This window comes from Seriola dumerili, unplaced genomic scaffold (genome assembly GCF_002260705.1).
Source record: "Seriola dumerili isolate Sdu_G_001 unplaced genomic scaffold, Sdu_1.0 BDQW01000110.1, whole genome shotgun sequence".
Classification (NCBI taxonomy): domain Eukaryota; kingdom Metazoa; phylum Chordata; class Actinopteri; order Carangiformes; family Carangidae; genus Seriola; species Seriola dumerili.
The window spans coordinates 3,833,029-3,966,128 of NW_019174365.1; the positions used below are offsets into that span (position 1 = coordinate 3,833,029).

Sequence of the window (133,100 nt, forward strand, 5' to 3'; positions counted from 1 at the left end):
AATCCAAAGAAGAGCGTGGTTTTGGAGGGCTATATCACGCGTTTGCCTTTGTCCTATGCCCCCCCCCATCCTACACCCCCTTCCCCTCCACACCCCCTACACACAAAGTTGCAGTGAGAGTGTGTGTGTTGAGTACAGCCCTCCTCCTCCACCACCACCACCACCACCACCTCCTCCTCCTCCTCCTCCTCCCCCCTTGTTTGAGTGGCTCTGCCCGGGCTGGTGCAGTCTAAGGGATGGGGGGTTAGCGCCTGCACCGTCCAACTACCTGTGTGGCCCCCGCATGGAGGACAGTGGACAGGGATGCGTTTGATGCAGGACATCTTATCCGAGACGTGAATGCCTCCTCAGCATTTTTATCGGACATGCCGACGTTACGACATTTTACTGACAACATAAAAAGAGGTAAACACAAAAAGTGGGGGATATATTTGTGCAGAATTTGATACCAAACATGTCTTTATGAGGCTGCAAATTTTGCTTTACAGCCCAATGATATTTTAAAACCCGAAATGTGCAATTCCCTGATTTGTTAGTATTTTATTTTAATTTGGCTGTTTGACTCCATGCACAATTACATTAGAATAAATTAGAGGAAGCCATCCAAGCTAATGAAAACACCCTCTAAACTCAACTCCTAAATTGTTTCATACATTTACAACGATTTGAGGCTTGAAAGGCGAGTTTTACGGGGTTTTAAATGGACCTTTGGTGTAGGAAGTTCAGACAATGCAATCAGACAGCCACGTGCTCGCCAAGTTTTGGTCGCCTCAAACATAAACTTTGATAAAACAGGACAGGGTAAGCAGTTAGTTGGTCATTTTACTAACCTGAAACAGCTTGGTGGGTAATGTTTGTGCTCTATTTTATGCGTGTTCTCTTTAAATCTTCTTGTTTAATTTCCTTTTAACAGTAAGACAGCCCACATGAACATAACTCCAGCAACCCTGCATGTGGAGTGAAATTTTCAACGCGCGAGACAGCTTATTTAATGCAAAGCTAGCTTTAAAAAGGGGCGAAAAAGTGGTTAATTTGAATTATTTTACATTACTTTGTGTTAGTGGTAGGAGGACATGAGTTGCTGTGCGTAATAGGAGGAGGAGTGGACGTTGGGGCGCAACGCTGCTCTTGTGTTGATAATCGGAATAAAACATGACAGTCCTGTTATTGCCTACCTGGAGCACAGTTTGACCATATCTGACAAAGATGGTGTCTTCCTCCATCTGTGTCTCCCTGTCATCTAGGCATTGCATGTGCCAACTTTTTTCTGTGAATATGCCTTTGTGAGAAACTCTCTGGCTCGTCACCCTCGCCGGGATTCCCCGCAATATTTTCAACAAGAGAGGAGAAAAAAAATCTGCAAATATGGACAAAGAAAGTATTGGTACTCAATATGAGCCTGTGGCCGAGATTGGAGAAGGCGCTTATGGGAAAGTGTACAAGGCAAGAGATTTGAAGAACGGGGGACGCTTTGTAGCCCTTAAAAGAGTTCGAGTCCAGACGGAGGAAGAAGGGATGCCTCTCTCCACCATCCGGGAGGTGGCAGTACTGAGGCAGCTTGAAGCCTTTGAGCACCCCAATGTTGTCAGGTAAGTGAGGGGGAGAGGTGGGCAGACCAGTGTGTTTGTGTGTGTGTATGCATGTGTGTGTTTGCATGTATCAAAGAGAGTGGGGGAGAGGGAGAGATGCACAGAGTGAGAGAAATTGTGTGTATGAGACATAGACACTCCACTTCCTTTTTGATGGTCTCTGGTGGCAACAGTGCTGCCTCATATGACCTTTAAGGGTAAGCCTGCATTCATACTTGTCCACTGTATTTGTAGCAGAAGTCTCTCTCTTTGACAGTTTTCTGCTGACAATATGAAAATGTTGGTTGCACAATAACTAGGCTAGCTGGTTGCTGCCAATATTAGCAGACAGGAGGTGCACACCTGTCACACCACGAATTTCACCGTTGTCATTGTTGTCTACTTTGTTAGATTCCTGTCTAGTTTGAAGCCCCGCCTTTTATTCATGATCATTGGTCAGAACCAGTCGCACTGATCCATGTCATGCACATATCTCTAAAAGAAAAAGAAAATAAGTCCACTCTGCCTAATAAACACAAGACACGAGACATCCTTCCAAACTGGTAGCTTACTATCCCCCCTTTTCCCTGAGAAAGGTCGCTGCTCTGTGAAGTGGAGCAGTGTGTGCATATTTTAAATATGTATATTTTAATGCATGAAAAGGCTTGAAAAAAGATATCATGATGTTAGTGAGGCTACCTGTTTAAATATAGGATTAGATAAAAAGAAAAATCTAAATTCTGATCAGGTAGTGTTTTTAGGTAGTCTGTCTTGCTCAAGAGCACGCTGACAGGGCAGATGAGTTGATGAACACATATTAGCTTGGAATGTATAAAAGGTGGCATTCCTAATGATTTAGCCTTAGCCTTTGTGCAAGATCTTTATAGCTTACATTATTTAGAATATTCAGTATCTGTGATGAAATATTCTGAACTGAAAGTTCACTCATGAGCTTTTTACAGACTTTATGTAAATTGAATCTACTCAGGTGTCATGACATCACCCAAGGAAAGTTGTAAGAGCACTTGGGATGCAACTAACCATGATTTCTAAACATTTCTATCTGTATATAATCAGTAGACCATTAAATGACTATACAACTAATTAAAAACAAAACATGTCACGGGCTTGATGCATTTTATAAATATACATATATTCCATGCTAGTGTATTCTCATCAATCCACATTTATGCTGTCAAAGTGCCCATGAGCAAGACGTTAACGCTCTCCTTGCTCAGTTACTGAAAGTCAGTCTGGATTTACTGAATATAACCATTTTACAGACAAGTTGCATATAGCCCAGTATTTATAGTTCCCCTCCGCTCTGCACACAGAGGCCATTTTCTTTCAGTTTTGTAATGAATTGTTCACTGAGAGGTCAGTAGTCAGATACTGCGTCATATGTTGGCACTAGTCAAGGTCTGACCTTGGTACTTGTTTTATTATGGAATATTGAGTGCTTTGGGATTGAAGGGGAAGTTCTAAATGGATGTTTCAGAAACATGGCTAGTGCCCTTGTGCCTTTAACAATAATTCCCCAGTGTATAAATGAATAGTGGAGAATAATGGTTATGGTTTTCTCTTGAAGGGATCACAATGGGTTTTGTACTCACTTGAAGACAATTACATCAGTGAGTATTAAAGTTGTCTTTGGTCAGTTTTATTTAGTTGTTAAATTTAGTTTGTGCACTACTGTGAGAGCATGCGTTTAGAGAATATGCAGTAGCATTTGTTGCAATAAATCGGTGCAAGATTGCAAACTGTCAAACGCACTGAACCATCAGTAGGAACCGCACTATCCTCCAGTTTAGCCATGCAGCATTGCCAAGCAGCTCAGGCCAGGAAGAGTGCATTGTGGGCCTTCTGTGTGACTCCAGGCAACCCCTGGATGTTTGTAATGAGGCCCATTATTCATTCCATATGTTCAGTGTCTGCTGAGAGCCCCCATTGTAGCCCAACAATCGAGCAGTGAGGGGCGTTTAACCCCAGCGCTTCAAGAGGAGGACGCCGTCTATTCTGTGACATCATGCACAGCACTAATACCTTGAACGAATCGCCTCTCACTCACCATTCTGACTCCAGCATTTCCAAGTCCACTGATTACAAGGGTGTTGGCATAGACACATGATGCCTCGTTGGATAGGAATGAAAGAGTTTCCGGAGAGATTTAGTCATTTCTTTCCATGCTTCAATTTTAAACAGCTTATGTCGATTAGCTAGTTTGAATTATAGCAGCACATGCATTGAAAGCATTGATGTGGCATTGAGTAGGATCACTATGAATTCATATTTGCAGCAACGATCATGTAGTTAAGTCTCTTAAATTTCATTATTTCCTCTAATTCCATCACTCTTTGTATTGAAGGTTGTAAATTTAGTAAGATATTCCTCGGTACATGTATAGGTTAAGGCCAAGTCTAAGTAATGAGAGACAAAATGAGCCCTTTTATGTTTCGTAGCCTACAGATTTAAACTTTACACCGTCATTGCCTCCTTCACATGCAATTAAAGATAATACTACTATACCTTAAAGGTAATGTGATTACAGTAATCCATTACTTGGTAACCCATGACTGACAGCACATGTGTCTGATGAAGATCCATCAAGGATCCCTTCTTCTCCTCTGTTGTCCTGATGAAAGATGCTGCCTTTGCCCCACTCGACTTCCCATAGAGCATCAGGAGTTGTCATAGTGCCGGTTGAGGAATGCTGCTTGTGGTCCCCAGCTCTTTGAAGAGGACATACTGGATAGGTTTTTTTCAGCTTTTCACTAAAGCCTGCCTTGGCAGTTCTGCCGACATAATCTGGATTCTTGGCCTTAGTTAGTTGCCTAGTGAAACACAACCATAAACACTGGGGTTTGGAGCTTGATGGTCTTGAATCTTCAAAAGCTAAGCACGGAACTAGGGGACTTTTTCAGAGTAACATGAAAAGAGTGATATCAGTACAACTTGCAGGAGATTATAATGATCTTAAAGTGTGTCTACCTCCTGCTGCAGGTTTGTTGTAGGAGCCCTGACTCAGGCTTTTAGCCTAAGATAGTGTGTGTTTTGTGTCCTCATATCTTTGGTGCATCAAGATCCTAGACTCTTTACTTAATAAGACATTTTGACTAGTCAGGTTTAAACAGTAACCTTGACCATTGCACTTTGTTTTCTTGAGAGTCAATATTGTCATTAGTTACACATGTGTTTGATATGTCTATTTCTTTGTCTGAAATCACTCACTGTTTTCTAGATTGTAACATTGCACATGTCATTGAGGGTCCAAAATAGTGATGATTTACACAGTATGTCTGAACTATTCAATGTTTATCATGAAGGGAATATTGATTGACTGAATGAGGGAGTGATTTCAGATGACGTTTATTTCTATTTGACTTATATAATAATGTTCATATCCTTTATATGAAAGACCAGGTCACCAATGAAGAAGGTCAAGATATGATCCTGTAGTCAGAAGCTTTGTTGCAGCATTTTCAGCACATGAAATCAATTATATTGATCTCCTCCACCTGTTCCTCCTGTTCTAGGTTGTTTGATGTGTGCACGGTCTCTCGAACTGACAGAGAAACCAAACTCACTTTGGTCTTTGAGCACGTGGATCAGGACCTGACCACCTACCTGGAGAAGGCCCCTGACCCCGGAGTACCACCCGAGACCATCAAGGTAACCATTGCTATTGTTTTCTAGAGGTACTTGGGAAGACAAATACTATTAACTGTGTCTTTAATGGTTAGTGTAAGTGACATTTCTTTGTGTCATATAAAAACATAAGGGATGAATACATTAATAATATTCCTCAACACATTTCAAAAGATGCAAGAACTCAATTTGAAATATTAATTTCAGTTTCCAATTGAAATATGAAGGAAGCTATTTGCTAATCCTCTGATGCATGAACATTGCATGACCGCAACGTGTCTGTATGGCACTGAGTGAGCTCCTTCGGCCGGAGACATGGAGGACAGAGTGCGGCTCCCTCCAACATCAGAGGTACCAGGGCATTTTGAAGGGCAGCACATGTGGCAGATGGGCTCCAAATTAGAGACTCCATGCCTTCTCTATTTTCACTTTACCCTCTCTCTCCAGATTTACAATGTATTACAGATGGTGTGTGTGTGTGTAAGAGAGAGAGAGTGAGACTAGATTTAAAAAATCTTCCCTTGTGTTTAAAAAAAACCAAGAGTACTCAATTTGATGCCAACAATTGTCTTTCACAATTGTCCTCTGTGTCAGCCATTCTACTGAAGGTACAACACATTCAAACTCAACACCACTATCAGTTTCTCCAATTCATTAAATAAATCCACCAAGTATCCACTTACACTTTGCCAAGAGGTCGGAAGTGGATGTGTTGGCAGCTCCTTCCCTCTGTAACTGTCTTCTTTTATTTTAATCTTTCCCACACAAATCCCTTTTAAAAATCTCTATCGTGTTTCACCCCAAGGTCTGTAGATACATCGTGGACAGTACTGGAGGCCTATATCTCTATTTTTGGACAGAGAGGCCTCAGAGTTTAAAGTGTCATATTTGAAACAGAGAAGTTGTGGAAGCTAGAGTAACCGTTGGTTTTCACCCCAGGCCTGGGTTTATGCTTAAAAGTTTTGTGTCGGGCCATAATGTCGGCGGGATGCTGTGCAAGCGTAGACGAGTAAGGTAGATCCCACCTGAGGCTTTCCCAGGGTTTTTCACTGAATCTGATACATTATGTGCTACTGTAGTTTCTGTAGGTGTGTTGTTACACCTCAAATGTTTACGTTCTACTGCAGTAGAAGAAGATGAAAGTAGAAGATTTACATGACAACCTATAACTGCATATGTATGTTATTATTCACTATTTGCTTTTTGACTGTTGAATATTCATACACTGGCACTAAATAGTTTATTGGTAGTTGTTCGTTAGGTATGCATTTGAAAACCATTCATAATTATTTTTCGTGATTGATAAATTGATCAATTGGTTATTGGGCATTTGGCTTGATAAATGGCTGCTTCACTGCTTCCAGCTCCCAATGAGTCATTAACCAGTGGATTAATGATAACTAATGGATTATTGGAAGGAAGTAATCATTAGCTGTAGTCTTAAGTCACAGATATACCTTGTGTTGGAACATGAGATCTTCGGTTGAACTACTTTTTGTGGTGGCGTAAAGGCGGTGGTATGCTTGAAATGAACTAGTTCATATGTTGTATCGTTCGACCACATCTGTTGGCAAAAGCATTTACAGCTGTTCCAAATGGCCACACTCAAGGGCGTAGTGAAAAGCCTGCCGTCATAGAAAGTGGTGAGACACAATATTCATTAAAATGGGGATAACACTGCACACTTTTGGACAGTCTCTCTCCTCAAAGGCAACAGTGGTGTCGCACTCGATTTTACTGTAGGAAGTAGTTTGTGAAGAAGGAAGAAAGAGCTCAGGATAGAGGTCCGAACCAAATCAGCTTGCGTGTAGGGTTTTCTTTTGAAAGTCCAAAAACTGGACATTAACCCCCCCAGCCCCCCACCCCCACACACCGGCACAATTCTGACATTGGAAAAGTTTGGGAGAGTTTTCCGACGCTGTCCAACAATCCAACAAGGACTTTGTTTAAAGCATACTGACCCCTTAAGGCACACCTCCTTCCTTTGCTTTCTCCTAACATCCATACAGCTGGAGCCTTGAGGGGACAAAAGGACAATGAAGGAGTGACAAGATGACCCAGGCACCATCCCCTGTTATTTCTAGGACAGTGGATATTGCACAGTAACCCCCCCCCCCCAATAACTTCATCTGCCCCTGGGTATACCAGATGACACCAGATTATGTCCAACAATCCCTCTAGCCATCTGATTAAATGCGTAACTCCTCAGTGTTACCCTTGAATGCCCTAAACCAAGGTAAAACATTCATCCTCGGCCAAAGACCCTAAACCAAAAAGAACAGGCATACTTTTCCTCAAAACCTATCTACCCCCAGCACCAGACACCCCACCCTGGCCCAGCCTGTCCACTTCAGTCCCCCACCCTCCACCACCCACTCAGCCTTACTCAGACTCAAGACCCACCACATGGTCATTGATGAAAGAGGCCCTCCTCCAGGAATCAAATGAGCTGGAAGGACATCAAGCAGCCAGGCTGCCCCAGCCTCAGTGCTCCTCAGCCGGGCCAGCGCTTGGGTCTCACCCACCCTTCTCTGTCGCCATCGTCCAAGCTTCCACAACTCCATTCTGTGGGCCCATAAAGGGGGAGGTTAATGAAGCATGGGGAGGGAATTACACTAACGCTAACCGGCAGATGTCCCATATTGTGCCTAGCTACAATAAACAATATGGCTGCCTCTGGTACATTTGCATTAGAAAGGGAGGCGCACTCAGAAAGCCATGTTTTGACTGCATCTTGCAGAGGGCTGACTACTTTTTTTCTTGGTCCTCCTGTTTTTTCAGGGTCAGATCTGTTGCCTTTTTGTGTGATTTTTGTTTCCTCCTGGCCAAGTTGTTTGTGGGGTTTTTTGGTTGAGGTGTTGCCAGTCGAAGACAGTTGTGTGTTGAGCAACTCTTGTGAGTTTCTTTGCTGCTGGAGTCAGCTTTGTGTTGTTTGTGTGTGAGGTGGATCACGTTTGCACTCTGTGTCACATGTGGTCTTAAACTTTGAGGCAGTATTTGACTATTTTAATTTCCAAATGTTTGATTTCCCACAGGCTGTGCTGCAAGTTATGCTGTTTAAAATAGTTGACATATTTTGTGGTTCTCCGCTGTGAGGGTAATTGATACAGCAGAGAAGATGGCACTCAGGCCAAGGGGCCAAGATTGTTTGTGTGTTTGTCCAAGAGTCACACTTCTGAGATAATTAGTGTTTACTAGGAAATGCTTCTGAAAGGAAGCACGGTGAAATGGCTATTTAAAGCAGAGAGGAACTGATGGAGGGGGGGGGGCATGCTATTGTGTCAGCCACCCTCAATACACACACACACACAAAATAACCAACTGCCTGCCTCTGTCCTATGGCCCTGTCTGTCTGCTGCCCCACTCGCTAGGTCATGGCTGGATGGAGATGTAGAAAGGAAGGTCTGTTTATGCATCCTGCCTGCCCTTGGTCAGAGGGCACCCACACATGTGCATGCTACACACAAACACACACGCACACGCACACGCACATACACACGCACATACACACGCACATACACACGCACATAAATTTAGATGCACATGTTACATTAACACAACCCCAGGGGGACATTCAGTTTGTGTGTGTGTATACATGCGCGCACACACATCAGTCCCCATCTCTACAGTGCTGTGGGGGGGGGGGGGGGGGCGCCCCGTCTCCTCCACTATGACCAGCACAGCAGCCAGCCCCGCGCCGTTTGCTAATGTTTTCTGCTTGAGTGTGCAGACCCCTTTGACTCACTCACCAGCTGGTCGGCAAGTGAATAGAGCTGCGGGCTCAGGTCCATGTCACTTGTGAGGTCTTGGCGGAGGGTTTTGGGGGTGTGTGTAGGGGGCATGTGTGTGTGTATAGAAGAGAGTGTGTGTGTATTTTGGAGGGGGGTGTATGGTCAAGGGTGCAGCACTCCCAGCATCACGGTATTTCACTTCACTAACATCTCTTTTCTCTTTCATCTCCGCATTGTTCCCTTTAACACGGTTGGTTTTCAAAGAGACTAAATGATTGTTGAGATTTAACGTTTTTAAATCATTTTTGTATGTTATTAGGTCTTCACCTGAAATAGTCCCTAGATGTTATTTGATCAAACAGTCTGTCATAGCTCTGCCAAAAACACCTAGCCACAATTCCTTGTAATAACTTGTTATTTGTTTACAGGTGCAAGACCTGTTTGAGAGAAATTCGGTTTGAAAAGAACAAGTCTAAGCTGGTTTCGACATAGTTCATTCCTGTTCGCACCAGTTTACTTTTGTTAGTTTGTCATGGATGCAGTGCCTATGGCCATTTCTGAGGTCAGCTTTTGGGCATAAAAAGAGAGCCAACGCCAATTAACTCAAGCAGGACAGCTGCTGAGAAACAGAGATCCATGCTTGTACAGAGCAGGGCCTCTCTCTGCCTCTACCATTTGTGTGTGTGTGTGTGCATGTGTGTCAGTTATCAAACATCTGCCACAGTCAACAAGAAAAGACACAGGCCTCGTCTGGTTAACTCCCTCCCTACCCCAATGTCTCAGCCATTCTACTTAACTTCTCCTACAGGTCCCATTCAGGCCTTTTGTTGCCTGGTTTAGCTGAGGAATTAATTCAAATTCAAATGTTGCTGTAGAGGTGCAAGGTCATGAAACCATCTGTCTTTGACATTTTGTAAGGACAATTAAGGCAGAACTTTGTAGGAAATTAAATTCATCAGGTCAATTTTAATCATTCACAGCCACCATATGAAAAATCTGATCGAACTGAAACCATCTGGTCTGTGCCGTTTGCTCAGTCTCACACTCATTACTGTCATCTTATCATGACCTTTAACCTTGACCGTAATATCTTCAAACTTAAATCATCCTCATTTTCACTTCACTGTAATAATTTTGTGTCCCTGTCCACTGTCTTTCTCTCCTTGTCTCTTCCTTCCGCCTTATTGTCATACAGGATATGATGTACCAGCTGCTCCAGGGGCTGGACTTCCTGCATTCACACCGCGTGGTCCACCGTGACCTGAAGCCCCAGAACATCCTGGTCACCAGCGGAGGACAGATCAAACTGGCCGACTTTGGCCTAGCCCGCATCTACAGCTTCCAGATGGCGCTCACCTCCGTGGTGAGTTATGTTGTTCGTACATCTGAACACAGTGGGACTCATTCAATAGTTTCTTGCAACAGAGTTCTCAAAACAAACATTCCCAAATACTGCGAGCCCATGGTTTCACAAAAGATGAACCAAAAGTGGGTCGCAGGATGTTTTAACTGGGTCACAGACACAAATAGACTTGGACAGGGGAATATTACATGATCAAATAAATGGAGGGTGATGACGTTATGTGAAGTTTTTGACCTGGTACAAGTGGAGTTCCTCTGCACCTGTCTACTTTGGTGAATATTAAATACACTCCTTCATGCTTGTCAGCTATTTAAGTGTCAGTTTCCAAATCTCTTTGTCAGCATAACCGGCATATCTCTTGCTGGAATATCATTTTGCTGTAACATACTCATATAAGTCTTTGAGCATTTTTTTAACAGACAGGAGGCAGCATATAATTGAGCAATCTAGATACTTTTTTAAATAACCACTGTAAGCACACTTTGATTTTTGACTCTATTACCAATGGGTTGCCTCTTACTTTTATTCAAGTCTAACTGACCTAGAAAGTGTACTCTGGTGTGCACATTGTGTCTGCTTTTCAGATTTTTACAGTACTGCAACACTGACAGCATCATTCTCATCATGACTTCTTAATCGAGACACACACACACACAGAAACACACCGCCTTGAACCCTCCCATCTCCAGAGAATTAGATGAAAAGGGTCTAATGTGATGTAGCGGGCACTTACAGGGCATCAGCGGGTAGCTCTGCAGCACTGGGCCAAATGATAGGGTTTCTCTGTGTAAAGTGAGAGCCAAGGGCCCCCGCGGCCTGTCTCAGGAATCCCTCAGTGGTTGTCGCAGACAGGGATGGAACAGACGAGGAGAGACAGACACCCCTCCCTTCCCAATGTCGGTGCTTTGATGTTCAACTGTTGAGCTCTGGGCTCTGATGACCAGATAATATAGAGAGAGACTGAAAGGAGTCTTTGGAAGAGCTTGAAATAAGGAGAGATGAGACCTTCAAGATTAAGGTAGCCAGCTCAGTAGCTCCATACCTTTTTTTTTTTTTTTTTTTTTTTTTTTTTTTTTTTTTTTTTTTTTTTTAAAAAAATTTTTTTTCCCAAGGGGGGAAAAATAAAGGGGGCCCGCCCAAAGCCCCACCACCTTTTTTTTTTTTTTTTTTTTTTTTTTTTTTTTTTTTTTTTTTTTTATTAATAAGCCTTTATTTGCCAAGAGAGGGTTTTGTCTTCTGTTCCACATTCACACGGACACATGCATGTATGCCTTTTAACTCCTTCACCGATCAACCTGACCAGTCCCAACCTATCAGGTTCATTTGTTTTTGATGAATAATTTGTGCTTTTGGTTTGTTTCACTTTGGAGGTGTCTGAGTGTGATACTAGACAAGACAGAGGTGCAATCAAACTGACGAAAGTGTAAATAGCATGAGGAGTGTAAGAGACAAATATTAAATACTTGGTGTTAGCCAGGAGTGATTGACCTACTTTCTAGAGTTACCCAATAAGCAGCCCAATACAATATAAATACAACAGTGTAAATAGGTTAATGTTACTCAATCGGCAGATGAGGCATCAGAATAACATGGGAGCTCAGATCAGGGGTTGTAGCTGATGGCTCCAAGTTAGCAACACTCAGGAGAATATAGTCTCTCATCCAGCTGTGCAGCATCTGCCCAGCTACAGTAAATATAAACATCCTGTGGGAAAGAACGCAAAAACTTATTCTTCTCTCAGCATCAGAATAGACTGGCACACGCGTCCATGCTGTTGCCACTGCTCAACAAGAGATGAGCAGCCGGGCTACTGGACACGAGCAGGTGCTCCTCCCTTCGTATCAACTGGAAATGACCTACATACTGTGTGTGTCTCACTACATAAAGACTTGTGCTCTGTGACGGATTTCTTAAAGATGGCAAATTTGAAAACCATAACATAAAGCAGTTTAAGTCATGGTAAATCTGGTTCATTGAGAGTCACGTTAAAAACCTATTACTCTGCATACAGCAACTCAGGTGCTGGTGACAACATGAAATCCAGCAGCAATGAAACCCTCGACACCCTACCACACACAAAAAGAAGCCATGTTATTTACTTCAGATTTCTTTATTGCACTAATTAAACATAAGTGAACTACAACATTTTGTTCCATGGCTTCATCTTAGCTTTTTGCAATATAGCAGCATTTCACTAAGGTAGCTCATTCAGCCTTTGACATGTTTTTATTTCTTGGCGCACAGATAAAAGTAGCTATAATGGGCTATTTTCAAAAATGTATTCTTAATTTATATTTATTATACCTATATTATGCTTATTATTTCACAGTCATTATATGAACAATAGATGACTTTTAGATCTCAGGAAGCCAAGCCAAGCAACACATCAGAGGAAAACGTAAAGTCTGTTCAGTAGAACCAGTAATGAATACAAATTTTAATTGGAATTTATTTCGATTTTTGATCACTGATGTTGTGAAGATGCGGTTACTGATAAAGTGATTGTCACTATTATCAGATAGCAGTTATAAGAAAATACTGATAAATATCTGTTCTAAATGTCAGGAGAGATTGTTGTCAGCTGTGGCACTGACTTTTTTCTCTTTGAGTAATGTGTGATTGTAGTCCAAGCCCCAACCACTAATTTCTCAATATCATTATCAAGGGTAATTTCTATGATTAAGATAAGTATTTTCTCGGTTAATGTCTATAATTTATCATTCTGATAATACACAGCTGACTCTCAGAGGAAGTCATACCTAACCCTAAAATTTATATAGAATTACGAAATATTCAGTACAAGTGTGGTTTCACAGGAGGTTTTGTTCTGTGAGTAGATTTTAGACTTTATTTATGACTAGGCGAGGGCACATTTTGTCGAGGGATGAATACTTACGGGGAATTCACCTTTAGTTTTGAGTGACATATATCAAGTCCCCGAAACTACTCGCACACACAGAGGCACTTAACATGTGAATCTGTTTGCACACAAACTCACACACTTATTTCCTTCCTCGGTTATAGAGATTGGGCCACAAAAATGAGATGTGTGTGTGCATGTGTGTGTGTGTGCATGTGAAAGAGAAAGAGTATGCGTGCGTTACTGCATGCATGCGCAGCAGTGGAGCGCTGCAACGTGAGCACGGGATCTTCGGTTCCAGATGAATGTTCCTGTGTCTGGAATCCCCCTATCAGTCCAACACACACACACATATACATACACACATGCGCACACGCACACAAACACACACACACACACACACACACACACACACACATGCACACACACACACAGTCTCCATTCATCCATTCAGTGTTTCCTGTTGCTAATAAAAGCAGATAATCTACACTGTTTTGCAGCACACATGTACACAAATACACACACTGTTTAAGAGGATCTTCCCCTTTGCCCAACAGACCAGCAGTTACTTATTTAGTCACCTAATGCCACCGTTACTGGCAGACAGATGGGCTTTGGAGAACTGCTGTTGCTTAAGCGAACAAGACACTTCTCTCTCACTTTCAAAGTGATTCATTTAGCACTTCTAGAATGACAAGATAGCTGAAGTGAGCATTTGCATAAAGTCGTCAAAAACAGTCCCTCACTCCTCTTTTTCTTTCCAATGTCTCTAACTGAAAGTAGCACTCTTGTTCTTTCTGCTGATGATTTACCAGCATTGTTGAACTTCTCTTTTTGTGATGAATTTGCTTTTCTCACCAAGCAACGTGTTGGCTTGTTAATAAGTCATTGACAAAAAATGCGATCTGGGTGTGTGTATATATAAAAAAAAAAATGTGTGGATTCTGGGTGCATTTGAACATGCATGGTTGTGTGTCACTGATGGTCCCATCCACATCACTCACCTACTATGTTGCACATATTTCACCTTCCCAGAGAGAGAGAGAGAGAGAGAGAGAGAGAGAGAGAGGAAGAGAGAGAAAGAGGGAGGGGGGGACCACCCATTGGGTTGGTACAGGGGTCCAGATTAGGCTGCCCCTGGCAGTCCCTAGGGGTCTGTTGCTTTGTTGATGGTTTTTTAATGACCCCAGTCTGGCTACAGCCTCATTGTGCTGCCATGAGTGACAGGCAGATGGGAAAAGCTGATGGGTTAATCTGACATACCAGAAAAAAGTGGAGAGGGATCTTTTCTCAGTCCATCCCTCTGAGATCCGATTTCTGCTAAAGCACTTTAGGGAAAACCATTTCTTTTGATGTTGTTTGAATTCGGAATAAAAAGGTACTGCAAATTTTTATACAAAATACAACAACGAAGAGTCCGCAGTGTTGCAGAAATTCCTTTGTATACTTGAGTGTTAAAACATGACTTATTAACATTGGGCGAGTTTGATCAAAGAACCTGATAAATATTTGAAGTTAGAAGGAAGCCTTCCATCATCTGATGTGGACTTGTCTAAATCAAAGTGGAGGAACATTAAAATGAAAACATCCTAAGGCTAAAAATAGCTTCTAACTGGCCGAGTGTGGAAAGCCTCAGTTAGGTGGGTCAGTCCTAACTTTAGGACTCCTAAGTTTTTAGTCTAAGAGTAACTACTGGCTCTTAAATTTGTGAGAATTTAGATGTATGAGTCCATAAACCTAGAATCAGTCAGCTGCCTCTGGCATTGCACCTTTTCACATCACTGTATTGGAAAAATAAAACTTGTTTAAATACAAAATTGATTGAGGTCAACCCCACCTATTCTTGTAGTGTAAGAGTTCTCTCAGTTCCTCAGTAAAAGTTGTTCTCAGCAGCTTTGTGAATAGCTCTTAAGAAGGGTGTCTTAGCGAGGAGCTTTTAGCTCCGTTTAGAAGGACTGAATATGGTCCTTGATCTGGAGGGGACAGAGGAGTAGAGGTTAGGTCAGGTGTTCTTTTAAAAACATACAAAAGATAACCTGCAGGAACCTGACCATGGTGGTCTTTCTATTGTCACCGTCCAAACTCTGGCATCCATTATAATACAAGGCTGACTGGATGGTCCCATGAAACCCATTAGTTTCCACTCTCATGCATGTCATGCGCATGTCTTTGCCTGTCAAATTGGATTTGGAAAACTCAGGGGGAATGCCACCAGACTTCAATGTTGGCACTTCTTGTTGTGTTTTTCTGGTTTGAAACCAAAATAAACTGAAGGGTTGCCCTAATTTACAGGAGAAAGCAGGATAACTTTATTAGTTAATAAATAAAATTAGTTCATAAATATTTGTTTGATATTAAATTTATGACTTTATTTTTAAATGTCTTTCGTCTTGCCTCTGAGCTTATCTCTGAGTCTGGTGGTTGAGTTACATGATAGCCAAAGGGAATTTTACGACTCTTCAAGCCTGGTTTTTTAAGTCTTGTTCAGTGAAATAATTGCTTCTACTTTTTCGTATACATGACCCAATGAACCTAATATTATCAGTCTTATCATTAGTTGTTCTTTTTTTTTTAAATAGTATCTTCTGAGACAATCTGTACAGTCACTGTCAGAGTTTCCAGTCAACCCGTTGTTGGTGACATGCAGAGGAGTGAAATTGTTACCTGATCAAAGGTATTTTCCCAATTCTTCCCCTAGTTCCCTCTACTTATAGGCCTCCCACTACGTTTACCAGAATAAGACACCCATATCTCAGACGACATTAAACAAATTGAAACCAGATTTCCTGCCCGCGCTCGAACAGCAGACGGGCTTTTACAATACAAAGCTTTCAAGAGTAGTCAGACTCTATTCAGTCTGGATTTGTATTTTCACTGTGAAGGTGTTTCCCATTTTTGGGCCCTTCTTTGACTGAACATCAGTTAAATCTGTGGGTGTGGGTTAGGGGAGAGTGAAGATTGGTGTGCTCTCACTTGTGGCACGTTATGATAATCATACGCGATGGTGATGATACTGCAGATACGATGTCTTTCAGGCAAACATTGTTGCTTGTTGATAATAGGTTTTCACTCCTTTTGACACTTGCTATTTTAAGTGGAGCTTTCAGACAATGATTTGAAGAAAACCTCGCTTCAAAGCATGATGTCTCTGGACTCCAGAGTATATCACAGAGTATATCATACATGCAGGTTCAGAAACAAAGAATGATGAAACTGAAATTTCTCAGTGATGACAAAGGACGTGCTGGACAGTCATGTCTGTGAATCTGTTCCTTTGCCAGACAATGTGTTTCTACTCTGGACCGACCAAAAAGCAGGCCGGCAGGCAGCAGTGGGGAGAGGGAGGGGGAGGGGGGGAACCCTTGCACTGCACTGCACGCAGGAGAGCACGTGCAGCACTCTCTGGGAATGTTTAGATATCTCCTCAAACGGCTCCGCATGGGAAAAAAAGGAAAAGTCATCCTCTATGCTTTGACTGCAGCCGGCTGGAGCAAAGGGGCTGGCCCCAATTTGACATAAGCAAACACACACGGTACACTCACTCACACACACACAAATGAGCAGGGATATACTGTACATACACACATTCAAGCGCAGACAATTGCATTGTTATGAATGTTTGTACACATGCACACAAATACACACCCTCACATGCACTGTGCAGTTCTCCAGTGTGTCCCCCTACACACACACACACACACACACACACACACACACACAAACACACACTCACTCTCTCTCTCCTCTGCAGTTCACCGTATTAATTGTCGACGGTCTCTTGGCAACCTTCCTAGTTGGGAAAAGGGGGTACTGATTGGTGTGCGCATGGTGCATGTGCACACATACACACACGCGCGCACACACACACACACACACACACCGGCATCTGGATATTAAAGCCTTGTCTGTACCAGCAACGGCAAGAGGAAGAGGAGGGGGAAAAAAAAGAGAAAAAATTACAGCATATATCAGGAATTTTCCAGCTAATGATGTGCGGATGTGGTAGCACTGGAGAGAGAGAGCCACTGACTGTGCTGTCTTTGTTTCGCTCGCCGAGGGCCCCATGCTGCATTCCTGTACGCTGTGCATACTTTGGCAACAGTTGTGGTGCCCCTTTTTTCTGTTTCACTGTATACAGTTTGTGTGCTGCTCTTGCACTTTTCTTTCTGGCGCTGTAACTCTGTCTCTCCCTCCCTCCCTCTGTCTCAATCTACCTCTCCCCCCACCCCATCTCTCTCTTAAATCTTCCCTCTTTCTCTCCTTCCTTATGTCCTTTCTTGGCCCAGTACAGCAGTATTGTTGCGACTGTAAATTGTCCTTTATGCAGAACAAAAGAGAGAAAGAGGGAAAGTGAGGGAGGAGTGAAATAATGGTGTTTACAACATGGCTGATTGTTGGAGCTTCGAATGGGGCCTCTCTGGAGACACAACATCACAGCCTCAGCTCCACTGTACTCTCTGAGTGCATAGTTTTGCTCATATTATTATTATTATAACATCCGCTGCTTCTCCCATATGTGGCCTTCCTATACAATGTGTAGCCTTTATCGCTTTTCCTCTGAGATTCACTTAGGAAGGCTTTAATTTGAGGTGGATTGCTTTCAGGAATGTAATCAAATTCTATCTTAACACTCAAAGTATGAAACACTCGAGCCATTGAGAATGAACTGCACTGCATGTTTATTCCTTTTTAGTCAGTAACTGTCAAAAGTTTAAACTTCCAATCATTCTCTTATTGATTCAATCAACAACAGTTATATATAGCCTCTTCTGCATCCGAAGGATTTGTCTACAAGTGTGCGTGTAGATGGTATGTGTCTGTGTGTGCAGTGGTGCTCTTTCATCCTGAGCTTCCTCAGTGAGAGAGAATGTAAACACGGGCCCCTGGCCAAGCTCCATCAGCCCCAGTGCCTCCGGTGCTGCAGCCCTTAGCCCCGGCCTCAGTCATCCTCATGGGATCAGGTCACTGTAAAGATCCATATGGAGTGTGACACAACGCTTGTGTCATGACAGTGTTGGCGAGAGTCGATTTTTTTAAAAAAAAAAAAAAAAAAAAAAAGGATAGAGGTGAGGGATGAATGAATGTGGCTCTTAACAAGTCCATGATTTGAAGACTAATTCTGGTTTATTACAATATGGTTCTTATTTCTATAGTATTTATGATTTCTTTAGGTTATTAAAGGTTTGTATTCATGAGAGTCATTGATTAGATCCAGGACATGACCAGAACAAAATCTGATCAGTCAAGAAATAAAAGGGGTCAGAAAGGAATAGTTTAATACTTTGGAAAATATGTTTATTTGCTTTACTACGGATAATGAATATCACTCATGTCTTTAAATATGTAGCTAGAGCCACCAGACAATTAGCTTAGCTTTCAGTCAAAGCAGGGGGAACAGCCAGTTTATCTCTGTACAAAGTTTGAAAAGTTCTGGTTTTACTGTTTTAAACAAAGAACATATACAATTATTGAGCTTTTAGATGCTGGTCGGCAAATGTTAATACCTTTGGATAGAGCTAGCTACCTAGGTAGGTAAACCTTCTCCTTGCTGTTGTTTCATATTCAGTGGACAGACATGAGAACGATATCAATCCTCTTCTTTATCTCTCTGCAAGAAAACAAATGAGTATTTTCCAAAATGTTGACCAATCACTTTAACCATATTATCTAACCCATTTAATTTGGAGATGAACTTGAAAGTATGCGCACCTGAAATGTACAGTAGGTCAAAGTTGAACAAAGTTAGTCTTCAAACTGGACACTTGTTGAGATAATTTTTCCATTCACCTTTGTTTCTTTTTAAGTTTGGCTATTGAGGTTGTTTAAGACTTGCATGATTAAGTTGCGGCTTCTGTTTCTTGACCTGATGAAGAAACCTCGGGGTAAGAAACAGAAGCTGCCCTCAGGAGATGCTGCTGCGTTCTCAGGGTTATAAGTTTTCTAATTAGGAATAGGAATGATTACAACATCTACAAAAAGGAAAAACATTATCCATTTAACATCAAACACATGCTCCAGATAACTTGCATACATTTGCAGACACTCAAACACAAAAGCATTTGGCATCCAAGTGCATTGGTCCAGGCAAAAGCAGGTGCTCTCATAGTCACGTGCAAGTGCTCACACATAACACAAACCGAACGCCCCCGTGCTCACATGCATGCACTCCATTGTCATACTCCTCCGCTGTGCATGCGCAGTGCGCTGGTGGCACAGGTCCGGATGTTGCATGTCAGACGGGCTTGGAGGTCCAGCCCAGGAGGTCTGGAGGTCCTCTGGGGCAGGAGAAGCCATTTCCTCCCCAAAAGCGGAGCGGGGAGGAGAGAGCACCAGTGGGGAGGATGGTGGTGGTGGTGGTGGTGGTGGTGAGGGGGAGGATGCTCTCAGCAGAAAGGAATTCCCAGAATGTTGTCCTTTAATCTGGAGTCAGCCTCTCACACTCTCTCTGTCTCTCAGTCTAACTCTCTCTCTTCGCTCCCTCTGCTTTATCGGACTACCTCCAGCTTTTCTGTTACCATGAGGGAGGGGTTGTGTGTGTGTATGTGTGTGTGTCTGTGGGGGGGGGGGGTGTTGGATAGGCAGAGAGACGGATTGAAAATGCAAAGCAGCTGACCTAAGGGCGAAACACTGTTGCACAGTTTTAAGGCTGACTCACTGTCTCTGTGTCTTGACTGTCCAACATACTCTGTGTATGAGTCTGTATCTGTTTTCATGCAGCCTGGACAGGGGAGGGAGAGCAGGAGAGGGTAATGAAGGGATATGTGAAGCAGAACAGAGAATGAGAGGGGTGAGAAAGAGAGGCCAAAGAAGAAGGAATGCAAACGTGGTTGGAAGAAGAGGAACGGAAAGGACAGAAAAAAGCAACATTGCAATTGGAGCATGTCCTTTTTCTTTTTTACAACTGACGATGTGTTATCATCTCCTTGTAAACGGTTATTAAGTTGTGTGTTTAGGACATGACTCAAAGCATGTTCTTTTGTCTGGGTAATAGTTTTGAGATATTCAGTATAACAGACTTGAGCCTTTAGTATTTGTGGAGAGTGTGAAACTATGTGTATGATCAAAGTGCATTCATGGACATTACAGGCTCTCCATCTGTTACATGTAGACTTAACTGCGTCTCAGACATATGTGTTTTACAGACTCAGGGGCTTAGAGAAACAGACAGAGAAAGAGACTAGAGAAGGAACAAGAGATTGCAGGAGAGAGGGAGGAGGTAGGAAGAAAAGGGTGAGGAGGATTGCTGAGTGGAAAGCAGTGCTGACAGTAGACTGTTTGTTTGGAAATGAAAATGAGCACCCTGAAGCTTTAAATCTGAGGTTTGAGATGAGCCATTTGAGGCGGCAGGCAGTTAATGATTTGAGAATATTAGGCATTAGGTAAATCAAAGTATAGCTGGATACTTATTCAGTTTAAAGAGTAAAGTGATTTTTATTTTCTCAGCAAATCTCTTGAAAAGACCAAAATCAAGAACAATTTGGTCATACTAAAAAGTATTGCCTGCGTAGGCAAAGCCTGATATAGCTTATTAAAAGTAATACATGAGCCACACTATTGCACTTTGTGGCATCTTCCTTTATTATGATGAGTAGCTTATGTTGAGTCAGTGCCACATACATCATCCTGGTACTGTAAATACTAACTAGTGTAAACAGTGTATTTTAGTCTGCAACTGAAAACAGTCTCGAACCACATGCACTAAATAACCTACTGTACCCAAAAGTTTAGGAAAGATTATATATTTGTCACCCTTCAGTAGGGGCAAATGGGCTGAGGTTACAGAGTAATGAAGTCAAAATTTTGAGAGACGAATTAATGCATTGTTGGTTTTGGTCTTTTCATGGTATTCACTGACAGAAAAAGAAACAATTACAGCAGGTTCCTTTTTAATGCAGGATGGAGTGAAAGACCACCTTGCTGAAGCTTCACTGCAAAACCAAAACTACTAAAACAATATGCGACAGTGTAAGTAGTCGGGTGTATTTTCAGATTGCAATTAACCTTAACACATCTATCTTCCGGTATGTCTGTGAGTGCATGCATGTGTGATATATATGCCTTAATCTGCAGTTGTGGCCAGGTTTTCGAATAACTCTGTGTTGCACTGAGGCGGATATACCCTGAGCTCTAGATCTGTGGTTCTTCCTAGAAGGCTTGATGTGAGCGTGGGTTCACCAGAGCCCTGACTTTTGGCTCTGCAGGGCTACAAACTCCATGTAGTAGACTTAAGTCACATGTATTTGAGCCTGCAGCTGCAAGAGATACAGGAAGGTGCTGATTGGGTCATATTGTCACTTATGCATCCATCCCCATTTTTAAACGACTTGTATTTGAATGTTTGATGCTTTTAGCAAAGCCAAGTCTTGAATGGTAGAGGTGAAATTGAGATGTGATGTGCCCCGGCTAGATATTAAGTGGAGCACTTGCAGAGAACTTGCAGTTAAAATCATTGAAAGTTAGAAAAAGAAATTCCTGCAAAAATGAAAGCAATGCAGTGTTGAATTGTTAAAAAAAAAAAAAAAAAACATCAATGACATTTGGTGACCTGACTATATGGGCAGCTGTACAACTTCCATTCATGTTTTTTCTTTGAGGTTTCTCTGTTCTAAAAATCCTCAGTGACCTTAACAGTCAGTCTGTTCATTCTCAGTGTATATCTCATTTCTGGTCACGTGGCTGAGCCGACACATCTCAGCCAACTAGCCTCAACTTCCTCCCTATTTCCACTGAAGCAGGAAGCAGGAGATGAGAAAGTGTCACACATCTGCAAAATGCAGCCCCCGGCTCTATTAATAGCGTCATTCAGTTTAGAAGAAAGAAATGTGACTGAACTTTTTATTCCTCTTATCAGTATCAGTGTTGACTGTGCCTTGCTTTAGAATTCCAGCTTGGGGTACTGTTTGGTCGGATTGCAGGTTTTGCTCAGATATATATAACTTCCCTTTACGCTACGATTATGAATAAAGCCTCTTTTGCATTGAATTCCTAGGTGGGTAATAAGATATTGCCCTGAAACTTGACTAGATGATTAAAGCTAAATGGTAACATTAGTGTGCAATCATGCTTATGGTGACAAAGCTAACACGCCAATGCTTACCAGTTGCCCCATCTTAGTTTAGCATGTTAACATGAATAACATTGGTTACTTGGCACCAACCACAAAGTACAGTTGAAGCTGATGGGAATGTCATTAGTTTTGCAGGTATTTGATTATAAATCAAAGTTTTTGGACATGTTGAAATTTTGGCTTGATGATGGCGCTAGAGTCTGTGAATGTCTGTGGGAAATTACATGGCAATCCATCCACAAGTTGTCCACTGAACCACAAATCTCAGCCTGTCTGTGGCGCTGGAAGAAAAATCTGAGGATAATCAAAGTCAGAAGGATTCATCCTCTGGGGATCATGAATATCTGTCCAATTTTTTTTAGCAACAAATGTAATACTTGTTGAGATATTTCAGTATGGAACCAAGCGGTGGACCACCTGGCTGACTTTGCCATAGATAGAGTCATACCACAAGCATAGCTAAAACATAACGGGAATTAAATTAGGCAAAGACCAACAAGTGCGCTTATTGAAATACAGGGAGAAAAATCACGTGTTTTCCTGGCAGGATTAAAATCACTGATCAACACATGTAATACATCATCCGACCTCCCCTAGTGAAAGAAATCCTCTCCAAAAGTCTGAACCTTAAAGTTATGCGTGTGCTGACTCCAGCTCAGGAGGCACTTGAGCACATAAGCAAGGACCTGCTTCACTCTTTATTAGTTCATATTTGGCCATCTACATCCTCTGAAGATCATTGCTCTCATATTACCCATACGAGCATGTGGATAACATCTAATCAGGGTATCATTTCCTCATACCCCTGCAGTGAGTCCAAGCCAGCTAATAAAGATATCTAGGTGACACTGCTCTCTTTTTGCTTACAAACATTCGCCTCCGACTCTAAGATCCCGATAAGCACTCTGCAGTGCCTGAAGGGGGGACTGCAGCCAAAAACTGTTGGAAAAATCTGGAGTTTAGGAAAGCACCTGGAACCAGTCCACTCTCTTACTAGGGGTCACTGAGTTTTGTCTGGAGGCTTTCCCTACTGTAGCTGTTAACAATACTGCTGCTTTCCTGCAGGCTATGGCTACACATATTCTCTCACACACACACACACACACGCACGCACGCACGCACGCACACACACACATTCAGAGCTCCCCATAGAGTTACAGGGACAAATGTGGAAACCATGCTTAGAGTGAAGTGGCACAAAATGGCTGCCATTATACCTCAGGTGGATGCAAGGTTGTTTGACACAAGACAGGAAGTGTTGGGTAGTTTTTTTTTTGTTTTGTTTTTTTCTATTTTGGCAGGAAGAAGTGGTAGGGTGGGGTTGTTGATATCAGTTAAAGTCAACCCCATTACCTCTTCATGTAGACATCACATCTGCCAGGTTTAATCCAGTATATTGTTCATTAATGTAATGGGTTGCACACCACGTAGACGCGCGTATACTGTATGTGTAGGTACAGTATTGTCTGTCCCTGGTGGATTGCTGTGGAAAGACTGTGTGATGTGGGTACACCAAAACGGGAGTAGGGAGACATGTCCTGCCAGATATGATTTCATGTCTTACGTAAGCCTAAAATGGGGGCAGAGAAGCATTAACCCTCTGTGTGTGTGTGTGTGTGTGTGTGTGTGTGTGTGTGTGTGTGTGTGTGTGTGTGTGTGTGTGTGTGTGTGTGTGTGTGTGTGCGTGTGTGCGTGTGTGCGCATGTGTATGAGCCCCCTAGACGGTGACATTTACCTAGCGCTGCTGGCAGGTAAAACTACATGGGAAAAAACTGGAAGTAATTTATGTTTGTGTCTGTGTATGTAAATTTTGACAATAAACGTCTTTATGGATTTCTGCTGTGTGTGTGTGTGTGTGTGTGTGTGTTTGTTCTAGGTGGTGACACTGTGGTACAGAGCCCCAGAAGTGCTGCTTCAGTCCAGTTACGCTACACCAGTGGACCTGTGGAGTGTCGGCTGCATCTTCGCTGAGATGTTCAGGAGAAGGTGAGAGCTGCAGAGAACTCGGAGCCAACCTGAGTTGTTTTGACTGAAATGTCGATGTCATTTCTCAGACTGAAAAGTTCACTGGTGCACTGTTTTACACCTGTGTAGGCTTATCGGTGCATTTCTGGGAAAGGGAGAGATCATCGTAGAGAAAGCTCTGAGGAACTGGTGAAGCATCCCTCAGTGAGCACACCACCAGACCAATTACAACTCGGGTGGGGGGGGTGGGGGGGTGGGGCTGAAAAATTTGGAGATGTGGTCAGCGATTTAGAGGCCTGGAACCAAGCTACCACTATTCACACATCATTATTTTCAAATTATCCCTTCATTCACCCACTGTTCCGCTTTCACAATGAAATCACACTAAACATTTACACCTCCGCAACTGACAACTGATTTATTAAAAGATTAGCATGTACCATTTTAACATGGAAACAGTTTCACACACTCACTGACCTGCATCAGCACAATGTCCTCAACAAGCTCACTCTTTATCAGCCACAGTGAACTTACTCTGCTTTGTGCATGAATTGTACTCTACTCAACTCTACTCACTTTGGGGACCAGGTACTTCTCTCCTCACTGCACACCATATCCTGCAGCATCATTACTATGAAGATGTTGCTCGAAGCTATTTTGACGTCGTCTTCAACGTGACCCACATGCAGAATGGAGGATATCGAAGGGGCACCAAACAGAGAGATGCCTGTACCTCCTCAATTGACCACGGCGTAGTTTTGTGGGTTGTCATACTAAAAGTATAGCAAAATGGCGGGTTTGTTTAGATTGTCCCATCTCACATAGTGACGATTTTCTCTGGCCAAATCGGTAGTCTGCAGTGTCTTCACGTCATCTTTTGGTACCACCCCAGCTAGCTTCGAACCACGGTGGAGGTGATACAAGAAAAGTACCATGTACCAGGTACTGTCCACAGCTTTTGCCTGATGGAAAACCAAAAGAGTAGAGTAGATATCATGCAGTGGAAAATGGCTGTATTACATGGAGTCATCAGTCAGGCAGTGTGCCTCCTTTGCTGATGGGTTTACCACATTTACTGTTAAAACAACAGATTATGATCAGTGACCTTACAGGGATGTGTACACACTGTATACACACATTCACATGCTCTTTTCCTTGTGACTAGTTCTCCATATGGAGCGATTATCACTGAAGGCCATCTGCCATCTTGTCTCTCCGTGAAGTGGTTTTACTGTTTACATGAATACTGATACAAATTATTTAGAAGAGATGTCCCAGATCTGTGGTTGATAAATTTTATTGACCTGGTGTTTCTTCTCAATGGTATCCATATTTGAGATGCAAACTGGGGTCCAAGACAAAGTTGGTAACAAGAGAATTCCACAGAGAAGACTTTTCTATTCCTTTGCATTCACTTTTTATCTTAGCTTATATTCTATATGTTATATTTTCACGGAAAAAAAACCACAGCCGTCGTTACAGAATCAGTTATTTGGGTGTTACTTGTCGCGTTTTCCTCAAATGACACCTGTCAGATGCGTTGTGAGCATTGAGGAATCACATTTCGGTTGGCTTATCAAACCATTACAGTAATGACAGACTTTCTGCTGTGGTTGCAGCATGCAAGTCTAGATTCTGCTTCTTGGTATAGGTATTTGTCAGTTTGTGGTCTAACGAACTTCACACACTGGAGAGCCAGGCTAATAACGGACCATTTTTCTAAAAAAAAAAAAAAAAAAAAAAAAAAGTTCAACTGCCAGCTTATGCAAGGAAAAAAAGACTTTTCCAGGGCATATGGACAAATTGTGTCATCATAGCCTGAAACTAATGTTAATATTTATGAGCCATAGTCTGTTTAGAAATGTTTCTTGTAATCAACAAATTACTGGTGTCTAGCCAGCTTGTAGTGGTGTGCTTTGGAGTAGATAAGAACAGTCTCTCTGAGGTAGGGCTGAGTGCCAGGACGAGCAGCCCTGCCTCTAAATTGTGCTTCCTTCCCCAACCGTCCTCACACCCCAACATGCACAGCCACACACAGCGCCCCACGCTTTGCATGTGGGCCTCAGTGGGCATGTATAGGCTCTGTTGGGTACAGGGTGACACGGGGTGACGAGATTGTGCAGTTGTGTGGTATACAGACGGGTGACAAATAAATGAGTGGTGAAATATAATGACAGCAGATGCTTCCATACAGGGCAGAAGGGGGGGCACTGAATGAGGATAAAAATGATATGCTTCATATCCTTTGGCAGTGGCAGCCATCACATGTCTAATTAAACACCTATAGGACATGGCGCCATGGTGTGTTTAAGCCGTTCTGCTCTGTTTGAGTCTCAAGGTTATTTTGTCGACTAAAAAAAAAAATACTTTTGTTGTTAGCCAGAAAACTTGCACACAATGTTTTCCACATTCACTCCTTTGGTAACTTGGGGGTGTTTGGTGTGATATCCAGACAAAACATGTTCCACTGGAAACTATCTGATGTTGTTGTGTTCTTCCCCACTCTCTCCTTTTAAAGTAGTGTTGGGCCATATGAAACAGTCTGCTGTAAAAATAGTGACACATAAGCATATTTCAGAGGAGATCTATACTTGAAGTGTTTTCAAATACAATACATTAAGATGGGCCAACAGAAGGGAGGTTGAGAGACAGGGGCTACTTTTTATGAGATTAGTTTCTTACTTTGAGAACAAGATCTTTGATAATTCATTACTGTTATATGTGACTCAGTTATGTAAAGAAAACACTTGAGCTCTCATTTACCACACGCGGTGTTTGACATTATGGTATCTCCCACGTAGGTCAATAAGAATTTGATGATAAAGTGGTGTCAGAGTGTCATTACAGAGTATTACAGATGGTTTCACTCAGTCTTTGTTGCCCATTGCCTAATACTCCTATATACCATTTTTTAAATCTGTTTCTTTGGATTGGATTGAGAGAGTTACTTGATTAATGAATTGGTTGATCGACAAACAATGAATTGGTAACGATTTAGATAATATTTCAGTTGTTTATGTCACTGTCTGACTCCAGCTTCTCAGTTGTGAACATCAACTGTTGGCTGAACAAAACAAGTAATTTTGTGGCCTCAAGAAACTGTGATTGGCATTTTCCATTGTATTCTGACATTTTATACACACAACCCTTAATCAGTAAAATAATAAGCAGGTTAACTAATAATGACAATAATCATTAGTTTATCAGCCCAGCCATGGATTTAAAGACGCCAGGATATGATTTAAGCCTGAGACAACATTCCAACTTTTGCCATGGATGTTTATGGAGCTAGGTTTGAAAAGATATATTTGATTTGTTTTATATGCTGAAAAAATCAGTTTAATTTAGATTTGCAGTTGCGAGTCTGACCCTCATGTGTTTAAAGAACAGGTAAAGTTGGAGTATAGGCTGCTAGTTAATGTATTTACAGTCACGTTTGCACATAATACTTCAGTGAAGTCTTGAGGTCAGTGGCAGTTGGGTACATTTTCACACATAATGCTATTCAGACCTCACACAACATATGTTAACTGATACAAAGTGTATTTCATGGCTGTGTTACCTTTTCTAATGTTTAAACAGAATTGGTGTCACTTAAAGTGAAAATCTTAGTGATAATAAGGAACTGACATAAACCAACAGTGACATGTTTGTAATGAGTGAAGAGGAGCTCTGTCCTTCTTTTAGGTAGTGTCCCTTTAAGAGCAGGCACAATCTGAATCTGCTGCACTTTCCTGATAGTTGTGTGTGTGTGTGTGTGTGCGCGTGTGTGTGTGTGTGTGTGTGTGTGTGTGTGTGTGTGTGTCTTCGTGCGTGTGCGTCTGTTTGTGTTTCCAAGTGTCGTGCGTGTGTTTGTCTGTTGTCTGGGTTAGGGTACCTCTTCTCTCACCCTGGCACAATAAGCTGTAAAAAGCTTTGGTGTGTGTATATGTGTCAGTCTGGCACCTGTCCAACCTTGCCTTAAGGTGGAAACAAGGCAGATATGGCCATAAAGAGAACACACTCCCTCTCTCTCTCTCTCTCTCTCTCTCTCTCTCTCTCTCTCTCTCTCTCTCTCTCTCTCTCTCTCTGCAGGTGATTAAGATGGCTTTTTAAAAGGCCACCTGCTAGAGATTAAAGGGCACCTGGGCGAAGCAGTGAAAGAAAGCACAAGAAAGGGTGATCGAGGGAGAGTGCAGAACAAGAGAAGATGGGAAAACGCTGTTTATTGGTTTGCAGTTTTGTTGAAGTGGAGATTATAATTGTTGACAGCTCAAATACAACAAACCAGATAAGAGCTCACTGGTGGTTTAATTGCCTTTCAGAATAAGTGGTACCTACAGTGACTTCCTTTTCTGGAAATGAATGACTACTTCATCTTAGAAATCTCATCTGAACAATTAGTCGAATCATCTATCGGCAGAAAATTAATTGCTAATAATTTTGATAATTCATAAATAGTCCAACATATGTGTGTTCCTTCTTAGATGAGAGTACTTGCTGCTTTAGTTTAAATTATTTTAAATGGATTAGCCCTTGATTTTGGAAAGCTGGCCAGACAAAATAAGCAATCTGTAGATGTTAAATATTTTTTCACAGCTAGTAAGTGTTAAGGGAGTGTAAGTTTCAGCCCCATGCCGGAGCCCCACCAGCCAGTGACAGCCTCAGTTCACTCTTATCACCTGATGTTGCAGGTCAGAAAAGTACACATCTAACCTCAAAAAAATGTTCTTATGACTCACGAAACTTCAAAGGTTTTCCCCCCCAAGCACCTTCTTCTCCACTTTCATCGTCAAACATGCCATTGTAAAAAAAAAAAACTCTTTTAATGACTATGTACTGTAATGAGAATAGTTGGGAGCTTGTTGTCAAAGGAATCTGAGCAAATATCATACAAGTCTGCATCTGCATGACTGGGATAGTGTTGGGGTGAGTCATGATTTGAGTGAATGGGGGAGAGAGAGCGCCTGCTTGTTGACATTCCCCCAATCAAAAAAGCTGAACGTCTTGTGTTAATGGTCCGGGAAAAGCCCCACATCCTTGTTGACTTTCTCACAGTTTGGCGCTCAATTGATAAATCCACAACAACGCACAGTTGCGTGCACGTGTGTTGCGTACACTTACGTTCATTTTTGCAATACATCTAAACTCAGCACAGACTTACATGTCCACCCAGTTCACACTGACTCAGGTTTAAACACATGAAGAAACCACACTCAAACACACACTCTATTTCTTTCTCTCTGTCCATTTCCCACCCCAACAGATTGACGCTCTCACGTGCAAACATGCGCACACACACACACACACACACACACAAACATTCCAGAGGTTGTCTCAGTGGAATGTGGGACAGAGCCGTGCTGGCACTAAAGGAAGCGTGACTCAGCTGCCTATCCCAACCCAGTCTCAGTCCTCCTTTCGCTGCCATCCGTCTGTGCATGTTTGTGCATATGTACACACACACGTATGTGCACGTGCAAATCTCTGAGTGGGAAACAATCCCCTTTGTGCACACGTGTGTGCATTTGTACGCCTGTGTGTGCATTTGTACGCCTGTGTGTGTGTGTGTGTGTGTGTGTGTGTGCGCGTGTGTGCGCGTGCGTGTGTGTGCGTTTGCACTCAACTGTTGATTGTGTGTGCATGCCAGTGGCCAGCTCTATGTGAATCCAGTTATCCCCCTCCAGCAAACCAACAAACCACTCCAGGTTTAAAAATGGACCTCTTGGAATTATCAGCCCTACTTGTTTTGGCATGATGACTTTGCTGTAGGTGAATTTTTTTTTTCTTCCTTTGCAACACTCAGAACTGGTTTGGTCTGATCTTAAATGGCTTTCAAACCTCAGCACAGTGCTTTACCCCAAAAGACCTGCATATGTGGTGTGGTCCTGTTTAAATGTCAGACGTTTAAAGCAGTGGTGCAAGAGTAAAAAGAAATAAAACACTGGGACATCCATTAGTCATGGATACTATTTCTGAATAAGCGAAACAAACTCTGTATTACAATTCCCCTTCCGAACTGAAGCATGTGATAGAGAGTTTGCTGTCACTGTAAAAATGTGCAAAATTACCCCTGTGTGACTAATATCCCGGTGCCTGAGTCTGTAGGAAAGTGTGGGTGTTCAGCTATGCAAAGCTTCCTGCAAGTGGCAAAACACAGGGAACACATGGTGGCTAGCCAGTCTGTGTTGACTCCAGTTAAGTGGGGTGCACTTGAACTGTACTGAGGCCTGGATACAGAATGCATATACACAGGCGTACAAGCACACCTATGTGTCAGTATCCTGCATTACATTGACATCTGCTGGTGGCTGATCATCTCAAACAAATAGAATATAACAAAGAGAAAGCTTAAGACTTTTCTGTCTCCTTCTAGACCTCAGTGCATTTCATACTGTCCTTAGTTAGCATATTGGGAAAATTACTTGAAAAAGTTTTGTTATTTAGCCTAAATGTCATGGCACCTTTAGTGTTCAAAGAAAGTCTCCTCTTTGACAACACCACCTCCTCATTTTCTCTGAGGAACTTCAGCAGGAAGGTCTAGTTCCCATACCTTTTCTCTGTTAGAATAATCCAACTTCTTTCACACGCCTCTCCCTCCCACTTTCCTACACACATTCACAGAGAGAAAGCAAAAGCAGACACACACACACACACACACACACACACACACACACACACACACACACACACGAGGGATAAATAGGCTTTTTCTGTCCCGTGCGGCGGCCGGCAGGCTTGTGCTGATGATGACTACTGGAATTTGTGCGGGTGCCAGCGCAGGCATGGCCGCCCACGGGCATCCAAAGACGGCCCAAAGCCACAGGAACCACCAGCAGTCCTGCTGTCGCTCTCCTCCCTCCTTTCATCCCTCCCTCCTTCCCCTCTTCAGTGGTACTACCAACACTGCTTCACAATCCTGACTACATGAGATGGAGCTGTGAGTGTGTGGCCACTTCAAACGTTCACATCAGAGTCACACATTCCTCTTTGCCTTGAGCCAAAAGCTTATATCTTTAAGGCTGTTCGTCCACAGTGGACCGTGGGATAGTGAGCATTAACACCCATATTAGAATTTATGCTTTGCACTTTTAACCAAAATGCATTTTACCCTTTATTCAGTAAGAGTTTTTACAGCACAATATACTGTTTATAGACATTGACTTGTGTAAATTTTCTCTTTTCTAGACCACTATTTCGAGGAAACTCAGATGTTGATCAGCTGGGAAAGATTTTTGAGTAAGTATTATTAGCTCTGTTTCCTGTTGTAGCTTTTGAGGTCTTGTTTGTTTCCTGAGTGTGAATGCCCAACCTGGATTTAAGCTTCCCAAAACTTTATTGTACTGTTCATAAAAATCACTCAAAAGTCAGTCCACTAAAATTTTCTGTAACTAAAAGTGTGTGGATACTTTTCATTTTTCCTTAACTGAATCTATAATGCTGTATTTGGCCTAAATATAAGACTGGGTGTGCACACAACAAAGAAGAAGTTATACTACTGTGCTAGGGTGAATATTATTAGCACCATTTTGCATCCCTCCAAAGCTTCCCAACAGGCACGCAGGAAAACTGTCAGTTGCTTCACAAACCTTTTGACAGTTTTAGCAAAGATCTGAATTGGAGTGGCACTGATGACCATTATCATCCCACAGTGTCGTTGGGGTGCCTTCAGCAGAGGACTGGCCCCAGGAGGTGGCCCTACCACAGAGTGCCTTCACCCCGCGGCCCCCTAAGCCAATAGAAGACTTGGTTCCGGACATGGACGAGCAAGGACGGGCCCTCTTAATGGTGGATAGCTCTCCTCAGTGTTGCTCAAAAAGTCTTGATATAAAACCATACATCCATTAAATCATTATGCTGGTTCTTCTCTTTGGGTTATTTATGCTTTGCTATCTCTTTCTTCTCTGCAGCAATTCCTCGCCTTCAACCCCTCCAGGAGGATATCGGCCTTCGCTGCGCTGAGTCACCCCTATTTTCAAAGTGTGGACAGCCACAGTAGAAGTGTGTATGCAGCCCAGCCCATCCCCAGCAACAAGCCCACTATGGAGGAGAGGACTGCTTGACAGTCCTCCTTCACCCCTAATAATCCCTTACAGTGTCTATAAAAAGCATTCAGCTCATTGCTTCACAGTCTGCTTCATGTTTTATTGTTTTTACAGCGGTAAATCAATGTGTGTTAATTAACATTTTTTGACACTGATCAACAGATAAATCTTAAATGTCAAAATGAAAACTAATCTGTAGAAATTGATTAAATTTAAGTACAAATATAGAACACAAAATAATGATTTCAAAAGCTTTCACCCTCTCATGTCGGTATTTAGTAGAGGTGCCTTTGGCAACACTTACAGCAAGTGTAGGTGGTTTGATTTGTTTCGGTGCTACACATTTGAATAGAGCCATTTTTATTGTTTGTAAAAGGGCTTTAGATTTGTCAAGGTGCATGGCGAGCGTGACTGAACAGCAGCTTTAAGTTCTGCCTGAAATTCTTGTACCATATTGTTGTTGTAAAGGACTGACTTTACTATGCTCCCTACTCGCTTCCTTCCCGGTTTACTGGTATCCTTCCACTGATTTGTCCTTTTTGATAACCCTGTTATAGATTGGTTTGGTGTTTCTGTTTTCATAGTGTAGTTGATGTCGACTGCTGGGCCCCGCAGGAGCTGCATTCAACTAAAAATCACATCTTGATTACACACAGGGGATCACCATCACTGCCTATTATTCAACTTCTGGCTGCACTAGTGATAAATTATGTTGTAGTTAAGAGGGGGGAAATCCATTCGTAGAGACCTGTTTTCTGTTTGACATTAAGGAGACTTTTTTTCTGATAATCAGTGTCAAAAAAGCTTAATCAACTGTGATTCCATGTTGTATATAAACTCAAAAGCAAAACATGAAAAAGACCAAGGGTGCAAATACTTTTTATAGTCAATGTACAACGCTCTGGGAAAGTACTCAGAAAAAAGAGGGTAACGATAGTGTCACGAAAGATGACACCAACGCTCTCACCCCCTGAACAATGCACAAAGCTATCCTCCTTCCATGAAATGATGGATTGTAATTGCTGCTTTTAGGTTGTTAAATGTTGATGATCGACTGTGTTAACAATGCAAAGAGACTTGCATCTCAGACTGACTGGTAGTGGTGGATGGGAGGCCTGTAGTGGCCATGAAGCAGAGGCCCTCTTTATGACCAGTGTTCAGCTTTGCAAGAGTCCTCTTCACCTGGGGGACCAGACCATACAGGAGCCTGTGTGGACAGCGTGGATCTCACCTGCGTTTATGCTTAATTGTGGGTGTGTGCTGCGAGCAGACATGTACACAACATTTGGTGTGTGCACGACCACTGACATAAGCACACTCATGTACACACCTACCTATTGAAACATTATTGGGCATCACAAGCCAACCACTCACTGCCATGTCGTGACTTATCATTCCAATTATGTATGTATTATATCACTGCCACCTTGAGGATGTCCTGAGTAACTGCAGACCAGTAGCGGGATTCTAATGGTTTCTGCGCTCTTCAAGGGACTCATCATAATGGGCTGATATCGGTGCTGAGACAATGATGAAAGAACCTTATAGAAAAGTTCCTGCCACTCATTTGGTCTGAGTTGCTTTTAGTCTGCCATCATGGGCTTTTATCATTATGAAATACAATTATTATTTACTATTCGAATGATACAGCAATGCACAGGCTTGCAATAGGTGGAGAAAGTCCCACCAGCACTACTCAACATGAAAACATTTGGCATAGTATTGCCGCCAATATTCTGTATTTAATTTTAATTTTATTGACAAGTCTTATATGCTTGTTTTCATCAAGTTGTTTCTTGATATTTTTTTAAAGATGCTGGGGCATATAATATTCTTACACCAATTACACCAACTCTAGATGATAATAGAATTTGTGTAAGAATAGTTTGACAGTGTAAGGAATGTATAAAGGATAGGCATTGGTACTGTACAGTATGTAGTGCTAAGTACAAGCTGTAATGATAGAAAACTTTTGATACGTGCATCGTCAGCCCATAGATATGTCGTAAAAATGGATAGACGTAGAGTAGCGAGGGTCAGTGGAATGTTGTATGGCAAGAATATTTTTGTCTATTGAAAATGTTGGGTGGCTTCTGTGGGTGCTTGTTGAATTTCATCTACTTTGGATTGAGAGTGACTACGAACTTTACAGGATTTTTATCATGAAAATAATGCACAAATATTTTGTGTACAGTTTTTGCTTTATTTTACAGTTCAGTTTTTACAAGCAAGGAAAAAAAAGCAAGTTATGCAGAGTTGTATTTTTGTATGTAGTAGTTCTTGCAGAACAGTAACATTTTAACACTGGTTTACGTTTTCTTAACAGGTAGTGCTGCTAGCACACACACAGACACACTCTCTAACTTTCTCAGGTTCTTGTTATGGGCGTCCGAATCTTTTGGGCACAGTTTGCACATCCTTGGGCTACTAACTGACCACATCACATCTCCTTCAGGTTTTTCTTTCAAGCTGTTCCACGATCATGCCATTGATCATAGTCTACTGTCATTCCTGTTTATCACCTATATGTTACTGTAGTCATTACTGTCTGAAGATAACTGCCTGTATGAACTGTTTTTGCCAGCAACCTTTAATTGTTAGATGGCGAACACGATTTAGATCCATGTATTGTCTGCTTGAACTAAGCACTGTGTGAATTTTCTATTTGATAAAGACTCATCTGGTGTCAGTGGTGCATACAATGCAATGAAAGCTCCAAATACTTTAGGCATAGAGGTTTACAATTAAAATAATGACTGCTTTAGTCTAATTACACTTGATACAATCACTGTAAGCTTTTCTTATGAATTAATCAGTTTCTAATACGTTTCATCTAATACGTCTTGTATCATAAAACTGAAGTCCACTGTTGAGCTTTGAGAGCTTTCACTGTTGAAACCAACGCAGCTTGATCCATCATATAAACTTAGATTACACATATGTTCCTGTGTCACATTTGTTTTTAACATATTAAATGGAGACGAGGAACACCACAATCATGGCGTTATACTTATGTATGAATGCAGGCATTGGTGTCTTATTATTGTGTTGCACCAGCTGAATAAAAAGCAGCTTTTTATGAATGTTGTTTTGGGCTCATTTGTTTGTGTGATTAATTAATGAGTGAATTTGTTTTTGGAATGAGTGAACTTAACACTTGCATTTTGCCACAGTCTTCTGCTTCTATTTCATACTAGCACAAAAACACATTTTTTAAAAGGGCGAATATTTTTTATATCATTTAATTTGTGTTTAATGGTGATTATGGTTAGTCTGTTCCACTATAAACAAGCTGGCTTGTGAGCCACAATATGGAAAGGCTCCACTGTGTGCCAATAAATGCACTCAAGAGACTGGGCTGCTGAAAAGGAATTAGAGAACTGCACATTGAAGGTAGAAGACTAACTCAAAAGATGGGTAAGGAGGTAAGGTAGAGGATACACAGAAAGCTGTTGTGAAATAGCATATACTATACAATTTAGTGAGATTTTGTTTTATAAAACTATCATGTAAGATTATTTATTTACCAAATGATGTGAAATAGGTCAGGGACAATACCTCATACTACTTACTCCAGTACAGTAGATGGCGGTATGCATGAGTATTGGTTGCAACCCGCCGTAAAAATCAAAGGAAGTAGACGACCAAAAGAACGATGGCAGTAATGCAACAGTCGGGATGCTAGCTGCCGCAGAACCTCAAAGACGAATAAGAAGAGGCAGCAGAGAAGTAGAGCTTCCATTAACTCAGCCTGATGTGGCTAGGTCAATGTTAGCAAGGTAACACTAATGGTTGTTCTCCCTGTTGGACATTTCTCCTCATTATTAACTCGATATGGGCAAAAGAGACAATCGAGTGGTGAGTTGTGTGACACTAACAGTTTAAAATTTGGATTGGAATTGTTGATACGCGGTTACATTTGGTAAGCGAGCTAGGCTAAACACAAACAGCGTTAGCGCAGCAGCTAGCCTTGGCTAGCTAATGTATACCTCCGCCAGGTATTCTGATACCAGGCCTAGACAGTAGTCATTTAAGCCGCGCGTTAGCACATCTCCTTCGGAAATGCAACTAAATGTTTTCTGATTATTTATGCATTATTGTGTAGGTCTTAACTGCTTGGTGCATTATAGCTAATGTAAAAGGTCGAGCCATAGGCTCAATAGCACTACTGCAGGAGCGCGAGCAGCTAATGCTAACTTTAGCATACAGTATTTTAGGCAATGTTTTGACGTGGTCATGTTGTGCAGTGTTTGTCCATGCTTTTAGGGCTACATACAGCCCTAAACACTATCAGTATACTAAAATTGAAGTGCCAAACAACAAGGTAAACCAATATTACCCTGTCGTTTGGCTTCATTTGGGTCAAGGTATATTGTTAACATTAGCGTTTGCCAAGTTGATCATCTTGTTGCACCTTGGTTCTCATGCGATGTATTCTTTAGATAATTTAATCTATTAATAAGGCCACTAGCATCGCCGGGAAGACGTTTTGTACGCCCATTTTGATAGTTTAGGTACACCTAATTAAAACTGGTGTACTGATAGAGCAGCCTTGCTTCAAGTCCTATATTAAGTGATCTTGTAAGAATCAGTTTTTGTTAAAACTGTTTGAGACTTGTTGACCTATATTCTTATACTGAATATGTATGTGGTGCTGTAGAACTGTATCACATTATACTATTTAATCTTAGTATCTAGATATACTCTTGTATAGATATACACTAAGCTACACCCATTAACATCTATGGGCACCCACCAAGAGTAAACAGAAGACACCAAAGAGCAATAAAAAAGTGTTTATTTCAACCACCTCCATTAGTGGTGTGTAAAATCCTTCTTCTGTTTGGTGTGTCAGGCTTACATTAACCCAATTGCTGCAGCACGGGCCAGGGGGCCTGTACAGAACTCTGGTCCAACCATACAGGATTATTTAAGCAGACCTCGGCCAACATGGTGAGTAAAGGACATACTTTCTCATTGGGATTCACTGACATAAATAATTGTTCTTTTGTAATAAAAGATCAAATCTGACAGACATCTTTCTCATAGCAACATTCCCCTGTTGTTGCATTCTTTCTAGTCTTTCTATTATCACAGTTGGCCTGTTCAAGCACTGATTGGTAATGGGTGCAGATTTATAGTTCATGGGTCTCATTACAGATAGCTCCGGATGTAATCTAAGGGCTAAGGTAGATAAACTGATAAAGAGAATGTAAAACTAACACCAGCTTATTGGTGTATGTTTTACTTGTTGAGAATGTGGGTTCTGTAATATTGTGGGTAAGATATTACATGGGGAAATGAGAGTCGCTTTTAGGACAAGTGATACTTTTTACAACAGACAAAATGGTTTTCAGCATTCCAACTGAAATTTCTGACTGTTATACATTAATGATGGTTTTCTAATCTGTGTTTATGTAATAACACATGTACTCATTAACACAGCATAATGGACTTAAAGGTATTTAATGCATCTTTACAATTATCCTGCATATGGAATTTGAGTGACATTGGCTTGTTCAAATTCGGTGTAATACTATAAAAACGCTTTTCACGTTTTTTAAGAGTGTTGTATCCAATGATTTTGGGTCAGTATAGTTAGTATAGCATCAGGATTATTCCAAGACTGGGTGCTCTCATCTCAGGGATGAAGCGCTGCTTGATGGAGAGCAGAGAGGGAGGTCCTCTGGAATTTGATAGCTATGTGCAAACTAGGGGTCGGTTCATTCATTGCCCCCTTGACACGATTGTAGATGATATAGATTCAACTGCCAACATTATTATCCAACTCTTTTGTGTGTATTTATGTTTATTGGTTGTCTCATAATGAAACTGTAGCTGCTACCAAGTGCGCTGTCCATAAAGAATTGTGCTTTCTGCAAGCACAGAGTTTCTAGTTGTCTCAAAGAAAGGAAACTGTTAAAGTGTTGTTGCTGAGTTTGTACAGTTTCCAGTGCTTTTACTCGATGGCCTTTTCCCCACTGCAAAGGATACCTCAAATCTTAACTTTTAAAATGTCAAAATAACATATCTGATATAGTTCTGACCATTGGGCTGTTCTCAATGAAAGTAAATCCAATTTAGCCACAAGGGGGCACATTTAATTCATTATTTGTTACAGTCCACTGCTAGCATGAGTGTTTCCTCTACATTATGCAAAGACAAATGTGCTTTGAAGATATTAAAATTAAAGGGGACATAAAGTGTCATGTAGCATGTTAAACTAAAATGTATTAAATTCCTTTACTATTATAGAAAAAATGGAAAACACAAGAATCTTCTTTTGTTAAAAGCACCAAACCCAAATCTCTTGAAGTGAATAGGGTCGAGCTTTGTCTGTTTATTGTAAATTCCTGTTGATGAAAATGTGGATCAGTTTTAAACATTGCATGGGGGGAAAGTTGAGAGAAGAAGTGTTGAGAAGAACGTCTTCGGTTTGTACTAAACACCCTGTATTACAGCTGATTTATTGCATTTTCTTAAGGGAAGAGTTAAAGGAGCAGTTAGAGAAGAAGAAGAAGGGCTCTCGAGCCCTGGCTGACTTTGAGGATAAAATGAACGAGGTATGTTTCTAGCATGTAGACTTGACATGTTGACCTTTTTAATGTTCACCATCTTTCCTCACATTATTTTAAATTTTAGCTATGAATGTCAAAAATAATGTGTACACTTATTACAATCTTTTAACTATGCTACAAACTTACACTTTCATCCAAGTATGAAGAATAACTGCATATGGAGAACAAGTAGCAAAGTAGTAGAGTAATACTTTTTTAAAAAACTTTCTGTTTTTTTTTTTATTTTATTTTTTTTTTCCCCCAGAGATGGAAGAAAGAACTGGCAAAAAACCGAGAGAAGTTGTTAGGTGACAAGGACAAAGAGAGAGACAAAAAGACAACAGACAAGGAAAAGGAAGAGAAGAAAGACAAAAAGGAGGTACGTTATCGCTCCTTTACTGAACATTTGAACGATCTCACTCTTAAAACTCATCTTTACTCACGGTGGCTTTTCATTTGTGTTTTTTAGAAAAAGAAGAAAGAAAAGAAGAAATCCAACAGGGTGAGGAGAGACCTCCAGTATTTTGATGGCCACATTACCCTCTTGCTCTCTCTCGCACACACACATTTTTCATTATCCCTGACATAACACACACACACACACACACACACACATACACACACACACACACACACACACACACACACACACACACCTTACTCTCTGAGATGGTCTTTAAAACAAGCAAATAACCTCAAGTCTAATGGACCCTGCTTTCATTGTGTTTTGGTCAAGCATTCTTCATCTTCCTCCTCTTCATCGAGTTCTGATTCCTCCAGCAGCTCCTCCTCAGAATCTGAAAATGAGGTAAGTCCTACCAAATTTTGGTGTGTGATTGCAAAGTTTATTTCCAAATCACTGCGATCTTACAGACCTCACCCCAAACCTCAAAGACTATGAACTAAATTGTATTGTAATTGTATTGAATCATTCAAATTGTATATTCTCAAACCCATTTCTTTTAATGGATTTTAATAGAGTCCTGAAGTATTGAGTGTAATATCTATGGAAGGGTGTGTCACGCTTAAACTGTTGCAAGGTTTGGATAGTATTGGGGAGCCTCTTTTTCATCCCCAGCATTATCATAATACTGATCCTCATACAGTTAGAATCCAACAGCTGTGATTAAGAGGCACGGTCCTCCTGAAATGAAGACAAAAAGCTGCTCTGCTTGATGGCACACTACACTGATTGATTTATCTGTCAGCTTCTCTGTTGTAGGTTCATTCCAGGAATAGTTCCTAGTGTTTTAATGAAGAGCAGTGGGGTGTTTGTGATAGCTGGCATATCTGGAGTAAATGGGTTCACGTTAAATGATCAGAAACAAAATGGACTTTATACAGCTCAAACCGATCAATTTTAAAAAGGCTGCTCTGATTTCCTAGAAATCCTGTGAAGTGGCTTCACAAGATTGTTTCACACACAATGCAGCACTACGCTGTTTGATTACATTTCTGTTTGTCTCTACAGGATGACAAGAAGAGTGTGAAGAAAAAACGGAAGAGAAAGAAGTCATCCGCCAGGAGAGCATCGGACAGCTCAGAGGAAGAGTCAGATGCTGAAAGCAAGGTTTTTCTTCTTTTTTTTTTTAACAGCACAATTGGCTTCCCTTGTTTGAGTACACTTGAGTAGAAATGGTTGCTAGTAGTAAAAATGTGCAGTTAAGCAGTCAATGAAAGCATTTAGTCTAAATGTTGTTTTTTTTCCCCAAGAAGAAAAAGAAAAGAATCAAGGAAGAAGCGGACAAAGATAAGGTAGTTTGCACGCGTTGGTAACTCACTTTTTGATGGTAATCATTTAGCTGAACTCATGTTTATTTCCACAGATATGTGCGGCTTTGAAATATAAAGTTATTGTATTTCTCCCTTCTCTGCAAATCCTGTGTCTCTCAGGATGACAAGAGCCGCAGAAGAAAAAGGAAGGCTGAGCGAAGTTATAAAGACTCCTCTTCAGAGTCCTCTGTAGACTCTGAGGGGGAAGAGGTAGTAAGTATTGTTCACATGTGGGAGGGGAAATAAACAGCTGATTGGACCATTTTTGCCCCAAAAAAATATGGAAACCTTTAACACAGAATTTCTTTTACTAACTGCCTCTGTTATGCCACAAATGTTTATTTATTACAAGTATGCCAGATGTTTCACTTGCCATGAATAAATCAGTAAATATAAAATCCCCTCCACAATCTGTTATGCTAGCAACTGCTTTTTCCCTCTTTGTTCCTCTTTTACCTCTTTGTTCCTCTTTGAATTCAAATTTCAGGGGAATGAATCTTAAGTACCACACACAGTGTCTTTATCAGATTTACTTGCCTGCATCCTTCAAATATTTAGTCAGAGTTTTCCATCTAGTTTTAGTCAACAAGACACTTGATATTTTAGTCGTTTTGGTTTTAAATCGAGACAAACATTATCGTTGATCATTTTAGCCCTTTGGCCGATCAAGCATATTTATGGTGAGCATACAGCAACATTTTTTATTGGCCCTATTTAAATGAGACTGTGGTTACAGATTAATCTGTGTTTGTCACTGTTACAAGAGTATACTTCTATATAAACCACATTTCCTCCCATACTCTTACTCACTTTCTCACACATCCAGATGTTCTGTAGGGAGTCCTTGGGGAGAGTCGGTTAGATTATATTCAAATGACATTATCATTTTATTAAGTTTCCATCTCTGATGCAAACTCCTGTTTACCAAAGACTGTTGGTGTGTGACACATGGTCAGCCTATATGAAGATGTGGTCATGACTTCAAGTTCACCAATTCAGATCGACTCGTCCTCTTTAACTCTGCATGCAGCACCATGGGTGAATGAGGGAGAGCGAGTTAGCGATAAGTAAGGAAAATAATATTATATTATGAACCACCACCATATAAAAATGTAGCCTTCACCTTATATGAAGGTGGCCATGCCAAGCCACCTAATTGATTTACATAGCTTTCAAAGCATGTCTGCCATGATCTCATGTTTCCCAAGAACTGAAAATGTTCGCTGTAAATATTTCATTGTGGAAAAACAGATTGCTGATGTTTTTGAAAGGGCAGTGGTTGTCACAACAACTTAGCATAAATTGGACACATTAACCACTTTAGCTCAACAATTTAGAAGAAAACAGTTTGGTGCAGAAACAAATTACCTTATGAGTTTGGTCAGGTGTAGAAATCTGTTGATCAGTTCAGCCTTTGCTGTTGCAGATGCTTGTAGAAATGCCACTATTGTGAAACAATGTCACAAGAAATGGGATTTTGAGAATTTTGTATAGCTCAAGACTTCCCTCTTTCCATGGTCTCATTTCAACCTTTCCCACCAACAGGGTGAAGCCAAGAAGAAAAAGAGAAGTAGCGAGGAGAAGGAGAAAATCACAGTGAGCAATTTACTTAACTTCCTTTTTGAAGTTGCACAGCACAAACAAGTTTTTGGATTTCATCTAGAACAGCCATAGATGCTGATTTCTGTCAGATGATTACAGTAAAGACTAATATCTGTGATATAAGAATTTATAGTAGGTAAGATTTTATTGGGTTAAAATGTCTTAGGTGTACATAAAGTGCATCTTTATAATAGAATCCCATAGTTCCTTTCAAAATAAACCATGTACTCTTAGCTGTTGGGGTGGGGCAGCAATATGTGTCTACTCTGCCAGAAATTGACTAGTATGAAACTTGACTGCATAGCCACACCCCCCCCCAAAATAAACCAGTATCTTTGATCAGCTTCATGCTAATCAAAAGACACACCAGTTCCTAAATGTAGATTGCTTTATGTTCTTAGGACAAATCCAAGAAGAAGAGGAAAAAGAAGCACAAGAAACACGGCAGGAAAAAGAAAAAGAAGGCAGCATCTCAGTCTGACTCAGAGCTCGACTAACAACCGTAGCTTTACGGTTCTCTCGGCCTCCTGGCAGTTCACTAGTAGTGTTATTTTTTTTGCCTTTGAACACCAAAAACTTCTCCCATCCAGCTTCGGTCATCACACTTGATCGAGGAGACCTACAAACTCGAATGCTGGGGTGAAAACGAGGGAGGCACCCATCCCTCTTAAGTGGCAACTACCGGTACATATCTTTTGTTGACTTTTATCACCACGCTTTTGGTAGAGGGTTGTTCTTTGAGTTACAGCCAACGACAGGACTGAAGTGAATTCCACATCTTTCTTTTTTCTCTTCATGGACATTTCTGTGAGACTGGCACTTCGTGTTTGCCTTCAGTATGCTGGCCCGCTAGGAGTTGCTCCCTCTGCTTCCTACCTGACATCTTGCGTTTCTAGTTGCTAGATGAGGCTAATATGCTAGTGCCCGTGTCATGCATGTAGACCCGATCACCTGATGTCTCACCAGCCTCATATTGAAGTTGGACTTGTGATAAGAAATGTGCGCTGCACCGTCAAGATTTATACAAGGGATGATTGTTCAGTTAGATCAATTGTTACACTGCAGTGTAAATGTATAAACAATGGGAATTCATTAATAAAGTATTGTTTTAGCCTTTATTGCTGTTACTTGGTACAACCTTTATTGTGAGACGTGTGTGTGTGTGTGTGTGTGTGTGTGTGTGTAAACCACACATTCACCAACTCTTATTTGCTTTTACTGTTTGCACACTTTTTTATATCAAATCTAGCTCTGTTCTCTTTATTCCTTAAAACTAAAACTGAGGTCAGCAGTGCTATGGGTATGTGGTAAACCTCACTTCCATTTTGTTTTCAGTTTGTCTATACAATCTACATTTAAACTGCAGCACATCACACTAAAATAATCTTATAAGACCAAGTAATAATGTGAAAGCTGTGTTTTTGTGGCTTTATCTCTAGGAGAGGTTCATAGACCAAGTTGCTTTGTTTAAATAATATTAACCAGCATTTAACCAACCTGCCAGTGTGATATTACCTATCTCTTGTGGTTAGTGAAGTAATTTACTTTATTTAAAAAAAAAAAGAAAAAAGAATTTCATCTATTAAGTGGTGGAAAAAAAGAACTCAGGTCCTTAAGTAAAATCCAGTGTACTACATGCAAAAACATGCTCTTTTGCAAGTAAAAGTCTTGTGTTTAAAACTTTAGGCACTAAAATATTGAAATATAGAGTATCAAAGAGTAAAGGCACTCATTACACAGAATGGCCATTTTCAGATTGGTATATATTATTGGATTATTATTATTACTTATACATCAACATGTAAGCAGCACTTAATGTATCTAGTTGAGGTGGAGCCAATTTTATCTACTTTATATAGGGTTGAGTACTGCAATCTGCAGCAATATTATAAACTAAGCAAATAATTTGTATGTGAATGATAAGTTATAACCTATATAGTTCAAGAGTAGAGAGTAGCAGAAAATGGAAAACTCAAAGGAAGTAACTCGTACAGTACTATAATTAATGCACATAGCTACATACTGCCACTGTTACAATGCAACTACAAACAAAGTCAATGTCTTAAACTTGCCTTTTGTCATTTTTAATTCATTTTAAAATTAATTTTGGAAAAACATCAGCCTACATATTGCTTTCAAAATAAAATTCCACTCCATGCAGCATGAATGTTTTTGAATGAGGCTTTACAGGCAGGTCTTGTGATTGAAGCAGTATAATGATACCAAAGGTTAATGTGCGCTTGTAAACACCTTCATGTTTAATCTTTGACGTGTGTGTGTGTGTCTGCCTGTGTGTGTCTGTTTGTGTGTGTCTGTGTTTTCTTTTTGTTTGTTTTGCAGCCTGATACAATGATTACTCAAACCCTCCTTTAAAAATAGTCGTAAAGAAAAAAAAAGGTCTTAATCTGATAGTCACAGGACACAGGGGTGTGATATGTGCAAATTTAGCTTCCAGATTTCATCCAGTGGGAGGGTCTAACCTGCCATATAAAGAGTGGTGTGTCTGTTGTTCAGTTCAGGGGAAGGGTGAGACACATGACAGGAAGCTTATGAATCACTTCACCAGCTGAAGGTAAGCGATAAAAATCAATGGATCTGCATCAAGTTCTTTTGTAGTAAAGGGAGCCACCAGAATAATGCTTATTACTGTTCAGTGAGACTGTAACAGGAAGCTTACAGTTCAGGCTTAAATGAAACTGAAAGTTACAACAACAAATGATCAAAATGATGTGTAACAATTTACACTGAAGTCACAAAATCTGATTTAAGAACTGAAAAGAATCTGCAGTTTTCAAGGAGACATTTGTCTGGAATTGCACATAATGCATCATATTTAACTGAAATAAAAAAATAAACTTTATGTGCGTCTTGTTCAGCTCAGAGGAAGTGTGAGACGCATGAACGCAAGCTGCTGAATCACTCCACTGACTGAAGGTGAGCAATAAACAATGAATCTGTGTCTGTAAGTTCTTTTGTAGTACAAGTCTTTTAATAATGCTGCTTATTACTGTTCATTGAGGCTGTTCCACAGCACAGGAAGCTTTTAGGACAGGCTTAAATGAAACAGTTACAACAACAACAACAACAAGTGAACATGATGGGTTCCACGCGCGTAATGCATCACATTTATCTGAATCAAATAAACTTCATATTATTACTGTCTTCTGCAGATGCTGAGGATCACTCTGTGGCTGTTAATGGGGGTGTTTGCGTGGGACTTTGCGTCCTCCTCTATCATCTGCCCTGACGGGCATGTCTGCTCTGATGACTCCACCTGCTGTATGACTAAGTATGGATATAGCTGCTGTCCATATCCAAAAGTAAGACCGATAAATCCACGCGTAATGTAACGTGATATGTAGTTGATAAGACTGACATTTTGGTCTCGAAAACTGTTTCCAGTAATTCTTACTAATTCCCTGCCTGTCTGTGTTCATGTGTGTGTCCAGGCTGTGTGCTGCTCTGACCTGGCCCACTGCTGCCCTTCAGGGTTTCGTTGTAACATGGTCACCCAGATGTGTGAGAAAGAAAACCAGCCGTGGATGAACACACCCATGGCGAAGAAGGAGGCTGCAGAAGAATCAAACCCTCCTGTTATACCTGTATCTCCCCTCATGGAGATCAAGAGCAATCATGTCCCAGACCAAAAAAAGGTTTCAGTTGTCCACTGTGACAACTATTACACTTGTCCCAGTGGCACTACCTGCTGCAGACACCCAAAAGGCGCCTGGTTCTGTTGTGGATACTCTCCTGTGAGTTGACCTACATACTCTTCTGTAGTAAGACAAAGGACTGTAATGAAATACAGACATGACATTAAGTCAAAGCTTGCAAAACAATTTTTGAATTGTTGTCAAAGTATTTAAATTTCAAAACAGACATTGCTTTGAGGAGTATTGGTGCTAATTTTTTTTATTGATTTCTGCATAAATTGTGTGGCTTGTAGGGCCAGTGCTGCCTGGATGGCTATCACTGTTGTCCATACGGCTACGACTGTGACCTCACTTATACGCACTGTGTGAGGGAAAGCCTGAGATATCCTTTCACCCCCAAACAAGCTCCGTCATCAGTCCCTGCCTCTCTCATTTCACCTTCCGAAGACAAAGCCAGCTTTCAGGAGGTAGGACAATATCACACTTCATACACTGGCGTCCTGCATGAACACACAATTTTCTGACATATTCTGGACACTTGTGGTTATTTCACATGAGATGTTTCTTCACTTTGAGTTTTGTCTTTGATTTTTTGCGCAGGGGTCTCAGTTGGAAAAAGACACACACACACACACACACACACACACACACACACACACACACACACACACACACACACACACACACACACCTATGCACCAATCAGAATTAGTTTAATTTTTGAGGGTTTAACTCATAATAAATAACATTGAAATGTTTTTATATAACTAATGAAACAGACATATCCCTCAGGAGTGGAGTGGAGTACAAAACAGAAACAGGCCAGAAACACACGAAATGACTGCTACTCTTACTCCTGTTATTGCCTGTTTGCTAACAAGTTAACCATATGAACACAAGAGATGATATTTCAGTGTTGTGTTTATAGCTTGTTACTGCTGCCCCTTAGTGGCCAAAGAAATCTGTCAATGCAGGTATAACTTTTTTGGTACTAATCATAAATATTTATGATTAAATGTTTAGATAATAGAATATAATAGTCAGTTTGTATTTTATTTACAGAGACCTATGACAGCTCTCACAGAGGCCAGTGGCAGTGCCCCCAAGGCTGGAGTCATTCGCTGTGATTCAAAGTTTTACTGCTCAGGAGGAACAACTTGCTGCAAGGGACCCACAGGCCAGTGGAACTGCTGCCCCTACCCGCTGGTATGGATTGTGCATTTGTGCAACTGTTAAATAATTTTCGATTTGGCGAGAGATAGGTTATCAAATATCAAAGACAACAATAAAACAATGGCAAGCGATTTGAAGTTCAATAGTTTGGTGAAAGTGTTCAGGGAAATGGGAATACAGAGTGTTTAAAGCACAGAAACATCAAATCATCAGCATCTTTTATTGTGTGATCTTTATAGCGTGGTGTCAGTCCAAAAAACTATAAAGATCTCAAACTGACGCAACTGACAGATTTATATGTCTGTCTTATGAAATGTACATAACGCGTAATTACCTTGTCAGTATTTTGTTCTAACACCAAGATTTGTACTGATTTCAGGGCCAGTGTTGTTCAGATGGTAAACACTGCTGCCAGTATGGATATAACTGCGAGCCCTCCTCCTTGTCATGCAGAAGATTCTACTCTCAGGTCGCCTCAGGCACACAGGAAGATGCCAAAACAGACTAAGGACATTTTATTAAAGTACACTATGACAGTTTTGTCATCATTTTGGTACATTATTTTGGTACAAGTTGCAGATAAATTCTAAAAAATGCTTTGTAAACTCAGTAAAGAAAATTAATAGGACTTAATGGTATAGGATAAACTGGACAGATTTTGAATTACTCTCAGAAGGTTTAACTGATCAGTAATATGCTCATAAGATCGTTCCTCTGTTTTGGATAAATGGTACTATATATACGTATGTCTATTCTGCTTTGGGTGAATGGTACTGTAAGTTTGGCTCTCCCAAATAATGACATAACATTTCCTGTAACAACATCCACAATATTTCCATCCAATATCCACATTGTCAGATTAAATCCAGCATTCCAGTGGTGTACTAAATATGTTAAAGATGCTTAATCTGATGATTTTTTTATTTTTACTTTTTGATACAGCCAATTGTGAATTTACTGCCAATCTTAGAATATTTCAAGATCTTTTTTTGTAAAGCACAAAATTACATTTTTAAATAAAAAAATATGAGGGAAATGTTTTTCATCTGCTCTAATGTATCATATGGTCTTAACCTTACTTGTGCTCTTTACTGAAAAAAAAGAAACGCATCACAGGGCTTTTACTTTGAAAACAACAAACGGAAATTTCCTTTATCATTCCGACCGACTCATTCCAATGGTTCCCCATGTAAATCGTTCCGGGTGAAGGTGGAGTCAGTGTAATAATAGTGGGAAAATGGGTCAAATCGAAGAATTCAAAGTATTCGTCTCCGAGCGGTTGCACGCTCTTACCTCTGAAATATTAGGTGCTATTTAAAAGACAATATCGGACCACGAGGAGCAGGCTTCCCGTTTGAAGGAAGAAAAAGACCTCCATCGCTCTTTGCTGGACATTATCCTCAAATCCAAGTTATCACAGATTGAAGGTCCGTGCACCCGAACGAAGCGCCTGATAACTGTGCCACTTCACAGCGACAGAAACTGAGTTTCTAGAACTTCAAGAAATGTTTTTATCCCTGGATCCTAAAATTTATCTTTGTCCACTTTAGATAGTCCTTGTCCTCCTCCTGCTAGCAATAACACTGCTAAAGACCGTCACCTTTTCTTTTTTTTTGCCTCTGAAACCGTTAGTTCTAAACATGGTCCAAACTGTTCTCACACACTGGTGTAAAGTGGTTACGTTATAACATATTTCCTGACAACACTAAAGATACAGTTAAATGCCTAATGTTATTATATTTCTGTTTTCTTTTTTTAACGTTAGCCAAGTAGCTCAGACAGTTGAAGTGCTGGAAGCGGTGTGTTAGCTTTAAAGAAAAAGTAAATCTGGCTGTAGTACACTTTTAGAGAAGTTGTGATGTTATGCTTATTACTGAGGTCGTTTACATTGGTGGATGTGTTGGGTAGTTAAATCACAACACTGTAGATAATACATGAGAGATACAAACAGGATAGGTGGGATCCTACAGTAGACTTGTCTGCATCAGGAGCACCAACAGACCTCGCTGCTGTTTCAATTCAAAGTAGAACAGGATGAGGAAATGGGGAGACAAGATCTTGCGGAAGAGCCTGGTAAACTGAACTTCACCTTGACTGCAATTAGTTAGTGCGACCTATGTAAAAGCTTGTGATGCAAACAACTGAATATTTTTTACCTTGATCCTTATTGAGTCATCTGGAGTTTCAGCATTCAGAGCAGCTACAGATTAAAGGCGAGCTGGTGCAAGGTAACAGTCAAGTGGGAGAACAAAGTCTTGTGGATGATCATGCCCAAAAGTCTTCAGTGTTGTCTGTGTGGACAGTTCCATCCAAGATATCGCTGAAATCAACGGTGTGGAAAGCAGCAAGGGACATCGTCTTTCTGATTCTTCAACTCGACCTCTGGAAACTGATAATGGGATTGGTGAAATATGGCATCCAATTTGGGACTATCAGCACACCACTGGAGGCGGTGCTGTTGCTGAGTATGGAAGTGGCAGCAAGACAGAAGAGTTGAAGAGGAATCATACACCTTGTTCACATTCAAAGGTTCTCAATGCAAAGAAGAAAAAGCATGTGAAACGATCTTTACACCCCATTAGTTTAACTCTAAAGCCATCAACACAGTTATCTGCCATTCAGAGTCCCATGGGTCTTCATTGTTGTAAAGCATGTGGGAAGACTTTCCATGAGATCTACTCACTAAGGACACATGCACAAACACACAGTGGACAAAATCTGTATTTGTGGAATTAGTGGAAAATGTTTAGAGTCTACAAAGAGTTTAATCCACCACCTACAAAGCCACACCAAGGGAAACAAATGTGGAATATGTGGAAAACAATTTTCAAATAATTCCCGTCTGAAACGGCATAGGAGATTTCACAGACCAAAAGGCCTACATGTTATGTCATCAGCTTAAAAACCACAGATGGGCAAAGTCCTACAGATGTCATAAATGCATCAAAACCTGCTCTGATTACTGGAATCTGATGCACTACACTAATATTTACTCAGTGGGAGATGCCAGTCCAGTGTTGTGACTCAACCACAGTGCAGGGCACTGTGTTAATATTTATAATTTATTGTATATCATTGTATTCATATCATACTGTTTTGTAGTTTTCAAATAAAAAACACTTGTCAGATTTTTCCCTGTTTTTTTTAATTAATTATTATTTAATTATTTATTAATTACTATTATAATTTATAAGTCATCAGAAAGGGTTTTAGGTGGATAAAACAGCACCACATTTATTTTTCCAATTTGTCGATGTCAATGCAGTAAATATAAGTCCCAGGACCTAATAAAGTTCAATGTGTTCATTTTGTATCTATAGTAAATGAACTAAATATTCAGTTTTGAAAGGATGTTGCCTCCTTACTATGTAATTATCAGATCCCAGTGTATACTCAGTATTTGAAACTTTCTGGACCTGTATGACAAACCTTTGTCATTGTTTTATAAAAGCAGAAAATGTATCTGTCGCACTGGGAACGTTCCTCTTTTGTATTTCACTTTTCCATAAAAGTAATAAAATGAATATTTACAGGAAACAGCACAAATGGCACAAAATTTAAGATAACTGTTATGAATATATGGTGTTGAAATGTGTGTCCAGTGAGATATTTTTAAGTTAAGTCTGTGGAATTCTTTTAAAAACAATCTCGCTGTGTGTCATGGGGAAATAAAATTATGATGAAATGACGGGCGGACGGACTCATCTTAAGTCAATTAAAAAGCATTACAGGTCTATAAGTTAAATGTCAATGAAAATTTTGGGAACTAAAGGGCTTATCATTATTGCTATGGAATGGACTGTCCCTTCAGCGCGTCAGAGCGTGTGAGCTGTCGGTGTTAGCTAGGGATTACGCTGAGTGCAGTTGTTGATTGTTGTGTGCTTTTTTCCCAAACTTCACCGTTTTGTCATTTCTATCCCATGATGTGTGAGTTCGTTCATGGCAGGAAGGAAGGAAGAAGGGGAAGCAACGCCGTTTGACTCCGCTCCGGAGAGTCTGCCCCCCTCCCACCCCCGGTTAATTTACAGTAACTCCCGGGCGAGTTACTCTCCTTTTGGTTTTACACCGGGAACATGGCTGTGTTGAAGATACAAGACCAGGTAACTGTATCTATCGATCTAGCTAGCTAACATTTAACATCAAGTTAAAAGGAATTCGTAAAAAGGATTCACGCTAGTTTGCTCGAGTGTATACATGTAACTAGTCAACACCATGTCACATTGACTGTTCATTTTAGTGACAGTTTAACTTTACTAACATAAAACCGCCAAGTTTGTTTGGTGACTTAAACCAGTCTCGTAACTAAATGAATATTTAAAAAACTAAGGTCTTATGGCTAGGCTAATGTTGCTTAGGCTTTCTATCGTTCTTACTGTTAGTCAATTGACATCTGACATGTTAGCTAACTAGCTAGCGGTAACCAGTAAACAGAAAACCAGTTAACCTAACAACCGTGCTAGCGTCACGTCACCTGTTGCCCTACCTTAACGTAGTTCCGTTAAAACGGCCACTTTCATGTCATATTTGTGGTAACACGGCTGTTTAATGGTTTTCTTCGGTGTTTTTTGACTGTTGGTGTTTGTTTCTGTTTATGATGGTGATGGACTAGTGAACACAGCTGGATAGCTACGAGGGTAACAGGGTGGCTAACTCCCTTGCTCTGCTAACGTTAGACAAGTATGATGCCACTCCATTGTAAGGTTATTAACGTAAAGTTAGTGAAACGTATTGTCTTGAATTGCGTTGCATATTTATGAATTAACTGACTGCAGGCCGATGATTTTCTACCATGGCAGCCTGTTTTGTCAGCTGTCTATTTCAGCCCCCTGCAAAGTCTCTCCAGGGCAGCTGTGGACGGTCACCTGTTGCTGGAGATAAGAAAGGCTGTCAGACTAAAATAGCAGGTGGTGCTGGCTCCGACGTCTCCAGCTGAGTTCATGAACCAGACACTCCACAGGCTAAAATCAGCTCTTGTGAACTCTGCGGGGAACTGAAGGCAGTTATATCCAAGGCACTGTCGTGGGCATCCGACACATTCATCTCTAACGAAGTAGAGGATTTTATCATTGTTGTTGTCACACGAGTTATTTTGTTAGCTAAAGACCCTTTTTTCACCATAGCTAGTCACACTGAAGTGAGTTTGTGTGTTGTGTGACATATTTGACAGTGTTGGGGTTGAATAACTTGTGATGGTCGTTTGGCATTATTTATTACATTTTATACATTAGCAGATTATCAGTAATTTAATAGAATAATACGTTCACAATTAAATGAAAAAAATTAAGTAATTATGGTTGGCGTGTGTTTAGAAATCTGAATTTGTGTCGGTTCAGAATTGGCCTAATTGTTTATAATAAGATACTATTTTGTAACGGTGGAGTTCAGTAAATCTTCAAAGTGGGTCAATGATTGTGCAGTTCTGTGTCCTGTCCCGGACTGACCAGTCTTCTGGCCAGTCAACAGACATGCAACAGGCGGAAGAGTGTGTGTGATTAGATCCCCTCTCTATTCTCCATTGTTCTCTATAGTGCTTGCTGACAGAGAAATGGACAAAAGGACAAAAATAGTCACACTGAGAGGGCAGCACTGGAGACAGGAGTGTGTGTGTCGTTTTTGGCAATGGCTTCTGTTTGACCTCTAGAGGGCGCCATGTTGCTTAGGAGGATATAGCCTAAACACTATGGTCCTGCCTGAGGAGAGAATTGGAAAAAGGCATTTAAGAGAACACACACTATGAAAACAGAAGCATACATGAGAGTTGTATTTTTGTGTTTGTGAGACTCTTTGGTATCCAAAGAGTCTCTAAGCACCATATAACATCTTGTTTGAGTTTGTGCAAAAGTGAAATGTATACAGTATACATACAGAGCAATTGCTATAGGTCCCCATTTTTACTGTCTTCTTTATCCATGAAATGAATCATAATGACTGTGGTTTTATGAGTAGACAGACTCAATGGGCCAGGCCACTGTTAGGATCCATACTGCCAAAGCAACACTTCGTGATTAGACATTACTTAACTTGATTCAAAATGTCAATTAAAGGTGAGAAAAAATGTCATACAATAGCTAAATAAATAGACTACAGTGTAGTTGTAGTAGCTTCCACAAAAGAGTCAACATGAAGGTGAAGCTGCAGTTAGGCGTTTTATATCATAATGTATTTTACTTATATAACTTCAAATTGATGTAATGTCAGTGACTCATCCTCTGTTTGCCAGACAGAGCATTTAATGGATAGTATGTTGTGGTGGTCAGAGTGTGCATACCATACACGTAATGTCATGAGAGAGAAGCTTTACTACAGATCACCATGTCATGATCTTTTAAAGCTTTGAAATCTCTTGATGTGAGCATCTTCACCGCCGCTCTCTGTGTGAGTATGTGTCCCACCACACACGCACACCCACATGTGCTGGCCTTTGTGTTTCTGGTCTGGGATTACATTACACACAGTGCATCCTGTCGCTGGGTCAAAGCAGAGGTCAGTGCTAGCCTGCATACTTTCACTCACATGTGCAGTCACGTTGGGTCTCTGTCATGAAGTGTAGCTAGTAGGTTGAGCTGTGATTTTGTTTGTGGGTATTTGTGATAATATTGTGCCTGCATCCTCTTGTTGTTGTGGTGAGATTGGGTTCGCCTTCTGTGTGTTTTTGTTAGGGTCCCATTACTATGCCAGCACCAGCTCACCATTAATGGAGCAGGCATGTGATGTCTGCCCGCCTCATGAAAACATGTTCAACACATTACAGATTTGATTTTTTATCTTTGTTGTCAGACTGTCGTTCTTATTATGCTCATCCTTGTTTGCTGTTGCTCACACTGTACTGTATGTAAAGGTTTTTCATACTGCACATGTTTCTTAGCTTGGCTTTGCTTTTGTGTCATGATTAAATACAAAAATACACATAAATACCCAAACAGTTCACAGAAAGACTCATTTCTGATGCAAATGGCAACAAAATTTGCTCTGTAAACATCTTCGGGCTCCGCTGCTGAGTATACCCCCAGTGCTAGCAAGTGGGACAGACAAAACATTGGTTGTTTGGTTATATACTTTGCTTCCCAAACATCATTCTTTATTTGTGCCTTTTGATGCAAATCTGTAATCTCAACTCGATTGCTGTAGGACTGGAAAGATTGTAGCTGTGTTTCATATTAAGTTTATGAATGGTAAGTCCATTAGACTCAAAATTTAGGCCTGCAGAAAGGCTCCGTCCAAATGAATCTGTCTCTCTCATTCGTCCTCCCTCACTCCATTCGTCCCTCCCTCTGAGTTAATGGGGTTGTGCGGCTTGGCAAGATTGCTCTTTTTAGGATCTGTGTTGAATATGAAGGAGACGGAGGCACACACACACAGACATTCACGTACAGACTGGTCTTGTTAGCTACCCTCACATTCCCTGGCAAAGCCAGTTTGTTCCAGTTTTATAATGAGGAGATGAGGACTTTTGAAGCTATGCCACCGATACACTAAAGGGGATATTAGAACACATGCACACTGATCTGGTATCCATTTTGTTTTATTCTCTCACATTTAGAGGGAAGGCCACTTCTATTTTAGCACCAACTTTATGAAGATGCAGACCTCTAAAATCCTATTAAGCAAATTCTAAAAACAGCACAACATTATAGTGCATGTGGTTTCGTTTGTACCATGCTATGTGGGTTACAGTTTTTTAGATAATCTTAAGCTTGGTCATTTAATAGAATAAAAGGAGACTTTCAATGCCTTAACTTTTTCACATCATCAATTTAATGCACAGTACCAAACAGCAAAGCTTTATTAAGAGGATTAGCACTGAATCCATAAAACAAGGATCAGAAAATCATGATACCGTCATAAATATGCAGACATTCTGAAAGTGTTGAATCTGTCAACGTACAACATGGCATTGGTTTGTGGAGATAGCAGGATTTTCAATAATTAGTAGTACTGCATCTCATTCTCTACTGTAAAACCACCATATCACTTCCATGTTTGTTCTTGTTACACTTAAAAACAGTGACAGCACTTTTTACCCATGTACTATGGGGACTTGTGGACTGGCACTATCCAGCAAGGGTCTTGATAACAATTAGGAATCAAAGTAAAGCCCTAACTGTCCTTTGGTCTGGTATTTCCTTTTTGTGTTTTTGTAATTTTTGTATTGAACTTTCCCCTCTCTATTTCTGTTTCTTTAAATACTGTATTTTTGGATGATTATGTATCTTGGCCAACTTTCTCTAACCAGTTGACACTCACTGCTGTCCTCTGCCCCTTCTTTGTCCTTTGCTCCATTCATCTCCAGTTTTCTTTGTGTGTTGTAGTGCTCTAGGTACCTGCCTACAATTACACTCCCCCTTCTCTCTCTCTCTGTCTCGCTCTCTCTCTCTCTCACACACACACACGCACTCTCTCTCTCCCTCCCTTCCCCCTCCTCTCCCTCTCCTTTTGAAAGAGCTGGCTTCAGCAGTCTGCCTGAAACGACCGATGCATACCCACACACACACACACGCACTCTCTCTCTCCCTCCCTTCCCCCTCCTCTCCCTCTCCTTTTGAAAGAGCTGGCTTCAGCAGTCTGCCTGAAACGACCGATGCATACCCACACATACATCGGGTGCTACAGCCCCCGTCCACGCTAATCACAGGGTCTGTGTGTGTGTATTTGTATCTGACGTGTGTGTATGTGTGTGTTCCTGGCTGCAGCACAGCAGTGAGGATATGTAGCTTCCTGTGTGCTGCTGCTAGGCAGCCCAAGCTCATTCTGCCGCATGCCGCTTACCACCACCATTACGCAGAGGAATTCCCTGCTGTCTCCGCTACTGCTGCTCACAGAGAGTGCTAGTGTGGGTTAAAGAGAGGAGAGAGGAGGAGAGGAGACATGCAACAAAGCGACACTGACAGATAGAGGACAGAGCTGGATTTCACATTGGATTTTACATGAAGATGTGCAGCGTTTGTTTACGAGGAAATCACCCTGTTTATGGGATTTATTGCTGACCCCTGTACTCCTGAATTGTGCACATATGTAAGAAGGAACACTGTGTATTTGTGTGAGTGTGTGAGAGAGAGAGTGTGTGAGTGATTGTGTTGGTTTGTGTGAGTGTTTGTTCCTGATGCGGTCAGAGAGAGCTAGCCGTGTGTGTATTGTGGTGCTGGAGGAGGTGGAGGAGGATGAGTCCTCTTCTTCACCCCCACCTCCTCGGCCCAAATCATCCCCAGACCGCAGATCCCATCATGCCTCTCGAAAGGCTGCTGCTCAGGAGGACAAGGTGAGATGGGCTCTCTAATGTTTATTGAATTTTGTTTCAGCATATGTTTGCCATGTCTCAGGTTTATATATAGTTTCTATGTGAATAATAGCATTCACAGAGGCCACTGCACTACTCATACCTGTTCTGAAGTTTAAACCTATGATGAAATACATAGTTACATGTCCCATTGCATAAAAATACAATGCAGTGCCAACACATGTCCCCTACTGCTAAATATAGCATCAATATAATCACCAATATAGCTCTGCTATATGAGATGCTGGTTTGTATAGATTATCAGCAAAGCCTAGGCCTTTGTAGTCTCCAGTGTTGGCTTGATAAAGGGTAAGCCTACCATTGAAAAATGGTAATAACTCTTTTCATTCTATGAAAGCTGCTCTTTGAAGTGCACACTGAGAAGGGGGAAAGCCAGAGAAGATGTGCTGGCTCTAATGACAGGGTTTGTGCTCTTAGTCCATGTCTACCGTCTCCGGTCTTTGACATATTGTCAGTGTTTATCAGTGTAATGGGAATGAGACAAATGCCGACATGCCTGAGAGCCCCACTTATTTTTAGTTGGGACGAAATGAGAGAGGGATGAGGAGCACAGAGAGGCTGAGGGTAACTAGCAGGTTCACATCATAGTGTTTATATAGTACTTAATGGCATAACTTCATTCTCACTTTACCTTGGCAGCCCTTGCTGGGATTAAGGGTGAATATGTGAAAAACGCTTGTCAGTGAGACAGACAATATTTCAGTGGACTTACTTGGTATATTGCAAAATAGGGAATGGTAATTGGGGTCTCTGCTAAATCTGCATCATCGTGTCAGTGTTTTAGTTTGTCAGTGCATTTTCAATAATGATGCAGCACAAAGTAGAGCACTGCTCACAGTTAATTGTACATGATCTATATTATTCCCCAGTTGAAATCCTTAAATTAAAACAGCATTGAACATATTGCTACAATTATCAGGTAGTAGAGTAGTAGAGTAGTAGTAGAGAGAGAGTAGTGGTATTATAAACAGAAAAAATCACTGTTGCTAAGTTAGTAATTATATAAAGATAATTGAAAACTGTATTTTGAACCCAGTATCCAGATCTGAATTGAGAGGTTAATATAATGTTACTTCTCTTAACCTTTAATTTGAATGGGCTCATGCTCTTCTGTTGCACAGCAATACCTCTTGAAGGTTTATGCTGACTGCTGTGCAACACTGTTTACAAATCCCACTCAGTATCAGCTGGCACCATGCGCTCATGCCAGCTGTTTACATGAACCTACACAGATGTATATGAAACTAAAGATGGTAAAAGAGGAGTGTCCAGGGTATTTTTTTTTTAATCTCTCATGCATTTGCAGCTTCTTCCTTCCAGGGAAATTTGACATCTCTTCTCAAAAACATGCATACCTTGGATAACTTAAATTGTCCTAATAGTAGTGGAGAAGAGGAAATGCTTTGGTATTCATAGATAACCTGCCATCTTTTTTCCATATTCAACTTGTCTTTTACATTGCTGTTTTTCATTCTTATCAAGTGTCCTCGCACCATGTGGCAGGAGAGCTTCAACCCCTCACAGACACATGACAAACATTTACGCACCGGTGTGTGCATACATGTGCGTGTTTATATGCTGTATGCCGCAGCTGCTACTGTCATAAACAAATGTGTGATATACAGCCTTTGGTGACCTATGGCTCTCTACCAGCTTGGGATTATAGTGTCTGTGTGTGAGACTCTTCCATTTGCAACTATCATAACTCTCACTGATAACACAGTTGTCTGCATAGAAAATTACTGCCTTGCAAATTAAGGATGTAGTAGTGTGATTAAGCATTTACTGTCTTTTTTTCCGTCTCTATAGCCGTCTCTGTTAAGAGCTATCTTCAATGTGGACCCAGATGAAGTTCGCTCCCTCATATTCAAGAAAGAGGATGTCAATGTTCAGGTATGTCACATTCTTCATGTTATTTCCCCCCACACATCGGGACATATAAACAACACCAATGAGAGCAGCAGTCAGCCAGCAGGCTACAATTGATCTGGGTAGCTATCGATCAGTTGACTGACTGAGAGTGCCTTCTGGCAGCTTCTTACCTTCCCCATTTTATATACTGTCAACCAGGGCAGGATACAATTGTTTGGGACACAGTCTTTACATGTTATCTCTCTCCTTTTTTCCTCCCATCACTTTCTCTTTCTCTTCCTAGTCTTTCTGAATATACAGTGTATGTCCTCAGTTTACATCCCATTGTTTTCTGTTCTTTGTTTTGTCTCTGTGCTTCTGTCTTTCTCTGGGTATATTGTGCTGGGGTCATCATACTGAGTCTTCCTGGAGTCAGCAACACTGGCCCAGGCCTATTGCACTCACATGACATTTGTTTATAGCCCCACTCTGCTGATTGCTCTCTACTGCACTGGAGGAGAGAGAGGTGGAGTGGAGTGATGGAGCACAGTGAAGAATAGAACTGAACAGATGACGGACATTCTTTCCCTTGTCATTTTAATCTCATGTTTCTTGTGGTCTGCAATAGTGTGAGGTCTGTGGATTTTGTTTGGGGCATGTGATATATGCTTTCACTCATTCATGATGTGTGTTTGTGTGTGAGCATTTGTTTCAAGGCCCATGATTATAAAAACAAGAAAAATGATGGCCTTGTTTAATTAAATGTTTTCTTTGGTTTGGGATCTCCTGTCAGGACAATGAGAAGCGGACGCCTCTGCATGCCGCAGCCTACCTGGGAGATGCTGAGATCATTGAGCTGCTCATCCTCTCAGGTAGCTTCAGTCTACCAATCTGTTCAGCCATCCATTCCATTTCATTTCCACCTAATATCCATGCACTTCTAGTATCAGTTCTACTTGAAAGCCTACTCATGCATACATTTATTTGCCCGTGTGTTTCACCTGTGCCTCCACATTACCTCTACTAAACTTGTTTATTTTTTATTAATTCTTCTGTGCATTCAAACATTTATTCATGTTTTTTGTTTACAATTCATTCATTCATTCATTCACCCTGAATTTTTAAAGTCTTCTTTTATCAATTTGAGTAAGATTATCTTAAAATAATTTCATTTGTTGCCAAAGCAAAGCAGCTTGTTTCAAGAAATACTTTGAATTATTTGAGCTTGAAACTAAAGTTATGATTTGCTAATTATTTACCTTATTTCAATATGCTGTTTGCTGTGTCCCTAAAAATTCTTGAAACAAGAAACTAAATTGTAAACAAGATAATTATCTATTTTTTGAGCCTCAGTGCCGAAGCAGATTTATTAAATTTCATCAGTGTCATGTTACCCCTCATTTTACTTTGTGTTGTATCAGTTTATCCTCTTTCCATCCAACTTTGTGCTTTTCCTAAACTCTTCAAAGCCACTGCCCGCTCTTCATCTCTCTCATCCTCATGTAATTCCCTCAGTAGTTTCCATGCCCGTGTGTCTGCTTGCTGCTCTCTAGGTCACTGGTGACATTTCTTGTGATTTATCAATCATCTGATAGGGTCTGTGCCGGCTTGGCTTACTGTAAAGTCATCTGAGCACGTCAGGAGGTGGGGCCGACTCTGTCGTAACACAAGAGTAGAGTGGGGGGGTGCGTGTGTACGTGTGTGTATGTGTTTGTGTGTTCAGTGTTTCTCAATAACGTGAAGTGCTAGCAACAGGTGCAGCTTCAGGACTATTTTAACCCCCAAGCTGTGCCAAAGAGGATCATGGGAGATTTTTATCTTCCAGGCACAACTGGCTCACAAGACCGCTTTCCACAAGTCATGTAAAAAGCTTTTAAAACTTTTAGGTAGATTTTTTTTACTCTTCGCACTCTCATTTAGGTATCTCAGGCCTTCAGCGTGTCTTTCCGTGATCAGACATTTTTCAGGTTTTCAACATGTCTGCCACTGTTGACTTTGACATCTCTACTCTCTCTCCCTCTCTCTCTCTCACACACACGCTCCTTCTCTCATCCAAGGAGCCCGAGTAAATGCCAAAGATAACAAGTGGTTGACTCCTCTTCACCGAGCTGTTGCCTCTTGTAGTGAGGTAACAATTACACAAACACACACAATAATATGTACTCTGGTCACTTTCCTGCAATCCTGTAACTCTCTTCTTCTCACAATTAAGGAAATGCGCTGAGTCTGACAGTTAACCAGGAGAAAATTATTGCTGGTGTGATAAGTTTTGCAGATTTAAACAATCTGGCCTTAAAAGGGCAAATGGACATAACCAGTGTGTTAGTGTTTGATAAGACTTCATAATGTCTTTACCTCTTCTGGGCAACGTGCCGACACTAACACAGCCCCTTGCATTACTATTCTTAGGGGGCTTTCATGCGAAAGACTTTTATAACCTCCCACATACAACCACCTGCACACACTGGCCTGCACTTTGTCAGAGCACTGAGGCATATTAGAAAATGGACCCTCTGTCTGCACACTCTGACCCAGGCTTCCTCTCCATCCAGGACGCAGTGGCAGTGTTGCTGAAGCACAGTGCAGATGTTAACGCTAGGGACAAGAACTGGCAGACACCGCTCCATGTAGCAGCTAGCAACAAGGCTGTGCGCTGTGCCGAGGCTTTGGTGCCACTGCTAAGCAATGTCAACGTCTCTGACCGAGCGGGACGCACTGCCCTGCACCACGCTGCATTCAGTGGACATGTAGAGGTTGGTTTCTTTTTCTTTTATACACACACAGACAAACATACATCAGCACCTATTTAATTCACTTTTGTGTGTCAGATGGTGAAGTTGCTGCTGTCCAGAGGAGCCAACCTTAACGCATTTGACAAGAAGGACAGGAGAGCCATCCACTGGGCAGCCTACATGGGTAAGACTGCAGTAATATGGGTTCGTAGTTGGAACAGGGCATAATGCACTGGACTGTCTTAACTGGGTTGACCCTGACTCATCTCATTCTCTCTCCTCTGCTTCAGGTCACCTGGAGGTGGTAAAGTTATTGGTGGCCAGTGGAGCTGAGGTGGACTGTAAGGACAAGAAGGCCTACACTCCGCTCCATGCAGCTGCCTCCAGTGGCATGAGCAGTACAGTGCATTACCTGCTGAGCCTGGGGGTCCATGTCAGTACACATGCACTAGCAATGTTCTTAATATGTATATAATGTGCTATGGCCCTTGAACCTTGCAAAATCTTGAACCGTGAATATACAAGCTATTTCAAATTATGAAATAATGACATAATGATACAATATTCTTTAGTCAATAAATTGAAGAAAACCCTGCAACCTACACCATGTTTCTGATTCTCTCTTTGCATAGGTGAACGAAGTGAATGCCTATGGCAACACCCCACTCCATTTGGCCTGTTACAACGGACAGGATGTGGTGGTCAGTGAGCTCATTGAGGCAGGGGCCAATGTCAACCAGGTGTGTGAACATCTCTCCGTGCGAGATATTACTTTCATGGTCACCGTGTGTGTTTTAATTGTGTCCATTTTGTGCCTTGCTTCAGGTGAACGAGAGGGGGTTTTCTGCTCTCCACTTTGCCTCCTCCTCACGCCAGGGGGCGCTGTGCCAGGAACTGCTCTTAGCCCACGGAGCTTACATCAACATGCGGGTGTGTCCATATGCAGATAATCTTTCACATAAACAGACATTTAGCTGAGAAACAGTGTTTGCTTTTATTTATATAGCTCAAGTTAGTTTATATATTATCAAAAGAACACATATTAACATAATGAAAAAGAGCCTGTGTCCTCAACTCTTACCAGAGTGTATGTCGCTCTGTATCTTGTAGAAAGTTAAAATGACAGTGTTGTTAACACTTTGGTAGCAGTGATGGAAACTGATTTTTGGTCCCCACAGCCTCAAGATGTAAGGCCATATGGAAAACGGAGGGGGGGGTGTGTGGCTCCCCGAGGCTGCAAGCTGCTCAGGGAATATGTTTGTGTGTGTGTGTGTGTGTGTGTCTGTGTGTCTGTGTGTCTGTCTGTGTGTCTGTGTGTCTGTGTGTGTGTATCTGTGTGTCTGTGTCTGTGTGGTCCACAAGGGGCTGTTCATTCTAAGCTTTTTAGACTCACAGTTGAGTCAGCTGCCCACACTGACACTCTGCTGCAACACTGATATACTGCACAGGCCTTATTCAGAAAATCATAATCATCTTCTTTATCTGTGCTGGTCTCTCCCACTATCTGTCCAGAGTAAGGATGGCAAGTCTCCCCTCCACATGGCAGCTACCCATGGAAGGTTCTCCTGCTCTCAGGCCCTCATTCAGAATGGTGAGAGCCCCTACAGTGTGCTGCCTGCTTCATGCTTGAATTCGCATTGGTTTGCATGTCTCCAAACGTAGTACACACTGTATGTTGCACAATATGCAAAATTATCTGGATTCATTTCGGTCTGCTGATTGTCTTGTGTTGTTTTAATGTAAATCTTTAATTTATGTGTGTCTAGGAGCTGAGATTGATTGTGAGGACAAAAGCAGAAACACTGCCCTTCACATCGCTGCACGCTATGGCCATGAGCTCATCATCACAGCACTCATCAAACATGGAGCAAATGCCGCCAAGTTAGTAGCAAATCACATTCAACCATCTGTCTATCTTCCCGCTGAATCCAATCTGAGCTTCGGTAATAAGACACACAGATAAAAAAGAAACTATTTGATGACTAGGGATGTTTAAACATTCGTTCAACCTCTTTTTGTTTTCTTCCTGTAATCAAAAATGCAGCTACATTCTCACACCCTATCCTTCGTGTCCTGTAATGACTTGTCTTCTATGCCTTTTATCTTTTCAGGAGAGGCATTCATGGGATGTTCCCTCTCCACCTGGCAGCTCTCAGCGGCTTCTCAGATTGCTGCAGGAAGCTGCTGTCCTCAGGTACATTCATGCTGACACCGTTCTTGCCATTGGGATCACCCAGTTGACATCCAAATTGATGCTGATTGCATATTTGCGCAGGGTTTGACATAGACACCCCTGATGACTTTGGAAGGACCTGTCTACATGCTGCTGCAGCTGGAGGGTGAGTCATTGTTCTTGCTTACTGCCTTAATATTGTTTCATTTGTAGTCCTCTTTATATGTTTTATTTAACAGCATTCACAAACAGAGAGCTCCTACTTGATAATGATAGATTGCTATGTGAACAAAACCTCACTGTTATAGCTTTCTCTTCAACCAGGAACCTGGAGTGTCTGAACCTGCTGTTAAACATAGGAGCAGACTTTAACAGAAAAGACAATTTTGGAAGGTGAGCCAAGTGTGTAGTTTAATTCTGGGACAGCTGGGGATGGAAATAAATAAGATATTGGTGAATCTTTAAGAGTGTGAAGTTCTGGTATAAATAACGTTGGTTCTCTGACCATCCCAGGACCCCATTACACTATGCATCAGCCAACTGTAACTACCAGTGTGTGTTTGCCTTGGTGGGCTCCGGGGCAAGCATTAATGAGCTGGACCAGAGAGGCTGCAGCCCCCTGCACTATGCTGCTGCTGCTGACACTGATGGAAAGTAAGTTCTTCTCTGTGTTTAATTTATGCAATTTATAGTCAAGCGTCAAAGAGTCCTCAGTGTCAGATGAAGGCTTTTGTTTAAAAACAAAACAATTCTCTTCTGTTTCGTCTTTGTCAGGTGTGTGGAGTACCTGTTGAGGAATGATGCTGATCCAGCAGTGAGAGACAAACAGGGTTACAGCGCTGTGCATTATGCCTCAGCCTACGGACGCACACTCTGCCTGGAATTGGTGTGTACAGCTACCACGCTGAGTGAAAATATGTTGCATGTCCTACACAGGGTCATGAAAAATGCAAATTAAAATTGATCACTTTCATTATTAGACTGCAAAGAAATCTTTGGAGAAGTACTTACTTACAAATATACTTGTCATAGTATCCTAAACAATCTTTTTTCTCTTTCTTCTAGATGGCAAGTGAGACACCTCTTGATGTGGTAAGAAAGAAAATCTGTTCACCCACTGTTGCACAATGAGTTCTTACACTGATTCTTTATAAGTAGCTCCCTCTGTTGGGCAAATGGAGCTACTGTGAAAACTCTTCTGTCTTGTTTTGGCAGGTCAAGGTTATATGCATTTCAGAAAAATCTTGTTTAACCTTAAATTCCTTGTGACACACACATTTGTCTCCTGTGTAGCTGCATCCTTTCAGTAAATTTGTAGCACGTGCAGCAGTGTGACCATAGCTTAATTTCTGAGGCGCTCTAATGAGGCAGTGACTTGCCATATGTGCAAACCTGGATCTGAGGTGAGTAACATGTGAACTATCTCTCTATTTCAGTTAATGGAGACATCAGGAACAGACATCCTGAGTGACTCAGAGAGCCAGGCCCCTGTCAGTCCACTGCATCTGGCGGTCAGTTCAAGGATTTGTCAGTGTGTCTCTTTCACACCAAAGGATTTCACTGTCCCCATCTTTGATGAGGGACATTCCCATTGCTGTTAAATGAAGTGAGTGTGTGTTGCCGTGTGTGTCCTTCATTCATCCAGGCTTACCATGGACACTGTGGAGCATTAGAGGCCCTCTTGTCATCCCTGCTGGATGTGGATGTTCGCAGCCCAGAGGGTCGGACCCCCCTCAGCCTGGCCTGCTCCAGGGGTCATCAGGAGTGTGTCTCCCTGCTGCTGCACCACGGCGCCTCACCAATGACCCATGACTACACACACAAAAAGACAGCCATACACGCTGCAGGTAGACAAGTGCGGAAATCTGACCTTCACATGACATGAATGAGGTTTATTTTTTGGCTTGTAAAATGGAAAACATGTTGTTGCTTTAGAGAATAAGTCCCAGCATGACTGTGTCTCTCTGCCATAGCTATGAATGGCCACCCAGAGTGCCTGCGCCTGCTCATGAGCAACAACGACCAACACATAAACGTGGACATACAAGACACCAACGGACAGTGAGTGTGTATGTGTGTGCATAGGCAAAATGGCTTAAGCTTGAGGCTTTCACTGAGTTTAGTATGCTGCTGTTTTGTTTGAGTAGAACACATTAACTAACTTCACCTGAACACTGAATAAAAAAGCTGTTTTATGTCATATTTCCACTCTGTATAAAGGACTCCTCTGATGTTGGCAGTGCTGAATGGACACACAGAGTGTGTGTACTCTCTGCTCAGTCAAGGAGCCAGTGTAGAGAATCAGGACCGCTGGGGGAGGACTGCACTACACCGAGGGGTGAGACAGTCACAAACACCCACTAACATTACAACTTAAAAAAAAAAAAAGATTTGTATTATGATATATTTATTTATAATTTTCCACATTTAAATTTTTACACAGGCAGTGACAGGCCAGGAGGAGTGTGTGGAGGCGCTCCTCCAGCGGGGGGCCAGTGTGTGTGTGAGGGACATTCGGGGCCGCTCCCCTCTTCACCTGGCATCAGCTTGCGGCCGTGTGGGTGCCCTGGGTGCCCTGCTACAGGCCACCAGCGCCTCACACACTGACACACACCTCACTGATAACCACGGCTACACACCACTGCACTGGGCCTGCTACAACGGTACTGGGACATAGCAGGGAACACTTGAGAGACCTGCCAACATCTGTGTTCTGTCTGAGGCCACAGCAAAGTAGTATTTACATCTTTCTGTCATCTTCCTCTGTCTCTCCAGGATATGATGCGTGTGTGGAGGTGTTGTTAGACCAGGAGGTGTTCAGGAAGATTAAGGGCAACTCATTCAGTCCACTGCACTGTGCTGTGTAAGACCTTGTCTGTACCCATGATGTTTTCATGTAGATGGACATTGGTGTGAGGGTATTTGAGAGTGTGTGTTGTGTGTTTCAGTATGAACGATAACGAGGGAGTGGCTGAGATGTTAATTGACTCCCTGGGCACAACTATCATCAACACCACTGACTCTAAGGGCAGGTAAGAGACGCAAATTACATTATGTTTCTATAAACAGGGTGAGCACAAGCTCTGTTGGTATAATGTTACTGTATTTGTGTTAATGCAGGACCCCCCTTCACGCTGCAGCTTTTTCTGACCATGTGGAGTGTGTTTCCCTCCTTCTGAGCCACGGAGCTCAGGCAAACGTAGTCGACACAAACATGCGCAGGACGCCACTGATGATGGCAGCTCTTAACGGACAGACCAATGCAGTGGGTCAGTACACTAACTCACACAGAGATAAACTGTTGGCCTTTGTTTTCCAAACCTCTGACATGTAACCGTCTCCATTCGTGTGTTACAGAGGTGTTAGTGAGCAGCGCTAAAGCAGACATGGCATTCCAGGATAGAAAGAGGAACACAGCATTACATCTGGCTTGCAGCAAGGTAACAACCATTCACAGACACAGGAAATGTTTTTTTATGCACTGGCCATGGTGATTTATAGATATTCACATGTCAGCAGATACATATGAGGATCTATGACCAAACAGAAGAAAAGTAATGACCTATTCAGTATTAAAAATCTTCTGGCTGGTGGAAAGGTTAATTACACAACTAAATAATTGTGATTTTCTTGTGTTATTGTAAATGTCACAAAATGTCCTCAAAACCAGATGTGTCCTACATGTTGGAATAAAAAAGCCACAACACAGGTTCATACATGAAATATACAAGTGAAATCATAAATTAGGGACTTACAACATAATATGAACAACTCAATTTTTTTGCTGCCTTAGCAATGTACATAATCTGCAAGTAGTTACAATTGGACAACTGTACTTTCATATTTTGCAAGAAATCTATGAATGTACTTTTTCATTGTCCATCACTGTCTGTTTCTCTCAGGGTCATGAGACGAGTGCCTTGCTGATTCTGGAGAAGGTCAGCGACAGGAACCTTATCAACTGCACCAATGCTGCTCTCCAGACGTACGTACCAGGGTGCAGACAGATGCTCAGCTGTGCAGAGGGATAACTCACTAAGTTCTCACTGGATCTGTTTTAACAGTGTATATCTCCTCCCTACCCCCCTGCAGGCCCCTGCATGTAGCAGCCAGGAAGGGTTTGACGGTGGTGGTTCAGGAGCTGCTGGGGAAAGGAGCCAGTGTGTTAGCAGTGGATGAGAACGGTCAACTTTCATGTCATAGCACTCACTGTCTATATTTACACATGTAGTTTTAGAATGAAATCATAACTTTTTTTCCTCCTTCACTCTTCTTATCTCTAGGCTACACTCCAGCTTTGGCCTGTGCCCCCAACCGTGATGTAGCCGACTGCCTGGCCCTCATCCTCAACTCCATGATGCCCACCTCCCCTATGGTCACCATAGCAGCTTTACCCGCACTTTCCCTCACTCAAACAGTCATCAACCACCACCCCACTTCCAACCACATCTCCAAAGGCGTGGCCTTTGATGCCCCACCCCCTCTGCGGCCTGACCACGCCTCCTACTGCAGGCCGGAATGCCCACTGTCCTCTGCAGACGACGAACTGAATGACTCAGATTCAGAGACGTACTGAGAACTATTGGACAGAGTCCCACAATTCTGGTAGGCTAGCCAGCCACTCAGGAGCCTTAATAGTTCACTGACAAGGGTCAAAAAGAGAGGGAAGAGGGAGAAAGTAGAGCCAGATTATTTTTAGGTAAGCCTCTTCAAATGTAATAATAATAATTGTTCTAAACCAGATGTTTGTTTCCTTAAGGTGCGTACCCATGGGTTGGAAAATAATGTACTAAAATGTAGAGTAAGGTGAATACACACTACATTTCTCTCAGACAGCATCACTGTATGGTCAGTAACGTGGCCAGGGTTTTTTTAAATTTAAAGCAATGCTGTTTTTCTTTTTAAATGCAGCTCCTTCTTTTTGCTGATACTTCCTGGAGTGGTTTTAAGCCTTTTCAGTTTTTCCTTCAACTATTACTAGAGGAGCATGTACTGAAGAAAAGCTCAGAGGACAGCTTTTTTTTTTCCATGATTGTCTAAAGAAAAAAAACGGAGGGACAATCTTATGGGACCACTGATGAGCTGTTTTCCCTACTCTACTTTTGAGTTTTTCTTCGAGCTGTTCTGGCAGACACTGATGGCTATCCCTCACACACATTGGTAACGCTGCGTCATTGATTTTGAACCAGTTTTTGATTCCTAGAAGAGGAAGTCATTAATGAATCCTATGAATTTATTCCAAGTGGAGGCTGAATCCTTGGGAGCCGATTCTGACAGCAGGTGGATGTAAGACCAATTTACTGTATGATTGGTTCCGGAGTCAGCTGATTGAGTGCAAAGGAGCACCCCAAGGAACTTTTAACTTGCAATGCTGTAAACTACTTAATGTCTGTGTACTGTACTGGAGACAGGAGAAAGTGGCTGACACTGTGCATATGTGTGTAAGAGATATTGTGTGTGCGTGTGTTTGTGTGTGTGACAGAGAAAAAGAGAAATTAATAAATATTGCCTTTTTAGGAATAAGCAACTTTCGGGCAAAGGATGAACACTAATTGGTGCAATGTTTGTAAAGATAAAGTAATGAATGAATAAAAATATTTGTTTTTGATTTATTGCAGTTTGTATATGATGGAGCACAAATGTGAAACAGCTGAGTTGTCATTGCTGGTCTTGGTCAGAACAGTTAATTTTTTAAAATCACTTTATAAATGTATTTTACATCTCTCCTGACAGACACATCTATTCCAAAGTTATTTCTTCCTGCAACTAACAATTGTTTTCATTATAAATAAATTGCCCTTTTTTTTTTTCTTTTTCTTTTTTTTTTTTTAAATCGATTGTTTTGTCTTTAAAAAGACAGAAAATTGTGGAAAATACACCCCATAATTTCACAGCTCAAGCTGACATTCCCACATATCCCACCAACAGTGTAAAACTAAAAGATATTCAGTTTACAGTCATGTCTGTTAAAGAAAAGCATTGAATCCTTGCATTGGAGAAGCAACTATTCACTAAAATGGTTGCCCCTTAAATTGATGTAAATCAACTAATCAATTAATTAAGTAATCATTGCAGCTTTCATTGTCCAGGTCCAGGTCTAGGTCATTCATTATCCAGGTGGTACATTCGTCCGTACAGAACGGCAGTGACCAGGCCACCAGTCATGTTTGAATGTTTCATGGTCACTCTGCCATCTGCAGTCTTCTCCAGATGCTCTGGCTGCTCCAGGACCAGTTGGCTCGCCAAAACTGATGGATACACATATCTGGTCCCAAACTTCCCCTCCAACAGGAAGTCCATTTTAGTCTCAGCTTCTTCCACTTCCTGTCCACACGAACTGGCCTCCGACCCCGCACAGCGGACAAATGCACACACCTGTAGACAGAGATGGGATAAATGTGACGTATGTCATGTTTACCAGTTTTAAATATTCAAAGTTCTCCTCATTCATACCTGCAGGGCATAGCGTCCATTCACAGTGTGAGTTCCAGCAAATGCTCCCAATGCATAGAGCTCTTTACTACCACCCTGTGGTAACTGCTGGTACTGCAGGTGACAGCAGAAAGTGCCATCACACACATTAAGTTTGCCCTCTGTCCCGTTTATCAACACAAATGAAAATGAGTCATACATCATGGATGAAACGAAGGTGACGGAGGAGGGAGAGACTGCAGAAGCAGTTTCAGGATGAGAAGAATCAAAACAGCTCTCTTGGTGACAGTATCCAGAGTCTGTATTGGACTCGGCCCTTACTACCCCCTCCTCTGTGGCCACACTCTGCCCCACCCACAGTGGCTCCAAGACTGGCACCCTGGCCACCAGCAGCCTGCCCTCCTCTGGATCTCCTTTCTGTGCGTGGTGATAGGTGGCAGAAAAGGGGGTGTAGATACCACTTCCTGTCATGATCAGTTGGTCGTTGCGAATGTTGGCTGCTAGTAGGGTGATGTTAGCACCCAGGCTTAACGCCCGCTGGAACTGAATCGTATCCAGCAGGGGGAGCTGGTTCATCCATGCTGTTGGGAAGATCAGCTGACGCACGCCCTAAAAGAGGTGCAAAAAAAGAGGCTGAGGATAAGAGGAGATAAAGACACTGCAAATTACAGCTGAATACATATTCTTGTTGCTATCTGTGTATATTTTTTTTCCTACCCTCTCCACCAGGGCAACTGTGGGCTGATAGAACAGGATATCAAAGCAGGTGAGGAGGCCAAACCTTCCGGCAAAAGGTGTATCAAATGTTACGATCTCAGGTTGTGGTGGTGTATCAAAGGCCTCCTCAAAGTACAGGTTATATTTATGGAAGCGCGCCACCAGCTGGCCATCAGACCTGTATGGAAGAAGATACTGTGAACACTTCACATACTAGGAAACTGTGTATTTGTGTACTTGCTGGACTACAGCTGAACTACTTCTATTTTAAGGTTACACTGCACCTGAAAGCCACATTGGTGTTGAACTGCCAGCGTCCATCAGAGGGACAGGTGGAGGAAGGGCTGGTCTTAAGGGGGCAGGGCTGCAAGTCACCCATGTTGGCCACCAGGTAGAGGTTGTAACGACGTGCCATACAGCTCAACCTCTGAAGAACCTATGAAACAACCACACTCAAGTGAAGAGTGAAAGCTCTGGGCAGCCTAGTGGTATCTCCATGTCAAGGCAGTCCTCACCAAAACAGTGTATCATGTCAGATTGCCTGCTCAGTAACAACATCAAATCTAAATTATCTCTTTATTTAAACTCAAAAATCAAACAAGTGCAAGATTGTATACCTCAGTGTTGTTGTATCTTCCTGGCTCTGTGCAGGGATTCCAGCTCTCCTGCTGGGGGTCAGGAATAGTTTCGAGGTAGCCAGAGATGGACGATCGGCTGAAGTTGAAACCTTGAAGACCATCCTCTGGAAACACCAGGATCTGGGCACCCTGACCGAGGGAAGATGAAGGCAGAGCATCAAGATGAGAAAGGTGACACGTTTCATCAAACTGTCCCAATGAATCCCTTTTGTATAATTACATCCACTTGTTATCTGGTCATATAAAAAGACGAATACCTATGTTTACAATGGAATTAACTGGTTTGCAAAAATAATAACAGAAACTCACTGTTAAATGTAGCTCAAATTATGCATATGTTAATATTCTGCATTTTGAGATGGCCTGGGATTTCTATGCATGGGTCCAATGACCAGTACAGTTTGAGTTAAAAAATTTACAAAAAAGGAACACTGTTTGACTGCTCAAAAAACATGATATAGAAATTGTGAAATAGAGCCTCTAATCCTGTAAGGAGTTTGAATTATCTTTGTGAGGTACGTGATTTTGAAGACAATTTAGTCCTGGTGCTTTACTTTTGGGATTACATATCTGACAGAAGGAGATTTACATAACTTATTTTTGAAAGCAAGTAATGAGCGATATTGTTTCTTTTGCTTCAAAGATACATTTTTTAAAACTCTCTAAACTGTCTTTACCTTTTGGGCAGCCCGGGCAGCCTGCTCCTCGTAGATATCCAAGTTTTTCTGCATATGTTGCAGGGCAGCGGGGCGTGACAGGGGGACATGAGGCTCCGGGTTCAGGATTAAATGGTGCTCATAAACAGCAGCAACGTAGGAGGAGTCCGCAACAGGCTCAGTTTGACCAACGACCGACGGTAAAGAAAAACAGAGACAAACGGCAACTATCAAAAGCATTGTTTCTTCCCTGAGAGACATGAATGGTGTGACCGACTAGTTACACCACAGAGCCTGTTGTAAGAGATCAGAAGTCCAGGTAAACCGAGCTGACTCAGCTGAGTAACTTTCTGGTGTAACGACGATAAGAAGCTCCCGTTGCGAAATAGTGTTTAATGTATAAATGTTGATCCACATTTTCGTAGCTTGTGCATCAACTCCATGTTGTACCTTATGCATTTGACTGGACTGCTAGGAGCTCTTTCACAGTTCTACTGTGCTAACTGGCAAGTAAAGTTAAATAAAACTTTTATTTTGAAAATACTCGACAGGAAACACTAGGTGCTTAACTCGGAACCACTTTATAAAGTTGACCTTTTCTCAGAACCAACGTGAGTGGGACCTGTATTAAACGTTGATAGTATTTTTTTCCTTTTATTTGGACGAATTGTTTGAACATTTGAAGGCAAATACCAAATAGCAGGAAGGACGTTTTATCGTGTTTGTCTGTGAGTTTGTCTTTAACCAGGGTGCGTATTAGCATTAGCATTGGCATTAGCACCCACCCTCCAGTACAATGTCAACAGTACCACAGGCACCAACAGGAGGAGCAGATGGCCCCGTGTCTAAACCCAGCCAGATGTTTAAGGGCTGCTGGAGCTGTCGACTCATCTCCGGCGGTGGTTTGATCCTGTCTGGAGCTTATGTGTTTATGGCAGCCCGGAAAGTGATGAGACGAGGCGGACCTACCTCCATGGGCACAGTGGCACAGATTACATTCGCTGCAAGTGAGTCATATAATACTCCGGACTGTTTAGGTGCAACATTAATTGTGGTCATCATTTCAAAGAAGTAATACACCTGTGTTTAACTCTCAGGTTTGGCTGCGTGGGGAATCATAGTCATCGCTGACCCGGTAGGAAAAGCACAGAAGAAGACTGTGACGTGAGGACTGTTCACAAACAGAATGCAGAAATGAATGTGTTTAAATAGCTCAGACATGGACTGACAGGACTAATGTGAGGATAATGAAACCAACTCAAAGACGCTGCTCTCCAGGACCTGCAGGAAAGTGTGTTAGTCTCATGGTCAAGCATGAGAAGGGATTTATGTTGGCATTGTGTGGATGAGAATCCTGCAGCATTGGAAGTTAATGAGTGCTTAAATTAAAACGGAAAGTGATCATATATTTGGCCAAAATGCTATTTTAAATCTTTGTCATCATTGGAATGCTGTGCATATAACGAAGTTATGCATGTCAACTTTCTACTAGTAATGATTTATCATGAATACAATAATACCAACATTACAATAATGAGTGAGGAAGCATACTCAAGTGTCAGAGCCCTGCCACCCTAATAACTAAGTGAATCCAGTAATAATTAATTAACCTGTGCTTTTCCTACTCAACATGTCGGTGTAAAAAAGCTCATACAGCAGATGGTTCCTATGTGAACATTGTCAGCACAAAACACAACTGATGATTTCTTGCAGTATGTTTATGTTGAAAGATAAGGTGCACAGCCTATTAATGGTTTAGTGTGGTTACTTAAACAACATAAACATTAAAATGATTTCTGAAGATTTTAATGAAACAATTTCAGTCCATGCCAGTTAGTTTGCACTACCAGTCTGCTGATCAATGACTCAGGGCTGAATGAAATGAGTTCTGTCAGTTTTGTAAGAAAATAAAAGTGAAAGTGAAGATCTACAACATTAAAGTAAGAGAATGTACTCTAAATTAAGAGCTGACCTTATTCATAAGAGGACACAGCTCTTTAAAAGCTGTTTAAGGTTACAAGCATAAAAAATAATACAACTTTAATGAATTCCATCTCATGAAGTGCTTTGATCTATAATGTCTCAAGAATGCGGGGAAATTAAATAACTGGCTTTAAAAACACACCATTTTGTTTTGGAGCCGCCACACATTTGTTTTTATGAATATTGTTGACTGGCTCTTCACAAATAGAGATCTATCATTTATGGGAAAATAAGTTTTAAGATAAATGACACAAATCATTAACTGGTCTGGTATAGTTGGTGCTTTTATGTTTTTTAACAAATGTATTTTAGATGTTGATTAACTTAAAATTCATCAGTCCACAAGGTCATCAAACATAAGTAAGCCATTGTAGTGGAAGGCAAAAGACATAGACTGACATGTTTTCTGTTGTTTTGGCTCTGTGCTTGGAGGATGTATCTGTGCTATTAATACAGAGGATAAACAAGAGAAAGTGTGTCACTGTAGATAATGTAGCAGGAAGCACATAATCTTTTTATAACAGTGAAAGGTCTGTCTAATATGTGGGCACCATGAACCACTTTTTATGTTTTTAAACTTCAGCCATTTTAGTCACTTTATGAACAAAAGAATACACTGAAAACACCATACACACTGTGATCAGTTAGTCTGAGTTACCTTTTATTAGTGTTATACTGATCTGAGCACAATTGCTCATAAGGAAGAGTTTGATAAGCATGATGCAAAAAAACACCCTAAAGTCATTTTCAGTCGCGTAAAATGATCATGACATTCTGATTTTTTTTTTTTTAGGTTAAAGAAAAATATGAAAATAGAGTTGACAGTACATTTAGGCACACTATTAACACATACTGTACACAGATATGCACAATTTTCATTATCATAGATTCATATATACTGGGGTTAAAAAACGACAAGCCTTCCTGTATGGAGAGGTGTGCAGAAAGTTAAAGGTGACATCTCCTCCACCATGGGGACAAAATATTCACCTCCCAGAAAGAGAGGCTCAAGTCCATGTCCTCCTACTCAGCCAATCAGAGTCCACCACGGCTGCTCAGTGTAAGCAAATCACAGCAGACGAAGGAGTTCCATCCAATGACTGCAGCAGAATGGGGCTCCGTCCAGCCAATGGGAGAGGCCCTCCCACAGTTGCTACGGTAAGTGCTCATTAGCAGTGATTCCATTGGTCATAGGACGCAGCTCTCCTGTGAGTCTATTGGACAGGAAGAGAGGGTGGGGGGCGGTCCCTCCAGCTGTCAGTTCATAACAACAACGATCTGTTCACGCAACAAAACAAGCTTGAATGCATAAAACGCCACTTATGAGTTAAAAAGAAGCAGTTGTTTGAGGCCGCCTCTGAGCTAGCTATAGCCCAATGAGCTAATAATCGGGCTGTGACACAAAACCCCCCCCCAACACTGCCCAGTCGATACCCAAAACACAGATTCTGCATGAGTGGGTGAGGGATAAGTGGACAATACCCCCCACACACCCAAAACAAAACAAACAAACAAAAAAAACAACTCAGACTTATAAAACAAGTCTGTAAAATAAACATTGTACTTTTACAACAACGGAATGTTAAGTTGTTGGGATAAGAAGACATTTCTGGGGAAACTTCTTTTGTGTTCTCTACTATTAAAACAATATGAATTATTTTTTTCAGTATACAATGATTCAAAATGCACATGCATTAAAGAAAAAAAATATTGCACAAAATTAAAGACAATTTTCTCTGAATAAAAGTGATTAGGGATATATCTCCATATCTCTATCTTGATTTCCTTGTAATGTTCAGTCGTGTGAAGGAGAGCTACCTCTAGCGTGCGTCTCTTGGTCAGTATATACTGTATGTAGTTTTAAGGCTGGTTCACTAGCTCACACTGGCACAGTTTCTGACTGAAGAGGGTTGCTTCTTTGTGCTAAACACACACACACACACGCATACACGCACACGCACGCACACCCGCACACAGACCAATTCACACAAAAATTCTACACAAGCCAAATACAGACTAGACCAGAGAGTACATTCTTTGATAGTGCGCTTGGACAGCCAGAGCTGAGCTTCCCACAACTGCAACACACTTCAGTGTGTCCTCACAGCCTCACCTTTTAGGTCAGTAAAGGTCAACACTGCATTCTCTTTCTTCACATGATTATCAACACGAAGCACAGTAATGTTCAGAGGAATCCCAACATCAAACCAGTACACACACGCGTGCGTATGAACAGCATGAGCTTTGGTCATCACAGGTTATGACAGTAGCATTAAAGGGGATGTGGCCTATTCTTTGAGGATCATGGGCGGCATAGATGATGTAACACTTTAAAGCAAAAAGTGAAAAAAAATCATGTTTCAAGAGAAGCATTGTGGCTGGAAAAACTGCTGACAATAAAAATAAAAATCATCCTTTCGACCCATATTTGTTCAGTCACATTTTAAAAACAGCGCCTCTTTAACCCAGTGCTATTGACATATTTGGTTGCTATGAAAACAAAATATTGTTGCATGTTTACAGGTGTGCAGCTTTTGCAGATCAAATGTCTACAGCATGAGGGTAATTTTGACAACAGCTGAGGGGCCAGTTCAGAGATGGCACACTGAGCTGGCTAAAAGACAGAAGCGGGAAGGTAAGGCAAGGTGTGGGTCTATGCTATCTACTCCTGCAGTTTAAAAACAATACAGTATCTGTGGTCTGTTCTCTGGACCACATGAAAGCAGCATTGACTGGCCCAGGATAAAGCTAAACACAACTAAAAAGTCCAAAAAGGAGGGGAAAATGTAGAAAGTAAAAGACTGCCATGTTCAGTCTTGGTGCAAATTACAGGACTTGTGTTTGCGCATGTGTGTCTCGCAGAGCGAGAGGAGGGCAGAGTGTGTGTTGTTTATCCTTCAGTTCTGTTTTGACAGAAGTAATCAGCTGGATAATTGGAGTGTTTTCATCAAAAAGAGTGTGTGAGGGAGGTGGAAGAAATGGCAGAAATCACACACACATACCATCACATTCACGTCAAGTCCCCCGCTCTCACTCTTAGCTCTCAAGTCTGTGTGTGTCTGGTCGGTCCCGTTGCCTCTGTCCTTTCCTGTCACCTCTTAAGAGAGGAGGATTTGAGTTTCTGGCTGTATCTGTGGATGCGCGGCGAGCGGGAGTGCAGCTTGACAAAGAGCTCAGGGAATTTGTACTGGGGGAACATTGTCTCCAGGAACCCCTCCAGGAAAACGTAGACTAGCCGACGATTCATGGGCTGGTACTGAAACATGTCAAAGACACGCAGGATGCCCTTTCTCGTGGTGTCCGCTCCAATGATGTGCTTCAGCTCATCTGGGGAAGGAAGAGAAATAAAGTGGAGTAGTCAGTGATGAAAAAGAAGAACCTTTTCCTTGTGGGTTCATTTTTGCCCCAAGCTCACACCAGAGCCACTGGAGGAGCACTTAGAGAAGAGTGAAGCATGGAACAGTTTAGTTAGATAACAGAGATATGAAACTCAAGGTAAAAGAAAGTGAAGCAGCCACACAAGCAAAACTTTTACAAAATGAAAGATGTAAAAGGACAGATGATATGAAGTCAGCTACATGCCCGTAGATCCCTGTTAACACAGAGGCTGAAATCTGTTTGACAGTCCCAGATGCTTTTGTGTTTATATGAAATGAAGAAGTCAGCCATCACCCTTGGTGTCTTTCTTCTTGTAAAATTACAAGCATTAGAGAGAAAAAAAAATTCTGAGATTAGTTCAAGTAAGTTTCCTGTCGTTGTGTTCTCTTTGCCTTATTCTAGTGCATCTAGCTGTAATGGGCTCATTACTGCCCCCTAAAGCAGCAGTCACAGTGGGCGTTTTTTCCTATTGGCCTCTAGGGGCAGCAGTAAGCCCACTCAAAAACTGACTTGAGCAAGGCACACTGATGTGAAACTTGTATGTGTTTTCTAACAGTTTGTTTTTAGTTGTACAAGAGAGAAGGCCTTAAAGATTGGGGGGTGAGTGGATTAGGCTGTACCAAACAGGTAGTGCTTAAATGTGTGAGTGCATGTTTTCACCTGGCATGATACCCAGCAGGCTGGTCTTGGCAGCTACTCGTGTCCTCATGCGGATGCTCTTGTCCCGACGGGGTGGTGTCTCAGCCAGTATACCGTTGGGCCAGTAGGAATCCCTGTATGGAGACAGAAGCACTCAGGATTACTCCCAACTCCTCAGACCAATCAGATTTATTTGAAAGAAAAGCAGAGAGGTTACCTGAACTTCTTGACGTAGTCTGCCACCTGCTCCGGTGAGGTCAAGTAGTCCACATGATCCACAATTTTCCTACAGAAACAAAGTAGAGATTTTTCAGATTGTGCTCCGTGTGAAATTACATGACTGTACGGTTCATGTTTTTCAGTGTTCAATAAACCCAGTCATCCCCTTTCACATCACCAAAAGACCTTAACTCCATAGAAGTTGGATGTAGATCCTGGTATCAGTTGGCATGAATGATTTTTTGTCCACAACATAAATAATCAAAGTCCTCCTGAATACTTTACTTTGAGTTCAAATCTACATTCAAAAACTAACAATCATTCCTTAACCAAATGTGCAAGACTGTTAACATGTTTGGGATGATTATGAGATAATGAGTAGAATATATCTCTTATCGGTGCACATTAATAGTCAACTAATTAAAGAATCCATAACTATGTTATATACATGGATGAAACAATTTTAGCCTGCTGCACGTGGCAATATTTTGCCAGAATCTTTGTACATCTCTGACCTGTTGATGGTGTCTCCATACGTGGCTCTGATGAGTTGCTGCAGCAGGTTCTTAATATTCCTGCGCAGCCACTGGTTTTTCTCCTTAAGGTCAAATACTTCATCCATCAGCAGCAGCATTACCCTCAGTGGGATGTTATCATCCACCTGGACACACAAGGCACATATTTACCATTTTACCAGAAATTTAATTAAAAAGAAATAAATGCAGAGCAACCAAACCAACTGACTGACTCACATTGTCATCAAGCTGGGCGGAGACTCGACAGTGTTCAGGGTCGATCTCAGACTTGGGGAGAAGTGGAGGCACCTAGGAGAGCAGAGGAAAGACAGATGATCAGAGGTTGGATGAACTTCTACATCAGAGCAGTGAGAAAAAGTGGAGGGTTGTGGTTCAAGACATTTATTCAGATGCAAAACACTTGCAGCATTTGATGGTGTTACCTTCAATATGGACTGTTTAATGTCCTGACCCAGTCTTTCTGACATGCGGCCCATGTTGTCAGACACCTTAGTCATCCCTTCAGCCAGACTGTCTGGCAGGGCTTTCACTGCATTGGACACGTTCCTCATTGAGCTCCTCAAAGGATTTACAAATGTGTCTATCTGATAGGGGCATGAAACAAAAGTAGAAAATGTATTTTATAGAACCAGTAATAATCCTCTGTCCTGAGTCAAAATCACTTATGCCTATGTCCAAATAACTGCTGAATTAAAGTTTAAAGCTGAGATCTGTAACTTTTAACATGTTCTGCGAACTACAGCATAGATGGTGGACAAATATGTTATTGTAAATCAGAGTGACCAAAAGAAAAAGCATCTCCAATAATCTCCTAATAGTTATTATAGCCCACAGTAAAAAACATTTTAGCTTTAATTTACTGACAGTAAATCCAAACTGTTGCACTGCTGCAATGGAGCTCTCAGGGACACAGCTATATATAAAGTGTTAAAGGTCAACTACATGTACAGAGTTACACATTTAGCTACACATTAAACACGCGCTACAGAGAAGAGTAGCTTAACTTAAACATTACACAACGTTTTGAAGTTATCCATGAGTAAATAAAAGATAACGAAATGCTGATGTTTGTTTAAAAACATTGACAAAAACATTAAGTGACCTTTCGTGCAAACTCTCCTTTGCCCTTGCTGTAGGCCTTGTTTTCTAGGAAGTCATAGACATAAGGAATCAGTGTTGGGCAGGCCTTCACCATCTCTGGGTTCAGCAGCAACTGGAACATAAACACACACACACACATAAGTTATATATATCACTCTACTAAATGATGTACGAAAATATATATATATATAGATATATAAAAGTGTTACCTGGAGGTAAGCATTGAGGTCCTTTTTTCTCTTCTCCAAAAAATCTCTGTCCATGTTGTTGAACGTCTTTTTTCCTGGCAGCTTGAGGATCGATGCCAGGTTCTCAAACTAAAACAAGGAGACAAACAAATGCATGTGTTGTTGCTTCATGTTTTGACACTAATAGCAGCTTTCTTCTGGGATAGAAATGTTGCTGGCTTCTGGGACACCTTCATCCTGACTCACACACACCTGTTCAGTGATCCTCATATGAAAGTCGTGGAAGTCCGAGTAGCGGCGGTAGGTCTTCCAGCAGTCCTCACTGCCGTCCTGGTTGCGTCTGAACACAGTGATGGCGTACAGCGCGTAGGTCTTACCGTGGTCGTTGCAAACCCCTGCAGCACCCCAGAAGCCGGGGAGACAAGCATCAGCTACCCGGCGCGGTAATACATCCAACAGGGGAATGGAGGACGAGGGGGGTGGATGAAAGCAGAAGAAAGAAAGGGAAAGTATGTGCAGATGCAAAGTGTGGGGGAAGAAGAGCGAGCAAAAGAAAGAATGCAGAGCAGAGGGTGTGGAAACGTGATAAAAGGGAGGAAAATGTGACAGAATGACAGGAGAGGTAAAGGAGGGAGGAGGAAGGAAGGAAGGAAGGAAAAGGGAAGAACATAAAAAGATTGAAGCTGATGGAATGAAAAAAATAAAGCATACTGGAACAGGATGAAAGTGACACAGCAGACGCATGCAGATGAATTGAGCTAGGAGGTGAAAAGTTGAAAGAAAAAACATGCAGGGAGGGGCCAGTAGGGACTCGCAGATACCCAATATGCATGACACATTCACACACTGTCGACATATGCAGTTACAACACCCAAATCCCACACCGAGTAAAATTCAAATGAAATGTTTTTAGGCCTGACGTGCATACACAAGCTGTCAGAATCTAGCACAAACCCCTAAAGTTTTCTTCATAACTCTAAGACTGACACTTGAACACAATGTTCTAGAAACAATACTCAGACTCTGTGTGTGTGCCTGTACCTGTGTCAGAGATGAAGGCATGTAGGTGCATAGTTTCATCATGGCAGGCGTTGGACAAGTCGTCCAAAGACTGAAATCACAAGGAAAAAGTTATCATAAACTACAGTTTTGTAACACAAACAACAATGGGACGATGAATTATAAAAACAACGCCAGAGGTGTCTCCACATGTGGATTTTTCTAAGCCCTGCAACAGGAATTGAAGCCGACTTACTAGGTTTATGCTTCCTGTGGGAGAGCCATTAAAAGATTCTCCATCGCCGTCATCAGATCCCCGGTAGCTCGGCTCTTTCAGCATGTCCAGCTCTGCTAGCATGCGGACGTAGAGAGGGCTTTGCTTGAAGGAGGGGTAGTAGCGCTCATCACGTAGCATCATGTCATACACCTGTGGAAAAAAACGTGTGAAACAGATTGTTAGCAGGTGCAAAACACAGGAAGTGAGGCAGATCATTCGAAAGAGAACACGGAACAAAAGGTACTAAATCTATGAAATGCTTCAGAAAATTCACTTATGTACAGAGTAAACGTGACATCATGTACCTTTCTCTGGATTTCATCAAATATCTCTGGCGTGGGATCATCTTTCTGCAGCTTCTCCCCCAGTGTTGTCACTGAGACCTCGTCCACTTGCACCCTGGGAGACGCCTGTTGGAAAGAATCAAAAGCAGACAGACGTAAGTAGATAATTTCGTAAAATATTAGATGACTCACGTTGGAGGAAGGAGTAGTTTAAAGCAGGTACACTTATATGTAATTTTCCATGAAACTGGAGAGCTGAACTTCTGAGGGACCAAAACCTTTTGCTTAAGTGTTAACCTCCTTTATGGCTGAAATGACTTTTGACTTGTGTGCGTGTGCGTGTGCGTGTGTGTGACCTAACATGTCACCTACCTTGTCGGAGAGGTATTGTTCATAGACACCCAGAGCAGCGGCCTTCAGCAGTCCCTTGGTGGTACAGGGCTGCTTCTTGCCATCTTTCTGCCAGCCCTGCATGGCCTCCAGCTGCTGCTGTGCTGTCACCCTGTAGCCCTCCACAGTGAGCCAGAAAAACAGCTCTGCCTGGGCCCCCGCTGCCTGCATGAAGTCTGGACCGACAGACACACACCGTTGTTGCAGTTTTTTGTTACACAAATATATATTACACAAATCTATTGGATTACTGTGCCACTTGAATGACTAACTGTAACTTTGGCTCTGTCAATTTACCCTCAGTTGCTTTTGGTTTTGGAATTTTGGTGATCTAAACTTATTTTACTCAAAAAAAAAAAAAAAAAAAAAATCAAAATCCTAGCAGCATAAATGCTAAAAGGATAGAACCAGCCACAATGTTTAGGCTGTTGGCTAGTGCTCATTTTCCAAACCAGAAAACACACACACACACACACACACACACACACACACACACACACACACAGTCTATCGTAATCTGATCTGTAAAGTGGAGTGACCCATTAAAATCTCTGACGGAGTCATGTGGGACTGAAAAGGAGCGTGCCTAACAAGACAGGTTGGAGTTATAAATTGTGGAGGAATGGAATAAGTTATGGATTATAAAGATGATTAACAGAAATGTTCAGGATTAATGTCCTGGGATGACTACAGTGACGTTTGGCATCCGTGGTATATGTGATGATGCATTTCCAGAATTACCCATGAAGAATTGCAGGGCTATGTTGTGGACGAGGATGTGATCCAGTGGGATAACACACAGCTTGCCAAAGTTGGCTGCCAGTTTCAAGGCATCCACCTCCTACACAACACAGACACAGACACAGGATGAGAAACGTCTGGTACTCACAGAACAGAGAAAACTGTTTTCTCAGCTTAGTCGACTCCCAAAGATAAAACTTCACAAACAAACTGACTTTGAGAAAATGCAGCTGACACTTGCGGAGACAATGTTTGACCATATGAATCATAAAATATAAATAAGAAACGATCAAAATTGATGACACTATAATTCATTTTAGTAGTGCATGTTTTTACTGGATCCTCCAGTGTAAGCACTATAAAAGCTGTGCTGTAGTTTCTTACCTTGCCAGATTGCAGCCTCTGGATCCTGGTCTCACACACCTTCTTCACAAACAGAAGACTGTTAATCTGGTTCTTGATCACATTGATGTCTGAAGGACAAAGAAACAAAAATACATCAGGAGGACGAGAGGAATGCAGTGCAGTTATTGGGACTTTTTTTTTTTGGATGTCCTTTGTGCCTCACACGACAAAAACTTGCGCGCGCGTGTGTGTGTGTGTGTGTGTGTGTGTCTGTGTGTGTGTGTGTGTATCAGTGAGTGCCTACCATCCCCAGCGGTGTCCAGGGAGCGGAGGTACTGCAGCTCCTCCAGCACCTTGTCCTTGACGGCTTCCAGCTCAGCAGGCTTGTCTGTGAGCTTGAGGATGTTCATGAAGGCTTCATAGTTACAGCTGGAGTCCCGTATCTACACGCACACAAACACAAACACACATTTAAACTCGATAACATATACCACTGCATAATGCTGTTTTTGTCCAATTTCATTTGATTTCTGGATTGTTTCTTGGATAGTAAACTAGCTGATATGTGCGTGCTATGGACGTGTGAGTGTGTCAGATCTCACCATCCAAATGACAAACTGGTTGATGTAGTCTGGGTCACTCAGCTGGTTGATCAGAGGAAGCAGCACACCACGCGCCAGAACCTCCTAAAAAAAATAAATAAATAAATAAACATCACATCACAGTGCTTTTCCAGGTACAGTCATAGAAAATTAACACTTGAAACATTGCGTCACATTTGTCTGTTACTTTAATGTGATCAATTCAGGAGCCTGTTGTTGAAAATAAAACTCTAGGAAAGGCTCATGGCTGACTGCATTTTGCAGGACAGTATGACATACTGTCAGTGAGATTGAGAGATTTTGTATTTGTGTATCTTATATGTACTCACCCTTAGGAAGTATCTCATGTTCTTGTTGTGGAAATCTCCAGGAGGTAGTAACAGATACAGAAGCAACTCACACAAGTCTCGAAGGAAACCTGAAACACACACACACAGCTTATGATTAGTTTTTTTCTCGCTACAACATCAAACAGTAGCACATTTGTGGGAAGAGTTCTGCACGACTGTGTCAGATGTAAAACAAGAGAGATTTCATATGTGTGTTTACCTTCTTCGTCTTTGTGTGAAGTGCACACAACGTCTCGACAAATCTTCCTCTCCATCTCCACCTCGGCCTCAAAGAACGAATCCACCAGCTCCTCCGTTATGTCTCCTGTTGAGACGAAACTCTTCTTGGTCACTAAACTCTATGAAACCATTTTTTCTGCACCACAACTGTAAACAAATCTTATTGTGTAGTCTATCAAAATGTGTAGTCGATCACAAAACTCATGAGTGTGTATGCGTACTTTGCTTGTCCTCTCTGTCGGCGAGGCGATCCTGGGCTTTTCTAAAGACACGTAAATGGGTGGCAAAGTCGTCCACCAGGCGAGTGGTGAAGTAAGGCTGCCAGTCCACCTCTTTGGACCTTGACACACCAACACACCAACACACCAACACACCCACACACCCACACCCACACCCACACACACACAACAGTTGAGATATACAGAACAGATTTGGCTTAAATATCAAGGCACAAATGTTAAGAAGCCACGTGTCATTTAGAGTAACTGTGTGCTTGTATTGTACCGTGTGGAGAACTGGACGAGGGCATTCTGCAAAGTCTGTCTGATCTCCAATAAGAAGGACTCATCCTCGCTCAGAGTGTAGTACCAGTACTGGATATAGTCTCTCAGAGCAAACTGGATCACCTACAGAGTGAAAGAAATATGGAGGAAAAGGAGAGAGGAAGAAAGTAAACAACAGAAATGTAATTCAGTTAAGACAACCTCGGAGTTGGACTGATTGAGAGTCAATCAAATGATCAAATGAGAGCCAAATGGGTTAATAACTCTTCTTGGAAAGAAAATGAAATCTGTTGATTGTAAATGTCTAGTACAAACACCCAGGGAATAGATTACTGGGCTTCTAGATCCAAGGAAACCTGGGTTAATCAATCATTTTACTGTAGTCTGTTAAATACAATAGAGATTGCAGCTGAGTATGTATGATTAAATCAAGCCAACACATGAATCAGTGTAACTGTCACTATCTGCTGCTACTGTGTGGGCTGCAGAGGGAGGGAGGATTTGGCAATGAGAAAGTACTTTTTTTAATGTAAGAAAAAAGAAAAAAGGTTTTTGGATAGCATGACACAGGTCTGCATGATGTCACGTTAAGCTGTTCAAGATCTCGAGGTTCACATGCTGCTGAAATGATTAGTGTGCATTCCCAGGGAGGAGGGGAGAACAGAGACTCCACAATAGAGCAGTCAGTGTCATCTGACCATGTCAAACTGCTGAGTCTGCACTTAACTCTGCCGGCCACGCTGCTTTACTGAGGACAATGTGCTAAAAGCTTGTTTTCTAGTGCAAGTGTTGTAACCACAGGGCAGGGTGGAAAGACGAACTGTGTCCACCAGACTGAAGCCACTAAGCTCATGTTCCATGTCAGCAATAGTGACAGGCAACCTAACCATCATTTACAGGATCTTTTTACAACTGTGTGAAGCTGAGTAAATCACCAGCAGACTCAGATTCATTTCAGCCATGCAACGTTTTTTTTTTTTTCTACACTTAAGCCACATGATGGTGCAACACTGGTAGTGTGGCAGCGTAACGGTAGAGAAACTTTCAGTTCCATTTTCCAGACAGTACATCTCTTAAGATTTCAGAAGTGCACATAAATACAGCAATATCTGCATACATGATGTAACTAATCTAGAATACATTTATGAAGGAAAAATAATTTCTTTTGGACACTTTTAAAACAGAAGTCACTCAGTGTTCCTTAATAATTTGAAATGAAATCTGCTTGTTTGAAGTCTAGAGAGAAAGAGGTGATATTTATTTCAAAGAAATAATACAAAAAAAATAAAAAATATTGTGTGAAGATGGCGTGTGTCAATCGTGACGAGCAGAACTAAGGTTCATTCTGTCAAGGCTGTTAAGAAAGAGAAATGCCTGTGTTAAGTGTGTGTGTGTTTTAGAGTTTATGAGGATGACATTTTCATTTGTTTTGCCACAAAAAACAAAAAAAAAACTAACAAAAAAAAAAAAAAACTAACAGACATCCTGGTCCAGACTAATCTGATGACACACAAAACACAAGGAACAAACTTCCTGTGAACAAGAGGCACAGAGGCTTTAGGAGGTCATGTAGTGTTTGACAGTGATGACTACTTTATGGCTTGAGGCCATAAGTTGCTGACATAGGCCAGCTGATGGGTCAGACAGTGACCCAAGTGGGGCAGCGTCCAAAAGGTCTGGAGTGTCAGCCCGTCATAATCCTGTTATCCTCTGTCAGCTTCTCGTCTTAGCTGTTGTCTCAGTTTCATCTGTGCACTGCTGATTTTTCTGGCCAATCATTCTACTACTCTGCTACCACTCCACTCTGTTACTCTCATAGCTGAGTGAAGTAGACAGTCAGCACTTCAAAACAAAAGGCTTTCTTTCACAGTCTGTGCTGTACAGTTCATAATATTTGTACTTTACAGTGTGTCAAATGCACAGGAAGCCACAATACGTGATGTAAAGATATGCCCACACGCACACACACCTGTTGTAGTGGTTCATCAATGAAACTGGAGCCAGTTAGTCTCCTGTCAATCTTTATAGGCTTGATCTCCAGCTTCATCTCATCCAATGTCTGAAAGAGAAATACACAATGATGTGGTGAAATATGAGCAATCACATCGGTAAGAACTTGAAAGCTCTGCGTGATATCTGGAAGGGCTGTCCTCATCAACAGAAACTTGATTAACAACTAATTAATTTGTTTGTGTAGGTGAGGTCAAAATGTGTGGGTGTGTGTTTTTACCTTTAGTATACCAATCTGTGTGGATGGTAGGTAAGAATGCTCGCATTTTTCCAGGTGTTTCTCTGAGTTTATCTTTCCATAGAGTAGAGTGACCGCAAAGCCCCTGGAAAACAGAAGCGAGAACAAGATGAGTTAAGAACTGATCTACCAGGCTCCTGTACAAAGTGCTGTGGTTAATGTGAAAGAGCAGGCTTATAAATAGACATGATATATGGTTTACAGGTCTTGACACTCACCCTCCAATGAAGCAGAAGATATAAAAAGCCAGGTAGAATATGGCAAAGGGTCCAAAGGTGACGAGGAACAGCACGACTCCAAGACCCCCCCATCCCCAGATGGACAGACTGGCCTGAAACACACACAGAAAAAAAACACAGGCTGAATACTCCGTGCTCTACTACTTATACTTAAACAAGTACAGACTTCTCCGCCAATATTCAAGTTAGTCTGAAGATCATTTAAGTCAGAAGAAAAGCTTCCTGTCTAAGGTCCGATCAACACATTTAAATCTTCTATCACTGACAAACAGGTCTTTTAATTTGCAGCCCTGACACCAACTAAAGTTACATTATTCATATTTTAAGGCACTAATTAAGATTTTATTTACATTAGTACTATTGCTAACTGTTGCTACCATTTACCATATGATGGTATACTGCATGTAGAAACAGCCCTGCGTCTTTGTTTTGATTCAAACTCTTTGGTTATAAATGTGAATAAACTTGTCAAGTATAGTCTAAAATGGCTTAATCTTTTCTCCCAGCCCCATCATAAATCCCCTGCATAAAACTGTTTGGGCTTGACTGCTCACTCCATTGTGAAGGAAATATAGCAATAAATCAGCAGCGTTAACTGTACTGTACAATGACGTCATCCACAGTCTAGAAAAAACACTGTTCTACACTTCAGATGTAGGCACAGGAAAATATTACTTAAAAAGACAAACTGTGGTGTGTTGTATTGTTAGAGAGTATCTGATGAAGTGTGTGTGTGCATACGTGTGAGTCATATCCTATGGTTTTCCTGTTATTGTCAGTGCAGGAAACCAAACTCTTGTTTCCAGCTGGCAGCTCTCTGTCCCAGTTTTCCATATAAGTTAGTCTAGAAGCTCTATTTTCAGTCCCATATTGTGCCAATGCTGCAGATGAAATCGCTGCAATGATAACACACCAGAAAATATAACTGTTAAGATAAGGAAGGCAAGGTCAGGCTGGCAGACTGAACCTACTGTCACTGTGTAAGTAGCACCGGCACAAACAGCAGAGCTAATACTCACTCAGGTCAGTTCAATTCAGGCTGAGGGTTTTTAAACTGAAAGTGACCTCAACCATGACTGCTGAAGCTTTCACATCACATAGAATAGGTTAACTAACTGTTCCCTGTCATTTTCTGAGGTCATGTTCAACCATGACATCAAAAGCAGGTTATTTGCTCTGAGATGTAGACTAAAGCATGACTGGATGCTTGGTGACATGTGAGACTGAATCCACTCCAGATAAAGAATGGCCCTCCTGCTCAATACCTCAACCTCCTGCCCAAATCACGTGGGTCCTCAACTCTGTGGACATTCATTCACATTCTTGACCTAAAAAGTACAAGGACTGTCTTTTTGTGTATAAATGGAGCCCCCAGCAACCCTGCAAAGGATAAGCAGATAAATAACTGATGCATACACACATATGTATATACACACACACATTCTACATATATAGTCTACATAGACTGATATTTGCTATTTATACATTATGCTTATCGCAGATATATTGTATTGGTGTATCTGTTGCCTGACAAGTAACAAGAACTTGCAGTGCAGAAATGCCAAACTAGCTTTAAGGTAATTTCATTTAGAAACCATTACATAGTTTGTCCCACTCAGTGAAACAAATCTAAGGAATCTGTATCAATATTGTTTATGTTATGTTACAACATATGTGCATGTTTGTGTGTGTCTGCATGCTGGGGTTGTTATGTGAAGGATGATTCTGACATAATGCTCCACAAACTTAACCTTCCTTGCAGGTGCCGGCTGGACAAATGAAACTAGTAAACAAGTAAAGGACTATAATATATGTAGTGTCATGAGGTTAATTTGAAAAATGCAGTTATCGGCATAATGGTGGTGATATGTGAACAACTCTCACAGAGTCACACACTGTATCATGCTCACACTCTAACTGTACAGCCGTCACAGTAGAGTCACTGACAGACTTCGTGATGATCAACAGTGATGATCTTCGGCTGCCCTATATTCATACTAGAGTTCCTAAGATAAGCAGATCCACTGATGGAGCCAGATAGGAACAGACAGATCTTCCTCAGGACACTGACACATTGTTCTCACTGCCACAGCCCGCTATGGAAAATCGGATGACACACATTAGATTGGCTGCCAAGTGTGTCGCATTCGGGAACATGGTCCAGCCCTGGATTACAACGTATAGCATGACCACTGATCACTCACGTGATCATTGGATCAGGATTGGACTGAAATAGTCACGTGACACAGGCAGTTGGAAGACAAACAACACAAGTGTAATGTGCAATCTTTACAAAATATACAGCATGCTTTAAATAGAATAATAATTTCATGATTTACAGGTGTTAATTGTGGATGGTAATGAAAAATTAGTTTTGTTGTTCAGAATCATTACACCCCTGGAAATCTGTAAAACAGGTACCACCTGTGACTCCATCAACATTCAAATCCGGATTTTTACTTTCTCAAAGTAGTCTCAAAGTGCTCTCAAAAGACCACTTAACACAGGCTGTTGCATAAGGCTACTGCAGATGACTAAGAACTGAGCACCTAACTTAATCAATCTGAGTATTAATGCCTGATTAGATATAGGAACTACATTTCACTAAACTCTGTACAATAGTTTTTGTTCAAAATCACTTTCAAACATCTCATGATAATCTACAGTCGAGGCTGAAGGCTGCCAAAGCTGCCAAAGCGCACATGCATGCCTCATGACTAGGATGCCCTGATGAAGTTTTCTCTTGTTTCCACTCCCACTCTGCGTCATTTAACATGGAGTGTCTGCTGATGCCAGGTATCAGCACCAAAAAGATTAGTGGTTGGGATACCAACTGCTCAAAGTATGGCAGTGGGCAGGGTGAACAGCATTACACAGGCAGGTATCGGGGTGCATCATTCAAAATTCAAAGTGGCCACTATTGTCTGCGCTGTTCTATGGTGCACCAAGAGCATGACTGGTTACAATAAACAAAGGACTACAAACAGATTAGACTTCATGAAGCTGATAACAGCCAATTAAAAAAATGACTTGACTGGCTCCAGTTCAAAACATGCAGATCAGCTTGTGACATCTGTCATCACCACACCAGCTGAGGACCACTGATTACACAGCACAATGGGAAAATTAAAACCTGATTCTGATGGCTGTCAGTGGGGTCTGCTGACCCAGACTTTATTTATACACTGTAAACCCACAGCCTACTAGACAGGCTAAGATCTGTCAGACTGTAGGCTGAGACAAGACAGCAGAACTGGTTTTAAACATATAGGTCATTACACTAACAGAACAACAGCATCTATGAGCACGCCTTGGAATATATGGGGCGCAGCAGAGAGTCACTTCATTTACAAACCTGGTTATGTGAGAAATCAGGTTAGGGCAGGAAATATTACATGTTATTCCACTGCAATAACCTGATTACTCTAAACACCACATTTGCATGTATGTCAGTAATCAGTTCTCTCCCCTAAACCCTTCCATATTTTGAACCAAGGCTGATGTATGTAATTGTATTAGTTATGTAAGATGTTTTAGACCGAAGAGTTTTTCTTTTTTGTTAAGAGAGCACACATTTTTTTTCTTTACTGTCAAAACCAGCTTGTTTAGATTTCTGTATTTCAATTTCATTCTTACAATTTGATTATTTTGGATAAAAGGAAGCGCTGGTAATGTTTAATTTCATTGCCCAATGATGATTTCACAGTTTTTGCTGTATGAAATATTTCTCATGCAATAGCACTCATCTACCAACCTTGTTAAACATATACATGGCTAAGATCAGGTGACCCAGCAGAGATGTAACTGTGTTAACCACATTTCTCCTCTTACAGTGATTAAGGAACCAGGTTTACTGAGTTTACAGAGTTTAAGAAAGTTATTGCCAAAATCTGACAATAACCAAATGTCTTGAGTGCATACGTACACGCTCGTGTCCGGACTGCAGAATGTGTCCAAACTGGCTAGACTACCCCTTCTTTAACATGTCATAACTGGCTGGAACCAAGTCACTAATAGCAGAGTTAGGACTATAGGAAGACAAGAAGATGACTACTATTACAGTTGAGCTAGGAGTGGTAGAGATACAAAGGCACTATTCACAGGACAATTTACACCCTGCCTCAAACTTTGATTATCTTAAATGAATGGCAATGTCCTGAAACTTCCAAGCCAACAATAACGCAGTAATCAGCCACAATGTTGTAACCGTTTACATGAAAACCAAATTATACCCTAGGTACTAACTTTCATGCAAACATCCACTAACAGCTTGACCTTCAGAAACACATCTACTCTATTTAATTTTCACCCACACAGTAATCACAGAGAGGGGAGTTACACCACTGTTGGCAGTGTTCAGAAGCAGTCCACTGTAGCCATTACTGACACATTTATTACCACCAGGCATAAGCTACGTGCTGACAGGTGACTGTATTATATACACACAAGATAACGGTGTGATAACTAAGTCTTTTAACTGTCCGGATGCACCTGTAGCAGCAGCTACTTGCTAAACCTCTCTAGTTGACGACATAGACCTTGGTAACCATACACTGCCAGATACGTCAGTCATTTTTGAAATAATTCAAACCTGATTCAGTGCATGCATGTGGGGTGGTTTTGTGGTTGTCAGAACTAATTGCATACAGTGTTTCTAGTATTTTTGTAGAAAGAAGGGCTGGGGGAGTTTAAGTTCTGATACCCAGGTTAGGTAGGCAAATTCCTCTATCAGTTTCAGTGAATCCTGTGGTTCAAAAACAGCTTTTATTTGGACAGTCTGTTTCTTTTTTGTAGGATATATGCATTTTTCTAAGTTCAAATGCACTTTCCCATCTGTAAAGGAATAGCGCAAGGAAATCCTGGCCAAGTCCCTTGTACTCAATGCAATCTTTCCCGAGAAAGTATTTGAATGTAGTTCAAATGGGTAATGTAAGTCTGGTCTGACGTCAGTGGTGCCAGTGAGTGGCAGCAGGGAATGTGGAGGCTATCAGTACAGCTCTGTGATGAGGTGATGAGGCTGTGGAGGCTTGGCTCTGTAGGAGAGATGATAACCAACACTCTTGAGTCATTACAGCTTAGACAGGGTTTTAAACATGAACCATCTGTTCCAGTGATTAACAACAAAGCCCATCGGGGACACACATCTAAACATCTAGGCAATTCCTTACGCAACCCACACTGAATAGATGCACATAAACATGAACATAACAATACTTACAGCCTCTAAACGAGATGTGTGCGTATGCAGAGACACAAAATTACTTTCACTGGACATTTAATCCAACGCCTGGACAACACCACTTAAAATAAAATCTTAGCATTTATGAGCAATACATCTTGTACAACCTCATAAACCACCATTTTTTTTTAATAAAAATAAATCCACACACAACTACACGCATAATGCACTTTGCATACCTAGACATACACGTGTGGGAAAAACTGCTCAAGGGTAAATATTTCTATTTTTGGGACCCACGCACAAGCCCGCAAGCGCTTAGCTGCAACCCTGATCAGTGTGGTCATTGGGCGAGAGGTTAACTCAGCCCATTAAAGCTCTCCTGCGGGAGTTCCATAGTTATTGCCTGAGAGGGAGAGAAAGTAAGTATGGCTGAGTGGTCTAATCCACCAGAAAAACCATAATAGACAGAGCTACCATATTAACCATGAGAAGAAATCTCGATAGTAATATATTCTATATTATACAGTATACAGTAGGAGTATATACACTCAAACTGAGGAAAAAACTAAGCATTAGAAAGTTAGTCTGTCTCAGTCTGTGCATTAAAAGACCTGTCAATCAGTTGCAAGTGACATCAAGGTCCAATGCTGTGTTTTACTTTTGGCTACCCTTGTGTTTACATTGAAAGAGTGATAGTTACACATTTCTAAATGTTAAATACAGATTACTGAAAAATCTGAGGGAGGGGTACTTTTACTTACACAGTAACAAGCTTGCATCAAAATGTTGCTGAAGATTTTGCCAGTGGTAAATTGTCTTGTCTGCAGGTTGGCTGAAATCCTATTTATCAGTGTGTCTAACCTATTCTGTCATCTGAAGGTGGTCAGCCGCCCGCTGTCTTCACTGACAGCCCACGCTGACAAACGACAGTCAGTAAAGCAGATACTGGGAAAATCTAGCTGCTCGCTTATTCAAAAGCTGTGCTGTGCAATCTCCTACTAACAAGCCTTTAGCTATCATTAGCTCAACAAAATTAACATTAGTGAAGTAACAAGCACAGCAGGAGAGCGATCACTCAAGGCCACAATGATCCACTCTTCAACAATCTCTTAATGAACGCAGCACTTCTCACCTTGTGTAAACTGCTCTTCTTTTGTAATCACTGTAAAGCCAATGGTTTTTGATCAGCAGAGTAGTTCAACTTCCACATGTTTGAAAATGTATCAAGTGCAGTATGTGTGAGTATATGTACACAATTAGCACTAACATTCATTTACAGTAGGTGTGTGGTGGGGACAAAAATGTCAGGCTGTGAACATGGAAAGTTTTATGATCAGCACCTGAAGCACATTGTAATCTTTGGCCCTGCTGACACTTTGCACTATAATGCATAGTGGATGATCTAATCACACATGGACAGCTGTCACTAAAAAGGAGCGTGACTGCACAGGAAGTATTAGACTTTCTAAGGTGGTCATGGATACATGTTAACAGATGTAGGATGGGTGACATATTAAAGAAAAAATTTGAATAAATGATGCTTTGGTCTGATGTGTTAGATGCTTTCCACCACAAGAGAGAAAATTAGTAAATACCTTTTTGAAGAATGGGGTTCATCTCTATCTCAATCTCTCATCTCAATCTATACCAGGGAGAACTGATGTTTTTCTGGCAGTTTGAGATCGCTCAACACTTTTCTAAGAAAATTACGTTTTTTTCATTTGATTTGTCACCCAACTGTGGCTCATACACCCACAATCACTGTCTGTAGCCAAGGTGAGGTACCAGGCAGTTAGCCATCTACTCTCTAGCTGTATGGCCAAGCACTATTTTGTTCCCCTATTTTTCTGTCCAGTTTGGTATGGACTGCTCTCTGGAGCTGTAGCCTGTTACCCTGGGGAGGGTGAAGTCAGCCACATGCCTCCCCTAATACATATTGAGTCCCCAGCTACCTATTTTCACCTCCTAGTGAGATATTGCTCCAGGAGGGCGTATCTGGAGGTTTTTGTTATTCGCCAAAGATCTCAGCCAACTAGTACAAATCACAAGACCAGCAACATCCCACCAGCTGGAACACGCAACCATCAGGACACGCATCAACTGGGAATTGAACCCTGACCTCTGAAACAGTCGACGTCTGAAGCACCTGTGCTTCCCCTAATTTACTGATTTGATTTAATTTAGAAGCTGTAAAAACACACATAAAATAAAGCAAAATCCAATCACAACTGGAGACAAAAGTCTAAATCTGATGCCAAATGTGAACTGCATTCTGAGTCTCAGCATGACCTAGACTCATTGTAGATATACCTGGATACGAGACACAAATCTGAAGGGGGCTTAATTCTTGAAAGGTGTTAGCCTGTTTGACAGTGCAACCACCTCTAGTCACAGAGGGAAGGAGGGAGAGGTGTACTAGGTGACAGGCAGGCCTGATTTGACAGCATGCTGGCCTTAATGTCCACCAAGCTTTGATTAAGACACCTTAATGAGATTTAGACAGTGGTGAAAAGCACTGAGATAGCTTTGTGTGACTGTGGATGAATACACAATGCACTAACATCTCCCTACAACAAACCAACTATATAAAAGTTATGTGGGTATGCCATTCACTAGCAGGAGTAAATTCTGCCAACCTGTCTACAGCTTAATGTGATCATACAATTCAATGAGCAACAAAACTACAAAACACAAGAGCAACAGTTAAGCTACAACTTTCTGTGCAAATATGCATGAAATGGCACAAAGATACAAACACTAGCTGAAAGCAAATAACTACATGGAACACAATGATCGTCAAAGTCTGAGACAAACCCAAGGAGGTGAAGGAGAAAGAGAGTAGGCTTATTGAGAGGCAACAGTGTTTTTGTGCAAGATCTGTGTTGATGATGACAACAATGGTGTTGACCAAAAGGCCCCCATATGTGTTATAGTTGCAAGTGCATCTCCATCTGACCTCACCTTACACCTTATATCCATAACAAAGCTGACACTACACAGCTAATGTAAATCACAAGATAGCCCAACACAAGTCCATCATTCACTTCAGACTAAAGGTTAGCAGAGAGCACCATTTTACAAAGAGCTACTGTCAAGATGAAGTGAAACACCTGACTGCACTTTACACAGAAATCAGTACTCCCTGTAAAGCATGCACAATAGTGCAGTGGCAGCTGAGGCCTCATTACCGAGGCTAAACCTGTACTTAAACTGCTGGATAGGTGCCCAGACGTGGGTAGGTCACCTGCCGCTCAGGTGAGGTGGACACTGTAGTCTTGTTTTCTTGTCAGCAGATATCGTGGCCAGTAGTCTATAAAGTCAGGGAACCCAGTGTGCATTGAAAAAGTGCATCACGTGAGAACTGTAGCAAAACTACAATGTCATCGCAAGTAACACTGAAAACGGCTTGTCACAAATGATTACAAAGCCGTGGCTAATCTCTCCAACCACTGACCAGCTACAATGGACTCAAGACACCTTATTAATATTTCAAGACAGGCCTGTGTTAGGCCAGTTGTTTGTGTCTGACAAGGGAAGGGAGCGATTCTGACTGACAGGCAGCTACTGAATGCAACTGGAAACAGATCCACCGGACAGCTGTGTATAAACGTCTCAGACCTTCTCTGAAGTTAAAGCTAAATGAGAAGGGAAATGCCACAACACAACGTATCAGTCGGACCAATCATTGCTTAATATGTTTGTTACCGACGTGAACGCCTTCGAACTATAGAGAAAATAGTGAAATAACCAACAGCCCACAACTGTGCTGTTAATCAATCTTGCTGATACTAAATAGATAACTTTCTTTTGCCTTTAACATTAGGTTTTAGCTCCACTAGCCGTACAAACAGGTAACGCCCAGCTCACCTGTGTTTGTTGTGATGTAGAAATTCGTTGTTGAGGGACGTTACTCATAATCTAAACGCATACTACCGACATTGCCTGTGTCGAGCTAATTTACAGCACGGTTTTGACAGTGCTGATATCCTAAGCTCATCGTATTAACTTAGCGTTAACCGTGTAATCCCGGGCTGACTGCCACTTATAGCAGACGGGCTTTCGGAAAACGCCGCGGCTGTGTGCCGTCCTCTTCCCTGTCAGGCTGTGTTTACCTGCGGGGCTAACGCTAAGGCGCTAGCTGCTACAAGCTAACTAGCTATGTCTATCACTGGAAAACAAACTACTGTAACGATACACGCGTCGATTTCACCGGCGCTAACTTACCTCTGCAAACATCGTCTAAAAGGCTGTGCGTGCGGTGGCTCTGGCTAACCCCACCACATTGTACCATGCGAAGATGAGGTTATTTTCTCGGTTAAAAACGGTCGTATTTCCAATCTCCGTACTCTCCTCGGAGCGTCGCCATGTTTGCCAGGTTTACGTCTTGGGTGCCCCGTTTCTGGACGTCGCCGTGCGATTGGCTGGGAAGCGATGACGCAGAACACACCCGTGACGATTGGCAGACACAAATGCAGTGATAATTGACTGACCTAAATACGATCATATTTCACCAATTTCCGACATCCCTTACTCAGGGAAGCTTTACTTAAATTAAATATTATGGTATGGTATTTGTTTTTATCTCTATTATGTTGCCCATATGTAACCTTGCTTCAGTGAGCAAAACTCAATTTAACATAATGTTTATCTAAGAAAAACTGTATAAGGGTTGTTTCTGTAACTATAGTCATTTTTAAGTCCCAGCAATGCAATTTTGTATCTATAATGAACATTTTTATGTGATGCTTGAAAAATATATACACACTGTTATTACACATCTTAATACATGTCTTTTTTTCATTACTCATCATTTATATGATTATTTTCATCTAAATGCGCCCATCCCACACTTGAGTCCTAACAGCAACACTGAACAAATGTCATAGGAAAATATTTTTTTTCAGAGCAGAACAAGAGCTTAGTCTCTTAGTAAACAATAGTTAACAAATGACCACCCACATAAAACAAGGACAGATTATCCCGGCGGCCTCCAACCTCTAGGGGGCCTCCAAATCCCCATCAACTTTGGCCTCCTCCTGTCTTTGTTTTATTTATTTACTTATTTTTAAATAATCAAATCAAATAAACGAATTATGTGTGTGTTGAAATATGAAGCAATGAATGTAGAGTTGCTTTATTTGCAAATAAGAAAAATATTATGATTGGTTTACTGGTTGTGTCTGTAGCATGATGATGACGTCAGGCAGGTGAGGTGGTGACCATGGGAATTTAGCGGCAAAGCCGGGCGGCTGATTGAGAGACACTTATCAAAACATTATGTAAAACAAACGTTAGAGCAGCAGCAAAGACAAAGCCGGAAAAAGAGAAGGATATCAGAGAAACTGAAATTCGTTAAAACATACCATCTATCTAAACCTTTTTCAAAAGTCGGCTTGCTAGCATTAGCAAGAGTCTGGAGAAGACGATGCTAACGTCAAAGAAGAGGACAATAACGTGGCAGCCATTAAAGTTAGTTCAGCTGAGTATTAGAGAGCCACACACCTGCAGCACTCACCTGTTCAACTGCCCCACCTTCATATCCACTTGAATCTGACTGAGACGCGGCTGTGGCAGGTAGGTTACCAGTTTAGCAGCCCCGCAATTTATCTACTACTTTTGACCCGTAAGTTACTTTTAGCTAACTAATTCAACAACAGTTTCAGCGCGCGCGCTTGATGGAAGAATCTGAATCAAAGACCTGTATTGGTGGATGCGGGGCAGTATGTGCTTGCGTGTGCCATTCAGCTACACACTGTGGGCTAATGTGTTGATATTTTTGCTGCTGGCCCAGGAAAGTATTGTTGCAATCATGTGGTGTAAATCCTGTATGATAATAAATATCTACAGGTGTTGATGTTGTCCTTCATGTTGTGATCGTAGGCTGTAGCCTGCCAGTGTAAATCCCATATGTTTCCAACTGATAGCAGCCTCAGCTAAGAATCCATAATTCAAAACCTGGATTACATGTGTGTGGAGAGCAGAGGGGAGGCCTCCAAAATTTTGTACCCAAGGGCCTCTGCCTTCTTAATACGGGCCTGTCACTAGGTGTAGTATGTATATTGGATACAAAGAAAAATACGTTTTGATGATAATACTGCAGTATTTAAGTAGGATTGTGACTACTAGCCTTTTATGTGCAATGGAGTATTTTTGATGTGGCAATGTTTTTTTTTATTGGGGTAAATGATATGAGTACTTCTTCTATTACTGAATTAACACTTGAATATACATGTTTTGATAATATGGTGTCTCTGCATTATCAGAAGACAGAGCAAGAGCCAGTGCAGCTTTTCACATGGTTGACCAGTGGCTATCTGCAAACCTGGTGATAATGCATAATGCATTGTCCCAGTGGCACCTTCATTAACCTGAGCTATATCTTACACTGCCTGGCAAAGAGAGAGAGAGAGGGGTGGGGGTGGTGGCTATTTCTTTTCTGTCAGTCTATCACTCCCTCTCTGTCACACACCGCTCTGAAACACACAGGCACGTTATGACAGTAGACTTTATACCCACACTTTAAATTACTGTACATGCCTGATATGAGCAAAACATGTGACAAGCTAAATGGTATTTTTGCATCCAGCTCTGTGCATACATAAAGTTTAAGGCAGTTCTTGTACGCAGGAAATTAGATAATAGTGGCTTGTTGATCAACCTGTTTTGCAGGTGTTCTCATCTTTTTTATCATTTGCTTCCTTTTGAAAAAAGTCCCTAGTACTGACAGCTGAAGACTGCACTAGGCAGCTTCTAACCTGCAGTGTTGTATTTGTATCACTAGAGGTCACTGCCAATCCATCTGAAACTCCTGTTAGGGTAAGTGGATAGTGTAAGAATTAGAGGTATGTCTCAAATAAATCACTTTGTGCATGCCATACATAGTTTCACAAACCACAATGAGCCACACAAAACTGTAAAAAGTAAATATACACTCAAAAGACTTGAAGTCACATTGGGAAGATTTGAAGAAGAGAACAGGTACATGTTTGATTAAAAGGTAATAGAGCAAGCACACAAGATGAAAACATGTAAATAATAAGGTTGGTTTAATGTAAATTTTGGATATGATAGACATAAAGACATAATATGTACATGTTGTATGGGCATTTGTTGGATAACCATATGTTGATCAAGTGGCTTAACAGCTCCAAATTCATTTGTCATTTAAAGGAGTCATTGACTTACTTCCACTTACTTATTTTAACACACTCTCCTTCTCTGCTTAAGCCAATGAGTGACCTGAGGCATAGTGTCCATGATGGTCTGGCCTGGAGGAGGACCGGTGTGTCATAGTTCAGAGGTCAGGAAGTGGAATGTGACAGCAACTCGTAATTTAATGATGATGGAAATGCATGTTATAGGTATATATTTTTGTTGTTGGCTGGAAACCTCACATTTCCATAAAGTTGAGAAGCTTAGACTACAAGAAAAACAGCCTTACTTTCTCCCTGATGCGTTGCAGATTTGGATTTTGCGAGGATTTTACCAAACCAGCAAGCATGAAATTCTTCAGCTTAAGCTAAAGTTCTACTTAAAATGTATCTTTTGATAACCACATATATAGATAAACAAGTATTAAAAACAATAGATCAGTGGTTCCCAACCTGTGGGCCGTGGCCCCCTGGTGGGCCACAAAGGTATTGCAAGTGGGCCGACAAATCATTTGCAAAACAATAAAGTTTTGGGGAAAAAATTTAATTATATAAATAACAAAATGAATAATGTTTTTAAATGTTTTTTTCTAGTATTGAGGCCTATTGCTGTGATAAGCCACTGTGCAGACTGGAGCTTCCTACATGTTTCCCCTGCTTTCAGTTCAGTCCTGAATGTTCAGTTGTTATCACTGAAATAAAAAGTGCTCTGAGAATGCATTATTTGCCGTCTGTATTGTTATGAGGTCAGATGTGGGCTGCCAACATTTTTGAGATTTCAAGTGGGCCGTGAGTTGGAAAAGGTTGGGAACCGCTGTTATGGTTAATCAAAAAAAAAAAAAGGATGGGGCTTAATACACTACTTTTATGTTGCAGCATTGTTTTGCTAAAGAATTCAATTCCAACAAAAGGTGTGTCTATAGAAATGTTTTGGCAGAAAGTAATGTGAGTGTTTGGAGCATACAGATGGACAGATGTGGATTATGGTGCTGGAGTAGTTTGAGAGTTCAAGCTGACCTCAGCCACTGTTTTCTGTCAAGGAGGAAACTATAAACTTTTGACAGCCACTTTGGGGCAAGTATTTGATATTCAAAAGATAAAATTAGACCACAGTTGCACATTTTTTACCTGGCAGCAATAACGCAAGGAGGATGTATCAGTTGTTTTAATTACGTGGCACAATGTGTGTCCTCAGTTGCATGTTTGTGCGCGTGTTGCTACTGAGCCCATGGTGGCAGGGTGACACAAGGTAGTTTAGGGGTGACACTGCCTAAATGTTTGCAGATGAGGCCTCCAAATATCTAATCACCACGGTAACAAGGGTCACCAGGGTGGGCCAGTGGGCCAACTAGCCCAAGGCACTGTGGGTACTGATGGGGCAATATGTTTACATCTGAATCAGCCGCTTGTGTGTGTGTGTGTGTGTCCTCAGTTGTCCCTTGACCACTCGCCTGAGGGGAGAGTGTGTTTGGCGGCCGCTCTTCCAAACTCCACTTAACACAACCTTCTCCCCCCTGACCTCGGCCTAATCCACACGGTCCTGACAGGAGGAGAGTGGACACTTCCTGGTGCACAACTAAAGTGTCATTCTACTGCTGTGTGCGCATTCCTATGGTCCAATAGTAACCGCTGTCACACAAAAAATAAGTTGGATAGTTTACTGTCCTTGTGGGGAACATATTTATCAATGAATGACATATGGTATGCCACCGCAAAAAGACATGTCACACGATGAGCACAGATAGCAGACCCTAAAACTGCAACACAGCTCTGCACAGAGGTCCCAAGAATACTGCATACTAACTACAATGTATTATAAAAGTGTGAGAAAGAAATAGTACAAAACAAAGCAGTTACCAGGTTGGTAGAAAGGAATTTAACTTTTAAGTTACTCAAATACTGGTACTGAGGTGGGTTATATGAGGCTGAATGACAAATTCTTCTGCTATGAAAGCGGTCTGGCTATCATCACTCTGATATGTGAGTTTGCAAAGCAACAAAAGATAAGTTTACTTAATTTATGTAGTACTTTTCACCTGTGCTGTAATGACCAGGAGAAACAGCAGTCATAAGTTGAAACTAACAGGGATTTAAAAATACTGCTGAGATACATTAACCCAAATATGACCCATGCAGCTTTGTAGCAGTGTTTGCAATGGCAGTTTAGTTCCTTCAAGTCTTTTCATGGGCTTTTTAATGTATGTGATAAAAACTAAAAAGATTGTATATGTAAGTCCATTGCAGGCTAAAAGAGTTTTGCAGTTTGCTGGCAGAGGTTTGAAGTGATGAAGATACACTGAGGATCGAATCATACTCACTGTTTAAAAATGAAGACTGTGGACTTCTAGTAGACAGACTGTACCTAACTCACTTTACATCCACTGTCAAAGTCCATGTTGAAGTCTGAAAGGATTAAAACAGTAAAAGTACAGAGATCATGATGTGGTTAATATCGTGTTTTCATCACATTGTTCCTGTTTCAGTTAATAAGCTAGAAAAAGCAAATTCGTTTGTGTATACTTCCTGTATTAATCCCATTAATTGATAGATTGCTTATTTTTATCCATATTTTTTTTTAAAATTATGGACTCACTTACACAAAGTAAATCTGCTGGTGAGGTCACTGAAAGGAGGTTTTACAGTGTCAATTGCACACATTATATGTTAAACTGGGTGGTTTTATTGTTTGTTCATTCTTCTTTTCATAAAACCAGCACAAAATTGTTCTTTTTATGCTCTCCCTCAGCCTGTTCACAGTTGGGTTTACACAGTAAAATAATACAGCCGCGCAGAGATAAGGAAGATCTATGTTTCACTTTTCAAAAGAGTTCAAATAAACCTGCTTTTCATCCATTTAGGAAATTCCACAAAAGCGTGGTGGGGATACTGTGGGCAGGAATACCACAAGTCTTCAGGGAACACCGCAGGAGAATATTTCCCAGAATTCTGGGGCCTGTGCAACCACAGCAGCAGCTCGTTTTGAGTCTGAATGCAGCTCATTTTGAGATAACACAGGTAGCAGAGCTTTTTGTCTCCCTTACTGCTCCTCTCTGGAGGACCTGAAATGAAAACAATAAACGCAGAGAAGACGGCAAGGAGGGAGTCAGGAGGAGGAAGAAAATATAGGAGAGGAGAAAAAGGTGCATTTTTCAAACGGTGAATAATTTGTCTACCCTGACATGCAGGACCACTTCCTGTGGCTCCGGTTTCAGTATGTGTGTGAGTGTAAATGTGCTATTGGAGGGGGAGGGTCCACTTCCTTCACCAACTCCTGATTTTGGGGGCCTTAGATTTTAACCAAACTTGGAAAGAAGATGTAATGAAAGCAGGACTTCCTAAAAGATAAAAAACACAACTATTAGCTTTAGGTTTATATGTGAGAGTAGACAGTGTAAATACAAATTTTTTGCAGTTACACATGCATTTGGGAGATGAAGATCCCCCTTTGTAAACAGCCCTCCTTAAACAAATACAGGTAATAGATGTTATATAGTGTAACTAGATGGCCTGAGGAATAAGGATTTAAATCACAAAGATTATAGAGGAGTTTTACAGCAAAATGTGTGTTTGTACTCAGTTTGGGGAATTGAACTTGTATTATTTAAGTGCACAAGCTTTCACACATATTTGTGTGTGTATAACACAGAAAGCGGATACATTGTTGTTGATATACATTAGTGCATACAGGTGTGCTGCTCATGTGTGTGGTCTTGGGAAGTGTATGGTCAGTTCAAAGCTAAACAACCTTGCACAGACATTATGTTTCCTCTCCATTTAAATTCATGTCAAGCCCACCATGTAATAGCAGAGTTGGTATCCCTCTGGTGCCTTTGCTAATAACCCTTGTTTGTCTTAAAGCAGTGGAGCGCCACGATTTACCACAGTCAGGTTGTGTTATTGTGTGAGGCACTTCCTTTGACGCCCAGTCTGTCTGTTGGTTCAGTGATTTGTTTTAGCTTAGTTTTGCTGAAATTGCTTTGCCTGTATTGATTGATTTCTCTCTCTCTTTTTTGTGTGTGTGTGTGTGTGTGTGTGTGTGTGTGTGTGTGTGTGTGTGTGTGTGTGTGTGTGTGTGTGTGTGTGTGTGTGTGGTGGTGGGGGGGGCTTGGCACTGTCTGTTCTGAGGTTTCTGTGGCTGCAGGTAGCGGACCTGTTCACTTAAACACTGTACCTCTAATGTGCTCCAGATGATCCAACTATTTATAACTCTCCCACGTGCATGTGCTCTCTCACACACACACACACACACACACACTCACACACTTCTCTGCCCTGTTGTAATCCTGGTGCCTAGCTTTTTACTGTGCTATTGTTTCTTCAGACACACAAGCTCTCTCTCTCTCTCTGCCACCATCTCTGTCTTAATGCATCCTTCCTTGCATTTATATGTGCTTTTGGTCTCCACAAACCTTTCACCTTTTTTTTTTAAATAGGTGGTGTTATTTTACGCTTTTCCTCTTGTGCCATGACTCCAGTGTGTGTCTGTGTGTGTGTGTTTGCGTTAGTGAGTTTGAAAGTTGGCACTAACCCTTACCAGGCAGCCAGGGGAAGAGAATTATGGGGCATTTAGGCCTGTTTTACAGGACCTGAAAAAAACAAGCAATGGTTCATATGACACCAAATGGCAGGCTTATAAAATCACACAACAACCACCTTCTGAGAGAGAGAGAAGAAAGGGAGACGCAGGCAGAAAAACAACAGTCAGGAAGGGAAATATAATGTTCTAATATTAAACTCTTTGCAAAGTAACACACACACACACACACACACACACACACACACACACACACACACACACACACAGAGCACAACTGGCTAGAAATATGCTGGCCAGCGATAATCACTGCATCAGCAAGACTTTGTTTTCTTACAGTCCCAGCATCTTTCTCTTTGTCTTGCTATGGTTTTCTTCCTTTCTTAAAGTACACTCACACTCTCCAGTGTTAAACGCACACTCCTGGCGAGCGGCACTGAGCAATTAGTGAGGCACGTTTTTGTATGTGCATGTCGAGGTAAACAAAAGGGGCAAAATGGGGGGAGTTTGAAGAAGAGGAGGAAATGAGAGAGGGGAAAATATTAAACGGAGCGAGGGAGATTATACGACGGATAAAAGGAGAGAATATGATGAAGAGGAGGAGAGGGAGAAGAGATTTGGGATGGGAAAGAGGGAGAAAGAGCGAGGCGGAAAGAAACAGACCACCTCAAAGTAATGAGGGAAGGACTGAGGAGGGAGAAATAAAGAAAGGGGAGAAAGAAACAGAGACCACCCCACAGTGAACACCAGAGGGAAGGCTGCAGATTTCAACGTCTATTTCTCTCCCAGCATAGTTCCCCTTAGACCAACTCTGAGGCTGGAGTCGCTCTTACTGCCAAGTCATCCCTCACTTTACCCTTGTGTGTGTGTGTGTGTGTGTGTGTGTGTGTGTGTGTGTGTGTGTGTGTGTGTGTGTGTGTGTATACTCGCCTATGACAGGGGCCCTCTGAATGCCAGTAAACTATGGCTGTGCTCTGGTTATTGCTTTCAACTAAGAAAAGCTCAAAAACTTTATATAATGCAGGATGATGCAACACTGTGTGTGTGTTTGTGTGTGTTAGTGTGTCAGACAAATCTCTGTTACTATGAGCAGAGTCAATACAATCCTCTCTCCTGTTAGCACAACAAGGAAACATGCATTTCCCAAATGGAAAGCCACACTCCCATCATTGTGAATGCTCCTATGTTGAGTTAAACAATGCTGTCTCTCTGTGGAAATAACACACTCTGTGTTCTGCGTGACCAAGGGCTTTTCCATACTGATAGTCCATAGATGTATGCATGATAAGAGACCAGTGTGGTTTTATAAGGTAAACATGAAGAAAACCCCTTTAAGATTCATCAATAGACCCCCTAAAGTTCCCCATTTTCAGCCAGAATTAGAAATTCAAACAGCTTAAATCTAATAAAGGAACTTTGTATAGGGTGCAGTAAATTAAGTTAGGAGAAAGAGCCTATGTGTTTGAATGAACTGTGCTGGTCTTTGATAAAACGCCTATGTTTATATTCGTAAAGCAGGGCCACTGTGATATTGTCTGGTATGTGGAGAGTTATAAGAGGCTTGTGCTTAACTCAATCTGCAAGATAAACAGCCCTGGGCAGGAGCGCCGAGAGGATTCGTATAAGTTTGTTCCCTTCTTCCTGCCTCCTTCTCTTGACTTCTCGTCCTCTTTCTCGCACTACTATCTCAGCTTGCTCATTTTCAAACTCATCCCTACAAATATGACATTTTTCTTCCTGTGTGCCATTGTCTCTGTCCATGCATCTGAGAAGTATTAGTCAACTGAGTGGTCATTTTGTGGAGGCGAACGTGGTGGTTCTTGGTCCAGCTGGGGGTCGCTGCAGTCAGTGGGACAGGGTCAGTTTGAGAGGTCACAGGTCAAGAATGATGGGTGCAGTTGGCACCGACCTCAGGGAATGTGTGTGTGTGGATGCCTGTGTGTGTCTTCATTATGTTACTAGGCTGCAGTTCTCTTTCACTCTGTTCTTGCTTAATTTTATAGAGACTTGACATTATAAAGCATTACTGCCCATCATACTAATAATTATTATTTTAGAGAAGGAGTCCAAACAGGTGCTTCTTCAGGTACAGAGGAATGAAATACATTCAGATTTGTCACTGGAGGGGTAATCCAGTCATTTCCATAAAGTTGAGGGATTCACAAGAGACATTTTTTTTTTTTTTTTCAGTTGGTGAAAATTGATGCAGCAGATGCCAAGATATCCTGACGTCTTGTCCCAGATATGGGCTGGATCCTACAATTTCCATAATGCTACTCAACTCAGCTCCACTCTAGTCTTTCACTAGACCCCACTGCCTCCCAAATGTCTAATTCTTTCAAACCCGTCTCCACAGTTTTTAATGACTTACTCTTAAGAACTGTGTCTCAAGCCCAAACTGAGATAACCGTGATCAGGGTTATTTTTCTGACTTAGGAAAGCTCCCTCCTCTGCCACACATGACGTTATACAATCAGTTACATAAACTCACTCGCTGCAAAATGTTAGTCTTTCATGATAAGTATACTGTTCAGTAAGTATGAACTAATACAGCATCACATCAGACTGATCAGGTGGACCCAACCCTCAACCCCACCCCAGTTTCTCAACCTGACACCTGTATGGTTTTCAAAGACATTCAAAATGATGTAAACATAAACATTTACATTCTATAATAAATCCTAATGTTGTTGCCATAAGCCAACAAGAAATCAGTGTGACTGTTCACTCTTTAAAGTTTATTCTACCAGTGATGGGTGGAGGCGGGGGGTCTGAGTGCAGTTTTGAGAGCAGATTTCAGTTCAGTACAGAGAACGTTCTCAGGTGTGGTGGTCTTGATTTGATATGCATGGGTCCAAAGCAGCCGACCACAAATAAAAGTGCACACATAGAAACACAGGTAAACACAATCATGCTCAACACATATGTACACGCTTGCATATACACACACTCACCAAATGCTTCAGGTGGAGATGAAACACAGATAATTAGCACTAACGAAAACCAGACATGTAAATCTAGTCTCTCTCCCTGTGTGTGTGCGTGTGTGTGTGTCTCTGTCTCAGCCCGACTTCCTCTCCCCCCCTTGTCTTTTTGTGGTGTTGAGGGTTAATATAAACCAGGGCCTGTTACCCTGTAATGGGGAATTTCAGACAGAGATGGAAGTGAAGGAGACACAAAGCTAAAGGAAGAAAAAAGATACAGGTAGACCTTTGCTGGAGTGTTTAAACATCTAGACAAACTACAACCTGGGCCTACTGTCGATGTAGAGGAAGGAGAAATCTATTTTCACTAAGATTTACTTGTCCTTGCGTTATTAAAACACACACAGGCCTGCACCTTTGACATTTAGATTTGTCAAAGGACTCTACCAGCCCAAAGCAGGCAGATAGAAACTGTGATTAATGAGCGAGAGAGAGTTGGAGTGTGAGTGTCAGTCATCAAAGAGTCTATAAATCATAGCACACTTAAATCCAGAGAACCAGATGCCTTCACACTGATAACAAGCGGCCATCCCATCACCTTCAAACATCAAAGCGGGGTAGGAGCTGAGTTGCAGGAGCCCTCTTCCCCCTTGCTGTCTTTCTTACTCTCTGTGTGGAATGTATTTCCCTGTTTGGTAGGCGTGAGAAATCTCCCTCTGTGTGTGTACACCCTATATAAGTGTGTGTGTGTGTGTGTTTCAGAGCCTCAGAGGTGACATTCCTCCGTGTCAGAGCAACAGCCTCAAGTTTAAGATAACACGGCCACGGTGATCTAAGGGTGGGAATCGATTCCCCCCGGTGGCTGGTGAGGGGCCTCGGGGTCAGAGCTGATGGCTTTACCTTCCGCACGCAACCTGTGATGCAAAAACACAGTAATGCCCCTATGATCATCCCTCAACAAGCCTACGGAGAGCACTGGAACGTACTACAGTGAGTTTGTGTTGAATTTATTATCTTTCGTCTCTGATTGCTCAACTGATATTACATTAGTGGTACAGTAAAACAATATTCCTCCAGGATCTTTACATTGTTTCAGTGACATACAAATATTTGAGAAAATGGAATATAGGATTGTAAAAGCAATGTAGGTCCTATCTAGTCCTAGTCTAATCTGGTCCTACCTTGCCTCTAATGATATATTTTAACACAGATATTTATTTGATATTTGTACTTTATATAGCCTGTTATTGAGATATTTTCTGCAGGTTGATCCATGGGCCTCTAATAAACAAAGCAGTGATGTCCAAACAACCATTAATGTCCCTAATTAACATATCATTTTATTTGTCTAATTTTTTATCAATACTTCGGGTTTCTGGGAAATGGTGAGTTTTTGTTTCATTTGACTGAAACTAAATCTGTGGAATATCCAAACAGTATTTGATAACAGTATAAAAGGTTTTATACAACGTTTGCATTAAAATCCCACTGTGCAGAGCCAGTTTTGAGTCATTTATACATCATCATTTATACTTTCTAAGATTATTTTGGTCTTCCCATGGTCTTGCAGTTTTAAGTTATGTTTTCTTCTGTGATGTTTATATGTAGATAACAGGTTCTTTTTAAAAAATCAGAATTACAATTAGGCACATATATAATCACACAATCTAGCTTGCATTATGACCCATATCCACCACTTTTATCTGACTTGGGGTAGCTGCTGTAGCACCTGCAGGAGACTCCCATGCTGACCTGTGGCTCAGAGGACATCTGGGAATATCATGCATGCCTCCCACAGCTCCACATTCACCCTGTTCAAACAGACCACCAACTAATTATGGCTTTCCCAGATCCCTGAGCTCTAGAAATCACTACAGAATAAGCCACGGGTATGAGATGTTTTCTTTTGTCCCCCTTCACTGTGGTTTAGTTGACTGGGGATTCAGCAACAACAAATGAAAATAAACTATCTGCATAGACTTAAAGCACTGAGACTATGGGAAGAGAGTGTTTCAAAAAATATCAGGTATTAAAAACAATTCTACCCTCATGCCTTCAGCCTCTTGTTTTAGAACTTAAAGTCAAATGATCAAAACAACTGAGAGGAATGAAAGATACCTTCATTTTTTTTATTCAAGATATTGCCAAATATTTACAACATTCAAAATGCGCAGACTCCAGATCCATTCAGCATTCTGTGATATCCCAAAAATAAATAACTTTTATTTGAGAGAGGAAAAGGAATTTCGAACCTGTGTACAAAAATAAATACAAAATATGTCATTTGCTGTGAAACATTGTCACAGGAAATGTGGAATGAATTGTTCATTTTTCACTCATATTTCAAAACAGAGCAGTCCCTCAGAGCTCATTTTCGTTTTTTTTACAACATTCATCGTCGCAGTGGTCTCTCTATTTCTTCATATCCGTCCTGTCTGTCCTAAGTGCTCCCTTGCAAACATTATAGTCCATGCAAAGGGAAGAGGGAAATATGAAAAGTCCACTCTCTTCTCAGGCCTGATGCACAGCGGCTGTGCCTGGGCCTCAGCTGCGTTTGGCCTGTGTCAGTCTATCTGAAGGGTTGGCCTGATCCACTGGTTCCACAGTCTGGATAACCTGTGAAAAACGTTATTCATTTGGTTAAGAAATATTGAAGAGATAGAAATTAATCCATTGTAGAACTATCTCTTAAAGCATTTGTGTAAGTGCAGAGTAACCTGGTTGTGACCTATGGGGAAAGCAATATAAACATAGGCTAAATCTAAATTTTCAGAACAAACAGCATATTTCCTCTGTAAAACCCCCATTCTACACATCAGTTGCAAATAACTACTACATAGCGTGATGTGTGAATTCCACATTTTAAGGCTTCTTTTTACATACAATGTGCGTAATTTCCTTTTTGTTGGCTTCCCTCTACCGGGATTTTCACTCATTTCATAACCAAAATAAAACAGGCTTAATGAATTGTACGGGAGTTTTGGGCGAATGTCATACAAATATTGCAGCCAAAGTAGACTATAACTATTGGAACATTAGCTTTGATTTTTTCATGTGGGTGCGGTGCGTAAAATGCGCCTATGACCATTTTTGGCACAGCTTGTCTCCCTGCAGGATGAAAAGTGAAAGGAGCCCAGCCTACCGTGCTGTCCCATCCGCAGCAGCCCTGCTAGTGGGACGTAGTAGACAGGGACCACGCGCCCCCCATCCTCCAGACCGAGAACGCGTAGCTCAGGCGCTCGTGCGCCACGTAGCTGCAGCTGGTTCCTCGCGCGTCCAGCTCGTCGCTCTGCAGAACTTGGCACAGGAAGTCGATGTACCGGGCCGCCAGCTTCAGCGTCTGGATCTTGCTGAGTTTGTCCGACGGGAGGGTGGGAATGATCTTACGTAACGACGTGAATGCCTCGTTGAGAGACTGTGTCCGTTGCCGCTCGCGGATGTTGGCCATCACGCGCTGCGTCTGTAGGTCATCGAAGGAGCGCGCGGGGCTGCTGCTGGCCTCGCTGTCACCGCTCCCGGCGCTCCCGCCTCCACCATCGCAGCTCTTTCTGCATTTCTTCTTCCCGGGGCTCGGACTCTCCACGTCTCCCTCCTCCTCCTCCTCCTCCTCCTCCGCGTCCGTGTTCCTTCGTGCCGCCCGCCGCTTCCTCGCGCCTCTCCGCGGCAGCTGACGATCGGTCTCCTCCTCACTGTTCCCCGCACTGTCCATTGGGGAGGAGTCCTCTTCCCGCATCGTCTTTTCCAAAACTTTTCTGTGGTCTTAAGGACCGTTATAACCCCTGACCCGAATCCCCTGAACTGGTTACAACATCAACAAACAGGACAGGTAATGAGGAGTGTGGCCTGCAGTGGGGTGTGGGCTGGTATTACGGTAAATCTCGTGCGCCACGGAGAGGGAGAGGTGGCTGCCAGACTGGGACGACCGGGGCTCTTATAGGAGCGGGCAGGAGGATTTTGGGGAGCGCTGTGATTGGGTGAGGAGGGGTGTAACATAATACTGCAGGAGAAGGAGAGGACTAGCTATAATATTAGGAATAGAGTTTAAGACATGCAGGCTCCTTTTTACACAAGATTGTGAAAGGGGGTGTAGTATTGGGGCGGTGTTATTGAATCATAGGTGTAAATTTTTGCAAAGGCTCAACGGTCTCACTTTTAGGGATGAGTTCTTTTCCCCCACCCCAATTTATTTCTGCCCCAAATGCGTAATGCTGTTTTTTTTCTAACACCCACTCACTACTAACTTGAAATTACTGTAGGCTGAATTAAACAGAACAATGCTTTTGAAAGTCTATAAAATGAACCTTGACAATAAATGAGACCATGTTCAGACTCATTTTGCCATTTTTGTATCATTTTCCAAGTCCTTTTTTTAAAGTTGCTGTTCCATACATAAGCAAACGTGGACTTTAGATTGCTTCCTATTGCAAACAAATCAAAGACAAACAGAAATTCCTCCACAAGGCTGTTGTCTGTCGTAGGCCTCAAGTCTCCTAGTTCAGGTCCGGACACTGTCCGAGTTGGGAGCAGTGGTGGCGGTGAAAAATATCAGACCTACTGAAACACAGGAGGTTGTCACAGCAGGAGGTCTTTGCTCGTATAAGCAGAGCGAGGTGTTTATTTTCCCGTCAGCGGCCCCGCGTTGAGGTATGCGCTTAAATGGGTCTGGCTCCCGCAGGGATCTCGACACTACGGCTCAGGTTTAAAAGACGGGCCGTCCCAGGGAGCTCTCAGGGCGGATCCGTGCGCACAGCGGGTCGCTAAAGGCGGTGTACGGCTGGAGCGCACAAGGCAAACAGTGGAGGTGATGAAGATTGGAACTGGGGGGGGGGGGGGGGCTCAGAGCCTAAACACGCACACATGACCACCCAGCTCTGGGGCCTACCGCGATATAGCCTAGGCCTAATATCAAAATCCAACAGAAATACCTCTACATGTGGATGAAACTAGATCAGGCAACTTATGAGGGTGGTCTGCGTTGTGAATTACACACCTGGAGGCCTCACACCTGATGATCAGGGTGGCACGAGGACACCCCTTTTATTAGAAGACGCATGGTTCAAGCGCCTTTCGGGATCTGAATCTCCCTGGTCTAAATGTCTCTGTCTTTGGGAATCTGTTCCTCAGTTTACCTCTCCGGATCTTGTCCCACCTCTCTCATCATATCACTGAGCCAATTTACACCTCGGTGCCAAAGATAATACCCAGCGTCATGCCGTGAGCCCTGGATTTGCTTTTCAAATCTGCCTCATTTTAAGGCTTTTTAGGGCCAATAGATCCTTCGTATCTGCTCATGTTCTGTTTGAGGAAAGCCACACGTGGTCTCACCTGTTCATCGTCTGTGACGGACCAGGTGAAGCGAGCGGCTGTGTTGCTCTCCAAGGTGCTGAAAAAAACACACCTGCAATTTCACTGTTGCATAGCACCCCGTTTAAAAAAGTTGTAATAGCCTATAACGTCTGTGACCTTTGGTCAAAATGAGTCTGAATTAAATTTTATGTTCCTTTCTTTATCATTGCATCGGAGCGCAAAGAACACATACATTACCATAGGCTGTAAGTTTATTTTTAAACAACAATAAGTCACATAAATTAAATGAAATATTTGGGTAAAATGTTCTTGGTTTGTTTATGTCAGTCTAATAATTTAATAAAGGTAATAACGTGTTGCCACTGATATAGCTTCCTTCTCGGAAAAAATTCTCTTTGGAAATGTTGCGATAAAAATCTGTCGGCTATAGTCTCAGATATATTTTTTAGTTTGCTGTGGCTATAATATTAATATACATTGGTAAGGAAGTCTGGTCCAGTCTCCATGGAATAAAGTTAATATTCTATCTCAGGTGTTTTCCAGCAGTTCGGTCATGAAGGAGATATAAACGATGGCTAGGCGCAGTGTCTCGATACGGGACAGCCTCTTCTCGTAGGCGAATGTAGGAACTTTCCTCCTCAGTTCATCAAACGCCTCATTCAGGCTAAACATCCGCTTTCTTTCTCGCACGTTGGCCGCCTGTCGCTGGACCACGGTGATGATCCTCCTCCGTTTGGACTTGGTGTGGCCGTGGACCCCGCGGGTGTAGTACCTCGGTGGACCCATCACCAGATGCTCGGCCCTCAGCTCGGCAGTGTTCACGCCGTTATCCAGCCCCCTGCTCCAGGATGAGTCGTTTATCCGCGTCTGGTTGTTCGGACTGGGTGGGGTATTATCCACCTGCTGTTTCGGTCCCAGAGTGTACTTTTGTGGAAACTCTATTAGGTTCATGTCATTGACAAAATTTATTAAGGTGGAGTCCACTAAGCGGCCTTGCAGCTCCATATTCAGTCCCCAACTGCAGTCTCATAGAAAATAGCCTGTGTCACTTTTATGGGTCTGCTGTTCAGTCAAGCGCAACAACTGACGCCAATCAAAGCTTTCAGGACTGTCTAAAATCATTCACCAGACACTGAGACCAAAGCAGGAGAGCATCTCAAAAAGTGAACCCAAACTTCCCCAAATCCGGTCAGAGCCCAACAGGGTGAGATCCTATTTGGCTCAAATCCAAGGCCTTTTCCTGCTGTTTTAATAAGTGGCTTATGCCACTTCACAGTGCCACATCTTTCCTTTCATGTCCCCTTTAGCTCCAAACTGAGTCCATTTCTGTCGTTAGTTGGCCGACGAGTGGGTTGAATCTGAGGAGAGAAGCTTAAAAAGGCAGAGAGGAAACCGGAGGGCCCTGCCAATTGATGTGCTGTCCTGGAGGCCCTTAATGAGCTTCTGAAGAACGGAGGCTCTTGACAGAGGGTCATACAGTCTTATTTGCACTCTCCCCTCTGCTTCAGAGGCTAAATAATGACACTTTTATCACTTAAACAGGCCAGGGGAAGACCAAATAGAACATTCCCTAACAGTCACTATACACCACAAGCTTTTCTGTTGCAAATTAAAGCAAATAGCCTAACTGTCCGTTCCCATGGAAAGACAGTGTCCACACTGCAGGGACTGCTGAGAGGGCCACTGGTGTAACTGTGGGCTTCAACACTTTGAGAGTGCTTGGTCATTATAAAGTGCTCTGCATCTGTAACACAGTTTTTTTTTTAATTGATAACAGATGATAATAGTGGTGATAAAGATGGGAAAACATTTTGACTCTGATCATTTCAATTTGCTTTCAGTTTTGCTGAAACTTTACAAACTCATGCATCTGTTCTCATTGTTCATTCTTTTCTGAAAACCAACAATGGCAAAAATTGATACACAATTTCCCCATTCACTTCACAAGCTTGGTTTGTGTAATAGGTCAATTTGGGGGAAAGTTGTGTCCATCTCAGCTGTTACGAGCTGTATACTGCACGTTTCCTTAGCTAACCTGCACTGATTGGCTCCGACTGATCACTGAGCCAATCTGAACAATGTAGAAGCACATGCAGATCTATTTTGGTGCTGTGTCCAAACACTACTACAGTGTGGGTAGTCCTCTTGGACACAAAGGTTATTTGAAAATTTTTCATCTGCTGTTGAGGTTATGTGGACGGACACCAATTCCACATTTGACTTGCCAAATAGAATTTCCTTCTTTTTTTTTTTAACCCAGTAGAGTTTTTCAGATTTAATCTAATAATACTTTAATTAAGCAGTTTGACTAAGAACACAAACATTGATTTAGGCTACTTAATGATTGAGTAGGCAGCAGAACAGTTTACATTTCATACACAAATTCAGACACAGGAAATGTCCAGAGCAGAAATTTTCTTCTGAGTTTTAGGTGCTTTCGGGTTAAACAGTTTACTCAAGGGCAACTCAACTTTTGTGGTTAAAGGAGGAGAGAGTGTTCTGCTCTAAAAGTTGCTGAATTCAGCCAGAGTAGTGCTGGTGGTTTTAAAGCCCACTCATGATGACGAATTGTTCCAAATACCATAAAAAATTCAAACTTCAAGCTTTACTGAACTAAAACTAGGAACAGTAAGTGACTGATCCCTGAGGATCAGGTCTCCTTTGGTTTGTCCCCTCTGGGAGGTCAGAGGTTACATTCAATCCCAGTACAGCCTATCTGGAGCTTTTCAGAGATTTGCTGTTTTGAATGAAGTTGCTGTTCATATTGTGATCAACTTGGTTGATATTCCACTATATTCTATCGCAGTGAAAATCTAAATACATCCTTATAGTGTTCTATGCGTTAGTTTATATTTTTAATTATCACAGTAGGAAAGGCACAGGATATAATAACAACATAATGTGGCCAAATCGCAGAATATTTTTAAGTGTTTATTGCTGTCAATAACTGCCATTACAGCTATGGTATCAAGCATTCATTAACTTTATTGTTAATTAGTCATGGAAGCTACATAGGAGATATTAATGAACTTAAAATTCCATTGTATTTGCTTACAAAACTGTAATGTGTTATAAACCATAAAGTGTTTGCTTACTGCTTATAAATGCTAAATAGGCACTTTTGAAATAAATTGTTACCACAAGTTCTAATTAGTCATCATGCATAGAAAGTAAACTGAACCAAACTACATCAGAACTTGCCAATAGTATTTGAGAGCTGTTACTAGTACTCAGCCTCTTGACAGTTGTCTTGTGGTAGTGTTGATCAACTTCCTGTTGCTTGTTGATTGTGCTCCAATCCGTGTGAACACATCAGTTACCAACAGTGAGCCTGTGTCTTTTTACCCTACTGAAGTTCCTTTTGCATTCCTGTGTGATTATTCCATATACACAAGAGTGTGAGTGTCTGTCTTCTATACACACTCCAACTTAAGTGTATCTTCTCCATCTCCCTCCGCCGCTTCTTCTTCCTCTCTCCTCTCTGTTTCCCTGGCGGGCAGATAAACATGATGGGACATTCCGCCGGTTGTCGTGGAAACACTGAGAAAGCACAGCTGGGCGGGAGAATATGAGGTAATCTCACCCTGGGGCTGCTGGGTAAATATTGGTCTTAAATAAGGAGTAAAACCCCAAAAGAGGCACACAAACACACACAGAGAGAGAGACACACACACACACACACACACATACACACACACACACACACACACACACACACACACACACACACACACACACACACAGCCACACAGCACACACCTTCAGGGGTTTATCCTAGTTTTGTCTGAGTGGAAACACACAGGACAGACCTTCACACAGACACTCATAATGGCACATTTCCTGCTCTGCTCTGTTATTACTGGTTACAAAGAGTGAAATTAATGATAGCTTGTGGTGTGACTAAATGTTTATGGAAGTAAACAGTGAATGTCTGACAGATACAACCTCAGCATTGAACCCAAACCCTGTCAAGAAGTCTGGATGTTCAACTCAGTCAAGTGGATTTCCCCCCTTTGTAACCAAGATCTGTGAGGCCCGACAATGCTTTTGGCTAAATGCTAACATGCTCACAGTTACAATGCCATGCTGATGTTTAGCAGGCAGAATGTTTACCATGCTCACCATCTTAGTTTAGAGTGTTAGCATGCTAACATTTTTTAATTAACCTAAACACCACGTAAAGCTGAAGCTGTTAGTGTTCTTATTAGTTTTCCATGTATTTGATCTTAAACTTGTAGCATTGGACAAATTAAACCTTTTATCTGATGATGGTGCAAGATAGAAATTAAGGGGATCACCAAGTTATTACAGTTTTGTGCCAAACTCCCGCACTTACACAGACATTTCACTCAAAACCACAAATGTCAACCTCATGATGGCATTAAAAGAAATGTCAGAGGCTCACCAAAGTCAGATGGTCATCCTCTGGGAACCATGAATTTCAGTACAAAATTCTGTGCCACTCCATGTTGTCGATCTTGACTTTTTTCCCTGGAAGGGTTAAAACTTTGACCTGCCAGGTGGCGCTAGAAGAAAAGTTGGCGAATCACCCAGAAAAAATTATTATTCATCCTCTGGGGACCATGAAATTTAATCAGAATCCTTGACTGTTTAGATATTTCAGTCTGGACCGTAGTCATGGACTAACAGACCGACACTGACATCCCTAGAGTCATGCAGCTAATGTGGCCAATAAAAACTGCATATTTTTGGCCAAGAGGGGTTGTAGTTTTAATTTTTTATGTCGTTATTGATAACAGAGACTCTACAAGTATGAAAAGTAAGATTCATTTTATAACTTATGCTAAGTGAATCTACAATGAATTTAGAGGGAATCTACCTAAAATACCCAAATGCAGCCTGACACTTCAGTTCATAAATTGACTTTTCTTATAGCACATAGCATAAAGACCATCTTGACTTATAATCCCTCTTGGATATTAGGTCCATATATCAGTACCACAGTAAAACTTGAACAGATGGCCTGGGAAGAACAGACCTTGAGTCGTGTGTTTTGGGTATCATGATTTCATTAATTTCGCATGAGGATTGAGTGTGAAAAAAAAAGAAGTATGGATTAACATGTTAGTATTGTGTTGTTACACTGAAGTAGTTTTTTTAATATAGAGATCACTGGAGAACAGTATGTGTCCAGTGCACTACTCCAAAGCATCCAGAGCTGTTCTCACCATGTAAATCTGTCTTCCTACTCCTCCTCTGGCTCTGTCCTCAGTGTGCTATAAGAACACAGCCAAATCTCTCCCACTACCACTGTAAATCTGAAACTGGACACTTTTCTCTCTTTCTGTTTCTTTCTCAGCTTCTTTCTCTCTCCTTGAATTTGTCTCCTCCTCTCCACCTCCCTCATTTTCTATTGCTTGTTTTCTCCACTCACCGATCAGACATGATATATCCTTCACTTCCTCTCTGTTTTGCAAATTATGAAAGTAAAGTTTACGTTATGTCACTCAGCTCAAAGAAGTTGATGCCACAGCCGAAACTGACAGCGCAGACAGAGGGCAAAGAGAACTTTTGTGTTCTATTTTATACATATATATTACACATATATGGAGTTTGAATTTGAAAATTTAAGAGAGGGAGGGAGACACAGGCAGAGAAGTGGGAGACAGTGGGAGTAAGGGAGATGAGTTTAACTCCTGACCTATCTGCCTCTTATTCATTGTGTCACTCTGACTCTCTGTGTTTCTCTCTACACCCAGAAGCTGACTCATTGGTTCACTTGTCCCACCTCCCTCTACATCTCGCCCTCTGATTGGCTTGGCACTTTAGCTAACACTCAGTCACCGGGTGTTTACACAGCTGGGTGGCCAGTGAAAGGTAAGGTTCATGCATGTGTGCATGTGCGTGCATGCAGACGTTGGATAAACCCCAATACCACATCATATATACACCCCCCACCACCACCCCCCTCTTCCTCTAAATCTACACCTCCCACAGGCCAAAACGCTGCGTGCCCTCAGCTCCTCCTTTCCGAATTACCCTCCATCTCTTAATCCAACCTCTTAGCTCCCACTCTCCACCACCACACTAAAAATCTCCTTGCATGGCATGGGTCCCCCACCTAGCCTTACCCGCATGTCAGCACCTTGCCTCAACCCACCTCCACTCCCACCCCCCGCATTCTGTCTGAGTAATGTCTGTGTTTATTTTTTGAAAGGTCACCCACTCTTTACTGTGTATTTTAAAGGTGCCATGTTTCATTTGTTTAAAGTGTCATATTCTCAGCTGTGGCGTATGTTGACATGCCCGACTTTCCTGGGACAACAACTCTTTGATGATGATGATAATGATGATGAAGACAGGAGTGGCATGCTTTAAGCACTCCAGCACTGTAGACTTGTCCTCCTGCCATTTGACTCTAAGTGTGTTTGTCTCGGTTTGTTTGAGTAAGTCATAATCTATTAAGTCAGTGTTTTTTCCTCTTTACACTGAGATAATTTATGTAAAATATGTTTACACATGACTGTTCCAGAGAGATCAAGCTTTTTTCTTTCTCACCACAGTGCCAGAACTGCTTAGGACAGAGTTGGAAAATATGGACAGTACTGGAGAAAAACTTTGCTAATTCTCACAAAAACGCACAAACTTTTGAATGACTAAATGTTTAGCTCCTCAGCTGGATTGGTCACCATTGGCAGTGCTGGAAGTAGCCCAACACCAGCAGCCTCACAAGTAGTCACTACATTTAATGGCATCCCAATAAATTTCCTCTTCCTCTTAAAATCTTAAACCTCACTGATACTCTTGGTGTGGAATAAAATGATCACTCATAGACATATGCTTAGGCTGAACTTAAATGAAGAGTAAATGATTCTAGAGAAAGATTGCTAGTATTTGAACTCAACAGCAAAGCAGTTGATAGGGATACTCACAACTCTCCTGCTAATGTCACCTACCTGTCAAGCAGAAACAGCAACCTCTGCATTTGTCTTAATGCCTTTCAACTCTCTGAGGTCTCTCCACCATAGGTTACTTTCTGTGTGCCTGTCAAAGTGCACATGAGAGCATGTTGACAATCGCAACCAAGTTTCAGCTATCACTGACATAACCCATGCATTACCCCCATCTCCACCCCCCACAGGCCACAGTCCCATCGTATAAGTCCAGGGCTGAATTCCTTTCCCATTCCCAGTTCTTTCCCATGCTCTCCACCGTTGGAAAGCCTAAACCATGTTAACGCGGCTCTTCGCCCTTGCCTAATCTTAGTCCTCTTTGGCTGCTCCTCGGCCATCTCTCCTTCTCAACAATGCAATCATGTTGTGGAGTTCAGCACGTCTTCTTTTTTCCCTTGTCCGAGCCACTGCCACTTTGTTTGTTTCCCATTTACAGAGCCAGGGCTGTGTAGGAACACTGGATTGTTTTTTTCAGAACACACAGAATGGATAAATAGAAGACTGTCAGAAGATTTATTGAATTTGGCTAAAAGTGTATTGGATTAGAATCGATGGCTGGAACTTTAATGCTTAATTTTAGAGGATTTCAAATAACTGACATAACATTAACAATTCATGGTGCCAAGGAGCATTAAAATAAATGTTTCAATGTTCAGTTTTTCTCTGAACAGAATACAACTCTCCCGATTGAAAAAAAAATCTCAACACAAGTCCATCTTATTTGCTGTTTGCAAAATTTTCAACCATATATTGTGATCTTCCACTACGGATTCCCATAGAGACAGGGATTGCCATCTCTCCCCATATACAACCACCAAATTCCATACTGAGTGCACCTAATTAACAACTAAACCATCTGCGGAAGAAAGTTGAAAGCTTTGGAGATAAGAAGTAAGGTGGATCTGTGTTGGAACTGTTTCTTTCTACCATATCATAAATTTCATGAACAGCCTTAAAAACTCAGTCATAACTTTCTTTATCATTAAATTGACTACACTCTAAGCTATTGATAACTTTTTCACAGAAAATACCTAGAATCCAGTAAACTGAAATGGGACTTTCTAGGGCTTCCCAAATCCTTTGCAAGTTCTTGGGAAATACATCTTTGCATATCATCTTTAAAGAATGTGCTTACATCTGCCATACAGCTTCAAAATGAAAGTGAAGCAAAAGTTACAGAGGTGGTGTTTTGGAAAATTACAAGACTTGGAAAAACCCCACTACAGCACATGACCCTGACATGTACAATTGCTGTAGCATTTATAGTTATTACATAATGTAGGTGCTTCACAGTGCATGGTGCACCTGTGGCACAATTTATTCCATATGCTGCACTGATTACCTCAAAAACCGGTGGCCATAATTTCAAAATTATACCTTCAACTCAAGAAATGTTGTTCTTGACAAGTGCGGCATCTCTCTAACTCTAATTCAGTATGAAGACGTTCATCATGAGCTCAGTGAAAGCTGCTGTCTTTAGCTCGGATCTCTAAACTCACTACTGGAAGATCTTTTGTCTTTTTAATGTTAATCATATTTGTCATACATAGTCTTTGCTAATCAAAATGAGCCTGCTTGCCAAAGTCAGTGGATGGTTCACTGATCAGGGGAGTTTCTTTCATCTTCTTGTCAATGACTTTATAAGTGCTTTTCCAGCAATCATCTCTAATGCACACATCATCACCAGTATTGGCCACCCAGGTTTCACTTTCTTTTCATCTCTCCCTCTCCTTCTTTCTTTCTCTAGGTTGCCCTCTTTCCTATAGGGATACCTTCAGCCCTGTGCTGCAGTTTGACAAGGTTGTCATAAAATTATAATAATAAAATATTTAGTTGTGTCCTGGGTATTGTCCTGTAAAGCTACATGACTAAACATGAGATCATTTTTTCCAGACCCAGAAGGTTTTTTTTCCCTCTTGGCTTATTTATTTTTCTGTGGTTTGGGAGGTTGTGGCTGAAAGCCTGATGATATGCTGTGTGTGTTCCTCTCCTTACCCCACCCCTCAACACTCCTCTCCACATTTCTACTTTCCTCTCAATTTATACGCAGAAGGTAAAGGGAGTGATAAAAATACATTTTTTACATTCGCTTGTTGTTCCACAGTAAATCACTGTGCTCACTTTCACCTTCATGTCTATTGTTCATGTGATTTGGCCTCATTCTTTATTAGTGTTGTCTCTGCAGATTATGTTACTATCAAAATAACTGCATACAGTTAAGATTAAAACTAAATAACCTTTTTTTTTTTCATTTTACCTTTTGTCCTTTCCCTGCTATAATTCCCCAGTGTTTTGGGTGTAGGAGTTATGGTTTGGTCTGAACACTGTCTAGACGCCTATGAGCCTCCCATTACCTCCTGATTACACTGAGCCCTATTAATCTCACTGGGCTGGCTGACCAGGGCAGACACACACACACACACACACACACACACACACACACACACACACACCACACACACAAGTAGGCAGATACACAAAAAGAATTTAATATTTCAAGCTGTATGATAAAGTGCAAATAAAATTATGTGGAAAAATAGTTGCAATGTTATTTGGTAATAATGGAGAAAACACATAATGAATGCTAAATTTGAGTGATTTGAAAATATTTCAAATAAAAAGTACACGAGATGTAAATATACAGAAAATATGTGACGTTACTTGTGGATCAGATTTAAAAAAGTCAGAAAAACACTGTATAATGCTAATAGTACTTACTAGTAAAGGCACCAGTGACTCTTAAAAACATTAAAACTAAACAAGTATAAGCAATCAAATCTGCTGAGGTTAAAATGCTGTTTAATGATGCAAGTGAGCGCAACTCATTCAGTTATGTGATTTTAGAGATAATAGGGACGACTTGGTACCAGTGGAGTTTGTGGAGAAAATATTTACTGTAGGAAAAAAAAAGACGATGCTATGGACTGTGGAGGTATTACTACTGAGCACAACTTACAAGTGCAGGAGTTTGAAAAACATTTTTTTCAGTACAAAATACACAATGTAAACATGCTAATTTACATCTGTAGTCCCAAGGCAGGTAACATAGTACAATAACATTGTATTAGAGAGGTGAAATAGCTACCTATAAAACAGATATAAATATAGTCAAATAAATAATTGTCATTAAATATGTATTTATGTATTAATATGAGGTTTACTTGTGGGGTTCCTCAAGGCTCTCTGTTCGGCCTCATAATTTTTACTTGTACATAAATGATAGATGTTTTGTGATAGCTGTTCACATTTATTTAATTCACAGATGATGCTAGCTTATTCTTTATTTTAGTAAGAATTAAAAAGTTAGTTCCTTAGTTGGAATTACCGTGATCCACTATACACATATACACACATCTAGACCCAAACACTTTTGTCTTGAGCAAAATGGTGTCACAGGAAACACCCGTCTGTCGTCGCCAGGGCTACTGAGGACAGGACGGCGGGTGTTGGGTGCCAAGGAAACAAACTAACTATGGTAATCCAGCTCACCAACCAAAAGCAATGTTTACATTTGGGGTTAATTGTGTGTGCGCATGTGTGCTTGTATATGTGTGTGTATGTGCAGACATTGTTCCCTTGGGAAAGAGTTTAACGCTTGAGTCAGTCTGTCTCTGTGTGAGCTCGGGCTATTTGCCTACCTGAGGGAGCATAAAAAACAGAGATGCAAAGCTGAAGTGCCAAAAATCTCTCAGAAATGCCTTTGAAAATACCATAAAGGGATTTCATGGATGTCAGTAGGCCTGTGAGAGATGGGCTTTGATACAACTCAGTCTAGCCTGGACTGTGTTGGAGGATATATGGCCACAGTTGCACAGCTCTGACTGGTGGAACACTTAAGGTTTTATGACCTGCTGCCATTTGGGGCTCTGGGATAGAGCAGAGTGCCGACCACATAACTAATTAGGCCTGGCCAACGAGGGTGTGCAAGGATGGGGATTTGTGGATTGTGGGTTGTGGATGCGGTGTGTCTGAATGAGTGAATGAGTGAGTGAGCCAGTGAGTGTGTGGCATGGGTCGTTCTGTGTGTATGTGTGTGTCCTGAACCTTGAGCATTGCGTCAGGGCGCCGTTTGTTCTCCATAAAGACTCCACAGGTTCTTTCATGTAGGAGCCGCCAGGCCTGGAAACTTTAACACAGGAGATAGGAACTCCACAGCCAGCCTACACACACATTAAGACACGCACACACATACACACACACACTAGAAAGATCACTCCTATCGAGGCAACAAGAGGCAGACAGAGGTGTATGAAAAAAATAGTCTGGCCCACTCAACATAAACAACACTCCTCCTATTGTCTCATCTCTCGAACCCTCCCTCTCTTCTCCATCGGAGGATCATGAAGATAAACGACCATGCCTAGATATGAGAGTCCAGTGGCAGGAGGGGTGGGGGGTGTTGTCAGAGGTGGAATGTGTGTGAACTGCACACCGCCTCCTATAAATCAGGGGGACAAGTAGAAGGAGGAGGAGAGGGAAAGCAGGACGGGTGGAAGAGGAGGAGTCAGTGATAGGAGGAATGACAAGATAAATGAGTGGTGATGGAGGGAGGGGGCACAGGTGCAAGAGAGGTGCACGAGGGCTGGGGATGAATCCAAGCAAATGAGAGTGATGAAGGCAGATGGAGGTCATGGCGGGACAAATTACAGTGAACCGTCACCTGAACTTTTCAAATCATTGTTTTCTAAGTCTCTTTATCTTAAGATTGTAAGTGTTAAGCGTTTTGTGTTTTGTGTATTTGCACAGTTCAAACAGTGGAGGTTGCACAATTTGAGGTCATTCAGAGCATTCTGGCAACACGGAGCGATTCGTAATGACTGTTTACATTGGATTGTAAAAAAAAAAAAAAAAAAAGTTTTAAATGGCGCTAATGTTGCCCTGCTGAAGGCTTAAGTATGTGTAACGTGAACTTTTGTTTATTTTTTTGTGTGAGGGTATGTGCGTTTTGTTTCAGTGTGTAGTTCTGCTAGAATCACCTTCAGCCCAGTAACATTTCAGTGAGTCAGTTTATAAAGATCTTGTTTATAACTTCTAACTAATGTCCTCATCAGTGGTTAATAAACATTTACTAATGCTTTAAATGTTGGTTATGAGCCATTATCAAGAACAAACTTCAGGTTGTCATGTTTAGAAAAAAAAAAAAAATCCTTTAGTAATAATGCAGATATACCGTTTCTTTTGGTGATCCATCAAAGGAATAGTTAAATATGGGAAATCTGCTTATTTTCTTCCTTTCTGAGATGTGAAGATTGATATCACTCTCATGTCTTAATAAAGTAAACACATACTATATTTCCTGGTTGGATCAGTTGCTTGGCAACCAGCAGATACTCCAGTTACTGGTCCAGGCTGAGAAAATTTATTAATGTGAATAAAAATAGTTTGGAATGAATGGATTTTGGTCAAGATTGTCTCAAGCCCTTTTCCAAACAGTCCAACATGTCAAATTAATTTTCACAATTGTTCTTGGTGATGGTTTTTAACTGATGCATAAAGTATTACTAAAGGATTTATTAAGACTTCAAGTTATAACTTATAACAGGTGCCTCATTACAAAGGGATGTTGTTATGCCAGATAATGGCCAGTCCTGGACAACAGCAAGTGTAGTTAGATATAAATATCACAGACGGTTGCATTTCTCACCAGCTTGGCAACAGCTCTCTAAAGTTGGGATATGGGAATGTAATTTTAAAAAACAAATAAAAGATAGAGATGCTGATAGGGCAACTCGTGTCAATGACAGAAATATATGATCAGGTGTGACAGACGAGGATGAGCCAAGTTAATTGCAGCTCCTTATCTGTCCTCTTTAGGCAGCTCCTGATAAACTCTCCAACACTTAGCACCTCACAGCTAATTAGACACCCCACTGAAAGGCAAGGGGGGGGATTTGTGTGTGTCTGTGTGTATATCTGTGGAGGTGGGGTGAAAGAAAACAAAGATATTTAGGCTGTCTCTCCGCACTGTATCACTTGACACCATCCAGTAGCACAAGAGTTTGTGGTGGGAGGGAATCTGCCATGAAAAACAAGAACTCTTGTGAATAATCCGTACAAGGATGTTTCTTTGCAAAAATTAAAGCTATGCTGTTATTGATGAGCATTTCGAATCACTGAATAAAGAAATTGAAGCGGTGAAAACATATCAAAATATAGGGATCTTTAATTGGGATGAAAACTGAATGTGATTTCAATTTCTTTTGGTTCACGGTCAAAAAATAACACACCTTCATGAAACTGTCCGTGCAACACTAAAGGAAGTCAGAACAACACTGAAAACAATTCATCATTGCAGTGATGCATACTGTGAATCTGCCTGAATACTATGAATATTACTAAATGATCTCCTTCTCTTACAGCTTCCATATAGACCGTCCTCTCAAAGACTTCACAAAAGGCACAAGAGGCAAAAGAACAAAGTTCTTGAATTGAGTTTTGCGGCCTCGGTTGTCTTTCATCAGTTTCTTTTGTCCCATTTGGCTACATAACCTCAAGGCAACAACCTGCCCTTGTTACACTCACAGCCATGTTTATCATATGAAGCTGACAAGGTGTCACTCCTGTACTTTGGTGCCCCAATGTGGATGTAAGAAGCGGTTTTCTGCCCCCATCAGGCAGCAAAAGGGAATTGCAATCCAATAAGCACTGATCTGTCAAGTTTGCATCTGTCCTCATGTGCTTTTTGCATAAGCTACAATGGAGACTGCAGAGGCTCCTACTGCATGTCTGACCCTCTGTTCTGAATGATTTTAGAGGAGCTCAGAAGAACCCAACATGGGGCAGAAAACTTGCTCCCTAAAAATTGTGTTTTAATCATTAAGGCACATCAGTATTCACTGTCATTAACATAGTTGATATCACCTCAGTTATTCTACACAATTAACCTGTTTTCCCAACGGGGAAAAAAAAGTTTTTCATGCAAATTGTTCAATGTCGCTTTTCCTCTTCTTCTTGGATTTCGGTGGTTCAGGAGCTTCACTAAAACCAGATGTGACATCGCTACCAGTTTCATGTTTCCTCTTTTTGCCTGGCTTGTCGCTGATGTAGCCGCTGGAGTCGCTCCCGTGGACCTCCATGGGAGAGAGCTCAACCTCCTCCTCCTCGTCTTTCGGACGTTTCTCCTTCTTCTTCTTCTTTTTCTTTTTCTCACCAGCCTCGTTGCCGTTTGCCTCTTCCATTATTCCGTTTAGCTCTGGTGTCATGCTGCTGTTCTGCTGGCAGGAGGCCGTTACCTCCTCTTCTCTCTCCTCCTCTTTGACTTTGTCTTTCTTCTTTTTCTTCTTTTTCTTGGGGGTGTCGTCAGGAAACTCCTCTGTGATTTCTGAGTTCGGTTCTGTGTGTGCTGTGTCTGGCTGCTCTGCAGGAACACTCGACTCTGAGCTCTCACCCATAGCCATCAGCTCTTGGACCCTGAGACACACAAAGATAACAACACAAAAATCAGTTGAGACTATGTAAACGTTATTATTTCCCCTCACCAGCACCAATGCAGCACACTTGCCTGGTCCTGTCCAGCCGTCCTCTGATCAGCAGCACCCCTGCAGTATCGGCGTCGAGTGCCATCACCTCAAACTCCAGCTCTGCTCCGATTCTCGGCCCCGCGTCCCTCCAGGTTTCCATAGAGACCAGGTTTGGTTTAGGGATGCTGGCGTTGAAACAGCTGTGCACCAGGCAGCCCACATGGCTTGCTCCTAGTTTATTCACTTTACCCTGGGAACAGAAACACGCTAGAAATAAATTACATCACACACAACACAGACAGGCTAGAGGTAAATGATTTGTTTGTTTTTGTGGGGCTGGTGTTGTCTTTTACCAGACACACTCGTTAGATAAAAAGTTATTTTTAGTTTCAAAAAATGCCCCAATAACTCATGTACAGTAATTATACTGTCTGAGAATATTTAATATACAAATTTTTTGTTTCCAGGGCTGTTACGTGCTGTGATACTGTGTGCTATGTATCTGTCCTGTTTGGCCCCATTTACTGTTTCATTTATTGTTACCTTTTCCCAACCCCTGAACTCTCACAGGGAACATGAGTCTTTCCTCCAAGGCCTGTTCCTTTGATCCTAAATCAAATACACTATTGCTTAAATCTGTACCACTACTGAGAAGTACTGTGCATTTCTCTGAATGACGACATCTGCCAAATGCTGTAAATGTAAATCTCACCAGCAGTTTCTGTCCTTTCTTGGGCTGAAACACAATAAAGCTGGCCTCTATGTCCATGTGGATGTAGCCGTTGTCATCATAGATGTGTCCGTGCTGGCCAGCTATCCTGATGTTGTCATAAGCTAAAGGCACTCCTTTCAGACTGCAAGACAAAAACAACAAGTTGTGGGATAAGAACAGTTTGACTCGATGCAACATGATATGATACAGCTTGATTATCATATGGAATATTCGCAATAAGCTGTGCCACACTTCTGCTCCACTTGACATCAACAGATGGCTATTTACCTTTTTTGCACATAATTACAACCGAGTGCAGGTCTGTCATCTAGTCCCGAAAGAAGATGACAGAAGTTTTGTTTATCAATCAATAATAATAATTATTGAGGAAAAATGTCAAAACTTGCTGGTTCAAGCTTTAAAAGCTCTTCTCTCTTTAGATATTGAGGTAAATAGAATATCTTAGGGTTTTGAACAATTCGTTGGAAAAAATGAGCCATTTGACAACATCATTTGGTTTCCTGGGAACTGTGATGAGCAAGTCAATGTGCTGTGCACTACGAATTTGTAGTGGGACAAATTTTAGTCTTGATGATGAATGGGAAACATTGTGGCAGATTTACCGGGTAGTAAGAAAGAACACTTCAATGCAGATCCTCATTTATGTCCGAGAGACATCCCTGATGCATAGTAATACTATGCAACACAAGACATGCCACAAAGAATGCTCTGACCTTCTGAGGGCTGTGTTGTAAAGTTCAACCTGACTTATTCAAATATCTGAAGTTCATTTTCAGCACACTCTGCTTGTGCGTTGTGTGCGCGTGTTGTACACCTGCCTATGTGGGTGCATATTACTATCTTCTCTATAATGCACCCTTAAAATAACAGTGAAATACTGCACCATTGACTTCAGACCAGGTCTTTGTTGATCAGTCACGCTATCACTATCCACTGCCTCAAGATAGCAATGCGTCTAGAATGAGCCTGACCACACTTAATTTTAAGACCAACAAGCCCATTAATGTATTAAGTATTAACAACATGGGCATTGGATGGGAAAATGACAACTGCGTCATCTGAAACTGGCACAGTCGCTTGTTTTTCGCCTGGCGCCGGCAGAAAGACAGGGCCCCCAATGTCATCCATCTCAGTCCTGCTCCTGCTCACAGTGGATCTTCTATCGCTCCCTGCTCAACCCAAAATGGATTAGCTAAACCACGATTTATTCATCAGGGGTGGGAGCAGGCCTGAGACCACTAGACTACTCCTGTGCTTCTAATGCCCCGATGGTGGTGGAAAGTAACATTTAAGTACTGCACTTCAATGCAGTTTAGAGGTACTCGTACTTTACATTAGAGTATGCCCTTTATGGGCAATTTTATACGTCTCACCACATTTCAGATGCAAATTATTTAATTTTACACATTGGCACCCCTTTGTATAGCAGTATGGTTATTTTTATACCGTTCAAGGTTTTGCATCGAGAATATATTTTGTTCACTTACGCAAGTTATATTTTGATTACAAGACTTTTCGTGGAGCATGCGGCAGGGAGGCGCGTTAATATCTAATAATAATGGATCTAGTCATGTTGTGTGCGTTAACCGTCCATTACAAGACAGCTACATAAACACACTACTAACAGGATTAACCTAAAAATTGTTGACATACGTTTGTTTGTGCGTCTGTACACATTAATGGTGGACTGTGTCGCGTACTGCAGGAGAGCTGGAAAGGTTGTTTCAAGTGAAACCGTGGTGCGTCCAGTGTTGTTGTGTTATTACCTCGGGGAAAACTTGAGCAGCTCGGCCTCCAGCTCCCCCTGTATACCTGTCCTCTTCTTGTTCAGGTACAGGGGCGGTAAGGCGATGTGTCTCCGGTGCGTGTTCATGACCAGACACGAGTACGGCGCTGACAGCAGCTCGGATGCGGCGGCGAACGACGGGATCGAGCACGGGACCACGCCTGCATCTCCGCCCGGTAAGGAGGACAGTTCGGTCGGTTGGACTTGGGCGGCGGGGATTTCACCAGACATTTTAACATGTTTCTGGTCGTCTTCAGCATGTTCCAAGTTCGCCATGCTGCTTTGGAAGACCGGAAGACCAACAACGGGTGACTTCCGCTTTGAGGATGATAAACATTAGAGGACATTTGTTTATGTTGACGCCTGCTGGCCAGGAGGTGGAATTGCAGTCGAGGAAATTAAAAAAAAAACTAAATTTTGAGTCCTACATTAAAAAAAGAAATCTGTTTTTCCCCTTTTTCCTTTCCTTTTCTTTTTTCCTTCCTTTTCTTTTCTTTTCTCAAGTTTTACCAAATGGGTTCAAAATGGTTTTACACAAACATTTTTGGTCAGTATTTAAATAACCTATATGAATCTTTTCAGTTATTTAAACAACTGTAAATGATGCATTTCCTTGATAACATGTCCTTTGTTACATAAACTGCAAATTGTGCCCTGACTAACTTGGCAAGAATGCTGTGAATCTATTCAGCTGTTAAGAGACGTCATTGATTCTGTATCTGGTTCTTACCTGCAATGGCACATTAAGATCATTAAGGTGACCTGAGGTGTCAATTAGTGCAACTACAGGGTGCGTGGACACACATACACACATGCATAGGAAAATACACTCACGTACACAAAGACGCTAATCTAGGGTTACTGTTTTCTGACAGGGCAGCATCAGAGGAGGTCACATGATTCAGCATTTCATACACACACACACACACACACACACACACACACACAACCACAACCACAAAGGCAGTGCAGATCTGGTGCTCTCATGGTGATAAATAGTGACATGGTTTCTTAGTCAGCAAGAGCTCCCAGTGGCTTCTGCTGCTGTGGGCCCTAGTTAGCACACACACACACACATTGAATTTGTCAGACCCTGGCCAAACTGTCATCCCTCTGTTGGCAAAATACTCTTTTCTGTTCTCACTATTTCATTTACAAGCACGCACACGCGCATGCACACACGTTTACACATACACACATACACAATACAAAACAATAATTTTAACAAAGTTTGATTTAGAGAAAGCACAGCCATGCAAAACCATCGGTCTGGTCATTCAAGGCAAAGGTGGAAGGAACAGCATCCTGCCACCCTGTCCTGGGTGTGTGTGTGTTTGTGTATGTGCTTTATAGTGATGGATAATGCATGAATGGCTGTTTAAAATTTAACAGTGACAGTGTAACCACGACAAAACAATCACCTTACTGACAGGTGACATCAGGTCACATCAGGAGAGAGAGCGGAAGAGAGAGCCATATAAACAAATACAGTTTGAGAATGAAAAACACACAGACAGACACACAAAGAGACAGACAGACCGAGTGACTGACATGTTGACAGGCAGGTGTAGGGTTACATTTTTACTTCATCTAGAGAAACAGCATATTATCATTTTAACTACTATAATTTATTTTAATTACAATGTCTGTTTATGAAAATGTCAGATATGAAAGAAATCATTCATTCTATATGCACTAATGTTTTAAAGAGGCCACTATGTTTCATTGGGTTCTTGTTGCATATGAAACAATGAGTTACTGCTGCTGTTAATATTTCTCTCTCTGCACCTGGGTTCAAACAGTGATTGCAGAACTCCAATAAAAGGGAAAGTTTGTGGGAATATTTCACTTTTATTCAAGTGGCCATAAAGGTGAAATATTATTCATGTCATTCTGTTGAGTTGGCATCCTGGTAAATGTAAGAAATCATTCACTGAAGTGAAACTAGACAGGACAAGCTGAGGGACGGTGTGTGTATAAAAAAGAAAACTTACTTCATCACCAAATATAATCTGTGAGAGTGTAAATTAGCGACTGAGATGGCTTCAATGTCAAAGCAGAGGTGAGGAGAGGACTGCTGAGGTCTGGTAAGATCACCTCTTTGCAGTCTTCAGCCCCGACTGACACTGCCTCAAGTCTGTAAACACAATTTGAAACGTGAAATTGGTGGAGTTCACCTTCAAGACCGTCATAGCTTTTAAGATTTAGATAAGAGCTTTACTACTTCCTACTCATTTCGAAAGCATTCAGAGAATGTTGCCAAAATACTTTAATTGGTTTATCTTTACAAACGTATCTCACTTCCTTTTTGTCAGTGACCCTCCACTTACTGCGCTGTCTGTACTGAAACACAGAGTGCCGTTAGAAGAGTATCGACCACAGCAGAAAGCCCACAAAGTGCAGCTGCATCATTAAGGCTCCACCTTTGACTTTTTAACACATATTTGACTGTTAACAAGCAGGTTTTCTCTTCAACTAATGACCTTAGTAAGTGGACAGAACAATGATGAAAGACACTGCATTGATTTCTGCTATAATGACCACATCCATGCCTCTGTGTACTGTGAGCTGCTGTGTCTAAGTGTTTGTGCATCCACAGGCAATACACACAATATGGTATATATACCATATATCAAAGAAAACAAGACCCAGAATGTGGATGTTTGGGCATAAATCATTTCAGTCTCCATGCTCTCTGGAACTAGCTCTGGGGACTAACCTCACAGAACATTAATACCACTCTCTATCAATCTTCTCATCTAACTTTTGGCAAGAAAGTGTTCAAAACCTAAACAAAAGTATTCCTTTAATTAGTAAGCCTTAGAAACACTTGTAGGTGGACTTTTGAACTTTGGAGAGAGTCAGACTTGCTGTGTCCCCCTGCTTCCAGTTTTTATGGTAAGCTAACCACCTCTTGACAACAGCTCCATCGACACACAGACATAAGACAAACTTCTCTGGTTCTTTGTAACAAACTGAAAATGTGCATTTCTCAAAATGGAGAACAATTATGTTTGACAAACAACTCTGTGCTAAGCTTTCCTGTATCATCTCATTTCTTTCATATATTTATATATGTATCCTGTATGTGTCCTGTATTTTCATACACTTCATGTCCTCAGTGCTGTGAATGAGGTAATGTCAAGTAAAACCAAGCCATTTATAGCCTACCGAGTCGATTGGAGAAGTTTATCAATGAGCAGTAGACGCACGTAAATCAGAATTGGGGGGTCCCTTATCTCTTCACAGAAAAGGTGGCAACCTTGTAGTCCAAGCTTCTCTGTTCTTTGTTTTGGTATATGGTCTGGCCTTGTGCATGTTAGGGGTTGTAAGTCCCTCCCTGTTAAACCGTCACATTTATAAAGACAGGGACTGCCCACATGCGAGATGGCACAGGGCAGTACGCAGCGTTCAGGTGAATGTGACCTTCTAGAATTTCCTCCATTGAAGAAACAATGTTCTTTGGCTAAAAAGGCCTCTGACAAAGAAAAAGATAAGACCAAGCCATGCGCAGGCTACAGTAGGCATGATAACGTTAGCTATTTTGCTGTTACCAATATTATGAATTTATTTGGCAAATGCTGCTATCCCTAGCTGGCTTACTGTCAGGATCACTGTGGAGCGTATCACGGCAATGCTAGAGTTGGTTACTGGTTGTGTCTGGATTTCTTTTTGTTGGCTCTCGTGTACACAGGCTATCTTTATTCATTTATGCCTCTCGTTGTGTTCCCACTGGGCTACATATCACCTTGCTGAGAACAAGAAGTGTGAAGGGAAGTGTGGCCGATGAAGCGTTTGCTTTGGTCTGAGATGCTGGTGGCCTAGTGCAACATCTAGAGGCAGTGACGATCACTTAGAGAACCTTTAACTTTTTCTTCTGCTAACTTTCTAGTGTTATTTTTCTTAATATCTTTCCTTGACCTCATGCTCTGTGTTCTGCCGCACTTTCTCTCTGCTTCATTCTGCCAAGTCTTTGGTCACTAACAGGAAACAAGCAGCAAGAGTTCTTAAGTTTTGGCAACAACAAAAATCTCATTTGTTTACCAATGTTGTGAGAGTGAATGTTAAGTGGCATTAGGAGGCTTTCTCCCTCTCTTTCGTTTTTTCTGACTCAGACCGTTTTTTTTGTGGGGAGCCAATGTGGGAGCCAATGTGTGTGTATGTGTGTGTCTGTGTGTGTGTTTTGTTTTGTTTGTGTCCTGAGTTCAAGGGCATTCCCCCACTAGTCTCCTGGCACTGACCACAGTAACATGTGCAGAGGTTGGAAGAAATGTTCATTATACACACACACACACACACACACACACACACACACAAAAAGAATGAGAAAGGGCTTTGCTTGCGTTATGAAACACAAAATGACTGCTCTGCTTCTGCTTCATGCTTCTTGACA

General features: G+C 41.6%; 9 protein-coding genes across 14 annotated transcripts; 4 read left to right on the forward strand and 5 right to left on the reverse strand.

The window, feature by feature from the left end:
• The first annotated feature begins 225 nt into the window (after positions 1–225).
• On the forward strand, positions 226–35,290 carry cdk6 (cyclin dependent kinase 6). Of its 2 annotated transcripts, none has more exons than XM_022747012.1 (8): positions 226–405; positions 1,245–1,589; positions 5,102–5,237; positions 10,140–10,307; positions 24,111–24,220; positions 31,367–31,417; positions 31,831–31,966; positions 32,089–35,290. In XM_022747012.1, exons 2-8 carry the CDS (start codon positions 1,366–1,368, stop codon positions 32,239–32,241), a joined length of 978 nt encoding a protein of 325 aa, XP_022602733.1. In that variant the 5' UTR covers positions 226–405; positions 1,245–1,365; the 3' UTR covers positions 32,242–35,290. The 2 variants fall into 2 exon arrangements, with proteins under 2 accessions (XP_022602733.1, XP_022602734.1); XM_022747013.1 differs by lacking the exon at positions 226–405 and adding an exon at positions 679–801.
• A 562-nt stretch (positions 35,291–35,852) lies between these two features.
• Positions 35,853–43,273, forward strand: fam133b (family with sequence similarity 133 member B). The gene is made up of 11 exons (XM_022747011.1): positions 35,853–36,081; positions 37,079–37,176; positions 38,708–38,786; positions 39,046–39,159; positions 39,250–39,282; positions 39,517–39,588; positions 40,252–40,350; positions 40,494–40,535; positions 40,674–40,766; positions 42,099–42,149; positions 42,557–43,273. Exons 1-11 carry the CDS (start codon positions 36,058–36,060, stop codon positions 42,650–42,652), a joined length of 801 nt encoding a protein of 266 aa, XP_022602732.1. The 5' UTR covers positions 35,853–36,057; the 3' UTR covers positions 42,653–43,273.
• Positions 43,274–44,663: 1,390 nt separating this feature from the next.
• LOC111223042 (granulins-like) lies at positions 44,664–48,017 on the forward strand. Its single transcript, XM_022747009.1, has 7 exons — positions 44,664–44,727; positions 45,032–45,089; positions 45,326–45,475; positions 45,605–45,907; positions 46,102–46,275; positions 46,871–47,014; positions 47,361–48,017. Exons 3-7 carry the CDS (start codon positions 45,326–45,328, stop codon positions 47,487–47,489), a joined length of 900 nt encoding a protein of 299 aa, XP_022602730.1. The 5' UTR covers positions 44,664–44,727; positions 45,032–45,089; the 3' UTR covers positions 47,490–48,017.
• A 2,964-nt stretch (positions 48,018–50,981) lies between these two features.
• Positions 50,982–68,640, forward strand: LOC111223067 (serine/threonine-protein phosphatase 6 regulatory ankyrin repeat subunit A-like). Of its 3 annotated transcripts, none has more exons than XM_022747078.1 (29): positions 50,982–51,081; positions 58,086–58,169; positions 58,921–58,999; positions 60,185–60,255; positions 60,680–60,880; positions 60,956–61,043; positions 61,150–61,292; positions 61,492–61,599; positions 61,685–61,789; positions 62,372–62,450; positions 62,626–62,740; positions 62,971–63,053; positions 63,135–63,198; positions 63,357–63,425; positions 63,546–63,686; positions 63,807–63,918; positions 64,098–64,124; positions 64,469–64,543; positions 64,678–64,879; positions 65,006–65,093; positions 65,253–65,370; positions 65,476–65,695; positions 65,808–65,895; positions 65,981–66,064; positions 66,153–66,301; positions 66,390–66,472; positions 66,935–67,017; positions 67,125–67,216; positions 67,316–68,640. In XM_022747078.1, exons 1-29 carry the CDS (start codon positions 51,055–51,057, stop codon positions 67,606–67,608), a joined length of 3,171 nt encoding a protein of 1,056 aa, XP_022602799.1. In that variant the 5' UTR covers positions 50,982–51,054; the 3' UTR covers positions 67,609–68,640. The 3 variants fall into 3 exon arrangements, with proteins under 3 accessions (XP_022602799.1, XP_022602798.1, XP_022602801.1); XM_022747077.1 differs by lacking the exon at positions 50,982–51,081 and adding an exon at positions 55,786–56,237; XM_022747080.1 differs by lacking the exons at positions 50,982–51,081; positions 58,921–58,999 and having other exon boundaries at positions 58,160–58,169.
• Positions 68,641–68,849: 209 nt separating this feature from the next.
• On the reverse strand, positions 68,850–71,958 carry LOC111223068 (biotinidase-like). Of its 2 annotated transcripts, XM_022747082.1 has the most exons (7): positions 71,497–71,958; positions 70,799–70,948; positions 70,466–70,617; positions 70,182–70,359; positions 69,664–70,073; positions 69,486–69,578; positions 69,316–69,407 (listed from the first exon to the last, which is right to left on the reverse strand). In XM_022747082.1, exons 1-6 carry the CDS (start codon positions 71,734–71,736, stop codon positions 69,506–69,508), a joined length of 1,203 nt encoding a protein of 400 aa, XP_022602803.1. In that variant the 5' UTR covers positions 71,737–71,958; the 3' UTR covers positions 69,316–69,407; positions 69,486–69,505. The 2 variants fall into 2 exon arrangements, with proteins under 2 accessions (XP_022602802.1, XP_022602803.1); XM_022747081.1 differs by having other exon boundaries at positions 68,850–69,407; positions 69,486–70,073.
• Positions 71,959–72,647: 689 nt separating this feature from the next.
• snx13 (sorting nexin 13) lies at positions 72,648–96,248 on the reverse strand. 2 transcript variants are annotated; one of them, XM_022747084.1, is made up of 25 exons: positions 96,123–96,248; positions 86,696–86,808; positions 86,460–86,562; positions 86,199–86,288; positions 84,231–84,352; positions 83,948–84,066; positions 83,707–83,811; positions 83,487–83,575; positions 83,158–83,241; positions 82,860–82,998; positions 82,595–82,683; positions 82,211–82,310; positions 81,452–81,645; positions 81,101–81,205; positions 80,775–80,945; positions 80,561–80,630; positions 79,772–79,914; positions 79,541–79,648; positions 79,333–79,443; positions 78,653–78,814; positions 78,447–78,518; positions 78,210–78,355; positions 77,693–77,761; positions 77,497–77,609; positions 72,648–76,785 (listed from the first exon to the last, which is right to left on the reverse strand). In XM_022747084.1, the coding sequence occupies exons 1-25, from the start codon at positions 96,132–96,134 to the stop codon at positions 76,550–76,552; spliced, it is 2,865 nt and encodes a 954-aa protein (XP_022602805.1). In that variant the 5' UTR covers positions 96,135–96,248; the 3' UTR covers positions 72,648–76,549. The 2 variants fall into 2 exon arrangements, with proteins under 2 accessions (XP_022602805.1, XP_022602804.1); XM_022747083.1 differs by having other exon boundaries at positions 79,772–79,950.
• Positions 96,249–108,656: 12,408 nt separating this feature from the next.
• On the reverse strand, positions 108,657–110,317 carry twist1 (twist family bHLH transcription factor 1). The gene is made up of 2 exons (XM_022747577.1): positions 109,650–110,317; positions 108,657–109,123 (listed from the first exon to the last, which is right to left on the reverse strand). The coding sequence occupies exon 1, from the start codon at positions 110,238–110,240 to the stop codon at positions 109,677–109,679; it is 564 nt and encodes a 187-aa protein (XP_022603298.1). The 5' UTR covers positions 110,241–110,317; the 3' UTR covers positions 108,657–109,123; positions 109,650–109,676.
• A 2,025-nt stretch (positions 110,318–112,342) lies between these two features.
• Positions 112,343–112,819, reverse strand: ferd3l (Fer3 like bHLH transcription factor). Its single transcript, XM_022747131.1, has one exon. It carries the CDS (start codon positions 112,817–112,819, stop codon positions 112,343–112,345), a length of 477 nt encoding a protein of 158 aa, XP_022602852.1.
• A 12,048-nt stretch (positions 112,820–124,867) lies between these two features.
• twistnb (TWIST neighbor) lies at positions 124,868–129,012 on the reverse strand. The gene is made up of 4 exons (XM_022747336.1): positions 128,688–129,012; positions 126,901–127,042; positions 126,230–126,438; positions 124,868–126,138 (listed from the first exon to the last, which is right to left on the reverse strand). Exons 1-4 carry the CDS (start codon positions 128,981–128,983, stop codon positions 125,643–125,645), a joined length of 1,143 nt encoding a protein of 380 aa, XP_022603057.1. The 5' UTR covers positions 128,984–129,012; the 3' UTR covers positions 124,868–125,642.
• Positions 129,013–133,100: the final 4,088 nt, after the last annotated feature.

Excerpts from the sequence above, each read along its gene's own strand:
- cdk6 (XM_022747012.1), top strand. The coding sequence starts at position 1,366 with ATGGACAAAGAAAGTATTGGTACTCAATATGAGCCTGTGGCCGAGATT. Across the intron at positions 5,238-10,139 it reads TACCACCCGAGACCATCAAG|GATATGATGTACCAGCTGCT; the intron begins GTAACCATTGCT and ends ATTGTCATACAG. Across the intron at positions 31,418-31,830 it reads CAGCTGGGAAAGATTTTTGA|TGTCGTTGGGGTGCCTTCAG; the intron begins GTAAGTATTATT and ends ATCATCCCACAG.
- fam133b (XM_022747011.1), top strand. The coding sequence starts at position 36,058 with ATGGGCAAAAGAGACAATCGAGTG. Across the intron at positions 39,160-39,249 it reads AGAAGAAAGACAAAAAGGAG|AAAAAGAAGAAAGAAAAGAA; the intron begins GTACGTTATCGC and ends TGTGTTTTTTAG. Across the intron at positions 39,589-40,251 it reads CCTCAGAATCTGAAAATGAG|GATGACAAGAAGAGTGTGAA; the intron begins GTAAGTCCTACC and ends TTGTCTCTACAG.
- LOC111223042 (XM_022747009.1), top strand. The coding sequence starts at position 45,326 with ATGCTGAGGATCACTCTGTGGCTGTTAATGGGGGTGTTTGCGTGGGAC. Across the intron at positions 45,476-45,604 it reads GCTGCTGTCCATATCCAAAA|GCTGTGTGCTGCTCTGACCT; the intron begins GTAAGACCGATA and ends GTGTGTGTCCAG. Across the intron at positions 45,908-46,101 it reads TCTGTTGTGGATACTCTCCT|GGCCAGTGCTGCCTGGATGG; the intron begins GTGAGTTGACCT and ends TGTGGCTTGTAG.
- LOC111223067 (XM_022747077.1), top strand. The coding sequence starts at position 56,082 with ATGCGGTCAGAGAGAGCTAGCCGTGTGTGTATTGTGGTGCTGGAGGAG. Across the intron at positions 63,199-63,356 it reads CATGCTGCTGCAGCTGGAGG|GAACCTGGAGTGTCTGAACC; the intron begins GTGAGTCATTGT and ends CTCTTCAACCAG. Across the intron at positions 65,696-65,807 it reads GCACTGGGCCTGCTACAACG|GATATGATGCGTGTGTGGAG; the intron begins GTACTGGGACAT and ends CTGTCTCTCCAG.
- LOC111223068 (XM_022747081.1), bottom strand. The coding sequence starts at position 71,736 with ATGTCTCTCAGGGAAGAAACAATGCTTTTGATAGTTGCCGTTTGTCTC. Across the intron at positions 70,949-71,496 it reads CTGCCCGGGCTGCCCAAAAG|GGTGCCCAGATCCTGGTGTT; the intron begins GTAAAGACAGTT and ends TCCCTCGGTCAG. Across the intron at positions 69,408-69,485 it reads ATGGACGCTATGCCCTGCAG|GTGTGTGCATTTGTCCGCTG; the intron begins GTATGAATGAGG and ends CTCTGTCTACAG.
- snx13 (XM_022747083.1), bottom strand. Across the intron at positions 80,631-80,774 it reads CCACAGGAAGCATAAACCTA|TCTTTGGACGACTTGTCCAA; the intron begins GTAAGTCGGCTT and ends TTGTGATTTCAG. Across the intron at positions 77,762-78,209 it reads TATGGAGACACCATCAACAG|GAAAATTGTGGATCATGTGG; the intron begins GTCAGAGATGTA and ends TTGTTTCTGTAG.
- twist1 (XM_022747577.1), bottom strand. The coding sequence starts at position 110,240 with ATGCGGGAAGAGGACTCCTCCCCAATGGACAGTGCGGGGAACAGTGAG.
- ferd3l (XM_022747131.1), bottom strand. The coding sequence starts at position 112,819 with ATGGAGCTGCAAGGCCGCTTAGTGGACTCCACCTTAATAAATTTTGTC.
- twistnb (XM_022747336.1), bottom strand. The coding sequence starts at position 128,983 with ATGGCGAACTTGGAACATGCTGAAGACGACCAGAAACATGTTAAAATG. Across the intron at positions 127,043-128,687 it reads CTGCTCAAGTTTTCCCCGAG|TCTGAAAGGAGTGCCTTTAG; the intron begins GTAATAACACAA and ends TTTGTCTTGCAG. Across the intron at positions 126,439-126,900 it reads AGAAAGGACAGAAACTGCTG|GGTAAAGTGAATAAACTAGG; the intron begins GTGAGATTTACA and ends TTCTGTTCCCAG.